Source organism: Electrona antarctica (assembly GCF_951216825.1).
Source record: "Electrona antarctica genome assembly, chromosome: 20".
NCBI lineage: Eukaryota > Metazoa > Chordata > Actinopteri > Myctophiformes > Myctophidae > Electrona > Electrona antarctica.
The window spans coordinates 25,904,058-26,048,236 of NC_136801.1; the positions used below are offsets into that span (position 1 = coordinate 25,904,058).

The following is a 144,179-nucleotide window of genomic DNA, read 5'->3' on the forward strand; positions in this document are numbered from 1 at the left end:
CCCCACCCCACCCCAACGTCAATATGAAAATATACATCCCCCTCAGCACTCCGTGCAGGTTCCATTTCAGGTATTAGTATTACCCAGATCAATGGAAAAATGGAAAATATTCACTTGGACCTCCAAGTGAATATTTTCCATTTTGTTGCGAGAAATGTTTATTTTTCTTGTCTTTCCCCACACATTAAAATCAGAATTAAATAGGCTAGAGGTAAGGGGCGGGGCTTATGTTACTTTTGCGCTGTCATATCACAGGGGCAGACAAATGTGACAGCAGCACTCGCACGTGTACGCGCACGCACGCACACGCGCGTGCGTGTGTGCGCGCGCACAAACACACGCACGCACGCACGCAGGCAGGCTACATGTTAACACAGTGAAAGTGGTGCATATAAGCAATCTGAGAGTAACCAAAAGTTTGTGACATACCTGATACCGGTATAAAGGCATAGTAGAGTTTCTGTGTGTGTGTGTGTGTGTGTGTGTGTGTGTGTGTGTGTGTGTGTGTGTGTGTGTGTGTGCGCGAGCGTGCATGCGTGTGTGTGTGTTTGTGTGTGTGTGCATTTGTGTGTGTGCGTGTGTGCGTGCGTGGTGTGTGCGTGTGTGTGTGGTGTGTGTGTGTACGTGCGTGCGGTTGTGCGTGTGGGTGTGCGTTATGCGTGTGTGCGTGCGGTTGTGCGTGTGGGTGTGCGTTATGCGTGCGTGCGTGCGGTTGTGTGTGCGGTGTGCATGTAACTGCGTGCGTGTGAGGGTCATGAGACAGTCATTGCTGATTCAATCCTCCATGTAAAGAAAGGCCCTGCTGTTCTCCTGTGCAGAGCACACTGCTTCTGGGGAGACGATACAGACATGTCAACACAATCAGTAGCTTCTTACTGTATCCAATCAGACCTGACCCTCCACACGCAGGCGCACGCACGCACGCACGCACGCACGCACGCACGCACGCACGCACGCACGCACGCACACACACGCTAGCCTCTAGTCTAGATAAATGGAAAAAGTCGGGATCACATGCTTTGAGGTGAATACTTTTGGAAATATGTAGTGCTGCTCGGAAAGATGAAGTTTATAATCTCAGTGCAGAATGAAATGATGCTTCTAGGTCCCATGACAGGCAATTATAGGTCACAGGAGTAGCTGAGTTGCTGCGAGGCTGTGGCTATTCTGGAAGCAGATGACTATAAGGTTTCTAGTGCCTGGACCTGTGGTATGTAAGAAGTTGTCATCGGTCTGTCTATTGTGTGAGCTGGACCCTGTGACACCGTGTTGGGTGTCCTGCATTGTAAACATGCTTTTTGCTCGGGGGAGGCATGCCCTTCTGCTGTGATTAGGTGTGACAAAAGACCTACGAGAAGTGGGCACCGGTGACCTGCTGTCGCCTTATTGTCAAACCACATGTGGATAAGCGCAACCTATAAGTCCGAGTTAGTTTGGGGTTGGAGTGTGCATGGCTCATAAACATCCACCTTGACCATGTGTCATCCTCCTTCATATCCTTGATATAACTATATCTCTTTGTTTTTTCCTTTACACACAGAGACAAGCTGCGGAGACACCACTTTATCCAGGTACACAAGGCGCAGACTGTGTACCGCGGAGGGAGGGCAGACTGAATAATTCAGTAGCAATAGAGTGCTCCGTGGCTCAGAGCTAACTGCCCCGATGATGGGTAATAGCGTTAGCACGGCCAATACCTTTCAACTTGCTCCAGGTGGCCTGTCCCATGCACCGATCGGCCACGGTCTGAGTGGGTGGGACTGGCTGGGGCTGAAGTCAGAGAGGACATCTTGACCCCCGTCCAATCCCACTACTGTGATGAAAGAGGACCCAGAAAATGGTCTGCAGCATCAGCAAAGATCAATGATGAGGCCTTCTGCTAGCTGTGGTCGTAGCAGCGTTCCTCGTGCTCACGCACGCGCCAAGCCTGGAAAATGGGACGCTTGTTATCCAATGGAAAGTCCAATCTCTCCCATTTTCCTTGGATCACGCCGGTATTAGCATGAAGTCATTTTTCAACGTCTGTGGAAAACAAAGAATAACAATACGACCACTACCATGGTTAAGGGGCCCAAAAGCGTTTTTGATGTGTTTCAGAGGAACTGGAGTAAAACGGTGCGATTTATTTTCTCTGGCCAAACTCTGTACTGTTTTGCACAAGGGCAAATTCGTATGCTGGCGTTAGTCAAAATCAGTGGCCTAGTTGTGCTGTACGAGGTGTGGGACGAGGGCAGAGAGGGTTCAGAGAGGTCAATTAAGACATTGATTTAATTTCATACGAATGGCCAGCTCACACTATAATGGATACTTCTGCTAATAAAGACAGTGAAAAGGTCCTATCAACATTCTAATACCCCTAACGGGATATACAGGTGTAATAAAGACATCAGCAATAAAACAAAGACATTGTCTTTACTTAACTAAAGCAAAAGCTGGCCTGGAAATTAAATGGAGGGCTGACTCTTGCGTTTCCTACGGGGAGGCTGAAGTTGAGGAGCGTGGTGATGCTAGGGGGGGGGGGGGGGTATAAGAAGCCATCCTCCACTACATTAAGGGATCCTGCTGCTCCCTGAAAATGAGTATTGATCCTCTTAGGGCTGGGATCGTTTAGGAGATTAATGTGAGCAGTGGTGAGCTTCGTGGTGCAGGACTAAGGGATAAGCTCAAAGGGGCCAGGCCAGCCAGCTAGCCTGCCCTGCCTGCCTTGCCTGTCTTGCCTTCCTTGGGATCTACGTGGCCTGTGGAGGGGGCCTGGTATGGGGCCTGGTATGGGGTTGCATGCATTCAAAGTGGGGGCTAGTTCTGCTCCACGCATCCATGGCCTCACGAACGCCATGCCATCTGGACTCTATGCTGAAAAGAGAGACTCAGCTGTGAGTATCTGGGGGGGGGGGGGGGGGGGGGGGGGGGGGGTGAAGGGTGGGTGGGGGAGATAGAGAGGAAAAGATGGAGACGGCAGAGAAATGGTGTAGAATAGAAACAATTTGCAGAACATGAAAGAATGCTGGATCTACAGCAAATTGAACAAAAGCAGGTAGGTTGGACAAAAGGAAAGAAATATAGTGAGTGAAGCAACAGGGGAAATGAGAATAAAATTGAGGAACAGAAAGTACAAAACGAGAGTGACAGAAAAGGTACACCCTGCCCATTTCCGAGGAGAGGAGAGGAGAGGAGAGGAGAGGGGGCAGTGGCAGTGATAGAGGGAGACAGACTAAAGACTAAACTGCTTAATCTTTCCCAAGAGACAGCAGCTAAATGTGAGGTCCTCCCTTCCTTCCACAGACCACCAACCCCCACACAACACTATCACCACCATGGCCCTCAGCACAGTGCTCAGCTGCAGTCAAGGCTGTTATTGAGCTAGCGTGCGCATGCTCACACACACACACACACACACGCACGCACTCACGCCAAAGTGCTCAGGTGGGGCCTATGTTGTAAATTATATTGCGAAGAGAAGAAAACCTGATTTTCCCAGCCTAAGACAACAAAATGCACCACCACAGTGTGCACTAAAAGTTATGCCAGGAAAAGTGACATTTTATTAGTGTTGCTTTTAATGAGTGTGTATGTACAATGAATAACAAATTATTGTGTGTTTTTGCATCGGTTTGCTGAGGTCAAGTCACCCCTAGGGAAATTCGGAAATTCCTCACAAATGTTCATGAGTATATTGAACAGTTGCTGAATATGCAATATAAGACCCCTATGCTCAACAATGCAATGTTTTGAGGGCTAGATGTCAATCTCAGTTTTTCTCCACCAGGCAGGAGAACCTTCAACCCACTTCCTTCTTCCTCAATGGCTTTTCTTTCTTTCTTTTTTTTTACACAGGAAGTAGCTGATAAACTGGAGTGAGCCACACCCCAAACATCTCCCAAACATAAGGGTGCTGAAGAGGTCAGGACCCAAAATACTGACTCATTGATATGGAAGTATCTTCAGAAGTTACGTAATTTTATTTGCACAATTTTGGTTAGTTTTAATGACTTTTATAGTGGCGTCCCTTATTGGGAATGTCATCATAGGCAAAGATTTGAAAGATTTTCAAGAATACAGTAGCTATTAGACAATAGGTACAAACAATGGCACCACAATGGCATCACCTCTATATGTACTGTGATTAGAAATGGAGATGTTGATAGTTTTGAAAACTTAAAGCAGAAATATGGGTTGGCTAACCAGGACTTTTATAGATACTTGCAGGTAAGGGATTATTTTGGTAAAAAGGTAAAAGGGTCTACTCCAGGTATTACAACAAGTCTAATCACTATATTTACAAATGCTTATGGCTCAGGAAGTAATAGGGGTCTTATAAGTAAACTATATAATGGACTTATGTCGCTGAAAAAGGATTCTACAATATATGTGAAAGAGCGATGGGAAAAAGAGATGGGCATTGATATAAGTGATGAAGTATGGATGAATACATGGAAAACGCAATCAACGACCACTAATTCCTTGATTTGGAGAGACTTTTGTTGGAAAAACCAGATTCGCTTCTTTATTACTCCAAAACAGAAGTCCAAACAGACTGGCAACCATATGGACTGTTGGAGAGAATGTGGAGATACAGTGGTTGATCATGCACATGTCTTTTGGTCTTGTCCTGTAATTCAACCATTTTGGAAGGAAGTGACAACACTTATCTCAAACATTATGGGTTTTGGAATAGATGATACATTCACATCTTTGTACCTAGGACAACTCCCAGATGGGCTAAATCAGGATGACTCCTACTTACTTAAGATTTTACTTGTAGCAAGCAAAAAAGCTATTACAAGAAATTGGTTACAAAAGAATTGTCCTACTGCTGACCTATTTATCAACATTGTGAAACAACTACATCTCCTAGAACAGATGACCTATTCTTTAAGACTGAAAAAAGAGCTGGGTGAAAGAAGATGGGAGAAATGGATAGAGTATTTAGCTGGGGGGGGGGCGGATATGGAGTGAATATGGGCTGTGTCTTTCCGGTTGTCAATGAATCCAAAAGTCTGTAATATGTATTGTTGTTGCTTGTTGCTGTACATCCCATGACCTCATTTGTTTGTTTGTTTGTTTTTTATTATTATTCTGTTTCTTCTGTTGATGTTTTTGTTTTAATGTATGCCTTGTTTGTCTTTTGTGTCTCTTGCATATTCAAAAATTCAAAAAATAAAGAGTTAAAAAAAAAGAATACAGTCAGCTACTGTATTCTTTTTTTTTAACTCTTTATTTGTTTTTTAATTCTTTAATGTACAAAATGTGATATTATATGTAGAAAAAGCTTTTTGAAAACATTTTGAATATGTGTCTTATGAGTGGTTAAAACATTTGTTTGAAATACCTCCCCCCTTTTTTACTTCATACCGTCTCTCTCTATATCTCCCCCTTTTTCTCTGTCTCTCTCTCTCTCTTCAATTCATGCTAGGACAAAATCTGTACAAGATTAGATAGCAGGTCCCTGGGGTGACAGGAGGATGATAGGCCACAGCAGCACCTCCCCACACTCACCCCAAAATAAACAAACAGAGACTCCTCTGTCTCTCCCATGATTCCACTGGGAGGCTTTTCCAGAGGGCTGTGAAGGCTGCTGACCTGAAGGTGATCGTAATGCCGCCTGCCTCACCAGCAGTCCAAGACACATACTTATCTTGGCTAGCCTGTGTTTAAATGTAGACATACATGAACTTATATCCTCACACACACACACACACACACACACACACACACACACACACACACACACACACACACACACACACACACACACACACACACACACACACACACACACACGCACGCACTGTCGGCTACTCGGAGATTCATATAGGCCCAGTGGCGTGTAACCGTAACCCAGAGCCTTGCCCCCGGTCCTTCCCACCGTTTTGTGATTGTCAAAGGAGACAGCCATCCCCTGGAAACCCCGGGTTGAATTTATACTGTGTTTGTTGGACAGCCGGTTGCATTTTACTGCTCATTTGTCATGGCTGTTGGAATGGCCGCCATGCGTTTTGCAAAGACGTCAGGCTCAGTATATCAAGGTGTTATTTTTGGAGGCATCCTTCCCCTGCATTCGAAATTGCTCTGCGATGAAATAATACCTGTACTGAGAATGGAGATGTAGCCCTACTGTGGTGAAAAGAGGGGGGGATTCCATAGTACAACTTTTTACATCTTTAGTTAATGCCCCACTTTGTCATACTACAGTCAGTGTCACAATCCCATGGTGAACGGGCACTGTAGGGGTCACTGTAGTGCAGCAGCAGAGAGCAACCTCCACAACAGGCTTTCCGTGTTCGTTGGGCCTCGGTCACATATAAAAGACAGCTGTCTTCTCGGTGTCTCTGGGGGAGAGGGGGGGCAGAGCAGCTCACAATTCATTTCCAATGGGAGTCACGTGGTTTTGACGAGACAAGCTTGCTCCCTGCTTGCTCCATGGGGGGGGGGGAGGAGGGCAGAAGACAGCCATGGAGCAAGCTTGTCTCGTCCGAACCACGTGACTCATTGAAAATGAATTGCGAGCCGTGCGACACACAGAGGGCACAGGAGACACCGAGATGACGAGAAGAGTGTCGTTTATGTGTGCGCCTTGAAGCGCCTGGCCAAGCCGGATGCACTGTGGAAAGTTTTAACCCAGCACTATCCGCGGTGGTGGGCAGGAACTGTTGGTCTATCATTCTGAAAGGTTTTTCCCAGAAAAACTCGAGTCAACTTGCTCATACAATTTCAATTTAAAACATTTGCCCACCACTGCAGAGACCGAGGTTCAATACCTGGCCGTAATGCCTTCAGCTTGGCCGGTTAGAATTGGTGGAATATGATGCCACTCATTCCCAGGAAAATCCATCCTTTTGTGTATCCTGTTCAGTGATGGATAACACTCTCTTGTTCTCTTCCACAATCCCATCAAGTGTAACCAAATTCAACTTGCTGTTTTTGGCAGGACGTTATAGACAAATACGCATACTTTTTAAAAGGAGGACAACAAAGACTGATGAACGATGAAGGTACAAACATCCATCAACAGCGGTCTGATGAGGATCCTGAGCATCTGCTTGGCTACTGCACTGGCAGACATCATTTGCAATAATGATCTCTGGCAGAGAGCATAGCGCAGGTCTACCACCAGTGGATGATTAAGAGAAGAAGGTGGGGATTGATCGGCGACACACTCCGGAAGCCCAATGCCAGCGTCACGAGACAAGCCCTGAGATGGAACCTGCAAGGCACAAGAAAGAGTGGAGGGCCAAAGTATACCTGGCGCAGGGACCTTGAGACTGGCATCAAGCAGTGTGGACTGACAAGGAAACAGCTGGAAAAGAAGGCCCAGGATAGAGGACTCTCTGGCAGACTGTAGTCAACGGCCTATGCTCCATGAAAAGGAGCAATAAGAGAAGAAGACGTCTTAAAAGATTGACAAAAAATAGCTAAACATGGCTATAGCCACTCCAACGTCTGGCATTCATAAGTGAATGACGTCACGTCATGTGGCAGCTAAGTCTATGGACTTTTTATGTTTGTCTTTAAACGGGACCCCACTAGTGACGTCATATGGCAGCAAAGTCTATGGACTTTTAATGTTTGTCTTTAATCAGGACCCCACTTGTGAAGTCATGTGGCAACCACAGTGGGCGCCCCTCCCTTCACACAAGTGTGATTTTCTAAATGTGCACACTTTTTTTTAAATGCTTGTGAGCATGTAGATTTTCTCATAATATGAAAGTATAAAATAGAGTTTAACCGGTTAAATTGGGTTGGATCAAACATGACTAACATGGTGACTAACAGATCTAATAATACAGTCATCCTGACCTGGAACAGTCTGACTATTAGCATAAAATTGCCTTTATTTGACAATGAAACCATGCAATCACTGAGTAGGTAGAGGCCTACGCTGCTCGCACCTTATAATCCCCATTCTTTACTTTGGCAATAACTAAAAAATAACTATGTGCTTGTCTGCCAGTGTGAATCTTAATACAGAATGAGAACCTGCTGCTCCCATACTCCCACACGCACACAAACACAGAACATTTTCCTTTGGATGCAATAAGTGAAACATGTCATCATATTGTATACATCGTAGAAGCCAGCCAATCACTTTGGCCTCCCTTTAATCAGCCTCTTTCAACGTGCCGTCCCTTTTGGCCATGTGACAAATAGCGAAAATAGCAGATCTACATGTAATACTCACAATGCTCACAAGTAGCTAACACCGTCGTACAATGAAGTATAAAATAGAGCTCGAGTGGTTAAGCCGTTGTTGTCAAACAGCTTGTCTCTGCTGCTCCGAGCAGCCGGCCCTGTCAAACAGTTTTCATTAAGGGCAGAATCGCCATGGGCCTCGCCATGGCGGATTTAATGCAATTTCACAGCTCAAGAGTCCACGCAGCTCACTTCAGGGTCCAACCTTGACCACCCGCACCTTTACAAGACCCAGCGGGAGAGGTGCTGAAAGGGTGATGGGCTGTTGCTCAGCTTTAGGAGGGGAACGGGAGCTCCGAAATTAAATTCCAGCACAGGAAATGACTGCAATAATAACATAACACTCTGTTAGGCTTTGGAAATAAACATGCAGGGAGATAGTCCTCCTTAAGTGTTCAGAATGAGGGGGTCAGGAAGGGGAAACATGCTTTGCAGTGGATACATTAAGTAACCCCATGTGGACGTTTTTTTATTATTATTTTGCTTCTCAGAGGGCGAGCTAGAACACTGGTCCCCCTAACTCAGAGAGTATACACAATGGGTTATCTCTGGGACCCCAATCTACACTGTAAAATCCATAAGCCTTGCTGAGCCATGTGGCCCATAGGGCTCATAGTGCTGTTTCTGTAGCATGATTCAGCTTGACGTACAAGTAGGCCTACACCCCCTGGACATGACGCTAGTCATGTGCCAGCAGGGAGGGATTGGACCAGGGATTGTTCTTTGGTATGACTCGGCCCGGGGAATTGAACCCCGACCTCCCAAGCTCAGGCCGGACACTACCCACAAGGCCACTGAGCTGTTCATTTAACACAGAGCGTCCATTTGATTTCATTTGTACAAACCCTTACAGACACACAAACCCTCTTCGAAACTCTATAGAGCGTCGCAGTCCCGCCCCCTACCAGGGCCCAGGAAATGATTCTCCGTTCATTTTCCTCATAGACATTTCAAAAAGTATTTCTTTAAAGACGTTTACGCCGCGGACAAAGCCAACTCGAGTCGTGACATATCATGACAACAAACACCATTTTTTGGGCCGAACAAATAATTAGAAAGAAGAAAAAAACGGCAGGTTACAACACTTTTTGTTGTTTTTCTTCTTTGTAATTATTTGTTTGGTCCAAAATATTGTGTTTGTTGTCATGAGTTGTCACGACTCGAGTTGGCTTTGTCCACGGCGTAACCGTCTTTAAATAAATACTTTTTGATGGGAAAAATGCATTGGGAATAATTTCCTGGGCCTGGCGTCGTCATGAAAGAGGGCGGGACTGCGACGCTCTATAGAAGAGGGTTTGTGTGCCTGTCTGCATGTCTCTATTGTTTTTACACCGCTGGACCGATCAGCTATACATTTGGCCAATGTCTTGTACACATGATGCTCAGATCAGGCTGAAACCTTTCCCAAAATTGGAGTCATAATGTCACCGGCCGGTGACATGAAGTCTGATATCCACATTGGAGCCATGTTTTTCCCATGTTGACCCTGGGATCCACATTATTATTATTTATTATTATTAATACATTTGAATTTTTCTGTTGATTATATAGAGATTTAAACCCACGCATTATACACTGGGGTTGAAATAAATGAGAAAGTTCTTTCAAGGGGTGAATAACGGGTGAATAACGGGTGGATAGTAGCCTATAAGGCTGAAATAAACAGGATATCAAAATTATAAACATGTGAATGCAAGTTCTGATCCCCTCTGTCACTCCTCATCAAGGAGAGGACAGAAATATACATAATGATCGAAGTCCTATGCAACAATCTTTATTGACTAGACTAGTATAGGCGAATGGGCGAAAATTACAAGCTCACAGAGCACTATACTGTGACACATTGTGAACTTGTAATTCTGCAATGTTTGGTGAAGAGCTCTGTTTGAGACCTAGTATCCTGTGGAACTCCAGTCAATAAAGTATATAGGGTTAAACTGGTTAACCTATCAGGCATGTGTCTGTGTATTCATATACTGTAGGTGTTCACATATGCATGCATGTTGTGGATGTGCATGTTCCTCCACATGTGTTCCGTAGGTCTAACTGTAAAACTGTGCTAGCTGACCTCCTGAGCGTTCAACTCAGATCTGAGGTGTGAAGCCCAGCAGAACGCCAAAGGTCCCTCCAGAAAACACATGCAGACTGTCACTCGCCAAAGCCCAATGTAACATACATCTGGATGGAGCTCAAATGAGATAGCCAAGTGTTTCATTTTTGGGGGTTTTACAACTCTGGAGAGGGTGAGGGTGTCTTGGCTCAGAGACTTTCTCGTACAGGAGAAAGAATCCAGAGAACAACAAAGCCAGAGGGAGATTAGGCATGTAAGAAATGTCTGACACACACACCGTGCACGCACGCGCGCGCGCGCGCGCACGCACACACACATACACACACACACACACACACACACACACACACACACACACACACACACACACACACACACACATACACACAGTACACACACATTGCATGCACACACACACACACGGTTGCATGCACACACCAAACATCCTCCAGATAATCCAGTAAGAAATGAAAGGCTACATCTCATTTGTTTGTCCCTTCAGGTTCCAGATGTCTCTCTCTGTTTCTCTCTGTTTCTCTCTCTCTCTCTCTCTCTCTCTCTCTCTCTCTCTCTCTCTCTCTCTCCCCCTCCCTCCAACCCCCCATCTTTTCCCTTCTCCTCTTGCTCCTGGATCAGTTGTGCAACACAGCCCCTTTTGGAAATATCCTGTACTTAATGTGCTGGATACCATCATTACTACAAGGCCACACACAGTGGGCTGTGACTTTCATAATGCCAGGCAAATTACACCTTGACATACCGACCATCTGTTCATGGTTCATAATAACAACTCGTAATATCTCAATGTCTCAATAAAGGGCTTACAATTAAATGTAAAACCACAGAGAATTCACTGCAGAGTCTCTATTTGTACAAAGGCAATACAATCTTAGGCAATAACCCACAAAATGAGGCAAAAGTGATAACCATTTAATTAATAGTTACGATCGACCACATTTGGCAACATCCTGGTTTCAAAACAAATCCACCTCTTGACCCGAATTGCATATCAGCCCCTTTCTCCACCCCCCTCCTTCACAGCAAAACCTTGCCTTGTTGTTAAACTCGGGCGGTGTATAGAAATGGTCCCCTCAAGGATTGCATAAAATTGACCTAAAGGTGCCCTTTGCATTGTCAGAGTTAATTAAACAACACTCTCTTTCTGTGCTTTCTGATAAAAGCACAAACAAAGAATTAACCTTTAAAAAAGAGAAACAACAATCTAAGAGTCCTTCACATTAGGGAACGATGACGAAGAGAGGTTCATGGTTATGCAGTGTATCCAATGAGGTGTACATTCTATTCATTCCATATTTCCATATGGTTGCATATGAATGTAGTCCATGCCAGGCATGCCTGCAAATAGGGAGGTAATGTATTCAACGCCAATGGCAAAAAGGTACGCTTGAAACATGCCTCACAGAAGCAGGAGTGTTCAACTTGACAGTGGACACATACATAATGAAGCTAACAAAGATATGAATATTTAAGATCAAAGCACGTCATCTCCAATCATCAAGACACCTCACTGTCTCCTATAATGAGCAAAGTAAATTTATTATATTTATGGAGCGAATTCGCAATAGGAAATCTTCACACTAGAAATGACAAAAATCGCTATCTTTGAAATTGTTTTGACATTTAGAGAGATTAGACGAATTGAGTGATAATACACTGAAAGACCACATTTCCTTCACTATGGTTTCTTCCTCTATGATTATGTTGTATTGTAGGGTTATTACACTTCCAAGCACTTCAAGTGCGAATCATAATTGCACTTAGGGAGCTATAGTGGTGTATGGACCTTCTTTCTTGTCTTCTCTTGGTCCAGCACTTGCTTTAAACAATATTTGGACGTGTTCTCCTACTTTTATTGTTCAGATATTGTAGTAAGCCTGATTTATACTCTGTCGTATCTTGGAGTATAAATTTAGTAGCCTTCAAACTTTGTCCAGGGTGGCAAGGCCAGGTCCAGCTCTTATTCATACTGACCTGTAACTCATGACATGTCATTCCTGAGCTGACGGCTCAGCAGAAATGCAGGTACATACTGTACCATAGGAGAGAATAAATTGGTCCATAACCTTTCTGTGAACACCTGATTGCCAGTTTTATAAGAGTGGGTGGGCTGCACAGCAGCAATGTCTGACATTCACATTATCTTGAGACTAAAAGCGACACAGAGAGCGTATTTTCCAGTTTCCAACCATAAGCCATTATGTCATATATAATGCCATATAAGTCATAACTTGTATTGCAGAAAGAATATCTTCACTAACAAAGAAAGCAAGGGATTTTGAAGTTCCATTGCAAGCGAGATGCTATGAGGATTGTTCTGATAGTCCAATCTGCTCCATGCAGTCTCCCTCTGTGTATACATTCAGTCATTCACCACCAGTTGAGATGGTTTAGTGAGCAGAACACTGATCGATACTGTCATTAGCTTGAAGCAATTCTTAATTCTATTTAGCCCTGAGCTGAAGATCCTTGTATTGATTTGAAGTAGAAATGCCACAACTACCTTTTTCATAGTGGGGGGAAAAAAAGAAAGGATTTGGACCCACCCAGATTCTTTATTTAAGTGTCATGCTTCCGAAGAAGCCCAGCCCATATGGACTTACAGGACGCTTTTTACAGTTTACATAAACAATTACAATAAACCGACATGACGGTTTGCAAACAATGATCAAGTGATTACCAAACTGACTAATACACTCCAGATCCTTACAAGGCAGATTACATAATATACAACATAAAATAAAATACCATAAAATAAAATACACCATTAGGCCTGTGACAGGAGACACATGTACCTACTTGAATAGCTGGGATTGTCTTCTACTCCAGGCTCTAGAAACAAACTGGGCTGTCCTAAATACTTCATTATTAAATAACCTAACTTCTGTCCATCATCTTCCCAGAATAGATCAGGATTTCTTTGTTGCACTGCCTCAAACAGTGGGTCCTCTCTGTACATGCTAATCCTTTGGACGTAAACAATAGATTATTTATAGAGTGCTACCTGAGCATTTCGTGAGATGAATCGGTCATGAGCCAGAAATGATAATGATCGATTATATACCCTCAGGTTCTGAAAAGGCATTAGAGTATGACTTTCATCAGGTGTTTCAGTCATAAACAAGTAATATTTATCACTGAGTGTTTCATCAAGACGTGCACAGAAACAGTCGGCTCTCTTTCATATCCTGTTTTTAGAGATGAGAAATATTGATATTACTTGTGAAGTGATATCAGCGTGAAGCTTTCGGCAGAGCAGTTGTCACAACACCTGTAGCCAAGTTCCTGATTGCATTTATTTGTTTTCAAATGATCTGTCGTGTTGCTGTTTCTCACTGAGAGAATTAACCTAATGAGAGAAAATTCCCTAAGTGAATGAAGTCTGTTTCTTTCTGTGACTCTTTCTTTTCTCTTTCACTTTCCATCTCTCTCTCTCTCTCTCTCTCTCTCTCACACACACACACACGCACACGCACACGCACACGCACACACGACTGCAGGGAGCAAGGCCACCTGCCAGGGACTGTATAGACTGTGGCCTATATGACAGTGGTTAATAGAACAGGACATGTTGCCTCAGGTGACTGAAATTGCAAAACTAACACCATGCTTCACTGCACCAAGACCCCGGTGTAAAAGGTAGGTATAGTTAAGACGTTTACAGTATGTGTGTGTGTGTGTGTGTGGTGTTTGTGCACGCATGTGTGCGTGTAATAGATGGAAGTCATACTGAAACTCGATTCTCAACCGCTCCTTAAAATGAAATTATTTCAGCAGCACTAAAAGTACTTCACTGTATGTGTAAACCAAAATAAAGAGTTAAAAAAATATATATATAGTCCCCCTAACAAAATAAACTGTGTCAAGTGTCTTCCACTGCCAGGCAAGCTGAAAATCCTGGTCTATGGAACTATTATTTCAATCCATTCATATGTAATACTTTTTTACATTGTATACATGTACTATGTAATGTAATGGATGACTGTGACAGTGTGACAGAAGATATACAATCCCTTATGACAAAGTTACATTTCTCACACGCTCATTGGCTACATTTGCGGAGATGAACTGCTACGTCACGAGCCGTACCACTTTGGCCAGAATGGGGGTTCATGGAAAAGTGGTCACTTGGAAATGTTTATTTGACCGTAAATTGGAAACAATAATTTATAATATAAAATGAACACCAGGTCGGATTGTTTGTTTTCAATACGTTCTCCCGCGTGCATCCTGGCATCCAGGAGCAATGCGATCTATGAAAAGTAGGCTCATGTGTCTCCCCTGCGGCCGCAAGTTGGTGGTACCGGCTCAAAAACATGGCTGGAGAGAAACAGTTATGAAGATCGACCGATTAGCAAGATATTTGCAAAGAAATGAGCCTGTGTGCGACCTAAAGACGAGCTCTCCAAGCTACCGGGCGTACAGGTGAGCACCGCATACAGTTCGTCGATATGCTGCATTTATCCATAATGAGAATACAAGACAAAATGGGTCTCTTTGCACTGTTGTCACTCAGTATTAATCACTGTCTGTAGGCTGCTCGGCCTGTATTTACTGTATGAGCACCGCCACTCAGCGCAAAAAGAACACCGCTGCGCTTATTATAGTCCATACAACCAACGTAAACTACGTGCACTTTGGTTGTATGGACCATAATAAGCGTAATAAACAGCAGATTAGTGCGTGTCAACGCGTGTATCGCGCTATGAATCAATGCAACACCCCTGCTTGCAGCTATGCATTCAATATTCATGCATTGCTTGAAATACGTCATCACACTAGGATTCCCCGCTGTGAAGTGACTTTAATTCTGTACTTTGTGTATTCTGTAATAAGAGTATTTACTATTGTTATATTTGATGCTTTAATTATACGTGCAAAAAGTACAAACAGTTCATGCATTGAGCACTTTTGTTCACTTTGTTCTGAAAATAGATGGCATTTTAATTTGATTTGGACATGATCTGTGGTATAGTAGCTATGCGTTGATAGAAGAAAAAGCCCAAAATCAGTTACCACTCGAACCCATCACCACCACAACGTGACGCATTGTGAGCTTGCACTTCTGCTATTTTCAAAAAATATAAATATTTTGAATATTTTTTAAACGTTGTATGAACTCAAGTCTTGTATATCGGGGTTACTGACAGTGGTACAGCTGTGGTACAGTACAGTGGTACAGCGGGCACTACATGTTGTCAGATGGGGATCTGTAGCTGATGAATTTGAGGATCCTTGACATGAAATTGTTACAGCCAGCCCAAATAAACAACTACACTTTTGGCGAGACCACATTCTCCTACCTCATACTAAATATTGACTTGTGCTTAACACTGCACTGACTTCAGTCAGCAACCCTGCTCATGATGTTACTGTTGTCACTGAGATGCTGTTCAGACTGTTGCTGGTATAGGGTAGAGAATCAGGAAGATGCTACTAAGTGTTTATCCTTGTGGTCTAATTACAAATACTTTATAGACTATTATTGTTCATTCATTCAAAGTTTTTAATTTGGTAATACATTTTTCAGAAATTGAACAATTATTAGTGTGGTTGCCTATAGGCAAGCAGACTATTGTTATTGCACTCCAGCACTTACATTTAAAAACCTTAAAATCGTGCAATAACTCTCTCTTCTCCCCTCCGATTGGCCAGCGATTTGGAACTCTTCCCAACGCATTTGTGCGCTTTGCCTTAATCTGATTGGACAGTGACATACCCAACTCAACTCTTCTAATTGAACAATATTCCTATAGAGATAGGCAACCACACTCGCAATTCCGCAGGATTGCATCTTTCTAGTTCAATTTATTGCCACCTCAGAAGAACTATGAACTACTGCAATTTTGATTGTTTTGTACTTCAGCCCTATTTGTTGTAATACTGATTTTCATTCACCAATTGAGAGCAGTACTACTTTTGTGAATCTGCAGAAGAGGACAGTATGCACCAGTATATGAGTCATTTTTGAGTGGTGCACCCACTCCAAGGAACAGCAATGTCTGTCTTAAAGGGCAGATCTGTAATTGCTGGTTTTCTGCTCTTGTTTAACCTATGTACCTATGTGACTATTTTTAGAGTACCAGTAGGGGCAAAAGTGGCGCTGTTGTGCCAGAAACAGAGAGAGAGAGAGATAGTGCTGCACTGTTGCCTGCTAATGAGAGAGATAGAGGGGGAGAGGGAGAGGGGAGTTGCACCACTCAGTTCACATGGGTGTGATTTTTTTCAATATTGACCAATAGTTGAAAGGTGTGTGAGATCAGTTCTGCAACTTGGCTTTTAAAGATGTGTGTGCTCTGACCAATCACAACAGTTTCCTTCACCCATGATGAGAAAGTAATTGAACAGTGTTTCCCAAACATTGGGTCGTGACCCTTTTTGGGGGGTCACAAGTAAATGTCCAATTTTTAAACATATTTCCTAGAATTCTTTTATTAGCAAAATTATTTTTTTCCTGGCATATAAAAAAAAAAGATTTGAGGTGTATTTCTTTGTAGATTAAAAAAAGGATGGTCAAATTATAATTTGTAAAGTGCCTTTTGATCAGTGCTCCTACTGGACTGATCAATGTGATAAATATGAAATGAACTTAGCCCGGGGACCATTATCCAGCCTTTAATATTATACATGAGAGCCTTGTCTAACAGCGTAACAGCCTGAAGAGCTGTCACCTCTTATTTTTTTTAAATGCTTCCCTTCTGCTTTCTAAAATTCTTTTGTTGTATGTTAATGTGTCCTTGTGCTCAACTCGAGAACCTGAATTCCTTTTAAGCACAAATGCACTTGGCCAATATAATCATTCTTATTGTGTAAGGGCTTGGCAATGGATAAATGTGATTGTCTAAAGTTCAGATAGGTGCAGTCGGAAAGTGAGGAAGAAAATTCCCCTGTAGCCTGAGCCATCTCAGAGAATCTGAGAAAGTCTTTCTGTGGTTGCGGAGTGTGCTTGGTTTCCCCTTCCCAGACCCCGGAATTTAATTTATTGCTGTTGCTATCTGGAGCAGCCCAGTTTTTGTCACTTTTGAGAAGTTGTAAAGGGCAAAAAGAAAGGAATACATTAGTTTGACTAATAATTGGACAAAAGTTGTGACATGAAAGAGTTTGAGGATAAGCTACTGTATAATGCCATGTATATATGTATAATGTTCTATGATGGTTGGTGGTGGTGCTGCAGAGTGTTGGCTTAAACGCTTTGTGTGGAGGTCTATTAAGTTGCTGAGTTCTAGTGCTGTTGATGCAGCTGTAATGGCACTTAATCAATATTTTGCAGCCAGAGTTCAGCTTCCAGTGAGTATTTTGCTTGCAGTCTAAAAGCGCTGTTCCTCTGAACTTTTTGCCTCTACAAGCACATAGCGCGCCACCGAGTGGCGTGCTATGAGCTTGTAGGTCTGCTATTTTTGAAAAGTCGTGAAAATGTGGCACAAATCTTTGAATATATATTTCAGAACATTTTTAACTAAAATATTGGCTTCTGAGGGGTCCCTGGAACTACATTATGTTGAGATGGGGGTCCGTGGCCCAATAGAGATAATTCTGGGGGTCCTTGACGTGAAAAAGGTTGAGTACCACTGACATAGAAACATGGTTTTCAGAAAAATGTTAGGATTTAGAAGCCTTTTTTTCGACCACAGTCCAAAATGGGTTAATTCCAACTGGCCATTGTGTAGGCTCGCAGCATATCTGGAAGGTATACCATAAAGATTTTCGACTGTACTAAAAATGCTGATGTGAAAGACTGTTTTATGAAACATGCTTGTTTTATGAAAGTTTAATTGAAAGCTGGTTATGAGTTTTAGGTTCATTCATTTTAATTAAGACTAATTTGATCAAGGTAAGTAGATTTGTCAGTATAATTCATTTTTGCTCATTAGCAAACAGATGCTGGCTAGTGTTGCATTCTTTCTGACTTACTTGCATATAGTCGCTGTGAGTTCAAAATGGTTATTTTTCAGAAATATAAAAAGAAGATCTGTGTTCCAGTGGATCAAATGTAGTTATTTAGTCCCAAGCTCTTGTTAACTACTATTTATGTAACAATCTTTCGAAATTAGAAGATCTACACGCTCTCATTAATCCTTGGGAACATGAACATTGGCTATTTTTGAATACTTTTGTGTGACACACTGTTGTGTTGATGAAGCATTAAGTTATGGGGAACAAAAGTGACCAATATAACTTATAATTTAAAGGCAAGTTGTATTGGCACGTTAGAAATATTTACATAATACTACACAAACCTGATTATTGTTCACAAAAAATGATGTCAATTGAATACCCATTTTGACGAATGGTTTCTCCTGTACACACAGTAAAATCCCAGTTTTAATTTAACCCTGAACACTAGTACTACAGAGTTAAAATGTCATGAAGAATGTTGTCACTTTGTAGATTCATGTTGTCTAGCTTCCATTGAAAATATCTTTGATACGCCTGATACGTTTTCGCCACTAGTGTGAACACATCATCAGACCCAGAGTCAATATCTTGACTCCACTTAGAAGATTAGATTTGTCTCTGATGGAGCACGAGCTCTGTGGCGCACACACTTGAAAATGTGTCGGTTACTTTGATCAATCTCATAGAAACATCACGTGCATTGATTATTAACCCAGCGTTTGGTTTCACGAGTGTATTTAACATTGGAAGCTTAATAAGAAGAACTTGGGGACGTAAACCAGGCATTTAATGTAAACACATGCCATTTGTAAGACTCGGGGAGTTTACATTGGCCAGCAAGCAGCTCCAATGTGGTTTCACATGTGGCTGTATGAGGAGAGCGGAAGGGGGCAGAGGAAGCTTGGATGCTTGCTTAACATTTCCGCTCAATCATGGCCCAAGATCATATCCCCCTGTCAAGATCATATCCCCTGTCACACACGCCACACATTCTTATATGTAGACGCCGCACACGTTGCTCTACTCCAGTGACAGTCCCAAACTCCCAATCCCATTCTTTTGCATTTTGCTTTAGGAAATGATATCCTAAACCAGGGGGTCCTAGACGTTTTCAGCTCGAGACCCAGAAGAGGAATTTGGCTGGGACTGAGGAAAAACACATGCAGAATTAATCACTATACTAGTTACTGTACTTCCATCCATAAAAACTGGTCCTATGTTCGGGAAACACTAGCCTAAGCTATTGATATTGATAAGGAGCATGGGTCAGACCAGCTCTAGTTCACATTCTTACAGGAGTTATAATGTTATCGTTAACTGTGTGGTTTTTGCATGAACTGGTTTGCATGGTGGAAATGATGCGACAGAGCATAATGATATGCACTATGTAGGCTACCAATTAAATTCTCTAAGTGAAATATTGCTCCAAGGTGTAGCCTACTTAGACCTAATATAGGCCATGCAAGCATTATACAACAAGATCAAAATGCAATTCACCACTCCAGTATCTGGGCTCACTTCAGTGATGAATGAGGTGGCATAGTGCTCATGTTATTTTGTCTTGGGATGGAATAATGGCAATCTTATTAGGAATTGGTCCATATACTGACTTTATGTTGTTACTTTAAATAATATATAGTGTATACATTATTGTTATTTATTTACTTTTACTCAGTTGATGAAAATGTCAAGATTGACACTTTGACTTGACCTTGTAATTTCTAGAACAAAGTAAGCCTTCCAGATGACTTGCAGTAGAATCAGAAGATATTTAGTGCTGCAGAAGAGAGTAGAAAGGAGAAGAACAAGGAAAGTGCATCTAAAGTCTGAATAATGAATGCAGACCATATTGTGGATGGAAAGGGATGTGGTTGTGTAATAGTCTGCAGTGCTGAACATTTCCCTGCTAAATTGTTGGTCTGGCTAGACATCTTGTTTCCAAGAAAAAGTGATGCAAATTACATACAGCGTCTAATGACTAACTTTTAAGGGAATCTGTAGTCCTGTGGAAGCTAAGGTATTATTATAATAGACTGGTACAGACATTATTACAGTTCTTGGCAATATTTAATTTCTAGCAAATCGGTACAAATGTGTCACTGTGTAGTAACATCCTTTGGTACCACAGTTCAAGTCTTAATCTGTTGATGAGAACAGATACAGTGAGCAGATACACAAAAGACACTGTTGTTGACTGAGTTGTGACTGAGTTCTTGTTGTCCTAGCAGTGTAGTCTTCTTTGTCTTGTCCCATGTTTTTCTCTTTCTCCGGACGGCACACCGGGCCAGTGTAATAACTGGATGGGGTGCACTACAACAGTGATGTAAATAGGTTTTCAATGTAATGAGTCCCAGGATGCAGGGATGGTCTTTTAGATGAGTCCCAGGGACATTTTATGAGTCCCACTTCAACCACGTTAGGAGTCATATTTTGCCATTTTTACAAATTGCTGCATTTAACTCCCATTTCATTTTATATGGTTATAATGTGGTTATATTCATGTAGAAAACAGAAGAAATGATTATTATAACTAAAGCTAGCAAAATAAACTAGAATAAAAACAGTACAGTACTAGTACAGTAGTGCATCCTGTGGATGCAGAGGTCGTTGTTTTATTGCGTCCCTTAACTATAAACTGCGTTTTGGGATGCAAAATGCACCCTATTTTAATCTCTGCTACAAATACAGAACCTATGAACATACTCATAGCTGTTCTATCATTTGCCACCCACTTTAATAGTTATTATACTATAGTAGCTTTAAATTAAATATCATTGTGTAACTATTTTGTGAAAGCACCAAGAGACATCCCCCAAAGTATTGTCTCGATGTCGAGGCATTTGGTCAAAAATATTGTGATATTTGATTTTGTCCATATCACCCCAGCCCTACTAACAGGCTAGTGAACTGCATAACAAAGCTGTAATTATACACATCTCTCCTATTCCATTTTTATTCTCAAAAGTCAAGGCGGGCTGCCTTGGTAACGGTGCCCAATATAGCTCAACGGGAAGTAGTGTTCTGTTATGGAGAAGTAGTGTGGTGATCGGGATGGTAACCGTGTCCACAAAGCCTGGCGTGGATGCTGCTATGTGTTAGCCTGGCTTGGCCAGCCTCATAGCGGAGATTCACTGAAGATTCTTCCCCGCATATGAGTCTGGACTTCGGCCATAGGCAGCTTGAAAAGTGGGCGTTAGTAGTTGCCTTGACAGACAGATCCATCTAGCCAATCAGCGTAACAAAAAGCTGACGTCACCACACAGTGCGCTGGTCCGCTCCTCATACCACGGCAACCACGCTAAAAACAACAAGGTCTGTTTAATAGTTTCTACTTTATACGTGAGCGAGATATGTCGGATATATGTCAGAGTCTATATCTGAAATAACTGCTGTTCTTATCGTTTCTGTGTAAACTTTTAAACTTGTTGCGTTGAGGGCAGCCATTGTTGTTTTGAAAGTCCTGCAGCATGAATGTTACGTCACCATATACACATGAACCAATCAGAGGCTGCTTTTCACTGTTGTACGGACAGCCGTTGAAACGCAGTCACTGATTGGCCCGATTGGCCCCGGTCATTTTCTGATTTCTCCAGCTTCCGCATACACTCAAGAAAAACCCAATAAAAAAAATACTATATACTATAGGCCGAATGAATAATTAACATGACCGGAGAAGAATTAACTCGACTTGAGTTAACCACATGAACCCTAGCTTCCCTATTTTGGACATATCATAATTTATACATGAAGATAAACCTTATTTCAGACACAATGGGTCCATATACAAAACAAAGAAACAAGACAGAAAATAAAAACACAGAGATAGCCTATGTAAGACTAAGATTGTCTCAAAAGAGGATAGACAGTCCAAAAAGATTATTTGAAAACAGCTGAACCACAAGCTCACAGGCACAGTGTGTTTGCGATTAGAGCTCGGCAGATTTATCTGTCTGGCCAATATGCATCGGTCATTATTTTACTTTTTGACATCGTTATCGTTATTTGTAACCACTGTCAAATGGCGTGCAGCCCTGTTTTGGACATCATATGTCATATGTGAACATTTCAGTCAGAAGATCTACATGGATGCTCAAGCCTTGCTTTGAGACAAATTAGCCAATAGGGATTATAATCCATCCATCCATCTTGAACCGCTTATCCGTAGTCGGGTCGTGGGGGCAACTGCTCCACCAGAGTGTTCCAGACTTCCCTCTCCAGAGCAACATTAGTGACTTCATCCTGGGGGATCCCGAGACGTTCCAAGGCCAGTGAGTCGATGTGTTTAAATAGGGATTAAGTGCTTAAATAATAATAAATCTAGTTAATTCTCAAATACAAACATTCTCAAATAGAAACTTTAATAAAGTTTTTGTGAAAGATTGGACACTGCATTGGTAATTGGTGGTTTAGGGATCTCCAAAATCAGGATAGACGATGGTCTGGCTGTAGTCGCTGTACTCTGAACTACGATCAGCTATTTCCATTACTTATACAACAAAGCATGTATAGGATTTAAGTGATTAAGCCATGAATGACCTCGCATTATCTCTAAATATTTGGAAAAATGGAGCTTGCCATGTGCTTGTTTCTGCTGCTGCCAGCCTGAGACAAGCTGATGTTGTGAATTTGAACCCCAAGCCCACGCCTTGTCATTCCTCTGCGGTGCCTCCCACCACAGCAGTGGGTGCGGCACGTGCATGCATGAGAGAGAGAGACAGCAGAGAGACACTCACTTTCACCCTCTGTCATTTGGCCCTTTTGTGAACACACACACACACACACACACACACACACACACACACACACACACCTCCCTCCTACCCAACCCCACCTTTGTGTGCTGATGCCTCTCCCTTCACCCACTCACGGTCTCCTTGCGCTCCCTCCCATCAGTCTGTGTACTTCTCCCTGACGAGCACGTTTTGCGTGCAAGTGTCTCCCTGGCTGAATCTTTCCTCATCCCACAGCTATGATTTAGGCGTCAGGGTTGCTCTCACAAACTCCCAACCCTGGATTAGGTTACCCTGCCATTACTCAACTCGTTCCCCCTGCGAGGGTGCTCTGTGTCAGGCATAGTGGAGCCTGACTGGCCTGCCTGCTGCAGTGCCTCCCCTGGCCTGTGTGGACTGGTGCAGTTGAACCACAGACGCCCCTGGTTTGTGGAGGAGCGCTCCAGCCATGGCACAGCCTCCCAGAACATAACGCAGTCCCGTGAACAGTGGGCAACCTGGCCAAGCTGGAGCCTTGCAGCTGTGCTCCTCATGCCCGCTCCGTAGTGGGATGCGTCGCAAACTCCAGAGTGTTGATTAACTCGAGAGAGTGTACAAATGGACCCGTAACTCCACTCAGAGTTAAATGAACTGAGCTGGAGGCAGACCTGTCCTAGTATAGGCCTATCCATCTCCAGCCTACAAGTGGAAGTGGAAAACCAAACGCATCTTTAATCTCTCATGGAGTTACACAGCTTGACGTTAGAACATTGTTTTGTTTTGTGTGTGTTTGTGTACATCATGTCCGGGTTGATAGGCAAGTCACCCAGAAATAATGGCTCGGCAAGGCTGAGTTTGTTGGCACATTGGCCGTGGACCGCACCATGGGCCCGGGCGGCCCCTTGCATGCGTCACAAATCAGCTGGTGATTTGTGGACCTCATCGTTTTATGGTTATGTAATGTCGGCTCCCCTGACGAGTAAAACGTCTTGTTAAACCTCAGCGCCACCCTATTCCCATAAAAGTGAGTGATGCAGGCAGCAGAAGAGGGCCCAGGCAGCCACCCTGTTAAGGATGGCTTCCCCCGCTGTACTGTACACTTGTGCGTGTCCTGGGACAGTGTGTGTAGTGGTCTAGTGGGCCAGGCCAAAGCTTGACGCAGCAGGAATTTCACCGGCAGGGCTTTATCGCTTGATTAATGGAGGCTGAGTGAAACTCTTAAATCTGCTGAAGAATGGTGGGATCCTGTAGGTCTAATATACAGTATGGATGCTAACGAGATGGAGAGCGATAGAGTGCTGTGTGTGTGTGTCTTTTCTCATAGTGTGTAAAGTTTTATGGCGGTTGCATCTCTGCCTCCTCCTATAAACTCCTATAAAGCCTTTTCATCTGCTCCCATTAAGTAACAACCCCTTTTCTGCTTATCGCCATGCTTTTTTCAGCTCTCTTGTTATTTATTTATCCATGACATAATGGTCATCCTATACGTTGTGTTATGCAGTACGATATCGCGGCACAGTCGTTTAGTAAACAGGCCCGGTCTGATCTTTTGTAATTGAAAGGGAAGCAGCCGTGTGGGCCAGTAGCTCGTACTGTACGCCACTCATCTCTCCAGTTGTTTTACAGTAATGAGACATCTGGGGCCGGGGAAGCGGAGTCGTTTGTCGAGGAAGAAGCGTTTCACGAGCCTGAGGGTCTTTAGGCCTGTCACAGACAGACAAAACAGACTAAAACTGCTTGTTTATTCACCCTTTGGCACTGTTCCATTTGCCACTCTAATGTTTCATTAGATTTATTTCATGGCGACGCTGATTACGTTTGGAGAATTTAGGACAATATTAAGGCTAGATAGAGCTTTTTTTTTCCCTGAAAAGAAAGCCTGCTCCAAATCTTTTCTATGTCCCATATCTTACCCCCAAGAGCATCATATCCATCTGATTAAACCCTACGTCACTGTGACTCAGAGAAGCAGAGTCTGTCCAGTATTCAATGTTGGAAACGGAACTGATGCTAATTTTGATGTTGGATTGACAAATATTTACTAACATGCCTGGTCTGCATATTTTCTTTACATCTTATGCCTGGAATGAGGAGTGCTTTCCTGTGTAGATTATGCCAATACATCTGCTGACATTTCTTTTTCTTTTCTTCTAATTTAAATGAATCACTGTTCCTTGGACAGTGCTCACAGCAGATACACAAATAGTGTGGAGATGACGGCAAGATAACATACTCAAGATTTGCTAAGTTTGAAATGCAGATGTTTTGTTTAATAAGATTTACATGCCAAGGAACGTATCGATCTCTTGGCCAATACTTCATGCTTTATTGGGTCTATGTCACTCTTTTGACTCAAGTAGTGCAGAGTATAGTCACGACAGGGCTGGACTACATAAAAAATACGGCCCACCACAACCGGCACGCAGATAGCAGATACTCTACTACCCCCGCTCCGTCGAACAAACAAGCCCTAATACCACCAGTTTTACTGAAGAACATCCCGTTCGCTGAAAATTAGCGTAATGATCCTAAGAGGTGCACCGGCCCATTCATTGATCAGCCCATTGGTGTGTCAAGTGGCCAGTTTAGGTCTGGTCACAGAGCCATTTGTAAAAGTGGTCCCTGGCACACACAGGGGTTCTTTCTTTTATACCACAACCCCATATATTAACACTTTTTTGCCAGGGACTTTTTCAGAATAAAGGAGCTAGAGTGAATCCATTTCCCCCCAAAACTGGGGGGTGAAATCTTCCATTACTACCTTGCGTTATTCAGAGTAAATAAGGAAGATTGTCGGCCGTAAATCAGGAAGTGAATGGCTGTGTGCGCCGCAAAACGGCTCCGGGACGGACGAGCAAGGCGTTGCTTAGCAACGGCCGCTGTTAAAAAAAGATTTTAGCGATAGTGTTTTATATCATGTCCACACGTCCTGGGCCTTCTACGTGTGTAATTATAAAGACGTGTGGACACATGATGAGGGCCCAGGTAGGGCCGGACCTTAATTTTCGGGCCTGTTGAAGAACTCTAGTTTTCGCCGGCTGCCAGGCGTGGCTGCAGAAATAACTTTGGGGCAGGCTCGTCTAGAGTTTTAAATGGACAGGTATCAGTCAAAAGGGAGACATCGAAGAGAAGAGAGGATGGATGGGGAACAATCAACATATGGAATGTCATATTGTCGCAAAGCTTGTCAACATTCGAATGTACAACTGCATATACAAGGCGTGTCCCAGTGCAGACTGTAACAAGAAAGTTGAAGAACTGGAGAGTAGAAAATACTTCTGTTCCAAATACTTCTTTAAATACAGACTTCCACTGAAGATTAAAATAGAAGTCTCTACGGACAAACTATGGGTGACATGTTTCCAGGAAACCGCTGAGGTCCTGCTTGGTCACAAATAATGTACAGTCACTGGCAGAACTCAGAGACACTAATGGGACTGTCACTGCATTCGAAAATGTCTTTCAAAAAGTAATCTCTACCAGGCATGTCTTCATATATAAAGTCAAGCTGGAGACATACAACAATAATGATCAATTGGAGACCATAGTAATGGAAATCCAACCAGAGGATAGAGATCTCAACAGGGCCGGAAATTAAGGTCTGGCTCTACCTGGTACCTAAATGGGGTGGCCTGAGGCCCCGCCTGGCACACATTTTACGCCCGAAAACGTGAATTTAAAAAAAGAAAAGAAAAGGTTCCATACAGGTATATGGGCATTCACCCGAACTATTAGTAGGGCTGGCCTACTAATAGTTAGTTGGAACAAAACATGGTGAAGCAGCATTTCACTATTATGCACCACACATCTGGAATAAGGTTACATTAGGGAATCCCCAACCATAGCTGTTTTTAAGTCCAATTTAAAAGCGTATTTATTTAACATTGTCTATCCCAATGATGTCTAATAACAGCTAGGTCTTGCCTGGGCTTTAAATTAGCTGTGTTTTTTGTTGGGAGTATTTGTGGGAGTATTTGTTGTAATTGATATGCTCCTTTTATATTATTTGAATTGTATCTATTATAATCTGTATTCATTTTAAAGTGCACTGTTGCATTTGTATTTGTTTTTATTATGTAAAGCACTTTTAATTGCCTTGTGTATGAAAGGGGCTATATAAATAAAATTGCCTTTCCTTGCCATCCATATATGGGCATATACAATCCCTGTTATGCCCATATATGGAGATCCCTGACTGATCAATATTATGCCCATATTTGGGAATGCCAATATATGATCATAATTGTGACAGTCTCATGATAACCACTGTGGTTGCCGCAAAGGTTGCAGTTAATTATGAAATCATCATGATGACCTGGGCACCTGGGGGCTTGCCTGGGTTGACCAGGGGGCTGATGTCACGAATCTCACGATGACCCGGGGGCTTGCCTGGTGTGAGTGTCGGGATTTGCGAGTGTCGTGACAGAGTGACGAGGTTTGTGGGTTAGGTGACAAAAATCACACCCGTGTGAAGTGAGGGGTGCTAATATATTAAAGTCTAACTCATGTTGTTTAGGTGATGTAATGGTGATATAAAACAAACGGTGCCAACACAAACATTAAACGCCATTAACAATAAAGAGACAATATGACGTAAATGACACATTATGACATACATTTTCCCTTTATTGTCAATGCGCACAATTCCATAGTTAACTGCGACCTTTGGTCGCAACAACTGCGACCTTCGGTCACAAGGTCTAAAAACATCGGCTAGTGTAGTTGATAAATGTCATTTTATTTGCCGATGTCAGTGCCAGTCGACAAGATACATTGCTGAAAGAAAAAGACTACAGAACCATGTGGTGTGGACAAGAGGGTCTCATCTGTCAGGGCCAGGGTGACTGTGCTATTGCTCATGTTTTGTGTACAGTGCTGTGAAAACAAAAAGGTGACTACACAATACCCTTGAGGGCCTTTGTTTTTTCCATCATAGTTCAGACTTATGGTAACCGTTTTCTGTGTACATGATTGATGAAAGAGTGAGCTCTGGGATGGCCATGGTGTCTGGAGAGTTGACCTGGGTCTATTCATTCCCAGATAATTATTTTTCCACTTCACTCAAAGTAGGAGTCAAGTCGCCAGTGCAGCGACAGAGAACGACCTCCCTCCTGGCTTGGCAGATTCCCACGAGCAAACATGGCAGGTGGGATGCCTTTAATAGCTTGAATACCTTGTGCTCAGGTATTCAAAATGCGATGGGGTGGAAATGGCAGGGCTAGAGTGGCCGCTTGGCAACCGGAAGGTTCCCAGTTCGATCCGGGGCTCCCCCAGAGTTAGTGTCCTTTGCGCAAGCCGCTGAACCCCTAATTGCTCCCGATGAGCGGGTTGGTGCCTTGCATGGTTTCCTCTGCCATCGGTATATGAATGTGCATGTGAATGTAATGCACAATCTCTGTAAAGTGCCTTGGATAAAGGCGCTATATAAAATGCACCATTATATAAAATGCACCATTTAATCTGCGATAGATGTCTGGATTGAGATTAGGATTTTGAGATTATTGAAAACGATGCAAAGTATATTTTGAGAAGATAAAGTGTGAAAACCCTTACTTCTCAGAATGTGAGGTTTCAGAAACACAATTCAATAAACTGAACTTCCAAGACCTTTTTGATCAATCACAAACACACCTCATTTTGTAGTTGTGAGGGGACCCTCCGCTTAAATGATCTATATTTCGATGATCCTACTAGTTCCTGCACTCGGTCACATGTGGTACTTAGCCTCCTGTGTTGCTGTCTCTTCCTGTCTTCTTGCTCATGTCTTCCTTCAACCCAGAGGAAGGGTGACCTGGCAGCGCCTTAAGGCCAGTCTGCAGCAACATCCCAGTTAAGAGTTTGACACGCTAAGCCCAGAACAGCCCACCAGAGACGTCTGAGTAACTGCTTTTCACAACCAGAAAAGCACCTCAGATGTTTGAGGAGGATTTTGTCTTTTATCGTTATGAATTGGTTTTCCCTTGTCTCAGAGCTTGGCGTTAAACAAACACTCACTATACAAGGTCAGTTGGTAGAGTGTGTGTGTGTGTGCGTGCGTGCGCGCCCGCACGTGCGTGCGCGTGCGTGCGCATGCGTGCATCCACACCACAGCACCATTAATTCATCTTTGATCCGAGGAAAGTATACCCTCACACTTTGGGTAGGTATGATTCCGACTCTGACGACTAACCTTGGCATAGATACTTGCGAGGCTTAGGTTTGAAGCTGTCCTGGCTGCTGTAATCCATTATTTGGTAGGTTTTCAGAGCTAGCGATAGCGAGGTTCAGCATGTACCTGTCAGTACTAAATGATTGCTCATTTCCTGCCGGGGGAGTGAGTGGAGTGTTGTAATGGCAAACAGCTGCGCTTCGGCCGGACCCTACCTCCTTTCGTCTGTTTTGCTGTTCTCTCAAGCGAAATACCCCCCCGCACACACACACACACACACACACACACACCTCATGTCGTTCCAAGTCCAGCACATTCCTGTACGCAGTATTACTATTAAAGCTTATTTGGCCATGTCATGTGCTACCTGCTGCTTTATGAGCTGAATCTATCTAAATACATGCATCCACTTGGGTGCACACGTCCGGCACCTTGTTGCACAAATGTACATAACTAGGCCAACACTTGTCTTACCTCAATGTCAGTACTGTGCAATCGTCTCTAGACTCTAGAGTCTGTTGTCCCTAATGTATGTTTTGTAATGTTGTTGCAATTATTATGTCCATGTGTATGTTATTGTTAGTCCTACGTGAACTGTTCTCGTTTACCTTATAAGTAGCGGGTCACATTCCTTGCATGCATTGCACATCACATATGGCAGTATATACGAGTTCAGATTGATGCCTTTTATTTTATTTATTGATTTATGATTTATGTCTCTTAACTGATGATGCCTGTGACACAGTGGTCTCGGTAGGCCCCATTAGCAGGAAGATAGAGCATCTATCTTGTATGATTCACGCTGTATTAAGGTTTTTGTCAGTGAACTAACGGAGACTGCAAGCGTTCTCGGATGTTTGTTCACTGACGGATGAACTTAGCATCCGCTCAGAGCGTCTGCCGCTCCCATGCGTGTCGTCGGCGCATGACAATCCGTTTTATTCTTCAGTTACTTTCTTCTTTGATTAGCTAAATGCTCCATCGATCCGCCAAGTTGAAGCGGCGCAAGCTGGGCCAGCCATATTTATCACATGTTCGGAGAGAGCGGCACGCAGGATGTTGCCTCTCCTACGGGCCTGTCCCACTTTCATCGGAAAACGATAAACATAAATCTGTGGAATGTGTCCCTGTAATGTAAGTCTGCGTGCGTGCGTGCGTGCATCTGTGTGTGTGTGTGTGTGTGTGTGTATGTGTCTGTGTTGGGGGGTGGAGGGGCAGTAAGGCTGATCAGGTCTACTTTCCCTAGGTAGTGGAATTAGAGAGCTATGGCTCTGTACAGTTTGCTGACATTTGAGGAAAAAAAGCCCACCTTCAGCAAAGGCAGACTTGCAAATCAGTGTCACAAGTGCAGCCTGTGCAGGCTTGGTGTTTTTCCTTTAAAGAGGGAGGGGGAGTATGTGAAAGCTTCTTAGGGCCTCCTCAGCAACGCGGAAAGGGACTCGGGGTAGGACGAGCCGCCTCCCTGCCGAATAACAGCTAATTAACAAAGTAATTAAGATGGGAATCTCGACTCGGAGACGGATTCTAAATTGTCTATATATTCCAATCAGACTTCAAAAGCAAAATCCCTTCCTTTCATGAAAGGAGGAGGGTGAATTAAATCGTTCAAAGCCTTTCCTTCCCATTATCCTGGCCGCGTGTCACACAAGGGACATCTGTTGAAAAGAGCATGACAATGTTACAGCCAGTGAAGGCCCTTCACTGCTCCATCACAAGAGACTGTTCATAATGCATTCGCTATACATATTTCAGCTTGGGCAAGTTTATTTCAATAAATAATGTCACCCCAAGGACATGCGATTCGATTCAACCGTAAGCCGAACCATATTGTTATCTCATTCCTCATGTGGCGAATGATAGATTAACAAATATTTTATAAACAGTCCATTGAGCGTGTCCGTAGTTTTATCACCACTACGCACTGCCAAAATAACCTCTCCTCTTGATGGATGTGTTTTTCTGTTTCTACTCCTGTGCTGCCGGCTCAGTCTTACAGGCATAACATAACACTAGTTCTCATCAGGGAATTTCATATTGTGGGTATATAGACAATATAGAGAGAATTGTGCACCTGGTCCAATCCCGCTGTCTGAGTCCGGCTGGTGGTTGGGGTTTTCGCTGTTCGTGTCCGTGATGTTGACTTTGTCAGTGGTCCGTCCCTTTCCTGAACTACTACCTCTTGTAGTCGGTTATTTCGTCTTACTTGGCCGGGTTGTACATTTGCTCTCTCTCATGGGTCATGTAAACATCTTGGTCAGTGGTTGGGAGTCCTCAGAATAGACACTCCATCTGCCAGTTCATTTGTCTTTGTGTTGCAGTCTCTGTTGAAATCATCAAGCTGAAAGAGCATTCGTCATGGTTTTAACTAACTGTGTGTGTGTGTGTGTGTGCGACTGTGCGTGTGTTCGTGCGTGCGTGTGTTCGTGCGTGCGTGCGAAATTAACCCTTGTGCTCAGCCTCGTCACGTGACGGCGGTAGGAGGAATAGGGTCCTCGCAGTATTGGGGACTTACTGGTGATAAGTGTTCGCTGCCCAGTGTACAAAGCAAACCTCTGTTTCCTGAGCTGTCGTGTGCAATTTGTGTCGAGCTCAGCGCAGCGCCAGAACATTTTCTCTCCACGTTTCCGAGGCCGTACTTGCAGAAAAGCATGCTGGGTGAAGACGGAGATGGGAAGTCATACCGTAGTTCATGATGAATTACAGGCCACCTTTTCATTTCCCTATTCCTTAATCGTATTCCTCCTCAATCCCCACATACTGAAAAAGGAGGTTGCTTTCATGTGATTCACACGGTATGCATCATTTCGCCAAAAACGTATTAAAAATGTCTGTCACTGTAATTATTGCGACCGCAGCTCGCATTTACTATTAAAACGTGCAATTCCTGTCCGTGTGTTGTTTGGTCACCCCAGGCATGACCATACTGTATGTGGTCATGCCTCGTGACATCACGTAACATCATCAGGGATGATGAATATTAAGCCCATAATTATATGTAGATCCCCGATATTGGCCAGCAACTCAAACTCAAACTCAAACTTCAAACCCTTAGATCTCCATATATGGAGCTGACCTGTTCTGACATTCCATTATGTTGATCCTTTCCCATAAATCCTTCCTCTTCGATGTCTCCCTTTGGACTGATACCTGCCCCAAAGTTATTAGTGCAGCCGTGCCCGGCAGCCGGCGAAAACTAGAGTTCTCAACAGGCAACTCATATATGGCCAGTACAGAATTCATTCCATGTTGATCTGACCCCCCCCCCCCCCCCCATTCCAAAGCGCCAGAGCTCGCCCAGCAGTCTGCTGTCACCCAGGCGGATGCGTGCACGCTTCTCACCCTCGGGCGTCTTACTGGTAGTGCCATACAGCAGTGTCATCTCTCTCTCTTTGCCTACCTTATATAGGATAACTTTCCATTTGAGTGGCATGGCTTAATTGTCATGTTGCAGGCATTTGCTGCAAACTCTGATGTAGGTAAAGGTCTGTTCAGTATAGCCTACTGTCTAATACACGTGCGTGCGTGCACACGCACACTGTACATATATTATATTGTGCGTGCATGCACACGCACACTGTACATATATTATCCACCCAAGTGAATATTTTCCTTTCTGCTCTAGTCTATAGTTTACCTATAAACGCCTGCCTTTTGCACCGCTGTAGAAATAAGTCACATCACCCCAAATCGCTTCCTCTCCTCTTTCCTCTCAGGCAGGAAGGGGTTACTCTCCATGTTTCCTGTCCTATTCCCAGGGCTCTTGCTACGTTCTGATTGCCTTCTTGATGTTTAACATTCCCAGGCTCCTATAACCTTCTGGCTTGCTTGCAACGTCCAAGAGCCGTCCCAGGTGAACTGGTGGGCGAGCCTCCTGTTTTTTAAGGATAAAATCTCAGTTTTTCCTTCTTTTCTCATTCTCATATGAGCTGGGAGACCGAGGTGTGTGTGGGTGGGGGGTGGGGGGGTGGGGGGGGGTGCGTGTGTGTGTGTGTGACTGTGTGTGTGTGTGTGTGTGTGTGTGTGTGTGTTGTTTGTAGCGGGGGCATTCACTTTTTCCCATTGCATTCCTTAGTGCAAGGGGTCTATGGGAAAGCATGCATTTTCTCAACCCATGTTTGGTTTGCAATTGCCTTTCTTGTGAAACTGGGGGGAGAGTGGGGACTGGGGGTTGAGTCAAGCCTTGATTTTAAGTGCAAGTAAACAATGGGCTGAATTATTACAGTGACCTAATGAAATAGATGTGAGGTGAACTTGAATCAGTCAATCTCAGAAGGGTTCGAAAGTAGTACTTGAACTAATACTCGAAACAAAGAATTGTTGTGAAATATGTACTGAATCGTGCTCGTCTTTATTTACCCTAGTCTGTGTTTCCTGTCCATCTCATTCCCACGTTTCGCGAATACATCTTTGTTGCCCCACGCTTCTTTCCCACGCAGAAAACCCCACCCCGCTCTCATGAGGCACCTGATCGACGGCCTTGTTATGTTGTTATCTTGTCTAAGCCAATGGAGTTTTCACATCAGTCATAAAACAAACTTGATCCAGATTGAGCGCACTGGCCTGCGCGGAGGCTGCGGTGTGGATGTGACCCAGGAGCAGAGCTGGGCCAAGCCGGGCTATATTTAGTCCAGTGATGCTCGGTCTAATTGCCCTCCCAGGCCTAATCATTTCCAGGCTCTGAGGCTCAGAAACGACTGGAAGGGGAAGGCCGAGCCCCCACTAACCTCATGTTAAAGATATGTCGACATCCACGGGACTGTCGGAGAGCTACACAGACAAGACAAGGCGAATTAGCACAGTATGCTCTCTGGCCTATAACCGGTTTGGGTTTAGTATTACAGTCAGTAAATGGTAAATGGTGCATTTATATAGCGCCTTTATCTAAGGCACCAACCAGCACATCAGGAGCAATTAGGGGTTCAGTGTCTTGCTCAAGAACACCTCAACACTAACTCTGGGGGAGCCCGGGTTCGAACTGGCAACCTTGCGGTGAACATTCAGCCACTCTACCCCTGAGCCACCGCCGCCAGTCTATTGTAGATATTTGATCATGTTGGCACAGTTTTCATGCTGCAGAATCAGCAATGTAAATAATTTAGCCACAATCTGCCACTGGAAATGGTTTGGTTAAAATACATTTCTCCAGCTGGAAGTTGCACAAACTGGAATATATTGTATTTTGTCTCTCCAATATGACGGATATGACACTGGTCTCCTCCTAGTGGGACGTGCCTCGAGGACCTCCCTAGGGAGACGCTCGAGAGGCATCCTAACCAGATGCCCGAACCACCTTTCCAGGAGAAGAGGCAGCAACTCTACTCCGAGTCTCTTTCGCGTGACTGAACTGAGGATACAAGGGACTTTTCTTTTTCTTTTATTCCTCATACAAAAAAGATGCCATTGCCTGGACCTGTATGGCTGTATTCTTTCTGTATATCGGCAAAGTCTCAATTTTTATGTTAGACATTGAGGGAAATTAAGATTCTCAGTTATCAACTAACCGGTTAATTGATCGATAAGGTTATCAAATCTTATCAATTAATGACTCAATCAATAATTCCCATCCCTAGTTAATATTGTAAGCGCGATGCAGCGTAAAGTCAGAAATTAGCCCAGAACATCTACGTTCTGATCCGCTGTGTGGATGCAGCGTAGTTTCAGAGAAAAGCTTAGACAAGGAAGTGAATGGCGCACGAAACAGTGCGGGCGGGGCTGAGCAAGGCATTGCCTAGCAACCTGTTCTAAAAAATGGAAAATAGCAAGCCGTTTTACTGTATATATCGATATAAAGCGATCAAATATGAGATCTCGTAGTTGGCAGCTGACTGGTGTGAATAAACTATGAGATATCTCCAGCCATTGTACACATTGGCAGCCACACGCACACGCACACGCACACACACACACACACACACACCTGTAGGAGTACAGGACTGTGTATGTAAGCTAGCTACAAAGCAGGACAGTGTATGCAACTGCGTGCGTGCGTGCGTGTGTGCATGCGCAACTGTGCATGCATGTGTGTGTGCGTGTAGGGTTAGGCGGTTTCCTGTGTGGTTCCTGTCCTCAGGCTTGCCCCGGTGAAGCAGGGGTCACATGATAGCTGGGGGTCAGAGGCTGGGGGCTCTACGGTGAGAGGAGAGAAAGAGGAGCCAGGCAGGACAGTGAGAGGTAGACTGACTGACTGAATGATGCTCTGCCGCAGGAAAAGGGCTTCCTTCCTGACTTGACTCTCACAGGCGGGCATGCTGGAAAACTGACATTTCCGAGGTCTTTTTCCATCTCTCTCTTTTTCTCTCTCTCTCCTCTCTCTCACACACACACACACACGCACACACGCACACACGCACACAGACTAAACCAGGTGAGCGATGACGAAATTGATGTGGGAAGACTTAAACACTTAAATAGTCTGTCGCCTAATAGGTCACTTGCGACATATAGCTGCACGGTAGCCCGGCAGTGATTAGTGGGATTACTCTGCACTAATCTAGGAGTAAATTAAACCAATTAGTCTACACAGTCTACTACAAGGAATCTACTCACTTTAGTGTTAAATCTATGCGTTAGCATAGGGCCCAATTAGGTCACGCTTGAATGAATCGTCTTAAAGAAGTCTGTAGCCCGAATTTACCTCCTCAAAGCCCAACGTAACATCCTCGTCATGTGCCGTGTTGTCGAGATGTGAGCTCTGTCAGAGCTCTCAGCTGAAGTGCGAGAGAACGGGAGAGTAAGAACTGTTTGTCAGCTTTTTAAAACCCTGAAATTGATTCTTCTCCTCCGCTCTTTATTCTAATGACAAGCTAATCCCGCTCTCCTGTTTCCCTCTGTTATAAATAGACCCTCTAACCCAAGCACCCCCCCCCCCCCCCCCCCACACACACACCCACGGGTTCGGCTTGCGAAAATTGGCTCTCCTGATGAGTCCGTGCTCTCGGCAATCAATTTGCCACGCTAAGTCCCTCCAAAAAGGTTACCTGTGGCAACGGAGTTCCGACCACGCAGGCCACGACTACGCCCGCCTCTCCTGCCAATTTCTATTCAGCTAATTATATAAATGGCCTCGTTTGAAGAGTCAGCTGAATGAAATGTCAAAATATTGATGTTAAATAGTTAGGCGCGATTTCAGGGCATTTGTTATATGGAGAGGCGTGTGGGCGGTGGAAAGCGGTGCATAGGAAGGAGTGGGCGTGCCTGGCCTGTCGTGGGGATGCTTTAATGATATTAGTAGAGATCTGTTTATTTATGAGGCCGTAAGTTATTCATGCTCTCAGCAGCACTGGCAGCTGTGCACCATCACAGCTGGGTAAAGTGGTTTTAATGTCCACCCTGTGATAGCCAGGTAGCTAATAACCCGCTGCCATGTGAGCGTTCGGAAAATCAACTCTTCACTCCGGACTTCGTTACCTGTAGCTTAGGCAGGGGTTCTCAAATGTTTTCATGTCAAGGACCCCCAAATTGATACGTATAAAGCCGCGGACCACCCCATTTGGCAAGATTTGATGCCAGCCTACAGGGAGGGACCCCCATAACAGTCAAGGTCTTAGTTGTTATTCTACAACTGTCTATATACTGTAGGTGTCGAGAGTGAAACCTATGAATAATCATATACTGTGATCATTCTTATACATTACATTGATTGTATTACCGTAGCTGGTGAAATTATATTGGAATTTGCCACTTTAAGCCTGGCATCCTATTTCGAGCATGAAAACAAAAAAAAGTTCTGTACCACAAAGCTTTTCGCAGTTTAAAAAAAAAAAACAATGGTTAAAAAGTTGCTTATTTTGCTGGGGACCCCTCAAGGTCCCCACTTTGAGAACCACTGCTTTGGCTGACCAGGTGCAACAGTAAACCTACTCTTTGTCGCAGAGTACTCCGACGAGGTCCTTGGCATTCACACGCCCTGCTTGGGATTAAACCGCGTTCCGTTTAGCAGACCTGCTACCTTTAAACCCCGTTACGTTTAGCAGCCTGCTACCTTTAAACCCCGTTACGTTTAGCAGCCTGCTACCTTTAAACCGCGTTACGTTTAGCAGCCTGCTACCTTTAGCAGCCTGCTACCTTTAAACCGCGGTACGTTTAGCAGCCTGCTACCTTTAAACCCCGTTACGTTTAGCAGCCTGCTACGTTTAGCAGCCTGCTACCTTTAAACCCCGTTACGTTTAGCAGCCTGCTACGTTTAAACCCCGTTACGTTTAGCAGCCTGCTACGTTTAGCAGCCTGCTACCTTTAGCAGCGTTACGTTTAGCAGCCTGCTACCTTTAGCAGCGGTACCTTTAGCAGCCTGCTACCTTTAAACCCCGTTACGTTTAGCAGCCTGCTACGTTTAGCAGCCTGCTACCTTTAGCAGCGTTACGTTTAGCAGCCTGCTACCTTTAGCAGCGGTACCTTTAGCAGCCTGCTACCTTTAAACCCCGTTACGTTTAGCAGCCTGCTACCTTTTGACTTGCCTCTCTTCTTTCACCGTCTCCTTTTTGCCCGCTGCGGCAATGCTAATGGCATGTTTATTTTAGCCCTCCTCCAGCCACCCTGCAGCTGACCTGCAGGATCCTATCTGAGGTGTGCAGGAATGCTGCCTGCTGTAGCCATGGGTGATATTGTTTTTCTTGTAGACCCCCCAAACCCCCCCCCCCCCCCCCCTCTCCCCAGACCTCACCTTCAACCACCCCCCCCCCCCCCCCCCCCCCCCTCTCCCTCATGCCTCCTCCCACTCACACCTCCTCCCTCTCTCCTGGCCAGTCACCTCCGTGTAATGATATCCAACATCACAAGACGGACCGCTAGAGAGGCTGCTTGTGTTTTTACCGCTTAGGGCCGTGTTACAACCTTGCTATCGGTGACCCCCCGTCCCCCGTCTCCTCGCTCCCTCTGTGATGGGAGTCAGAACATGACCTTTGACCTCCTGAGCTCCTCCTATGAATGGTAATAAAATGGCATGTGTCAACTGGTAATAGTGACTGATGATAAAAAAAAAGAGATAGAACTTTTGAGGAGTTTGTATTGAACGATGGAAGCTGGATAATATAGAGGTGTGTGTGTGTGTGTGTGTGTGTGTGTGTGTGTGTGTGTGTGTGTGTGTGTGTGTGTGTGTGTGTGTGTGTGTGTGTGTGTGTGTGTGTGTGTGTGTGTGTGTGTGTGTGTGTGTGTTCTCGTTCTCTACTGCTGCTGGCCAGTGGGCAGGTCTGTGGAGTGTCTGGCAGGCTGCGTGGTCTCTGGGTTTCTCTGATAGCAGTTGTTCCTTTGAGGGCCTTGAACGTACAGCCGCGGTCTAGTCCAGGGTGTGATCTCGGGCCAGCCCCTAATGAGCCAAAGCTCCAGCTGCCAGATCCCAGGCCGAATAAAGATACGCCAGTGGTTGAACACGCCATCCGACATGGCGCTGTGGGGTTTTTGATAGTCGATAGCCCAGTGCTCTTCTTTCGTTTGCCGAACGGGGACGCCTGGTGCCGCCTCAGAGAACGAAGACCACCCTTCTCCTCCTCCTCCTCCGTCGTCTCCCTTGATCTGATCTGTCTCAAAATGCCCCCCCTTCTCAGCAGCTCGTCAGATCTGCGGGGCCAGAGATTTTTATCGCTCCCCTTCTGCGAGTCCTGTGAGGAGGAAACCTTCAGGGTCTCAGTGGGATCAATTTATAAGGGAAGCGCTTGTCTCTCCTCCTCTGCTTGGCCCCCTCGGCTGATTGGGTCTGCTCACCAGGAACACACGGCGTTTGATCTCCCCCCACCGCTGCTTTAAGTTTTTGTCGGAGCTTGGCTCTATTAAAAAGAGTCGAAAAAAAAACGCTCATCCAAAAGTGTTTCTGTTCCACTTCCTGAGAGAAATGTGTCCCTTCCTCTGTACCTGTGAGGCACGTTCAGTAAACCCATTGGGTGGTACTATAATCCACAGGGTGAGGGAGTGAGTTCTTCCTTCCCTTTGAAGATTTAAGAGTAATGCATCTCTTCAGGTGGAGGTGTGCTGAAGAGGACATTTTGCAGCGAAGCTCGAACAACCGTTGAGAAGTTGCTTGGAGCCACGATGCATAATTCACGTGGTGTGGGTCGTCGGCCGGCCGCACTCCCTCCCTCGCTGCAGTGAGGAGGAGGAGGAGGAAGGGAGATATGCTGCTGCCTGTGAGGGTTCCCATGCTGAGCTTTGTTAAAAAAAAAGAGAAGAGAAGAGAAGAAAAAGTCTCTTTTGTATGACATGAAAAAACCCCGACCCGACAGCAGGAGGGAGATGACTAGACCACATCCAACTACAGTAACTCACAATGGAATGTGTGAATGGTGCCCTCCCAGAAAAGATGTCCTGTAGTTAGTCGCACCTAGAAGTGTCTGGAGCATGCATATTATAATGAACTAAAACTTTAAATGAAAAGGAAAATAAATAATGTAAACTGGAACTAAAAAATAAAAAAATGTAAATCTAAAACTAACAAAAAATGAAAATGCCTTTGATTAAATTTTATGTGTTAGTTTTCCCACTATCATATCTGATCTATTATTTCATCCGATATATATAAGTCAATGCTTTCTTCATAATACCTGAAAAAACAAACTTAAGACCAAGGTCCAAGACTGAATAACGCCTAAACTAAAACTAGTCAATTCCTAAAACTGAATCTACTCGCAGTCACAGACACTCATAAAACTCACAAAAACTGATGAATATTTCAGAACCATAATAACTCTGATCTGGAGACACGACACAGTGAAGAAAACCTCTTTCCCCGTTCGCATGAAATGCCTATAATTTACTGGCATAATTCATGTTGGTGTCCTGTGGGAACAGGTGCCGATTTAGATGGCTGGTATATTTCGTACTGTCTGAGCCTATGCCGGCGATTTACGTTAATTATTTAGCCAGCAATATATTGGTATTCCTGTGGAAAAGGTGTGTGTGCGTGTGAGAGACATCTACGAACTGGATATAGTCTTGATCTTAACTATATTCATTTCAGTCAAAATGACACTTTGACAAGATTCCAAAAACAGTAAAAGTGAAACCAAGTTCAATAAACCACTCTAATTTCAACAGTGGGAGGAAATCGTAAGGTCTTGACTTGATGATGAGGGTAAATGAAGAATTCAAAAAGCTCTGACTGTGAGTGACGCCTGATGACATCATGTTGGAAGCTGTAAATGCTCCTCAGGTCTTCTTCCAGGAGGTGAACCTCTGTTGTACGTTTGCCTTTTAGCCAGATAGAATGAAGCCTTTCCAGGCAAGCCTCATCAATGCTTTGTGCTGCTGCTCTGCTGTACTTTCTGCCTTCACTGATACCCTTCCGCAATAACACAAAACTCCACACAGAGGTCCCTCAACCCTCCATCAGGAATGATTTCCCTAGAATGGAAAGTAGCTTGCAAATCCCAAATGTTTTATTTTGTTTTTGTTTAGGCCTTTCATCAGCTGCGTTGCATTCTTCACATGTTGGACTAGTAGGGAACCGCGCGGAACATGCGACAAAAGCTATCCAGCTATATATCTCGTGTTGTGTTTATAGCAGACTCCTCACTCAAACATGCACTTGCTTTTTGGGCAACTCAAAAGCAAAGTCCACATGCCCCACATAGTTGGACTATGACCAAATAAGGGCATATCGGGCAGTGTTCTGATACGATACAGTATCGGGACATCTCTAGTTACTTCCCACCAGTGGGTCGGAGGGTGAAGGACTGGTTGAGCCCCCGGGATGTTTCTATAGTTCAGTGGTTCTCTAACCTTTTTTTGGCCCAGGGCACCTCAGGCCCGTTTCCCAAAGTTTAGGGAGTCTAAGTGGTTAAACTCACCCACCAGCTCAGTGGCCTTGTGGTTAGAGTGTCCGCCCTGAGACTGGGAGGTCGGGGTTCAATACCCGGCCGGGTCATACCAAAGACTCTAAAAAATGGGACCCAGTGCCTCCCTGCTTGACACTCAGCATCAAGGGTTGTATTTGGGGGTAAGGCCCTATGGGCCTCATGGCTCGGCAAGGCTACTTACTTAACTTAAGTGGTTAAACTGAAGTGATATCGATGAATTCCAAATATATATCAAACTATTCCACGGCACCCACTTTGAGAACCGCTGCTCTGGTTTTCTGTTACATGGGGATTGTGGTGTCATATAAGAGCTGATGAAAGAGAGGTGACCGTGAGTCAAAGATGATTTGTCACCTCGCAGGTCAGCAGGTGAACCACACACGCACACACACACACACACACACACACACACACACACACACACACACACACACACACACACACACACACACACACACACACACACACACACACAGTGACCTTTCTCTCTAGGGACTGTGCCAGTCACGACTTGGAATTAAAATTCCTGGGTCAATTCAGTCAAACCAGGTTAACCACTTTAACCCTAATTAAAAAATAGCTCACACAAGTTGTGAGTTTGTAGATCAGCCGTTTTTGCATATTTCAGAATTTTCCTTTTTTATGTTAAATTCTTTAGAAAATGTTTGCCTATAATGACCAAAAAAAGGAATTATGTTCTTTTCTTTTCTTTTTGTATGGAATTAAAACATAATAATGTCGATTTTAGTTTTTCTCTGGCTGGGTGGAATTGAGAACCCAGCTTTTTCTGATGTGTTTTCACTCAACAAAGTTGACAGAGATAAACATTGAAATGTGTGCATGAAGTTTGGACCCGATGGGTGTGTTACGGCAAGGCAAATAAAGCGCCCTTTATTTTCAGCTTCTCTCAAGTCCCCTGTTGATGACATCACTAGTGTAGTGCAGCACTAATTGCGGTTTAATGGTAGGCTAGAGAGTGGAGGGCTGTAATTTCCCCCGCCCGGCCGCCCCTGCCCCGGAATAGAGACGACAGCTTTTCATGTGGTCTGGTCTAATTTGGGATAGAGGCGTGCAGCTGCGGGACACCTTGCACTTTTGTCCTTCTCATTCTGCCCTAAGATTAAAAGAAGGAACCTGTGAAATGAAGCTTCTCCGTTAAGTCAAAGGCTACGTGAGTCTTGCTCAGGTTTGGAACCTGTGAAATGAAGCTTCTCCGTTAAGTCAAAGGCTACGTGAGTCTTGCTCAGGTTTACATCCACTGTATCGTTGTAGTGTTGATTTTGTAGATCAAAACTAAGACGAAAAATGTTGTTCGACTACCCTTTTTCACTGACGAAAACTAAGCTATGATGACTAAAACTATGACTGAATAAAATTAGACTAAAATGTTAGGGAGGGACTAGTGGAGAAGAGACCAGTTTTATGCTAGGTTGCATTCTCAAAATAGCTGATCTACAAGCGTTGTGGTCTTGCAGATCGGCTATTTTCAGCATGCAACCAAAGTGTAAAATCTGCCATTACGACGACATCAAGGCCTAAATCTAAATGAAATGTTACTCAAAAGACTATGACAGTCATATGACTATGACTATAAGCTAAATCCAAATTTGCTGTCAACATTAACACTATTGTTGTAGGTTATTTTATTTATAACCAGTCGTTAGTTAGAGTCGACATCCTGGGTTCGCTTTCCACCCACAGGACCTGTTACATATCACTGAGCAATGTGTCTCTTCACTGTCCTCTTGTAAATCAAGCAGAATCAGAATCATCTTTATTGTGACGTGGCATCACACCATAGGCGCCGGAGAGGGGGTCATTTAGGTCTGAATGTTCCCGCACTATTGGGAAATGACTGATTGGGGAATAATGTATTTATTTATTTTTTCCCGACCGGCGCTGGTGGTCTCTCTACTAGCACTGTTCCCATTTTGTTGCGCAATCGTCAATAGCGAATTTAAGCAACGACGGCTACGCCAGTCGGATACGGCAACCGGAAATGGATCAGTGCTCGATACATAAACCTGCTCTCCGTCGCAGCCCTTTCTACTACGGCAGAAGCTACACTTACACGTAGTGTCTACAACGCCATGTCATAACCATGTTTATTGAAATTATAGCTGTCATACATTTACACCGATTGCTCCATCACCTCTCTTATGCTGTGTAAAGTGTTGGCATGCTCTGGATGAAGAAATAACACTAATACCATATGTCATATTAACCATGTTTATTAAAACGGTTTTAGAATAACACAGATTGCTCCAACACCTTCCTCTTTCCACTGCTGATCATGTCCAGCGCATGTAAGAATTAAGCAATATCGGCAAGTTAGCTGACGCGCAACGGGGTGTTTTAAAAAAAGTGTTTATGTTTGAGTTTGACACATGCTGCATAGACGCGTCACCATGGGAACCAATGTCGCCGTCGGCTGTTTGCTTAACAATTTTGACAGCTACGGCGATGGTGTCATAGCCGCCGTACTTCCGCATAGCGTCGCCGTCCTGAAACAGTCGTTGCTTAAAGTCCCTATTGTGTATTGGCTGTCGCTGCATGCTTGCCTCTCACCGTGCAGTAACTGCAGTTGCTCTCTAGTCTTAACTCTCCATCTCAAATATTGTCCCCCCACTTTTTACGTCCCGACGGCACCACTGCACCATTCATAATGTAAAAGACAAGTGTGTGAAGTAATGTTTTGTACAGGCTCTCAACATTGCAGTTACTAGTTGAATCGGGAAGGGAGAATAGAGGAAAGGAACAAAGAACAGCAATAACGGGAAGGCACAGTCAAAATAAGACCAATATTCATTAGGTGCCTGAAATGCATTGGATAAATGGCACTATGGAAGGTTTCTTGTGCAGGTGGAAAAATCCAGAAGATAAAAAAAAGCTATTAGGTATTTCGAGATTCAGTTTCACATGCAAAGTGACATTGTAAGAAAATGAAGAAACAGAGCATCAGGTATAAAAATCACATCAAATAGAAGCAGGTATGAAAATACCGGTTCCATGTGCATCAAGAAGAAATGCCTAAAAGAATCATCTTAAAAGCCTCTGTAATACCTTTTTATTAAAATAGAACGGCTCCGGTGATATCCTCCTTGTTCCTCCAACTGCTGCTTCTTATAGAACAACCAACAAATATCTAAAGCAAGAGGGAAGAAAGGAACCCATTCTCCCCGACACCTCTCCTCCGCCAAGGAAATGTAATCATTTTGAATGTGAAACGACACATGTCATTTCCAGCCTACGGGGATGGATGGGAGGCAGTAGAGTTTATATACTGTAGGTGGGTGGAGGGAGAGGCTGGCTGTAGTATGTAGAATGCCATTCGGTGCGTCATTAGGAATGTATGTCCAGCGAGGCAGGGCATAATGACATTCATCATCCACCCAGGCAAACGCGTGCACGGCTGCACACACGCACACACATGTGCGTGCGTGTGTGCGCACGCCGCACACACACACACGCACGTGCGGCATGCGCACACGTGCGCGCACAGATACGTGCAAACATAGTGTAGCATAGGATAGCAAACTACCTGCCTGTTCTTTATCCCATCTGCCATATCGAGGCCTGTATAAACAGCAGGTCTGTTTGAAGTGGAAAGCTTTAATCACAAGTGTAATCATTTACATTGCCGGCTGGTTACTGGGCCCGATAGAGAGGAGACTGTGGGCAGGCAGCGGCTTTCTGACCATGGAAATGTTGAAGGTCTGGAGAGATCAGCCTGATCTAGCCTAGCAACGATGAAATAAATTTAGCTACTTCTATTACTACTGGCATGTGTTGTTTTTATTCCTAGCTTTGCTGCTGCTGTTTAAACAAGTGGCTCTCAAGCATTTTACATTTTTCATGTAAGGCTAAAAAACTGTATTTGGCCACAGATCCCCATTAGATAAGATTTTGTGCCAGAGACCCCCAAAAGGGAAGCTACTGTATGTCAACATGTGTCAATAGTCGATCTACAAGCTCACAACACGTCACATCATGAGGTGTCATCATCATGACACCTCGTGAGCTTTCAGATTGGCAATTTTCGAAAAGCTGAGAAATAAAATGTGGCATACGTGTTTTAAATCTTCCTCATTTTGCTGGGGACTCTTAATATACCTTAGAGTTGTCCCCCACGTCAGTGTACTCTTTGGCCTGCAGACTCAGAGTACCGACGTGATGTCATTGATCACAGGACCCCAAATGAGTGGCATTCCCCTTTAATAATCGCTGGGATCTTTGAGACCCAGTATAGTTTAAACAAACAATGTGTTGCGGGTCCGTGTTTCATAATGTGCACAGTTGTAGCCTGTGAGAACTTGAGAAGGCTCTTCCTCGAAGCCATCACAGACAGTGGTGCGAGAATGAGCTCGAGCCGATTCACATTTTGTAATACCGCCCCCGTACAGCAGCACTAGCACCTCAGGGTGTTATTTGGAAATGAAAGAGTGTTTTGTGATCGACTCTAGGCGTGAGAGCACACACACACACACACACACACACACACACACACACACACACACACACACACACACACACACACACACACACACAGGTTCCATTGTATTAGTCTGATCTAGCGGGCCATGGCCAGAGCCTGTTAAATTCAATTCAAAGTGTAGAAGTGGGTAACGAGCAGCATCACATCTGACACAGACCCCCCACTGTGGGAGTAAGAGAAACAGAACAGAACAGTGCTCAGGTCAGCCCCGGGGTGATCCAAGGACTTTCTGTTGACTGTCTGTCTACTTTGTTTAGTTTTCCCCCCCCCTCCTCTCTGGCTGCTTGTATGGATGCAGTCCCAGAGTTTATGCCATTGAGGTCGCTAGCATCCATTTGTCTGCAAACAAACTAGGGTGCATGCATATTTCTCAAGAAATTTGAATCAATATCTTCGATTCTACAGAAATATACACATTAGTATGATTGCCAGTAAATGGATGCTAGCCAAAATCTAGCGATACTGTTTATCAGTCTATTTTCTTTAAGGAAAGACTGATGTATTGCAGATTTCAAGCCCAAGACTTGGAAGATGTAGGCTAAGTTACTCACTCACTTTGGAGTCTTGTTATTGTTTAGTTTCTTGGATATTCATTAGCCCCTTAACTTAGCCATACAGCACTTGGTTGTGTGATAAATAGTGAAAATAGCCCGATCTATAAGCAGTTGGGAGTTATTAGATCTGCTATTTTCAAAATGTTTGTTAATTCGCCCCTGTCAGTCCGTCTATGTGAGCATGTGAGTTAGTCTGTGAGTAGCTAATCTCCTGCACCGCTGGACAGATGGGAGTGAAACATGGACACTCCCAGTGTGTGAAGGAAGAACCTCTGCCCCAACCTAATGTTTCACATTGGCCTCATGGTGGTGCTACAACAGCCCATGTCACGTTTTGGCCTATAAAGATTTAACCTAGAACTTTTTTTCTACTCCTAAAGATTTTGTCCAAAACTCACACAGTATCTCTGGGGTCATGTGATCAAGATGTATCAGTCAGATGACTGCCTATGACTGCCTTCCAAATTTCACTGGCCTAGATAGGCAAGCCTGGTGGAGACCTGTGCTCCAAGGAGCACGCGTTGTTTTTTTTAATAAAAAAAGGAATACCTTCATACATTCTCAATATTATGTTTGTCTTCACTGAAATTCAATTGTATCCAACTGTATCCCATACATTCTTGACATACATCCATATTTTCATATACAATATATAGATGTTTTCAATTTTCATAAATTGTGTATAGGCTATATACTAATAAGATAAGAAATATGCTGCAACTTGGTATATTGCCCAGGAGCACCGTTGTTACTGTATAAATGTAGTTAGGCTATTATCTGCAGTGTCGCACTGGATGAATGTCAGCTTTATCCTGCCAAGAACGGCGCATGAAAATGTTTGCTGATCAGCAGTGTTGTGCGATTGGCCTTGAGGTTAATATCTAGAAGTGTATTTTTGTTGAGGATAAGCATTTTTCTATGTGTTCCTATCCTGGTTCATTAGAGCCAGGTTGTTGGGAGTGGATGATTCACTGTGTTGTGTAAATGTGGAGCTCTGTGGACAGCAGAAGGAAATGTGGAGCTCTGTAGACAGTATGAGGAAAGAAAAGCCCACAGCCAACGCATTCCAGAATCGCGTGTATGTTCTGGACTCTTTGTTTCTAAATAATTTATCCAGACAACGAGAATGATTATTCTATGAATATATGCGCTGGCTCTCTCTTGTCTTTTATTGCTCAATCCCTTGCTTTCTTTGTCTATCTGTGTAATAGTTTGCTCCTATGTGCATACTAGGCAAGTATGCATGCATGTGGTCATGTACTGTAGGTAGGTAGGTAGGTGTGTGTGCATTCGTGCATGTGAGAGTGGGAGTCTGAGTGTGCACATGTGAGATTAGGTGTGTGCGTGTGTGCGTTTGTGCGTGCGTGTGTGTGCACACGCACAGCTCTCCCCCCCCCCCCCCCCCCCCCACCTGAAACAAAGGAGGTGTCAGAGTGAATTAGCCCCCCTACCTGACTGAGCATCCAGAGAGCTTAGGGATGCGCCGCTGGTTGTGCTGACTCGCATATGAAGCATAGTGTCTGCTTTTTTCCTCTGTTACGCTTTCCCTCCTTTGTCCCCCGCCCACCACCCCCCCATCCCATATCCCATCCCTGCATCCCCACACCTTCCCCATCCCACTCCTGAGGTGCTCTAACAAGGTTGCTGGAAGAGGATAAGGCGTGTTAAATGAATAATTTACACAGAAGAGCGCTCCTTATTTATTTATTTAATACAGTGGGATATGACTGAGTGGGCAGCCTGTGTCCCCCCCCAAACGCCCAGATGTCGTTAGCTAAACGAGCCCCTGCTCCGTTTTAATGGAAGGGCCAAAGTGACAGGCATTTAGAAGAAGGGGGGGAGAAATTGTGTGTGTGTGTGTGTGTGTGTGTCTCTGTGTGTGTTTGTGCACGTGCTCGTGAAACGGGTCATGCATAGCTGTCACTAGTGTGTGATACATGTAGGAGTCTAGCGTGCTTTGTCACTGTGCCGTGTTACCAGTTGCACGGAGGCATGCGGGCAAGACATTTAATGCATGTAAGAACTACTGTTGCATTCAATGTAAACAGCCCGGGATAAGAGCAGCTACACGAACGACGAATGTCCGCCTATCTGGTTTCTTACTACTCAAATAAAATTGTCTTCGTGTGCCATTTCTGACTGAATACATTTTGGTGTTTCTCATGTTCGCAGGGGAGAGTGGAGAGGGTGGGACAGGACCTCACCCCCGGCAGGAGGAACCACCCACAAGAGAGGAGCTAAAGAGCAAGGAACCATCCAATCGGTAATCATTTTTGCAATAGTACTCATTTGAATTTGTGTTATCGCAGGGCCATGCACTTTACAGCAAGAGCTCAAAAACCTTCTCTGATCTGATTTTGGTCAAAAATCATCTACCATACTAAAAGTCCAAACTGAAATCGATGTGTAAATAAACTCGGCAACAAAAGTTTGGAAACTTCATTTTGGTCCATTATTTCTTCACTTTAATAATACCAATTGGTATTGTATTTTATAATTTTAATCGTTTAGTCACCTTTACAACGAGGTATAGATTGTAAGGATCGGGCATTCCTGGAAGGAGCAACACAGCTAAACGTGTGGGTAGCGAAACCAAAACATTTGCCAAAATGGCAAATGGTTGGTATTCAAACTTTGCTTTGAGTTGCTTAGTGGATTGGATGATGAGTTTGAAATGCATTTTTTTCAACGAGGGAATAAGAGCTATTTTAGGCATGTGTGCAACATGCCAACTGTTTTACAGTATTGTACAGTGACAACTAAAGTCTCTGTAATGTTTATGTTGTACTATTACTAAAAAACAATCTAAAATAAAGGGATTTAAGATCATTAAAGCTGGGCTGTTGCCTGAGTCCAATGCATTTCTGCCAACTTCCGGTCCAGGACTTGTCCCTATCTGTTGTCCCCATTTTCAATAGAAGTCTATGTAGAAGAGCCGCCATTGGACTGGCCCCATGAAGTGACCAATAGAAGTCTATGTAGAAGAGCCGCCATTGGACTGGCCCCATGAAGTGACCAATAGAAGTCTATGTAGAAGAGCCGCCATTGGACTGGCCCCATGAAGTGAACAGAGTTGTCGTAACTGTCGTTACTCTATGGCTGACTGACGGGTGTGCCACATGAGCAATAAGTGGCAGAGGGAGCGAGAGGTGAGAGAGGGCTGGGGACAGATAGAGTACAGTACAGTAGAGAGGGCTGGGGACAGATAGAGTACAGTACAGTAGAGAGGGCTGGGGACAGATAGAGTACAGTACAGTAGAGAGGGCTGGCGACAGATAAGAGTACAGTACAGTAGAGAGGGCTGGGGACAGAGTACAGTACAGTAGAGAGGGCTGGGGACAGATAGTACAGTACAGTAGAGAGGGCTGGGGACAGATAGAGTACAGTACAGTAGAGGGGGCTGGGGACAGATAGAGTACAGTACAGTAGAGAGGGCTGGGGACAGATAGAGTACAGTACAGTAGAGAGGGCTGGGGACAGATAGAGTACAGTACAGTAGAGAGGGCTGGGGACAGATAGAGTACAGTACAGTAGAGAGGGCTGGGGACAGATAGAGTACAGTACAGTAGAGAGGGCTGGGGACAGATAGAGTACAGTACAGTAGAGAGGGCTGGGGACAGATAGAGTACAGTACAGTAGAGAGGGCTGGCGACAGATAAGAGTACAGTACAGTAGAGAGGGCTGGGGACAGATAGTACAGTACAGTAGAGAGGGCTGGGGACAGATAGAGTACAGTACAGTAGAGGGGGCTGGGGACAGATAGAGTACAGTACAGTAGAGAGGGCTGGGGACAGATATAGTACAGTACAGTAGAGAGGGCTGGGGACAGATAGAGTACAGTACAGTAGAGAGAGCTGGGGACAGATAGAGTACAGTACAGTAGAGAGGGCTGGGGACAGATATAGTACAGTACAGTAGAGAGGGCTGGGGACAGATATAGTACAGTACAGTAGAGAGGGCTGGGGACAGATAGAGTACAGTACAGTAGAGAGGGCTGGGGACAGATACAGTACAGTACAGTAGAGAGGGCTGGGGACAGATAGAGTACAGTACAGTAGAGAGGGCTGGGGACAGATAGAGTACAGTACAGTAGAGAGGGCTGGGGACAGATAGAGTACAGTACAGTAGAGAGGGCTGGGGACAGATAGAGTACAGTACAGTAGAGAGGGCTGGGGACAGAGAGTACAGTAGAGTAGAGAGGGCTGGGGACAGATACAGTACAGTACAGTAGAGAGGGCTGGGGACAGATAGAGTACAGTACAGTAGAGAGTACTGTGAGGCATACAACCGCCTCATGTGCCTGCGTGTGTGTTAGTCTGGCTGTTCTTAAATAACTAAAGTTAATGTGTTTGTGCAAAGGAGATGTAGTGCATGCCAGTACTGTTAAACTAGATGAAAGTGGTCGCGTGGCAAAGTGATGACTTCATTTCTTGCTCTTATCGTCCTCCGATTCATATGAAATGGAAGAAATAAAATAAAATCTTAATGCCCATGATCTAGTTACTGCATTTGGTCACAAACCTCATGGTAAAGTGGGAACCCTGGAACTGGGGAAGAATGGAGAATGAACCAACCACTCCGCTCTTCTCTTTCCTCTCCTGTTGACAGCGGTAGCCCTCATCGGCAGGAGCCATACAGTTCCTCTGTGTGTGTCTCTCTCTCTCCCATGAGAACGAAATCCCACAGCTCACATTGACCTCATTATAAAAATAGCTCATCTATCCAGCCATCACATTTTCCCTGTATTCTCCTGTACTCTGCTCCTTCTTCAACTCATCACTCTCCTCTCTCTCTCTCTCTCTCTCTCTCTCTCTCTCTCTCTCTCTCTCTCTCTCTCTCTCTCTCTCTCTCTCTCTCTTTTCTCTTTTATCAGTGTTTGCACTGGTCTTAGTGTGAGATTATAAGCTTATGTAAGCCTTTGTAACTGTAAGGTTTTCCCATGCACCTGTCGTTACTAATCAAGTCCTAATCTGGGATTGTAAGATGTCATCGTTTAATCAGGAGCGCTAGTCTCTAGCCATCTGATCTGTTGACCACACGAACCCTAGCATCCTTATTCTGGGGTGAACATTCAGTGAAAATGGCTGATCGGTCGGCTTTTTCAACAAAGATATTTGCCGTAGAGGGAAATATGGAGGGGGCATTGACACTAAAGGTTGCCCACCTGCCCCTGGCAGGTAAATAAAACGTTCTTGCAGGTGGAGTTTTCAGGTTGCCCAACAGGCAAGTGCTTGTTGTGCTTGTTGGGGGGACGCAACTGTCTATATACAGCAAACACAACATCATTTATCTGTCTAAATACCTGAGCGAGGGCAGAGCTGCTCTGTCTTCTGGTCTGTGGAATGTAGAATTCTGTTATAACAAGTGTGAACCGATAGCCATATAGCTATGTAGGTATTTGGCATAGAAATGTAGGTATGGCATTTCTTTTTATCGCATAGCCCCAGAAAGTGTAAAAAGAAAAAGTGTTAAATTGAACATTAATTCAAATTGTATGTAGCATTTTATCTCTCTCCTGAAATTCTCAGGTTCAAGGAATCCACAAAGGAAGCAGACAATGGTACAGTCGGTAGAAGAAAGGGCTAAGGCCAGAACAGAGCAATTGGAAAATAAAAAGCATAGAATCAAATACGTCCGCTCTATGAAGACAACACAGGCCAGAGATGAACGTCTTCGAGAACGGAGAGCACGGAAAAGGTATTTAGAAACACCTTACACCTTAGAAAAACGGAACCTCTAGTAATAGACTATTTACTTTTCGGGCAAGTGGGCATGTCCTTTGGGGACAGTAGAACGTGACCTGTACTCGCCTGTCGGGCAAGTGCCTCTGAGACCTTTGTGTCAAACCCTGGCGGCCTAGTATAGAGTAGACCCCTGTAGGACCCCGGTCAACTAAATAGGGTTTAACATACGTTGTCTCTTGACTTTCGGCTGTTGCAGAGTCAGAAACGAGGCAGGTTGTTGTTAGCAGCGATACCTGCCCTATGTCCTCAGGGATTCTTCTCACCTCTTAACGAGTTCAGCGCATCGTTAATGTCCCTGGCTTCCACCAGCAGAAGTCAGGTCCTCTCCATTAGAGGGAGCAGGGATGGTGTCTGGTTATTTTAACAGCAACATCAGTGAAGGGAACTACAGTGCGGGACTCTCTTTGATCTTGCCAAGAAGACAATGTTTCCTGGGATTCAAACGGCCATCAAAGACACTCCAGCACAGTCAGTGATTGTCAAACGCTGTACTGAGGATTTTATGACAACCACATATTTTTGCAATATACGACAAGTTTTTTTTTTTTTAACTTTGTGCACATTCATCCTAATATTCGTACTCTTCCGAAATCCAATGTGACGCTTTGTGAGTTTGTGAGCTATGAATACAGGTGCGCTTTGAGATGTTTAGTTGCCCATTGCTGAGCCTTGGGCACAAAACGTTTGAAAAGCACTGGTCTCACAGCCTGTCCATTACTGGACTCTACGCTGCCGTGGCTGTACCAAGACCCAAATGGTGTCTGGGAGTTAACCTCCACTGTCATTTGCAAGGATGAGAGTTGTACTGTGGCCAGTCGTGTGTGGGTGTGAGTTATGAACTGGGTTCCTGTAAGGGCAGATCCTGCTTTTAAACCAAAATGTATGTAGCGCGCACACACACACACACACACACACACACACACACACACACACACACACACACACACACACACACACACACACACACACGCACACCACGGAAAGGCCACTTTATGCTAAGTAAAAGCATAGCTGCTTGGCGTCGACCTGCTTTCATAAACCCGAGCTCACCTCTCCAGGAGGAGAACTGGTGGGATCATCTGCATAATCTTTTGATCTCGCATCAGGTCTCAAGGAGCAGCCGTCATTAAGGAAGCGCGCACGACAATCCCTCACACGGCGGCAGGGCCGATTGCTCTGCCCCGGCGCACCCCCCCCCCATCTTCTGCTACGGCCCCCATCTCAAACACAATCCTCTTCAAAGTGCCCCCACCTGCCCCGCTTCGCCATGCACTGTCCTTCGCTTCAAAGTGGCCCTTGGTCGGCTTGAAAGCCAAAAGCGCTCCGTCCTTCACCGTTTGTGTGTTTGTGCATCTGCGTGTGATGTGTTGCCCTTGGGGTGGGTTTGCTCTACCTCCCACCACCTCTTCTCCTCCCCTCTTCTCCCCACCTCTCTGTTTACGTGTCTCTGGGCCCGTCATGTCCCTGAACCTGCTCTAATTAGCATCACATCAACTGTTTATTTATCCAGGTACCGGCAGAGGGGGGGCGGGGGGGGGGGGGGGGGAAGAGGGCTGGATAAAGGGAGCCAACAAAGCGAAGCAGAATAGAGGAAGGAGGCAGAAAGACAAGAGACGCGTGGTGGTTGGGGGGTTTGATCATCTGATGAATTTTCAGTGAGAGAAGGATGGAGAGAGAGAAATAAAGACGTTCTCAAAGAGGCAGAGCGGGAGAACTGATTCAGAGATAATCAAAGAGTTTGGGGGGAGAGAGAGAGAGAGAGAGAACGATGCAGCGAGGTAGTTAAGACATGATGCAGAAAGTCAGCAAAGTGCAAAAGAGGGAGAACTTTCCCTCCTCTCCCTCTCTCCTCCTCCACGTCTCTTCTCTCTGCATTTTTCATCTGAGACACACGGAGCGCCTAAAATTAGAACGCCGACAGTTTCCTTTTCCCTTCTTGCGGCGCCTCGTTTAATGAGTTCTCCCATCATGGTGAGTGATCATTAAGGTACCAGAGACACACAGGTGTTTTCACGGCGTCCCACTCAAGGTTAGTCGCTGTAATCACACTCCCCCCACTGACGCTTCAGCTGATTATCATACTGAATCCTGATCTATTGCCACTGGAGGGTTGTGTTGTGTTTATGTGTTGGTGCGTGTGTTAGTTAGCTGAACGTACGAGTGTATATAACTTTGTAAACTCTACGCACATGCCTTGTCAGGAATATGAAAACTCACACCTGTGTGAACTGAGCGTTGCAACTATACATGTATTGTTATAGTTACTGTACTGTACTGTGCACTGTATTGTAGTGTACTGTGCTCTGTACTGTACTTTGATTCTTTTTTTGGGGAAAAAAGACAGAGCAACACACCCAGGGTCTGGTTCCGGCGAGCCTTTCCGTGTCCTAAACGGTCAAGAAATGACAGTTACCGTGTGGGGGTCCCCGGAATAACCAGACCCCCAGGAACACGCCCAGGGGGTCGGCCGAGTTCCAGTGAGCCTTCCCGCGTCCGAAGCAGTCGAGAAATGACAGAGTTACCGTGTTTCAGCTTTCCGTGCTCTGACACAGAGTACTACTAACGTACGTACGTAAATGCTCCCTGGGCCAGGTGATTAAAGTTGAGCTTGAGTGTACTGTATGCCAACACACGTCCCTAGTGTACTTCATGTCATACCAATCTGTTTTTTTATCCAGTAAGTAAGTAGGTCGAAGCATAGACGTATAAAGGTGGATGCCTCTTGAGAGGGGGAAACATTTCCGAGATTCCTTGCAAAGCATAGCGGAAGCATGAGCCAAGCTTCCGCCTGCGTAACAGAAGTCCCGGGAAAAGACGCGCTGTGATTGGCCAGTAGTCACTTGAGTGGCAGCGAGAGACATGGAGGAGTCGCATGAGTGACGTCAGCGAGTAGCGACGCAGAGTGCCTTCAGCACTTCCTGCGCATTTCCGCCCCTTTTGCACACACATCGCTCCAACGAACTGAAGCTTTCTTAATCTATGGGTCGATGTAGTTTATTGTCTGTATCAGCCGAGCAACAAGGCGCTAGACCAGGGAGATGGATCGCTGAGGTGAGGCACCACACCTACTGTCCTACTACTTACCGCATGTCTTAGCTACCCAAGCTGTGCTGGTAGTGTGCTACTCTTAATGCTGGGTTTGCTGTGCCCGTTGTCCAACCCAGAACATTGTAAGCACTCTCCCGACCCGTGCTAGCGGTCGGTAGTATTACTGTAAACTTTAGTTTTTGTTCTTGTTGGTGTGGTTGCTGTTGTTCTTTTTATTAGTCACTTTTCGTCCTGTCTGTGTTTTGTTATGTCTCATATTCACCAGGTGTAGGGACGCAGAGACGGAGAGATGTATTTGAGACGAGTTGACCTGCTACAGAGAGTGTTTAATAAAACACCATTATTGGAGTAATTAAAGCTGTCGTCTTTTACAGGGGGAGTAACGTCACAGCACGGAACTCTGTGAACTCAATGCCAGCGTGAAAAACTGAAATAGGTCAACCGCATGTCATTTTTGTGAAATATTAATCTCAGACCGTTAAGACGCAACTATGACGTAACGTCCTTGCTTTGTCTTTTCTTCTTTTTATTATTGTAATATTTCTGTAGCTATTCGTCTTTGGCATTTTCTTAGTGTGACTTCGAACAATGTGTGATTAGTGTGATTCCAACAATTGAATTTAGGGTTGAGAAAATCTTATTTTACTTCCTTGCGGGATGAGTCGCTGCTTGTTATCTTCTCTAGTGCGTTCTCTCCTTGTTTCTTGCACACTTCCTGTGTTTTGGGTCCACTACAGTGTACCTGTTAAGTACAATGACACCACTGTCCCTCCAGGCTACAGGATACACATTCTGTGAAGCTATAGAGCGGAACTAGACAATCTGGCACAAGCTGTCCATCCGGTGTATGGGATCTACACTAGCCAATTACTGAGTGCATCCTAGTTTGGAATTTGGATACTGTTCTGCTGAATTTAGCCTTTTTTATATTCTGACTCTTTTGCTGGTCAGTTGTACACGGTCAAGCTATTTTAAAGTCTTGATGTTAACAAATTTGATCCACAAGCTCACAACATGTTGCGACGTGATGCTTTGTGAGTTTTCTATTTTCACTATGAATTCAGGTGCGCTTTGTGCCCATTGCTGTGCCTTGGGCACAAAACTTAAAAGTTTGAAAACCAATGGACCACAGCTGGTCTATTACTGGACTATTAGAGTTAACCTCTACTCTCATGAACTGGGTTCCGGAAAGGGCAGAAAGAACCCTGTTATTTGTGGACACACTAAACCAAAATGTATGTCATGCACGCACACCTCCAGCTTCTTTAACCACAGCAACTTCTTTGCTATCTTGAAAGTAGCCACAGCTGCCTGAATTTACAGTGACAGTGTCAGGTTTTAACTTGATAAAAGGTTTGAGTGCATCGCCCCCCCTCCACTCGCTCCAGACTTTGCCTCTCCACTTAATGTAAGTATGTATGTAACTGACCCTTCACATAGCCTGGCAGTTATCCACCTTGGAAAGGCCACTTTATGCTAAATAAAAGCATGGCTGCTACAGGATGCTGTGGCACCCTCTCCACTACCAAACGGACCTGCACCAGGCCACGTTCACACCAGGCATATGCAAAGATGCAAATATCGCAGTCGGCGGGGGTGATTGAGAAGAAACGACAATAATCCAGCATGGAGTCTCAATTGCAAGCCCTTTTGGACCTATAGGCATTATTTATATGCATCGGAAACGATGGAAGCGGACTAGAAGAAGACAGTGTAAAAAGCAGGGAAGGGGAATCATTAAAAATGTATTGCAGCTACAGTAGCTTTGAAGCTTTGCATCTGGAAGTTGAACCCAGCTCACCTTCAATTTGTATCTTTTGCAGCAGCTACAAACGTCGGATTTGCTTCGTAGCTTCACGTCGCTGGCTTCCATTGACAATGAATGGTAGACTGTATCTTTGCATCTGCCCGTGTGAACGCACCATTAGTGACCCCTCAGTGGGAGGTACTTCTGACACCAACGGTGTTGAATGGGTAGAGCTACGCGTCTGGCTGGTCTGTCCACAGCCCAGACAGACGGATCGCTCGGGACGATGGATTAGCAAAAGAGAGACAAATCTGAAACAGATGAGCCGGTAGACATGTTAATAGACCCAGAGGCTTATTTTAATGTTACAAACTATATACTACTAGCGGCAGCCGTAGCTTAGTGGGTAGAGAGGCCACCTGGTAATCAGAGGGTCACCGATTGGCCTCCTAACCCTGTTTGAAGTGTCCCCGAGCAAGACGATTAACCCCCAACAGCTCCACCCGAGCGCTCGTCATAACCACAACCACCTGAGGAGCCGTCAGCTGGCTGAAGCTGAAATTGAATCCCCCCCCCCCCCCCTCCCCCCCCCAAGGGGCTGTGTGTGAAGGATACCAAAACATTCCCATGTTCTTTGTTTACGCTAAGAATAAGGCCAGCACGATTGCCCACATTTCTTTCTCTTTTCAGCAATTCTCGTTTCAGTTTTCTCCTCTCCACCCTCTCTCTCTCCCTCTTTCTTTCTGTGACATGACTAACAAGTCTGTTGTTCAATGGAGAGGCGGAGCAGGCTGCGTTCTATAACTGGTCAGATGAAATAGTTGCCTGCCGCCCTGTACTTTACCTACCGCGTTGCAACTTATGTGACCATAAAGTCTCTCTTCTACTGAGCTGTTTCGGTGTCCATGACAACTTTTCCCATCTCTTTACTGTTCCTTGGTGCTGTGTGAGCTGTTCTAGAGTCGGCCGCAAACACAAAGGTCAGGGGAAGGTTTAGTACACAGTCGTCTACATGAATAACACAGAACAGTGCAGGCTGCCTGAGGGGTCACACACACACACACACGCGTGCGCGCATACGTCACTTCCACGCAGCTCAGCCCTGACCTGACAGTCCCGTCATCTAAACGTGTGTGTTTGTGTCACTGTACTGTATGTGTTGTGTATGTGTGCGTGCGTGCGTGCGTACACGCTCCTCTGCATTGCGCGTGTGATCGCAGATGATTAAAGATGCTGCCAACTTTCCGGGGAATGACATGCGGCCTCGTTGGACGTCCGGGGTCAAAGGTCTTTGGTTCTCAGGGGCGTGCAGCATTCTGCCTGGGGAGAGCAGCTCTTTGCAGAATGCGTTTAGGACCTCGTTTGTCCTCGTTGTCCATAGGCCTGTCTGAATTATTACATAATCACCTGATCGCCATTATTTGAGATAATCGCAATTATTTGCATTTCCTGTATAAATGAATCTGTTGAAAATGGTGACAATAGCCCACATACATAGCTTGTAGATCTTCTGTTCTTGCTATTTTTGAAATAATTTGAAAGTACAATATTATCAAATGCATGGCCATAATACTTTACTTATTTTGATTAGGGTTAGTTATTTCTGTGTATATTTAAAGGACCACTTCACCACTTTTCAACCTATCTTCATATAATAGGTCCTTACTAATAATCATGAAAAAATGGCGCAATTTTTGTGTCTCATAGGAGGGCTGTGGGCAGTTCAGAAACCGTCTTCCAGTGACATCATCGATGGGGAATACAAGCTAATAAAAACTGCAGGCTTTCTAGTCCTGAAAAGTTGCAATGCGAAAATGGAAGCCATCGTTCTCACGATAATGAAAATCTAAACATTTTTGTAAAAAAATATTGTTTAAAAAATAATCTGCCTAATGATGATGTCACTGGAAGACTGTTTCTAAACTGCCCACAGCCCTCCTATGAGACAGACTGAGTAGAAAAGAATCGTGCCATTTTATCATGATTATTAGTGAGGACCTATTATATGAAGATAGGTTGAAAAGTGGTGAAGTGGTCCTTTAAGTTATTTGTCATATCTGCCATTTTTTCCAATGTTCAAAGCCAAATTCTCATGATCGTGACAGCCCTAGTTATCCTGCCTTAATATTTTATACATTGACCCGAGGACAGTGTCGCGAGCCGAAAAAAGCTTGTAAATCAGCTTTTTTTTGTCACGGTACACCATCGTACGACGGAACATAAATTAGGCATTACCCACTACCCAGGCACCTTGATACCCGATAGAGGTTTGATCCCACCAACCATAAACTATTATGGTGCTATAACTTTTACGTTCACTGTGCTGCTGCTGTCAAGACGCAGTAATACGTATTCCATACGTGAGCGGTAGGTTTTTCTGTTCTTAGCGGTGGGATTTCTCTATCGATTAAGCTACATTCCCATGCAGGGCAGAGCGACATGCCCCTAATTGGAATGGATTTCACCCCCCCCCCCCCACATTGATTTGTTCAGGTGACAGTGGATGACATACAGCTGTGTGTGTGTTGTGAAGGCAAGTGTGTGTGTGTCATGAATACTATATGGGTGGATCTCCTTTTGAAACGCCTATCGCTCTATTTGCCGTCTTATAAATCGGGGCATAATGTACAGGTGACCATATTTTGTGTGTGTGTGTGTGCGTGCATGTGTAGCGCTGTGTGTGTGCTCTCCCTCTCTGCCCTCGCGCTGAGTGGCGGTCTTGGATGAAACGAGGACTTCTGCAAACACTGATTTCATTTTCCCCCTGACCGCCCTCGCTCCTGAGAGAGACCCCCTCGCTCCTAACACTGCCCCGGCACACACACACAAACACGCACGCGTGCACGCACACACACACGTAAGTACCCCTCAGACTGGAAAAATGTCTACCCCTACAGATGAAAGATGAGCGGTTGGTTAGCATGCATACATACAGGAAGAAGCAATCGAGCACAGATAACGCTGACGCTCATTCAGGAGGAAAAAAAAGGGAAAAAAGGACGACTGATTTCATCTCGGTCCGTCAGATCCATCAAATGGCACCAATTTGTGTCCTTTTTTCCCCCTGTTCAGATTTACAGTTTCTGACAGTTCTAGGAGAGCCGAGAGATACGTCTCTTTCTTCCTTCGTTCCTTTCTTTCTTTCTCCCTTTTAAACACACATGCACAATAATCCCAGAGGCGTGCGTGCGTGTGACTGTGCGCGCGTGTGTGACTGTGCGCGCGTGCATGCACGACACGTGTGTGAGAGCAATGGGGTGAGGAGAGAACATGGCCGCTGGACATGGCTCCTCACAGCCGGCTGGCCCCGACCCCCTGCAACTAGCCCTGTTATCTGCCCCGAGATCCTGGCCTTTCATCTGGGCTAAAACCGAGGGGTAGGGAGGGGGAGCTTGGCCTCTGCTGGGTCTTCAGCCCCCCCATCTTCCCAACCACACACCTCTGTTCATTCCAGACCCCCCTCCATCTCTCGGCTCTATCTTTAAGTCCCAGATGAGCATTGCTCTCACCTACAGTGGAGATAACAGACCTCTTACAGCTTGGCTTCTCTTCGCTCTCTCTCGCTCATTCTCCTCCCCACATCTTTACCAATGCCGTGGGGTGCCGTGATTTATTTCAATTGTTTTTACTACACGAAATACAGATTTCAACTGCTTCCCTTTAGCCTTTAAATGTTTCTTTCTTCCATATTTCCTACTATAAACACAGCCCTGTCCAGTAGATGAGATTTTCACGTGGGAAGTTTTAAAAGGAGTCTTTTAAATCTTGGTGATGCAGACCAGGTTGTCTTGTCATTGGGCGTCTGCCACCGGTGCACAGTAAAAACCTCGCCGTTCATTTAACTCAAGTGAGTGTATGGACTCCTGCGGGTCCATTACAGATCCACGTGGGTCCATTGTTGAGGGTGATTTATACAGTACTTAGCTGTGTCCTGAAAATAGGCCATCTACGCGTTGAGAGCTTCGGATTTTCATTGTGCGATACGGCCGCGCAACCAGGTATATAAAACTGGCATGGCATTCCAGTCTCAGTGTTGAATTCACACTGACTATTGACAGTGTTGCGCATTAGCAGTATCTTCGGACTGGATTCAGCCGGTAGCTGGAGTGCCTTTTGGAATTGGGGCCCCAGGGCAGGGACGCTATCAAAACACATCAATGTCCATGTTTTATAAAGTCTGTCACTGCAAAATCACAAAATCCTCCTCGGTAACAATAGGCTCTCACATGGTGCGTTGGCTTGCTCTGGCTATTCCTTTGGCCTGTCCTTAAGTAACAGGTACGGTCGCCCCTTTTCCATCTCGCCCCACTACTCTATCTAGCTGTAAATAACAAACATAATTCATGTTGTTGATTTTATATAAAAGGAATTATCATATTATCATTAAGTTCACTAAATGTTTTTAATAAAACAAAATGAACTGCTATAAGGTCCTAAATTAACTTAATTAAGCAGTCACCGTCTCTGTCTCATGTTATTCTTTCTTAATTTTACAGAGTATAGAGATCGACTACTATACAATCAAATAAATCTGTATACAAGATAATTTCAGATTTCAGAGAGGGAGGGAAATACTAAATGAACTGTAAATACATTAACACATTTCGCGGGGGCAAGTTGGTAAAGGGGCAAGTCGTCTGGTATTCCATAGATGGATAGATAGATAGATAGATAGATACCTTTATTATCCCACAGGGGAAAATCAGTCGCCCAGTGGCAGCACAGCAGTTAAGGTTACAACATACAAGTAAGGATAAGACGGATAAAAAGTACTGTAGTATACAGAAGAAACAAGGCAGAAGGAAAAGCAAGGTGCATCAAGAAACAATAATAATAAAAGTAATAAACAGGGCAAACAAGGATGTATGCGCACGACCCGTGTGTGTGTATGCTGTTGCTTTAGTGCATTCTATGACTGCTACAGTAGGCGCAATTCTCCCAGTATGAACAAAATAAATACATATTTTATCATATTTTATCCTTCCATACAGGATTTACAGTGTACAATTACCACCCTCTCCATTGCTTTCAATTTAATTTGTGTTATTCAAGTCAATAAAATGACATTATATGGAAGTGCAGTGTTTAAAAATGTGATTATATATTGTACAGGGATATAATAATAATTATTGTACATTTCCCAGCTCTTTGTGGCCTGCCCGAGTTTCCATTGAAGGCCCAGAATGCTTGTGCATTGCATTCCGTTCCGTTCCATTCCAGGTGGATGCATAGTGGGTCCCTCTGCTGGCCTCTAGCTCAACCCTGACCTGCTGCCAACGTAAACAGCAGAACCTCACCTTTCACCTCCCTGGCCTTACCTGATAGTCATGTCTCTGTGTGGACCCCCGATGTCTGCTACTCTCTTTGTCACACTCCTACTTTTATCTCTCTCTGTGCTGACATTTCTCTCTCTCTCTCTCTCTCTCTCTCTCTCTCTCTCTTTCTCTCTCTCTCTCTCTAGTCTCGATCCCTCTCCTTCTGTCTCACATGTTCTTTCTCTTTCCCTTCTCTTCTCTCTTCTCGCTCTATCTCTCTCTCTCTCTCTTTCTCTACCTCTCTCGCTCTATCTCACCGCCACAGCCAGGAACCGGGCACCCTTCGGCCCAGCCCTGACCTTTGACCCCCGTCAGATTAGAGTGGCTGGCGTTTCAAAGCCAGAGGCAGATTGAATGGCGTCTGTGACCTCTGCATGCCTTTCTCTTAAAACCCCACTAGGTGATGTTCCACAGAACCAAGGCAAGGACGGTCAGAGAATAGAGTTGGTTAACAATACAGTACATGTATTCAGGACATAGGTATTTTTTAATCACTGACATAGAATCCTGGCCAGACTATGCCTTTATGTGATCGAGCCTCTAAGCCTAGATAGGCTTGAACTTGAAGGTGAAGTGAACGTATGTGATTTATATACAGCATACCACACCACACTTCCCTTTTGATACAGTTGACCTCTGAGCGCATCACTTGAACCAGTGAAAAAATCTAAAGCTTTTGTTTCTTTTCTTTTTTCAAAGATATTTTTTTCAATTTTATATGGAATGTCTATTCATCAGAGGAAAGAGCTCTTTTTCCTCACTTATTTCTTGCGCAAGTTCCACTTGGTTTGTATTTTGTAGGCTAATTGCATTCAGAGGTGGATTATTAGGTTGCTCGCTCAGTGTGTTGACAGACTCAGCCAAAGTTTCACCTAATGATTAAAATAACTATATTATATGATGCTGGGTACAAATCATACTCCATTGTGTCGTGGTATTAATAATATTGTAGGCTACTGTATATTGATCACATGAACGCCACACACAGAATAGCCTAGTAATAAGTCTTACCATTTGATGAGGAAAAAGCTGATGAAATCTAGCTTTTCCGACATCTGGAACTTAGTCCAAAAGACGGATTAACCCTCAGTAACCAATAATGGTCCGTTATGGATGAAATCTGTGTCCAAGTCCATTATTCCATTTTATTTCCAAATCCGATGTAGTGGGACAGTGGAGGGAATCAATCACCACAGTAATCAATACAGCTCTGATGAAAAGTATCGGATTTTATTTTTACCTCTGCAAAGGTGCAGTGTGCAATTCATCAGTAGAAAGGGCTTGCCGCTTTTATAATGTCCTTGCAGAGTTTTAATAACATTTGGTCGTGATGTTGAACTGTATAATTAACTTAGTTATTTCTCAATATACGTGAGAGTAACTATTTACTTCATTTATTAACGTTCAGCAAGGAGTGAAGGAATCGCATGCCAAAATAAGCTGCTATGCTGTGCTTCCCGACCTGGTACAGACCGTTTCGTTTATATATATCTCTATGGTACCGACGCGCTGTTAGCTTGAAGATCTGTCCATTTCGGAGCGACCAGAAACATCACGTTAGTTTCCGGTTACTATTTATGAAGGTAAAATGGGCGGAGATTTTGTACTACACACGGTGAAACCGTGCGAAACGCTTGGGAAATAGCGAGTCCCCTTGACTGTGAGGCAAAAAAAAAAAAAATGATACGCACTTTGGTGAATGACACGTGAGATTGAGCGTACGGAATATACACACTCATCATTTATGCACTTTATTTAGACCTGGGTGTACATTTCCTTTGTGAATCTGGCCCATTCACTTTTAAATTCTGGCCATAACAATACAATCACATCATTACAGGTTGTGCTTTTTAAAGTCCAGATTTCCTGAAGTGACTATCTTCTCATATTGTGCTGCATCCCTAGTCCAGCCCTTAAGTGCTTCTTGCAGCCCTTTCTTTCCAACCTGGTTTTCCCCCTCCCAACATCCAAGAGACTCTTTCCAACCTGGTTTTCCCCCTCCCAACATCCAAGAGACTCCAACGTTGCCAGAAGCAGCAGCATAGGACAAGGAGACTGACATCAAGCTAGACTCTCCCCTTCTCTCCCTCCCTCCTTCATTCCCCCGTCTCTCCTGCCGTTCATCCTCCCAGCAGGTCCTGACTAGTGGCAGGAGTGCGTTAACATGCTCATTATGCAGATGGCGGTGCACGCTGAGAGTGGAATGTCCCAAAACGAGTGGGCTGCAACAAGAAGAGAAGAAAGGGTTAAAGGCAACAATAAGGAGGGCAAGGAAGTGATGGAAGAACAGCTGGAGGGAGAGAGACTCACGTAGAGATGAAACCTTTGAGTCATTCTTTTGAATATATCGTAAGAATAGATCTATCTCTATTGAGTGTTGTCAAGTGTCACTGTTTGTTCAGCACGTGGGCTGTCAAATAATCATAATCATCATCACACACCTGCCACAACTGTGTGTGTGTGTGTGTGTGTGTGTGTGTGTGTGTGTGTGTGTGTGTGTGTGTGTGTGTGTGTGTGTGTGTGTGTGTGTGTGTGTGTGTGTGTGTGTGTGTGTGTGTGTGTGTGTGTGTGTGTGTGTGTGTGTGTGTGTGTGTGTGTGTGTGTGTCATCTGTAACACACTGGTGTCTCTCCAGAGACCTTTGCTGATGTACCAGCTGTAGTACGCCATCAAATCCCATCAGCTCAGGAGAACATTTTTGCCACAAGCCAAATCTCTCTAATTCTATTCTTATATAATTCCACCTCACTGCTTTCTCTTTCCTCCTCTTGCTTCCCTGATCTCGTTGCCCTTCCCATGTGAACTCCCCATCACACTAGAAGACTTCAAATCCAGAGTAGGGGATGTCAGGACTTTTAAGAGGTTGCCACGCTGTAGTAAAGGCAGGGTCACATTAACCACTTGAGCCCTATTTTATATTCCTCATACAATGGTGTCAATATATATATAACAAAGGTTGAGGGGTGCGCGCGCGTGTGTGTGCGTGTGTGTGTGTGTGTGTGTGTGTGTGTGTGTGTCAAGAGAAATCACGCCGTCAAATGCTTGCCTTTTGTGACACGTCCAGACTCTTGCGGTTTTTGCCGATCAGTATCACAGAGCAAATCTGGAACCACGCCCGTATCAAAGGCTGCTATTGCGACTCGGATCAAAATGTGAAATTCAAACCACAAAATGTGTTTACTATTAGGCCCATTTGAAGCATTCCACTGTATATAATGCTCAAAATGGGGACCGCAGGTTGCACGTGGGTACTATAGAGGGTATGAGCGTGACATCATCATCATACCCGGAAGTTATGCGGCAACGCCTACCGAGTGGCAAAAAACTACTTCTTGGCCTTGACAGCCCATACATCCACACAGAAAAGTCCTATTTGATTGCATTAAATTACTTTTAAACAACATTAAATTCACTTTGTCACTCACTTTGCCACTCGATTTTCCACTCAATCTGCCATTCACTTTATGCATGCGCATACCCTCTATACACAATGGAATGAGGATGCTTTTCTTGATGGTCAAGTTAAAATGATATACAGTATGAAGTTGCCCTTTACTTGCACAGATGTGAAAGCAACCAATTTAGGAGGAGGGTGTCAGTGGGGGATAATAGCGACTTTAAGCAACGACGGCTACGCCAGTCGGATACGGCAACCGGAAATGGATCAGTGCTCGATACATAAACCTGCTCTCCGTCGCAGCCCTTTCTACTACGGCAGAAGCTACACTTACACGTAGTGTCTACAACGCCATGTCATAACAATGTTTATTGAAATTATAGCTGTCATACATTTACACCGATTGCTCCATCACCTCTCTTATGCTGTGTAAAGTGTTGGCATGCTCTGAATGAAGAAATAACACTAATAACATATGTCATATTAACCATGTTTATTAAAACGGTTTTAGTATAACACAGATTGCTCCAGCACCTTCCTCTTTCCACTGCTGATCATGTCCAGCGCATGTAAGAATTAAGCAATATCGGCAAGTTAACATAAAAAGTGTTTATTTTTGACACATGCTGCATAGACCATGGGAACCAAAGTCGCCGTCGCCGACGGCTGTTTTGCTTAACGATTTTGACAGCTACGGCGACGGCGTCATAGCCGCCGTACTTCCGCCGTCCTGAAACAGTCGTTGCTTAAAGTCCCTATTATGTACTTGGTGACAGGGAGTCAGGTCACTTGTGATTGACTGGGAGGATACCCCACAATGGCAGTAATGATGCATTATTTTATTACTGATTATTCAATTGTTTTCTTTCCCATTCATTGAATAATCAAGGTGTTTTTTTTTTATAAAAATCGACTAAATGTAGTCGATCATTGAATTTTTTTTTTAATGCAGAAAATAGCCGATTTGCCGTTTTTTATTTTCAGCAATTTTGTAGCAATCAGGATGGAATATGAAAACTCAAACGGAGCCGTCTTGATCACATGACCTATAGAGGTCATGTGTGTACCGATTTGCAAATCTGAAAGTAAGTACATTGTTTTACATACGTCGGCCTCCTGGTGGCGCCCATTCAGGGTGTCTGTGTGCAGCGTTTCGCTGCGTTTAAGCCAACGGTGCCGGAGATTAGCTCATCACAGACGGACACACGGACGGACGGATAGACACGGTGCAAAACATAGTCTCTCTCCTAGTACCTTATATTACAATAAGGCTATAGCAATAGATATTGATCACTATCAAACCTGATTTTGCTACACAGCCTGATTCAGAGCATCAGGTTGCATCAGCGCTGACTCAACAGATTTGTGAACATGGGGACAGATTGTTTGGCATACATTCTTGTGGTGTGGGATGTGAAGGGATGGCTGGGTCCATTCAGGACCGTTGGGCTCACAACAAGCGCTAGCCCCTCCTATGCCCAGCTTTGTGTGTTTGTGTGTACCACATTTGTGATGATTTGATTGGCCAGTTTTGTGTCTGTGTGTACCACATAGTGATGATTTGATTGGCTGAGCACGGAATGTCTATCACATTTGTGATGATTCGATTGGCTGAGCACGGAATGTGGTGGTCGGTGAATGATGATAAGAGCGCCCCTCACTTCACATGAGTGTGATTTTTTTTACTATTTGCATCTGCATAGATCTGGATATATTTCTAGTAGTGTGAAATGGGCAGGGACATATATCTGCCAAATATGCCCAACTAATATCCAATGAGAGTTAAGCATTCAGAGAGAATGTATGACAAATTGAATGAATGGTGTTAACAACTGTTGCGCAGGCGAGCTGTGGCATTCAGAGGGTCTCCTCTAGCCTACAGTGTGAGTAACTGCAGTGCTATCCGCTCTGTTGCCGCAGATCTCACACATTCTCTTCGGTGTGCAAACGGCAAATATGTCATCTTTAGCAAAATGTGTTATCGAAATTATATTTTGTGTTTGTGAAATGGAAACCTTATTATCATTGCGAACAACCTCTCCAAGAAGTAAAGAAGAAAGTAATATCCACTTTTACCACAAGTCAAATCTCTCTAATTCTAATCTAATGTAAATTCAATTTACAATTACAATTTACAATTTAGGCATTTAGCAGACGCTCTTAATCCAGAGCGATTTACATTAAGCAAGAACAAAAAAGCATGGGAATAAATCACATGCTTATGCATTTATCATGAAACATGCATAAGCTAAGAACGTAACTAGAACGTAGAATTCCAGAGACACCTTGCAGTTTATCTTTAGCTGCTTCTCTTGCTTCCCTGACCTGACCTCTTTGCCTTTCTTATGTGACCTCATAGTGCACACATGTACCAAGAGTTGAATTGAATTGAATCTCAAAATATGTAATCATTTGCACTTATGTGCTAAATCGTATTTTGTGTTGAAATTGAAACTTTGTGTTATTGCACACAACTTTGCCAAACATCTTGTTGTTGCTTTTTTTTCCCCTTTTGGCCCCGTCCAAAGATAATTGGGTTGTTAGAAGCTGCATATGATTGTAAAAGTCACCGGTGCCCCTTCATGCCACTACGATGAGCATCTCTTCAAAAGCATGAGGAGGAATGCGCTGAAGGCCTGCAGTCTACTGTCAGATGTGTTTGAATTTCAAAAGGCTTCGTAGCCCCGTGGGCCAGTCTCCCTCTCACACCAGCCCAGCCTGATATTACACATAATGTTCTTATTTGTCCAGAGAGGAAAGGCGTGAGACTCGCTTGTAGTTTTGGATAAAGGTGTCTCTGCCAATTCGAACCGAGCCGTGGCAGCTGTACTCTCACGTGATGGAACAAAGAACCAGGCGTTGCCTGTTGGGATGAAAATCCCCCCCCGTCCTGTCCCCTCCTTCCTGCTATACCCACATCAAATCCCGGGAGGGATTCGTATCCCACCGTTCTTTTCTGTCCCGTGTTGAGCCAAATTCACAGTCAAACTGGAATCAACTACCCACACAGAGAGAGGGAAAAGCTCCAGCTTTACAGAGTCGTAATGTGGTGGCGGAGGTGGGGGGGGGGATACTGTATAAATAATCTGTCCTCGCACAAATACTTCCAGGTGTTAAATAGTATGCCTTTCCACGTTTATTTCTCTTCTCAGTCTTTTGAAATGTGAAAAGCTTTTGCCCCAAAATCCATTTGAAATGGATACAAAGGTTGAGGGGTGCGTGTGTGTGCGCGTGTGTGTGTGTGTGTGCGTGTGTGTGTGTGTGTCAAGAGAAATCACGCCGTCAAATGCTTGCCTTTTGTGACACGTCCAGACTCTTGCGGTTTTTGCCGATCAGTATCACAGAGCAAATCTGGAACCACGCCCGTATCAAAGGCTGCTATTGCGACTCGGATCAAAATGTGAAATTCAAACCACAAAATGTGTTTACTATTAGGCCCATTTGAAGCATTCCACTGTAATGTCCTTCTCTCCTCACTTTTGGAATGAAGATGCAGTATTGATATAGATGGAAGGCTTTTTGCTGTTGTTGGTTTAAAGCCATACCTGTAGCTTTTGATCGATGGTTTGGAAACCACAAAGGAGATTGAGAGGATAAAGTCCTTAAACCTTCTTATATGATAATCTTGTTCTTCCAAGTTTTTCCAAGTCCACTTGACATTTTCTTTCAATGGTGTGTGTGTGTGTGTGTGTGTGTGTGTGTGTGTGTGTGTGTGTGTGTGTGTGTGTGTGTGTGTGTGTGTGTGTGTGTGTGTGTGTGTGTGTGTGTGTGTGTGTGTGTGTGTGTGTGTGTGTGTGTGTGTTTCTTTTTAGTATTTTTAAGTCATCATCCCCACTGGGCACCTTTAAAACACCATTTGTGGACATGGGGCATTAGATTGAATCCAGGGCTTTGTTGGGGGGGCTTTTCTCAGCCCCCCTCTGGCCAGGCTGTGGTGCTTGTCGGTCAGGGGGTGAGGGAGATGAGAGCGAAGGTAGCCCCTCTTCGCCTCGTAAAGCTCCTGCCCTTGGGCGGCTTTCACGCTCCGCTGACTGATCCTTCCAGGAAGCGAGGGGGGGTACAAGGAGCACCCCACAGAGCCCCCAGCATGCACCAGGGCCGCACACTGAGCGCCAATCAAAGGGGACACTCTGTCCTGGGCCTGGGGGAGAGCGAGAGAGAATCCTGTGCGTGTGTGTGTGTGTGTGTGGTGTGGAAGGAAATATGGATAATAAGGCAGCTTGTCACACGCTTGGACATGCTCTTGTTAGTGACAGTATGTGACGCCTTGTTTCCAGCTTGGACTGAGTTTAAATGACACCATAGAGGAACACGGGGCCAAGCCTCCTGCTGGGACACACTGCTGTACTGACTGTATTAACTGTAATAACTTTCACAATTACACGGGGAGGTCATGGAGCAGTCGGAGCTTGTCATAAAAAATTATGTTAGTTCACTCGGGGAATTTTAGACCACAATCGCAATGTGTTGCAATGTTGGAAGTGCTTGTTGTTGTGGAAAGTTGATGTCTGATAAAGAATAAATTTAGGTTATTATAGTTTAGCCAAGTAGAGCAGTTGCTAAAACATCATTTCTTGTGTGTGTTTTATAAAGGGCAGCTGGTGAGTCCAGACCTTCGTTCCAGATGAAGAGCCTGCAGTTCCGAAGCATTGCCCCCAAGGCTCCGGCCTTGGCGCCCTCTCCCTCCCCCGCGGTCCTGTCCTGCCAGCCTCCCTCTGCTCTCCCCGAGGCCACCACCGCCTCCAGCCCCAAGTCCATCATCGTGCCCGCCCAGAACTACGCTCTGATGCAGATCGCGGGCCAGGAGGGCACGTTCTCCCTTGTGGCGTTGCCCTCCTCCGTCTCCTCTCAGACGCCGCAGCAGCAACAGCCCCAGCCCCAGCAAACCCAGCCAATCCAAAATAATCTCAAATTGCCCATTCCGAGATATCAGCCAATGAGGAGCAAAGGGACCATAGAAAAGGTCAAATCAGCACCGCCAACCGCCAGGGTGAAAATGCCCACCAAGGTTGCTGTGACGTCGCCAGCCAGGTCGGTGGTTACATCCCAGATGGTGGTGAAAAAGCCCACTAAGGTGGCCGCGACCCCTTCGGCCAGGTCGGTGGCTACATCTCCAATGGCGAAGAAATGGCTAATGGAGACCACAGAGACAAACGAAGCTGGAGTAGCCAAGGTGGAGCCTTCAGAGCAGGTCATCATGATTGACCCGGCCTCCTCCGAGATCGCCGTTACAGCTTTCCTCCCCGACAACGCTGTTCTCTATCCGGGCTCTCAGCTGGAGCGAGCACCAGATGGATCTGAACGGCCTGCTACAACCGGCCTCCTGCAGAACCTCCAATACTCGCCCGCTACTGCCAAAAACTCCCCATGCAAGGCCCCGGAGGAAGGGGGCAAGACCAGGCGGAGGCCGTGCCAAGCCAAGCCTGCTGCAGCCCAGCCTCCGGGCAGTATCACTGTTCTCTCCCCGTCCATCTTTAGCAAAGCTGTCCAGATTATCCCCTCCCCACCTAAGGGCAAGCTGCCCATCCTGCCCTACTCCAAGATGAAAGGCACCCTCGTCCCTGCTGCCAAGATCACTGCTGTGTCCCTGGAAAAGAAAGGTGTCTCTGGCCAGCCTGGACTCACCAAGTCCTTAGATCCCTCAGCCAAGACCCCAGAGACCGCTGAGGCCTTGAGTCACAACCAGGTGCCCAACCCCCTTCTACAGTCTCAGGCCCAGACCACACTGCTGCCTGTGCTGGGCGCCCTTCAGAAATCACCTGGCAAAAAGAGAGGAAGGAAGAGAAAGACAATGGAAGACATCCTCGCTTTCGAGGCGCGAAAGAAGAGGTCCTTGTCTTTCTTCCGCAGGAGAGTCCCAGAGAAACCGCCGGCGATCGCTCCCGGTTCCAAACAAAAGGAAGTCGAAGACATTTCCAAGAAGTACCGCAGCATCCGACCCAAACCCATGCTGGTAATGGAGACGGTCCCTCAGCTGATCAGTCTGCCTGCCATCACTCCAGATGGCCAGGAACAGGAGCTCCTTCTGGGGCACCAGCTCTCGACTAGCCCTCGCCAGCAGCCCGCCCCGGCGACCCTCCACCTGAGAGGTGCCTCCCAGTCCCACCTGAGGGCGTTTTTAGGCAGCCGCCCGCTCCACCGCTGCCCCACGTGCGGCCGCTGCTTCCAGTTCAAGCACCACCTCCAGGGCCACATGAACAGCCACACCAACAGCCGCCCGTACGTCTGCCCCGTCTGCCGCAAGGCCTACGCCCACTCGGGCAGCCTCAGCACGCACATGAAGCTGCACCACGCGGACGGGCGGCCCCGCAGGACGCTGCGCTGCGAGTTCTGCGAGAAGGCCTTCGGCTACGTCGGCGTGTACTTCACCCACCTGAGGGAGGTGCACAAGGTGGTGCTGACCGTGGAGCCCTCCATCAGCCAGCACGAGGACGACATACCTGTTGAGGGGTGAGAACCAGTGATGGAAAAAGTAGTACTCGCATGCTTTTACTTAAGTAAAAGTACCAATACTGCAATGTAGAAGTACTCTGTAAGTAAAAGTCTGGAAATTCAAAATCGACTTGAGTGTTAAGTGTAAAAGTATTGGCATCAAAATGTACTTAAAAGTATCAAAAGTAGAAAGTACTCGTTTTCAAAATCTTTTGAAAATAGCAGATCTACAAGCTCACAATGCGTCACATCGCGATGCATTGTGAGCTTGTAGACTGTGCATATAGTCATATGGCTCACTGGAAACACTCTGCTACAGCAGTGGGTCTCAAAGTGTCCTTGACTGTCCAAATTGTCCAAATTGCTCCGTACGGGTGTGTAACTCACAGAAATGGAACCAAATGGTACCCATAAGTGTCCATTTCGTTCCATTTGTACACTCCCAGAGTTATGGGGGTCCTTGGGAACCCCTTTTGGTGTTAGCATTATGTTATGCTTTAGCTATTGAAAAATAGCAGATCTACAAGCTCATATCCCGCCACCGAGTGGCGCGCTACGAGCTTGTAGGTCTGCTACTTTTGAAAAATCGAAGAACGACTGACATAGAAACATAGCATTTTCAGAAAACTGTCAGGATGTAGAAGACATTTTTAGAATCTGATCTCAGGTCTAAATAGGTTAAATAGGTTTGCGAACCACTGCACACTAAACGGAACAGAGCCTTAATTAGTATCATCGGTAACACCTGTGAAGGAAGTAGGAAGAGTTGCAATAGAGCCCATTGTCTGTGTTGTTGTTCCTCCTCCAGAGCCACTTCTCCAGAGACGTCCGATGAGCAGGGTCAGGAGGAGGAGCGCGAGGACCCCGTGGAGCTACAGATCAAGTGCGGCCGCTGTCAGGCCATCGCGCCCACCTTCGCCGACATGAAGCTCCACCTGCTCTACGTGCACGGCGAGGAGGTCCCGGTGAGGACACGCGACAGCCAGGCGCTGCGCGGGGGCCGCGAGGCGGAGGACGAGCTGGTCAAGCACGCCGCCCACTACTGGCGGCAGCTCAACGAGAAGCGAGAGACGAGGAACATCCTGTCGCAGCACCGCGGAGGAGGGTACGACGGCGAGGACGACGACAGCGGCGGGGCCTATTGGCGGCAGCTCGGCGACAAGCGCAACCTGCTGGTCAAGTGCGGCAGCTGCGACGAGGCGTTCCTCTCGTTCTCCAAGCTCAAGAGGCACATCCTGTCTCAGCACTGCAGCGGCGGGTACGGCGAGGACACCGGCGTCGCTGCCCCGGCGTCGCGGGGCGCGGGCGTCCTAGCTGCGGGTTCAGCCTTTAACTGCGTGCTGTGTAGCCAGGTGCTAGACAGCAGGGAGGGGGTGATGGAGCACTGGAGGAGTCGACATCACTGTGAGCAGACCGGCGTGCTCTGGGATGCCCTGAGCTCTTACTCGGCTCAGGGAGAGGCCGAGGCAGAGGAGGATATGGACACGCCCGCTCCCAGCCCACACTAGTCAGCCTATAGGCCCACATAGGACGGGCACTGAGCCCTGAAAGGTGGCTGTTCCTCTCTCTCTCTCACTCACACACACACACACACACACACACACACACACACACACACACACACACACACACACACCTCATAATAGTCAGTAGCACAGGGATGGAGAGTTGCTCCCATGGGTTTTAGCACTACTTTCATCTTTCATCATTGAGGTATTTTGACCTGATTGGGTCCTGGAAAAGGAAAAAGAAACATTTTGACCTGATTCGATCCCAAACATGCGTCAAATCAGTGCTGAAATGTGACATTGGTGCTACAACTTATTTGGTGCCTTCTCTCTGCATACTTCAGCGAATCCAACTTCATTGACTATACTGTTATTGTGTCATGTTCTTATGTTGATTGCACTGTTCTGTCTCCCTTTTGGAGTTTATTTTTGCATTTATTTTGAGTATTTCCATGTTTCATATCCTGTTGGAGATGAGTTATTTTAACTTTGTTTAATATTTATAACCTGTAGAATGCACAGTGAAGCCGACACCAAGGGCATACTGACTGTCACAATGGCAGACAATTTAATTTATTGGCCTTTGATTATACATGTAAAAATGACAACACAAATACAGCACTTCTGCGCATCATTATTCCCGTAACTGAAATTCTCACTCTTCAGTTACAGTACATCTTGAAATTGTTGCAAAGAATTAGGTAGAGGGCAGTATTAACCACTTAAGCTCTATTCAAAATATTTCAAAAACTAGCTGATCTACAAGTTTACATTGAACATTTCTGGAAAAACTTCAGCTAAAAGAAAAGCCCAAAATAGGGATGCCAAGTTGAAAGTGGTTATCTCCTAACCCAGGAAGTAAAGTTCTTCTTTCCAATAAAAAAAGCACCCAAATGACATCCTTGTGGCCTTCTAAAATAAATAAAATTAACGAAGCAAATATTATGTTCAGTGTTCACGCGTCATCTGGCTCATATTCAATATGGTCCTTTTTAGGCCAGGTACTTGTTAGTAAATGCCTAAATGTGTATTCTGTGTTTTATGCCAAGGGTCTATTCACACTAGTGATTGTATACGTGAATTAATTTGTGTCTGAGCTTTTGAAGGGCTATTTTGAAGATTTTATTATCCGAGTCCTATCCTAGTTCCATTGTGAGGATGACGTGACAATGTGACATGAACACACAATGGAACACTATGATTCAGGTTAAAAACTCACAAAATGGCCCTTTAACCACTGACAGAATTGCAATCTGTGGATTATTTTTTACAAAAGACATGGGAAAGAAACTGTCAAAACTGCCTACGTGTTGTTGCCAGCTAATCAGCACACACCCGTGGAACTCTGTGATAAGAGAGCTAGCTAAACTGTATTGTCCAGAAGAATATGCTATTTTATACTTCAGACCATCGGTTCTCATCCTTCCTCCTCTGCAGGGACCTCTAGTACTCTGCTGGATTTTCAACTGAAAAATGTAGGTGAGTAAGAGTATACTATACTATTAGAGATGTCCCAATACTGTATCGGTATCGGAAAAGTATCGGTATCAGCCCTTTTTGGTCATATCGGTATCAGCGAATATGCCAGTCTAACCACCGATCCGACACAGGGGTAAAGGGTTGACACTATGACAGGTAAATAAAATGTTGGGGCATGTGGAGTTTGCTTTTGAGTTGCCCAAACTGCAAGTGCACATGTGAGTGAGGAGTCTGCTATTAACAACACGAGATAAAATAAGTATTTTTTTATATTCATCTCTGGTATCGTATCGGAACGAAAAACTATCGGGACATCCCTATATACTATACAGTGAATTATACAGTATATTTACCAAACCCCATTTAGACCTTGTCATGTGGAAACCTAATTATGTCCAAAACTGTTACTTTTCAGGATTCAAATGAAAAGTAGCAGATCTACAAGCTCAAGCTTGCAAATCCGCTACTTTTGTGCGACGCTGTAACATGATCAAGTAGTACGTTAATTTCCACGAAAAATGTGGAAATGAGCGGTTTCTGCCCGACAGCAACGATGTATAGTATAACAACTAAAATGACACACATGCTTTTCCCGGATTTAAAGGTATAGGCTTTCCAGGTCTTAATGGGTTAAAGGGTCTGCAGAGAACAAGGTTGGGAACCACTGGTCTAGCTTAATAACGATGGTTTCTTTAGGAAATATTATGCTTGTAGTTGGTCGTTTGAAGAACCAGCATTTTTTTTTGTCTGCTTCTAATGCGGAAACGGGGGGGTTAATGTTGTTTTGGTTTGGGTGGGGAGTAGTTTATTAACATTTGTCTGACTGTGTATAGGCCTACCTTTCGTACAGAAGAGGAAAAAAATTACAGGGTCAAGTGAATGTACCTTGAATGTTTTAAAAGAAAAACCCTACCAAATTATACATATGGATATATAGACTTATATAGAGATAGTATTATAGATATATATTGAGGGGGGGGGGGGACACGACAATATATATATATATTTGCATAGAATAACTAGGTAACCGGCTGCTTTGTTCTGTCACACAGTGAAGGAAAGAAACTACAGAAGAATATATCTTTGCCAAACCTGGCAACTAAAGCCATGTAAGACCTGTCCTTATGTGTCTGACACAAAACCTAGGACTACTAATTAAAGGACATGTATTACAAACAATGTATGTCTGACACAATTACAAAATTATATTATAGTACCGTACTCATATCAGTGGAGTGGAGCGTCATGTCTGAATATACTGTAGTATTTACTCATTGTCAGTGACATGTCCTTGATTCCTAGCCCTAGATAATAAAATAAAAACCTAGGATTATAAGAGGAAGCTGGGATGGAACCTACCGGTAAACATTCTCACAGAAGACTGCTTTTCACAATCTACTGTGTAGATATCAATGGCACAAGAAATAATGTGTGTAGTGTGTACACATGAAAATTATCCATCCATCCATCCAACCGTTTATCCATAGTCGGGTCGCGGGGGCAACAGCTCCACCAGAGAGCTCCAGACTTCCCTCTCCAGAGCAACATTAGTGACTTCCTCCTGGGGGATCCCGAGACGTTCCAAGGCCAGTGAGTTGATGTAATCCCTCCATCTGAGCCTTGGTCTGCCCCGGGGTCTCCTCCCAGTGGGACGTGCATCGAGGACCTCCCTAGGGAGACGCCCGAGAGGCATCCTAACCAGATGCCCGAACCACCTAACCACGCTGTACCACCCAACCTCGGCTCTACTCCGAGTCTCTCCCGCGTGACTGAACTTCTCATCCTATCTCTAAGGGAGATGCTAGCCACTCGTCGGAGAAAACTCATTTCGGCCACTTGTATTGATACTGAGCAAAAATCAACACAAAAATCGAAATTTAAGAAAAGGCAATTTGAGAAGGCGCATACCTCTGCAGGAGGTGCGAATCTTCATAGGCCTCACGATTTGATCTAAATGTTTCTATATGAATGCTAATGGCCACTTTTTCATCTTTTTATTGATGAGGTGCTTTCATGTGATGTGTGTAATCACTCTCCTTCAAACTTAAATGTAGGTGGGGAATATAAGCACCTGACTGGCACATAGCAACGCAACTTTTCTCCCAGTGGTACACCCCTGCCTGGCCCCACCTCCTCTTATAGTCTTAGACACAAACCAGGAAGTGACAGATTTAAGGATCCGGCTCTTATTCCTCAGTGAGATGAGAAAAGTACACAATGTTGTCAGCACAAGAAATCAAAAGGTGTGGAAATTCATGTTAGCTTCAATGACATTCACACAAAAAAAAGGTGACTGTGCTTTTGTAAAAAGAAAATAAGACTGAAAGTGTTTGTGCTTGTGACCTGTTTGTGTAGCCTACCTGAAAAACCTAATGTTTCTGAGAATAAAGATATGCATTGTCATGGACAGTTTGACTTGTTGGTGATTCGTCTTTGTTTTTAATAGGCATACATAGCCAATTTTTATCCCTGTACTGCACGCTATGGCAAGTGATACTAGTCTGACAACACATTAGTATGTCTACTGTGCATTATTTGAGTTTATAGTGTTACATTTTTTATTAGATTTTTCTTTTCTTTCTTTTTTTAAACCCTGCACATGTTTTGATGACGATGGATTAAGTCAATGGAAATAAGTGAGAAAAAAACCCCCCTATTATTTATTCTAAAAAACTTTATCCCACGATTTTGTAACCCATTTTTCACCCGGTGCCAATTGCCTAAGCTGTAATTCTGGGCGCTACTCTCCCTCTGCTAACCTGGGGAGAGCCCCGAACTGAGCTCATGCTTCCTTCAATGCGTGAGGAGTGAGCAGCAGGCCGCTTCTTATCACCTGACACGGGAGTTTCCCCCGGTTGGACGTAGCGCGTGGAAGGAACATGTTATTCCAACCAGTTCCTTTCCCCTCCATCAGCGACCCCGGCGGGAATCAAACCCGGGACCTTCTAGCTGTGAGTATCCTTTATAAACATATACTGTACAGTATGTGAATGGTTCATCTATTCTAGCACATACAGTAGACACTGGCGTGCGTGCGTGCGTGCGTGCGTGCGTGCGTGTGTGTGTGTGTGTGTGTGTGTGTGCATGCATCCATCCATCCATCCATCAGGAGAATGGGATTAATTGGGTTTGGACTGTGTAAAGGTGTGTGCACATGTGTGATGTACATATGGATCCAACAGAACTGGGTTAGCTGAAGGCTAACCCAGTTTGAAGGATGAACCTGCATATGTCTTACCTCTGCACCCCTCCCCTCTGACGCCCCACCCATCTGTCTAGTTAGAAGAAGTATCCACAACCTTGACAAGGAATTCAAATTGCATCACAATGCCTTGTTTACTAGCTTGGCCACACTCGGTCCACCTTTACAAAGCTCCTACCTTCCTTTTTTGCTTTTCCATCATGTCACCTGGGTCTTCAATAGTGATCCCATAAAGTCAGTCCTGTCTGTCCTGTAAAATTGTCCTATGTAAAGGTGGTGGTTATGTGTGTTTACCATCCACTACATTGATTTAAAAGTTAATCGTGGTGAAGAATAAGAAAATATTTGTATGACTGCCATAGGAAGTTAATGGGTAAAACTAAAAAGCACTTTGTAAAGCACTTTGGACTGCATTTCTCATTTCATGAAAGGTGCTATACAAATAAAGTTTTATTATTATTATTAAAACCATATAATTTATCACACATCCACTCACCCACATAGCACCAACCACTACCTTTCTCTCCCACAGCCTGCAAAGTGCTTCGAGACATTGTGTGGCCTTGATTGAGCAATTTGCCAATATGAGGCTTGTGATTTAACCTCACATTCTGGTGCATTTGAATGAACCCTCTTTGATTGCTTTAGGTCAAAGTTAACAACAGAGCTCTAGTGTTAACTTCAAGTCCCTCCATAAAGAGCCGACTGAATAGCAGTTGGACCTAATTATATTTCATTAGTTAAGTTGTAGCAGGTTCCATATAGCCATGTTGTTTTTGTTATTGTCTTGTCCACTGATGAATGTATTTGATCATCACCGATGTGTGTTTCCCGGTCAAATCGGCTGCAGAACCAAACAAATTAAGCTATGGGTAAATTAACCAGAACAGGAAACGGTGAGTTACTTTCATACTTTATTCTTTTTGAGGGCCTATATGGCCCCAACTTGGGCGCGCCTTACCCTTTATCCCTAAACTTCTTGGAAAAACATTTTAAAATAGTTCAACTAGCCGGCTATTTTTAACAATTTTAAAATGTTTTTAAAAATAGAAATAAGAGGATATAGGCAGCACCTAGTCTATTCAATGTTGATAGAATATTTGGAGGGAAGATGGCAGTCAGTACCAGAGCCTTCTATTGTAGAGTTGCGTCAATGAGGGCGCAGAAACGGCATCGGTAATGTTGTTCATGCAACTCAAAATAGTAACACATGCTCATAGACTCCAGTGCATTCTGTAAACTTCCGGTTCAGGGCTTTGTCATTATTCGGCTCCTCCCGAGCCGCCATTGGACTGGCCCGATGAGGATGTGACGCAATAGTCATCCATAGTCAGCACCATAGTCATCCTAAAGCCAAATTCCAATACCCCAAATCTCGTCCACTTGCTCACTCACACTCGGTCACTCCAGCATGGCGGTGTTACGGTGAAATTGGTGACCTGCCGAAATATGTGACCATCTTGTGGACTTCATACCATTTACATGGGGGTCATTAAATTCGTGGCCTAAATACCGCTAGGTTGAACTCTGCTAATAAACAAACCACAATGATTTACGTTCGGACACTGACATTATGTGATTGTCTAATACACGATTGTGACACATTTCAGCAGGTCATCAATCTCACCGTAACACCACCATGCTGGAGTGTGAGTGAGCGAGTGGCTGAGATTTGGGGTATTGGAATTTGGCTTTAGTCAGCATCTCAACTCTAATTGTTTTGGAGGTGGTTGCCCATGTGTCAAAGGGCACTTCTAGTATGATTTCAGGTGTTTTGGTCAACAAGCGAATGAACGACTAGTCCTCAGCACAAAATTTCAACCAGCGCTGCACCAAACTCAAAACAATTTCAACCTACAGTCCTCATGAAAGGATTCGTAAAGGTGTAAAGCGAGAATGACTCGGCTCCTCACTTAGCTCTCAGCCTCCACGGGACACAGATAAACCTTGCACGACATCAATGTACATCGGACCCGATCTAGCCTTGCCATCGTGGGTGCATCGCGAACGCAGATAAAAAGGAAAGTTCTATAACGCTGATGCATATTTCCCTTTAATCAGGGCAAATGTGTACCACAGCCGTCACACCGCACCCCCGCCTCTACAGGCGAGGCAGCGCGGCTCTCAGGGGGTGGGGGAGATCAAAGCCCACCACCAAGAACCCCCCCTCGCTTGTACATGATCAGCGGGAATGAAGTAGAACTGGGAGGGAGGGAGGTGCGTGTGTGTGTCTACAGTAGATAGGTAGATAGGTGCACTCTTGTCTTTTCTCCAGCTCTAGCATCCTTGAATACACCTCTCAGTACAAGAATGTGGGCTCAGGTGGGTTTAGGTCTATGTGCCAAATGTGTGTGTCTATGTGCATCTATGTGTCAAAAGGGTGGAAGGAGTCATGGCTATCATGGGGAACCCCAACATGCCCCGGGCATTAACCAAAAAATAGGATTAGCCAAAAATAACAGATTTCCAAGCTTGCGACATATATTTTTAGCAAGGGGTTTGGTGTAGACGGGTACAGAGCCAACTCAGGTCCAGCTTACCAAGTCTAGAGGGTTTAAGATGGTGTGATAGGTTAGTCTATTGTCTGTCAGTCTACCTTGTTTTTTGTTTGTTTTGTTTTTACTCTAATGTGTGCATGCATTGAGTTGTGGTCCAGCCTGCACGGTTGTGTGCGTGCAACATTTGTGCAAGCCCCCTCTCGACTGTTGTTGCGTGCATGTGAGCCTGATATGAGGAGCTGGCACGGTGGAAATAAGACCTCTAAGCGGCACACAGGAAGTCTTGGACTAACAAAGCAAACGTCAGCAGGCGGACATTCGCTGAGAGTTATAGGTGGGTGTCACAACCTGACCTTCACTGACCACAGATGTTCTGGTGGGATGAAACCTGAGCGAACACCGTGCTCTCTGGCTACAGCCGGCCAGCAAACTCGCATGCTTTTCGCCAACCTTGTTCATACGTGCCCTTTGCCAATTCATCTTAATTCACTGATATCCGTGAAGCTACACCGAGCACACGCAAGGTTACGCACGTTCATCAAAGTGATTCTATGTTCCATCAAAGATTTATAATACTGCCCGCTTAGACGTACAAATCGGTAATCCCACATCTATGGACTCCCGCTCCATCATCCTTCCTCTCTCTCTCCCTCCCTCCCCCACCCTCTCCCTTTCTCTTTCTCAGTCTTGAGATTTGATTTTGTCCCTGCCCTTCCCTTCCCTTCTGCCTCTCAGTCTCAGGTTTCAAAGCGTCCCGTCTCTCCTCACCGTCCTGGATTAGTCATCTAATGAGCAGCAGGACCGATCGGGTGAATAATTGATGATGGGTGGCTGGAGAGAGGGGCATCGATCTGCACCAGGCTGTGGCTTCTAAATGGAGCAGGGAAGGAGACACCTCAGGAGGATAAGCAGGCACAGCCAGGTACATCACTACGACACACACTGTGCGTGCCTTCTCTATAAGGCCTGCTTGGGCTTCAGATAAACGCTGATGGCATTGACTAGTCACGTGTGTGTCATTATAGTTACGGGGAAATGGATGGTGAGCTGCAGACATGCGGAGCTGACAAGACTGACAAGCTTGTGCATCATCCCTCACTGAAAGACCTAACAGGCCTGTGTGTGAATTTGAGGCGTTTCCAGCTGTAAGCAAAGATCCACAGGTCATAGCAGAGTGACGATACTATTTCTGCCAGGCTCATATTGTGCATTATCAGCATACTGAGAGATGCTCATAGAGTGCATTATCACTATGGCAGCATGTTAAAGTGTAGTTCATGCATGTGTATCATCAGTGCTGGCAGCATATGAAGGGGTGGCTCAAAGACTGGGAAGTGCTGAAGTCCCTACTTTGATCCATGTCCTCTTCAGCGTTTAACAAAAATCCTCTTGGACAGACAGTTGTGGTGCAGTAGTACGGCAGTACCGTGGCAGATGTTCAGCAACTAATTATAAAAAAAAATAATCACACTACTTGTGTGAAGTGAAGGGTGCCTTTTTTGCTGTCCATTCTGGCTCCTTTCTTTCTTGATTTCTATGAATTCTCCGGTCATGTTTCATGTGAAGCTTTTTCCACATTAGTTACAGTTGTTTCCTTTATCCATCCTGGCTTGAAACAAAATTAGTTACAAGATCGGCCGCCACATGACGTCTTACGTTGTTTTAAACAAACATTAAAGTCCATAGACTTGGCTGGCAGACAATTTACATCAGAAGTGCTCTAAACAAACCCATAGACTTGGCTAATCTTCAAAGGCCATGTATTTGGAGGGCCCTCACAAATCTCCTAAAAGCTCCTACAACTGTACACACACAAATAATAATTAAAGGACAGAAGTGGCTGGTGAAAACATGCTTGATGAATTGTCTTTGGTGTGCCGTTACAGCTCACACTATACAGCACATTTCCGATTACAGGGTGAATGACCGACACCGTTGGGGAGCGATCCGATGACATAACCCTATGTGGGACAAAGTATACTTGGGCACGGGACTGATGGGACATGCAGAGCAGGATGTTAGTGACATCGCTCCGAGTGACACCGCCTCCCGTTTTTCCATGTCTCCTCGATGGGGAATCCACTGAGGGATACGGATCGCTGCCTCGCGGTCCAGATGGTCAGGAGCGCCCAGTGTTCTGCAGGGTAGGCGCCGTTCGCCCAGAGGGACTCGTGCCATCTGCTCCACTTATCTCCTCTCCCTTACCCCCCCTTCCTCTCTCCTCTCCCCTACCCCCCTTCCTCTCTCCTCTCCTCTCCTGTACTCTCCCTTGTCCTGTCCTGTCCTGTCCTGTCCTGTCCTGTCCTGTCCTGTCCTGTCCTGTCCTGTCCTGTCCTGTCCTGTCCTGTCCTGTCCTGTCCTGTCCTGTCCTCTTCCTAGAGTGAGGAGGACAGACTCTCCTCTTCTCACTCTCCTTCTATACCTCCGAGTCTCATTCCATACTGTCGCTACAGCTATACTGAACACTTACATCTGTTAGGTCACTGACCTGTCCCATTCAGAATCCTACTTCTTCCCAACTTCCAGGTAAACAAAATCAAGCTCACTTGATGGTGTAAAAAATATATGTAATAGTCAACCTCTTCTTGCACAGATTCTCTCTCACCTTGCTTCTCGACTAATATAGTGCTACTGGTAAGTAGCCTATACTGTATTGTAATCTGTGCCTGTGTGTGCGTGTGTGCGTGCACAAAATCATTGTAAAAGCAGACAAACTTGACCTCATCATGGGGACATTTTGTGAGGTCCCCATGGGGGAAGGGTCATTTTCGTGGCTAAGAAACATTTGTACTGCTAAGGTTACAATTAGTAAAAGCTTCAGGATGGGGTCAGGGTTAGGATTACACATTCTGGGTTAGGGGTTGGGTTTAGAGGTAATGGGTTAGGCGGGTAAGAGTTTACAAAGAAATGCTTTTGAGGTCGCCACGAGGACATATGTACTGCATATACGTGCGTGTGTGTGTGTGTGCGCGTGTGTGCGTGTGTCTGTCCAGCAGAATTCAAACGAGACGGTGAGCATCTCTCTGAAGTCGCTGCAGCTCCGGGGAACGTAGCGAGATAACCGGATGCTAATGTCTCTCTCTGCCTTTGGGGAATTACGTCTGCCTGAGCAGTAACCTACATTTACCGAGCCGTCCTACCAATAAGGTTAATGAAACAAGCCTCCAGGAGGACGAGGAGAGGAGAGAGCACCCCCCCCCCCCCCATACAGTACACACAGGAATATATGTTTTAACAAGTCACCACATTAACACAATTCAGCCTCGTCCTGTCATTCTTGAGAAAATAGATGCTTAATGCACATGCACACGACGCATAATGCTGCACAGACGCACGCAAAGATCTACACGCATGCATGAGTGCATAGATGTGCACACACATGACATTATGCATACATACTGTGCGCAGGCACACACACACACACACACACACACACACACACACACACACACACACACACACACACACACACACACACACACACACACACACACACGTAGACACAAAAGGTCTCTGCCTGCTGTGATGCAATACTAACAAGGTTAGCATGAATCCATGCTCGGCCAGGCATGGCTGAAGCCACAGTGCATCTCAATAGGTAATGTATCTATTTAGCCTGGCTACAAAGAGCCCTGGGAGTGGCCTACTGTAAATCGGTGCGAGGAAGTGTCCTTATGTAGTGCCTTAACGATGATGTGTGTGGGTAGAGGTGTATGTAAAACATGTTTACATTATGTTCAGATGTTTAAATTCAGGAAAGAAATGCCATATGCTGTACTATATCATACAAAATGAAAAGATGTAACATATTTTGATAGGATGAAATAAAGTTATACAAAATCATGCAGTATATATTAAGCAAAACCAAGTAAAATCACTCTACAGCATGCAAAATTATAAAACACAGCAAATCACGAAAATAACAAACAAAACCAAAACACATCTAAGTTTCCTGTGCATTTTCCCGTGCTGATCAGTGTCAGATCAACATATGGAATGTCAGAACAGGAAGGACAGGTGGGAAAGGATCAACATGGAATGTCAAAACAGGTGAACTCCAGATCTAAGGGGGGTCTCTGGGGGGACTACCATATACCTGTATACTACTTAGTATACTACTAGTCGTCATTTTTCGACCGCGGTCGAGATCATGGATTTCACAATGCCACACCAGTCTAGACTTCCCGGTCCTTCATTGCCATCCCCAGTTCCGTTTATTTCACTTTTTTACTTTCAAACAAATAAGTAAGTGTGTGTGTGTGTGTGTGTGTGTGTGTGTGTGTGTGTGTGTGTGTGTGCGTGTGCGTGTGCGTGTGCGTGCGTGTGTGTGTGTGTGAGATAGGGGGAGGGCCTGACAATTGGAGGACTCAAATAGCCTCAGCCTTTAATGGGATATTTCACTTATTTCATTTTAACACCTACTCAGGCTTATGTGAACACCCCAACCCAGACCTGGCCTTTGACGTGTGTCAGCAATGGAAATACATCAGAACCTCAGGTTGAAAAAGTGCAGTATCTTGTTGACTTGTTTTGGAAGAGATGGGTGAGTACCTGTCTCCGCTTCAAGAGCCACTAAAGTGGACTCAGATTATTAAGAAGAACCTGGCAACAGGAGACGTTATGATTATGGACAAATGAGCTTGTGGTTGTCGGGAAGAGTCACGCAGATGATACCTGATGCAAAGGGGCTTGTCAGATGTGAAAAATGGGGTACAAAATCGTGTGATTAAAAAAGGAAAAGAAAAAGAAAAGGGCCTGCACAAAAAAATACTCATTGGGCTAAATTCAACCATGTCCACACGCAAAACTAATGCTTGGAATGGATTCAGAATCATGAAAACCCGCTTTTTATTTTTATTTTTTGGGGTATCCAGACAGCCAGCAATGGGTAGAACACTCCCAAAAATAATTTAGTCTCTGTGACACATCTAGGGGCCGCAATCTGCATTCAAAGATGTTCCTAGAAGCTTTGTCATTGGTCGAAAAAAACCTGGTCGCAGTGACTAACCAATCAGGAAGCAGACAGGCAAATTGACCAATGACAAAGCTAGGAAAATCTTTGAATGCAGATTGCGGCCCCTAGATGTGTCACAGAGACTATATTTTTTTTGGGAGTGTTCTACCCATGTCTGAATACCAAAAAAAAAAATCATTAAAATGTTGACATATTATTGCTTATAGCAGCTTTAAAGAATGATGAAATTTAGACTTTTTTTTGCCTTATATAGGATGTTAATGGTTATTATGCTAATAACTCAAATTTCCTACAGGAGTTGAATTTCAAACTTTTAGTACACATTAAGTTTATGTTTATTGAAGGATCCCCATTAGAGACACATGACTGAGCCTCTAGTCTTCCTGGTGTCCACATTGGTGAAGAAACTTCTTGGTAACGATTTAGTTCCCAGATTTTCATAGGTTTCTCTTACTATAGTGCATTTTCATTGATGTCAAACGAGAGAAAAGTATTCAGATTATTTTTCGCATATGCGCGTTGGTGTTCACTTCCCTGTTTACGGCTCAGAAAGAATGCCTTTTATCTCCTAATCTAGGGAGCTCTCCGTGGTTTTAACCAGATGGATATACTATAGCTCTTCATTTCTTTCTTTTTTTCCACTCTTTTAGCTTGTAAATCTCTATCTACACCACATCTGGTGCATACATCCGGAATATTACAATTGTATTTATTCGGTTTAACTGGTGTGATGTACACTCTCATAAGCCAATTGTATTGTAGAAGTTTTAGACGAGTATTCCCAGTCTGGGATTGAGCTTCTTCACAAGCCATACTCCATTGTTCCACTGTTAAATCCTCCTGGATATCTGTTCTCCAGGCATTAAGCCTATCTTCCGAGAACTCCGGAGAATAGTCAACCAACAGAGCATAACATTCAGAAATTAACCCCTTTCCGAATGGGTCATTAACCAAAGCTTTCTCCAGCACAGACATGGATGGGGCCAGCATGGATTGATCCTGGTTAGTTCTAATAAAATCCCTCAGTTGCAGATATTTAAAGAAGTTTTTGCGAGGGATATCATATCAAAAGAGAGCATACTCCCCCTACCCCTCTCACAAATACCTCCCTTAATTGGCCAATCCCCTTATCAGCCCATCATTTAAAACCCCCATCAGTTCTACCTGGCACAAATTGATTATTACCCCAAATTGGGCTGAAGTGAGAGAGACGTGGAAGTTCTCCCAAAAATATATTAACATCATGCCAGACTTCAATCATTGTTTTAACTATAGGATTGCTTGTAATTCTTTTTAGATTTAAGTATCTGAGTAAATATAAAGGGGGAATGATAACTTCAAGGAGCTTGATTCCAGATCTCTCCATGCCGGCGCCGCATCCGTTGTAAAGTAGAACATTAGTGTTCTCAATTGAGCTGCCCAAAAATACCACAGCAAGTTAGGGCACCGTAATCCTCCCCTATCATAGGGTAAATAAAGCAAGGACAACCTAAGTCTAAGACGTCTATTATTCCAAATAAAGTTGGTAAACTGTTTTCTAGTTTTGGAAAAGAAGTTTGGTGGAGGTGACAGGCGTACGTTTTGAAATAAATACAATAGCTTGGGAAGTACATTCATTTTGAGTATATTAATTCTGCCGATCAAAGATATTGAAAGACTTGACTATCTATTAATTGAATTTTCGATTGTGGCTAAAATTGGGTTATAATTGGCATTCACCACCTCTTCCAACCTAGGCACAATTTGGATTCCCAAATAAGTCAAAGCATTTACTGGTCTGAAGTGACGAACATGACCGGGTGGGTTTGATCTTTCCTCTGAGTTCAGAAGCATGATGGATGATTTAGAGTTGTTTACTTTGTAGCCAGATATGCGACCATATGATGTGATTAGATCCATAATAGCTGGGATAGATACCTCCATTTTTTTTTAGGAATAATATTACATCATCAGCATATAAAGATATGCAGTGCTCTAAATGTTCTATATTAATACCTGTAATTAGTGTATGCTCCCTTACAGCAATAGCAAATGGTTCAATTGCGATACAAAATAAGAGGTGATAAAGGGCATCCCTGTCTACAACCTCTATTGATCCTAATCCTTTCTAGATATCTTTAGTGCTTTTAAGTGTTATCATGGATGTTAATCACATAATACAGAGGAGAAACCATGACAGAACACAGATAGCCTGGTAGCTCAATGTGTTAAGTGAGTGTCCACATGATCCAGATGTTGTGGGTTCAAATCTCACTCTGGACTTTACTCTGAAACTTTACTTTGAAGAAAGAAGAAGATAAAAGCGCCCGGAAATGTTACTCAGTCAGGCTAAGGTAGTGATTGTGCAGTTGGTAAAAAAAAGGACCTCGAAGTTTGCGCCTCGGGCTGTGGCTAACCACTCACAGGTTCAAGCCTCATGCCCCTAACTAACATGTCCTGATCCTAGCGGTTGATGAGTCATGACCGTTATAAGTTACAGTCCAGGATTTAAAAAAAAAGACGATAGCCCATGATCTCGGAGTGATTTTCATCCCAGTGCCTCCCCAGTGTCAATAGTCCAATGCCCAATAGTCCTGTAGCGCCTCCCAGAGGGGAGAAGGGAAAAGAGTCTGTGGTTTACATGAGAGGGGTCTTTTAAAATACCTCTCGCCCTACGCAGACATCTCTGGCGCTGTAGGTCTTCAATGGAGGGGAGTTGTGTGCCGATGACGTATTAGGCAGTCTTGACTACCCGTTGCAGGGCCTTCCGGTCAGATACTGTGCGGCTGTTATACCACACTGAGATGCAGTTGGTTAATATGCTCTCAATGGTGCAGCGGTAAAAGTTCACTAGGATCCGAGGAGACAGGTACGCCTTCCTCAGAAAGTACAGACGCTGCTGCACCTTTTTGAACAGAATGGAAGAGTTGAGAGCCCATGATAGGTCCTCAGAGAGGTGGACACCTAGGAACCTAAAACTGGACAACCGCTCCACCACTGCCCCGTTGATGTAGATGGGGGTGTGGTCACAGCGGTTAGCTCTCCTGTAGTCCACAAAATGAGCTCCTTTGTCTTTGTGGTGTTGAGAGCCAGGTTGTTGCCGGTGCACCACGCTGCCAGGTGCTGGACCTCTTCCTTGTAGGCCGACTCATCATTGTTTTTAATCAGGCCTACCACCGTGGTGTCGTCTTCAAACTTAACAATGATGTTGGATCCGTGCACAGGAACGCAGTCGTGGGTGAAGAGGGAGTAGAAGAGAGGGCTGAGCACACAGCCCTGTGGTACGCCAGTGTTCAGTGTCAGGGTGGAGGAGGTGTGATTGTCTTACCTAACGGACTGAGGTTTGTTGGTCAGAAAGTCCAGAATCCAGTTGCAGAGTGAAGTACTGATGCCAAGGTGATGCAGTTTGGTGTCCAGTTTAGAGGGGATGATGGTGTTGAATGCAGAGCTGAAGTTTACTGTTGAAAGAAATGTAAATGAATGTGATTGCTGTTGGATCTGTAAATTACAACAAAACAAAAACTAAGGCACTAGTGTGGTACTAACTGGTTTACCAGAACGGGGTTCAACTCCCTGTGGTGCCCTGCTCAATTTGTTGTATTTTCTGCTCATTGTGTTGCCTTTTCATAGATGATAACCCCCAGGTTCTTTTTTGATTTTGATTTATTTATTAGATCCCCATTAGCTTACTGTGAGTCACAGCAGCTATACTCTTCCTGGGGTCTTTACTGTGTTTGTACTCCCTACAGTTAGGTTACCAAGTCTATTTATTAAGGGACCAAGCCCGAAGGGACTCTTGGTGTGGCATGTTTTCAATATACCGGAGGATTTTAAAAAAAAGTGAAAATCCATGGTCTCGGATCGCATACTATAGCATGCCGTTTTTCATCATTTTTGAGGATTTGAAAAAAAGACGAAAATCACTTCAAGACCATGGTCTTGAACCCATGACCTGTGGCTCACATAGACAGCAGCTTATCACAGAGTGCCACCATGCTCTCTGAGAATCTCCTCAGCTTTCCATCTCTTTCCAGTTCACTTCTGGATGTTATTCTCCAAAACATGCTGCAGAGTGAAAGTAGGAGGAACTCAGCTGGATTTGAACTCACAACCTCTGGCTCACATGGACGTCATCTTAACAAGGGTGCCACTGAGCTCTCTGTGACTTTTAGGTTGTAAGTTGTTCTTCTTGGTGTCACTTTTCAAATGGGGCCTTGGGATCATGTACAGAGCATTTGAATGGTGCTGTGCATCAAAGGTGTCTTTAGTGCTTTTAAGTGTTATCGTGGATGTTAATCAGATAATACAGAGGAGAAACCATGACAGGACACAGACAGCCTCCCCATTGGTGGATGTGATCCTGGCAGCCAGCCCAGGTGTGTTCTGGTCCTGTTGATTGAGCTGAGAAGGACCTATAAACCTTCAAGGTTTAGAGTTATTTAACTTAAACGCCCAATGCATTCTCAATGGCAATAGCACAAACTTTGGCATGCTACTAGTCCTACATACTTACACCTAGAAACCCCATTCAAACCTATTTAGGTTCATCTTACGGTGGACCTGTTTGCCTGAAAAGGAATCTTTGAAATGTTTCATAGTTTTAGCATGCCGTTTTTCATCATTTTTGAGGATTTGAAAAGAAGACGGAAATCACTCCGAGACGATGGGCTATAGCCCATGGTCTCGAACGGCATACTATAGCATGCCGTTTTCCATCATTTTTGAGGATTTGAAAAAAAGACGAAAATCACTCCGAGACCATGGGCTATAGCCCATCGTCTCGGAATCATTTTCGTCTTTTTTTCTAATCCTCGTTTTTCATCATTTATGACCATGGGCTATAGCCCATATCGGACGGCATACTATAGCATGCCGTTTTTCATCATTTTTGAGGATTTGAAAAAAAGACGGAAATCACTCCGAGACGATGGGCTATAGCCCATGGTCTCGAACGGCATACTATAGCATGCCGTTTTCCATCATTTTTGAGGATTTGAAAAAAATACGAAAATCACTCCGAGACCATGGGCTATAGCCCATCGTCTCGGAGTCATTTTCGTCTTTTTTTTAAATCCTCGTTTTTCATCATTTATGACCATGGGCTATAGCCCATATCGGACGGCATACTATAGCATGCCGCTTTTCATCATTTTTGAGGATTTGAATTTTTTTTTTAAATCACTCCGAGACGATGGGCTATAGCCCATGGTCTCGAACGGCATACTATAGCATGCCGTTTTCCATCATTTTTGAGGATTTGAAAAAAAGACGAAAATCACTCCGAGACCATGGGCTATAGCCCATCGTCTCGGAGTCATTTTCGTCTTTTTTTTAAATCCTCGTTTTTCATAATTTATGACCATGGGCTATAGCCCATATCGGACGGCATACTATGCATGCCGCTTTTCATCATTTTTGAGGATTTGAAAAAAAAAATTAAATCACTCCGAGACGATGGGCTATAGCCATAGAGTATATATATAATAGAGACTGAACTGGCGCGAAGCTCCGCCCCCCCAGCTATTCATGTCAGTGGAAGTTGCTCAGTGGCGTTTTGAAGCACCCGGAAGACTGCCGGAAGTCCCTCCCAGGACCTCAACTTTGAGGTCCTGAGTGACGTAGGGCAACCGAGCGCTCAACGTTAAAGCCCAGCTGCACGGGGTTTCCCGGTCATGAATCCACGGGTCCGCCTGTAGTCCCTCCTCCTACCACTAGGACCCAGAGCTTCAACGTTGGAAAGTCTGCCTGCCCCCTTGGCTATAGCCCATCGTCTCGGAGTCATTTTCGTCTTTTTTTCTAATCCTCGTTTTTCATCATTTATGACCATGGGCTATAGCCCATATCGGACGGCATACTATAGCATGCCGCTTTTCATCATTTTTGAGGATTTGAAAAAAAGACGGAAATCACTCCGAGACGATGGGCTATAGCCAATGGTCTCGAACGGCATACTATAGCATGCCGTTTTCCATCATTTTTGAGGATTTGAAAAAAAGACGAAAATCACTCCGAGACCATGGGCTATAGCCCATCGTCTCGGAGTCATTTTCGTCTTTTTTTTAAATCCTCGTTTTTCATCATTTATGACCATGGGCTATAGCCCATATCGGACGGCATACTATAGCATGCCGCTTTTCATCATTTTTGAGGATTTGAAAAAAAAAAAAAAATCACTCCGAGACGATGGGCTATAGCCCATGGTCTCGAACGGCATACTATAGCATGCCGTTTTGCATCATTTTTGAGGATTTGAAAAAAATACGAAAATCACTCCGAGACCATGGGCTATAGCCCATCGTCTCGGAGTCATTTTCGTCTTTTTTTCTAATCCTCGTTTTTCATCATTTATGACCATGGGCTATAGCCCATATCGGACGGCATACTATAGCATGCCGTTTTCCATCCTTTTTGAGGATTTGAAAAAAGGACGAAAATGACTCCGAGACGATGGGCTATAACCCATGGTCTCGGAGTGATTTTTGTCTTTTTTTCAAATCCTCAAAAATGATGAAAAATGGCATGCTATATAGTATGCCGTCTGAGGCCATGGGCTGAACTTGAACCCACGACCTGTGGCTCACATAGACAGCAGCTTATCACAGAGTGCCACCATGCTCTCTGAGAATCTCCTCAGCTTTCCAGTTCTCTTCTGGATGTTATTCTCCAAAACATGCTGCAGAGTGAAAGTAGGAGGAACTCAGCTGGATTTGAACTCACAACCTCTGGCTCACATGGACGTCATCTTAACAAGGGTGCCACTGAGCTCTCAGTGATTTTTAGGTTGTAAGTTGTTCTTCTTGGTGTCACTTTTCAAATGGGGCCTTGGGATCATGTACAGAGCATTTGAATGGTGCTGTGCATCAAAGGTGTCTTTAGTGCTTTTAAGTGTTATCGTGGATGTTAATCAGATAATACAGAGGAGAAACCATGACAGGACACAGACAGCCTCCCCATTGGTGGATGTGATCCTGGCAGCCAGCCCAGGTGTGTTCTGGTCCTGTTGATTGAGCTGAGAAGGACCTATAAACCTTCAAGGTTTAGAGTTATTTAACTTAAACGCCCAATGCATTCTCAATGGCAATAGCACAAACTTTGGCATGCTACTAGTCCTACATACTTACACCTAGAAACCCCATTCAAACCTATTTAGGTTCATCTTACGGTGGACCTGTTTGCCTGAAAAGGAATCTTTGAAATGTTTCATAGTTTTAGCATGCCGTTTTTCATCATTTTTGAGGATTTGAAAAGAAGACGGAAATCACTCCGAGACGATGGGCTATAGCCCATGGTCTCGAACGGCATACTATAGCATGCCGTTTTCCATCATTTTTGAGGATTTGAAAAAAAGACGAAAATCACTCCGAGACCATGGGCTATAGCCCATCGTCTCGGAGTCATTTTCGTCTTTTTTTCTAATCCTCGTTTTTCATCATTTATGACCATGGGCTATAGCCCATATCGGACGGCATACTATAGCATGCCGTTTTTCATCATTTTTGAGGATTTTAAAAAAAGACGGAAATCACTCCGAGACGATGGGCTATAGCCCATGGTCTCGAACGGCATACTATAGCATGCCGTTTTCCATCATTTTTGAGGATTTGAAAAAAAGACGAAAATCACTCCGAGACCATGGGCTATAGCCCATCGTCTCGGAGTCATTTTCGTCTTTTTTTTAAATCCTCGTTTTTCATCATTTATGACCATGGGCTATAGCCCATATCGGACGGCATACTATAGCATGCCGCTTTTCATCATTTTTGAGGATTTGATTTTTTTTTTTAAATCACTCCGAGACGATGGGCTATAGCCCATCGTCTCGGAGTCATTTTCGTCTTTTTTTCTAATCCTCGTTTTTCATCATTTATGACCATGGGCTATAGCCCATATCGGACGGCATACTATAGCATGCCGCTTTTCATCATTTTTGAGGATTTGAAAAAAAGATGAAAATCACTCCGAGACGATGGGCTATAGCCCATGGTCTCGAACGGCATACTATAGCATGCCGTTTTGCATCGTTTTTGAGGATTTGAAAAAAAGACGAAAATCACTCCGAGACCATGGGCTATAGCCCATCGTCTCGGAGTCATTTTCATCTTTTTTTCTAATCCTCGTTTTTCATCATTTATGACCATGGGCTATAGCCCATATCGGACGGCATACTATAGCATGCCGTTTTCCATCCTTTTTGAGGATTTGAAAAAAGGACGAAAATGACTCCGAGACGATGGGCTATAACCCATGGTCTCGGAGTGATTTTTGTCTTTTTTTCAAATCCTCAAAAATGATGAAAAATGGCATGCTATATAGTATGCCGTCTGAGGCCATGGGCTGAACTTGAACCCACGACCTGTGGCTCACATAGACAGCAGCTTATCACAGAGTGCCACCATGCTCTCTGAGAATCTCCTCAGCTTTCCAGTTCTCTTCTGGATGTTATTCTCCAAAACATGCTGCAGAGTGAAAGTAGGAGGAACTCAGCTGGATTTGAACTCACAACCTCTGGCTCACATGGACGTCATCTTAACAAGGGTGCCACTGAGCTCTCTGTGACTTTTAGGTTGTAAGTTGTTCTTCTTGGTGTCACTTTTCAAATGGGGCCTTGGGATCATGTACAGAGCATTTGAATGGTGCTGTGCATCAAAGGTGTCTTTAGTGCTTTTAAGTGTTATCGTGGATGTTAATCAGATAATACAGAGGAGAAACCATGACAGGACACAGACAGCCTCCCCATTGGTGGATGTGATCCTGGCAGCCAGCCCAGGTGTGTTCTGGTCCTGTTGATTGAGCTGAGAAGGACCTATAAACCTTCAAGGTTTAGAGTTATTTAACTTAAAAACCCAATGCATTCTCAATGGCAATAGCACAAACTTTGGCATGCTACTAGTCCTACATACTTACACCTAGAAACCCCATTCAAACCTATTTAGGTTCATCTTACGGTGGACCTGTTTGCCTGAAAAGGAATCTTTGAAATGTTTCATAGTTTTAGCATGCCGTTTTTCATCATTTTTGAGGATTTGAAAAAAAGACGGAAATCACTCCGAGACGATGGGCTATAGCCCATGGTCTCGAACGGCATACTATAGCATGCCGTTTTCCATCATTTTTGAGGATTTGAAAAAAAGACGAAAATCACTCCGAGACCATGGGCTATAGCCCATCGTCTCGGAGTCATTTTCGTCTTTTTTTCTAATCCTCGTTTTTCATCATTTATGACCATGGGCTATAGCCCATATCGGATGGCATACTATAGCATGCCGTTTTTCATCATTTTTGAGGATTTGAAAAAAAGACGGAAATCACTCCGAGACGATGGGCTATAGCCCATGGTCTCGAACGGCATACTATAGCATGCCGTTTTCCATCATTTTTGAGGATTTGAAAAAAAGACGGAAATCACTCCGAGACGATGGGCTATAGCCCATGGTCTCGAACGGCATACTATAGCATGCCGTTTTCCATCATTTTTGAGGATTTGAAAAAAAGACGAAAATCACTCCGAGACCATGGGCTATAGCCCATCGTCTCGGAGTCATTTTCGTCTTTTTTTTTTAATCCTCGTTTTTCATCATTTATGACCATGGGCTATAGCCCATATCGGACGGCATACTATAGCATGCCGCTTTTCATCATTTTTGAGGATTTGAAATTTTTTTTTAAATCACTCCGAGACGATGGGCTATAGCCCATGGTCTCGAACGGCATACTATAGCATGCCGTTTTGCATCATTTTTGAGGATTTGAAAAAAAGACGAAAATCACTCCGAGACCATGGGCTATAGCCCATCGTCTCGGAGTCATTTTCGTCTTTTTTTCTAATCCTCGTTTTTCATCATTTATGACCATGGGCTATAGCCCATATCGGACGGCATACTATAGCATGCCGCTTTTCATCATTTTTGAGGATTTGATTTTTTTTTTAAATCACTCCGAGACGATGGGCTATAGCCCATCGTCTCGGAGTCATTTTCGTCTTTTTTTCTAATCCTCGTTTTTCATCATTTATGACCATGGGCTATAGCCCATATCGGACGGGATACTATAGCATGCCGCTTTTCATCATTTTTGAGGATTTGAAAAGAAGACGGAAATCACTCCGAGACGATGGGCTATAGCCCATGGTCTCGAACGGCATACTATAGCATGCCGTTTTCCATCATTTTTGAGGATTTGAAAAAAAGACGAAAATCACTCCGAGACCATGGGCTATAGCCCATCGTCTCGGAGTCATTTTCGTCTTTTTTTCTAATCCTCGTTTTTCATCATTTATGACCATGGGCTATAGCCCATATCGGACGGCATACTATAGCATGCCGTTTTTCATCATTTTTGAGGATTTGAAAAAAAGACGGAAATCACTCCGAGACGATGGGCTATAGCCCATGGTCTCGAACGGCATACTATAGCATGCCGTTTTCCATCATTTTTGAGGATTTGAAAAAAAGACGAAAATCACTCCGAGACCATGGGCTATAGCCCATCGTCTCGGAGTCATTTTCGTCTTTTTTTCTAATCCTCGTTTTTCATCATTTATGACCATGGGCTATAGCCCATATCGGACGGCATACTATAGCATGCCGCTTTTCATCATTTTTGAGGATTTGAAAAAAAGATGAAAATCACTCCGAGACGATGGGCTATAGCCCATGGTCTCGAACGGCATACTATAGCATGCCGTTTTCCATCATTTTTGAGGATTTGAAAAAAAGACGAAAATCACTCCGAGACCATGGGCTATAGCCCATCGTCTCGGAGTCATTTTCGTCTTTTTTTTAAATCCTCGTTTTTCATAATTTATGACCATGGGCTATAGCCCATATCGGACGGCATACTATGCATGCCGCTTTTCATCATTTTTGAGGATTTGAAAAAAAAAATTAAATCACTCCGAGACGATGGGCTATAGCCATAGAGTATATATATAATAGAGACTGAACTGGCGCGAAGCTCCGCCCCCCCAGCTATTCATGTCAGTGGAAGTTGCTCAGTGGCGTTTTGAAGCACCCGGAAGACTGCCGGAAGTCCCTCCCAGGACCTCAACTTTGAGGTCCTGAGTGACGTAGGGCAACCGAGCGCTCAACGTTAAAGCCCAGCTGCACGGGGTTTCCCGGTCATGAATCCACGGGTCCGCCTGTAGTCCCTCCTCCTACCACTAGGACCCAGAGCTTCAACGTTGGAAAGTCTGCCTGCCCCCTTGGCTATAGCCCATCGTCTCGGAGTCATTTTCGTCTTTTTTTCTAATCCTCGTTTTTCATCATTTATGACCATGGGCTATAGCCCATATCGGACGGCATACTATAGCATGCCGCTTTTCATCATTTTTGAGGATTTGAAAAAAAGACGGAAATCACTCCGAGACGATGGGCTATAGCCAATGGTCTCGAACGGCATACTATAGCATGCCGTTTTCCATCATTTTTGAGGATTTGAAAAAAAGACGAAAATCACTCCGAGACCATGGGCTATAGCCCATCGTCTCGGAGTCATTTTCGTCTTTTTTTTTAAATCCTCGTTTTTCATCATTTATGACCATGGGCTATAGCCCATATCGGACGGCATACTATAGCATGCCGCTTTTCATCATTTTTGAGGATTTGAAAAAAAAAAAAAAATCACTCCGAGACGATGGGCTATAGCCCATGGTCTCGAACGGCATACTATAGCATGCCGTTTTGCATCATTTTTGAGGATTTGAAAAAAAGACGAAAATCACTCCGAGACCATGGGCTATAGCCCATCGTCTCGGAGTCATTTTCGTCTTTTTTTCTAATCCTCGTTTTTCATCATTTATGACCATGGGCTATAGCCCATATCGGACGGCATACTATAGCATGCCGTTTTCCATCCTTTTTGAGGATTTGAAAAAAGGACGAAAATGACTCCGAGACGATGGGCTATAACCCATGGTCTCGGAGTGATTTTTGTCTTTTTTTCAAATCCTCAAAAATGATGAAAAATGGCATGCTATATAGTATGCCGTCTGAGGCCATGGGCTGAACTTGAACCCACGACCTGTGGCTCACATAGACAGCAGCTTATCACAGAGTGCCACCATGCTCTCTGAGAATCTCCTCAGCTTTCCAGTTCTCTTCTGGATGTTATTCTCCAAAACATGCTGCAGAGTGAAAGTAGGAGGAACTCAGCTGGATTTGAACTCACAACCTCTGGCTCACATGGACGTCATCTTAACAAGGGTGCCACTGAGCTCTCAGTGATTTTTAGGTTGTAAGTTGTTCTTCTTGGTGTCACTTTTCAAATGGGGCCTTGGGATCATGTACAGAGCATTTGAATGGTGCTGTGCATCAAAGGTGTCTTTAGTGCTTTTAAGTGTTATCGTGGATGTTAATCAGATAATACAGAGGAGAAACCATGACAGGACACAGACAGCCTCCCCATTGGTGGATGTGATCCTGGCAGCCAGCCCAGGTGTGTTCTGGTCCTGTTGATTGAGCTGAGAAGGACCTATAAACCTTCAAGGTTTAGAGTTATTTAACTTAAACGCCCAATGCATTCTCAATGGCAATAGCACAAACTTTGGCATGCTACTAGTCCTACATACTTACACCTAGAAACCCCATTCAAACCTATTTAGGTTCATCTTACGGTGGACCTGTTTGCCTGAAAAGGAATCTTTGAAATGTTTCATAGTTTTAGCATGCCGTTTTTCATCATTTTTGAGGATTTGAAAAGAAGACGGAAATCACTCCGAGACGATGGGCTATAGCCCATGGTCTCGAACGGCATACTATAGCATGCCGTTTTCCATCATTTTTGAGGATTTGAAAAAAAGACGAAAATCACTCCGAGACCATGGGCTATAGCCCATCGTCTCGGAGTCATTTTCGTCTTTTTTTCTAATCCTCGTTTTTCATCATTTATGACCATGGGCTATAGCCCATATCGGACGGCATACTATAGCATGCCGTTTTTCATCATTTTTGAGGATTTGAAAAAAAGACGGAAATCACTCCGAGACGATGGGCTATAGCCCATGGTCTCGAACGGCATACTATAGCATGCCGTTTTCCATCATTTTTGAGGATTTGAAAAAAAGACGAAAATCACTCCGAGACCATGGGCTATAGCCCATCGTCTCGGAGTCATTTTCGTCTTTTTTTTAAATCCTCGTTTTTCATCATTTATGACCATGGGCTATAGCCCATATCGGACGGCATACTATAGCATGCCGCTTTTCATCATTTTTGAGGATTTGAATTTTTTTTTTAAATCACTCCGAGACGATGGGCTATAGCCCATCGTCTCGGAGTCATTTTCGTCTTTTTTTCTAATCCTCGTTTTTCATCATTTATGACCATGGGCTATAGCCCATATCGGACGGCATACTATAGCATGCCGCTTTTCATCATTTTTGAGGATTTGAAAAAAAGATGAAAATCACTCCGAGACGATGGGCTATAGCCCATGGTCTCGAACGGCATACTATAGCATGCCGTTTTGCATCGTTTTTGAGGATTTGAAAAAAAGACGAAAATCACTCCGAGACCATGGGCTATAGCCCATCGTCTCGGAGTCATTTTCATCTTTTTTTCTAATCCTCGTTTTTCATCATTTATGACCATGGGCTATAGCCCATATCGGACGGCATACTATAGCATGCCGTTTTCCATCCTTTTTGAGGATTTGAAAAAAGGACGAAAATGACTCCGAGACGATGGGCTATAACCCATGGTCTCGGAGTGATTTTTGTCTTTTTTTCAAATCCTCAAAAATGATGAAAAATGGCATGCTATATAGTATGCCGTCTGAGGCCATGGGCTGAACTTGAACCCACGACCTGTGGCTCACATAGACAGCAGCTTATCACAGAGTGCCACCATGCTCTCTGAGAATCTCCTCAGCTTTCCAGTTCTCTTCTGGATGTTATTCTCCAAAACATGCTGCAGAGTGAAAGTAGGAGGAACTCAGCTGGATTTGAACTCACAACCTCTGGCTCACATGGACGTCATCTTAACAAGGGTGCCACTGAGCTCTCTGTGACTTTTAGGTTGTACGTTGTTCTTCTTGGTGTCACTTTTCAAATGGGGCCTTGGGATCATGTACAGAGCATTTGAATGGTGCTGTGCATCAAAGGTGTCTTTAGTGCTTTTAAGTGTTATCGTGGATGTTAATCAGATAATACAGAGGAGAAACCATGACAGGACACAGACAGCCTCCCCATTGGTGGATGTGATCCTGGCAGCCAGCCCAGGTGTGTTCTGGTCCTGTTGATTGAGCTGAGAAGGACCTATAAACCTTCAAGGTTTAGAGTTATTTAACTTAAAAACCCAATGCATTCTCAATGGCAATAGCACAAACTTTGGCATGCTACTAGTCCTACATACTTACACCTAGAAACCCCATTCAAACCTATTTAGGTTCATCTTACGGTGGACCTGTTTGCCTGAAAAGGAATCTTTGAAATGTTTCATAGTTTTAGCATGCCGTTTTTCATCATTTTTGAGGATTTGAAAAAAAGACGGAAATCACTCCGAGACGATGGGCTATAGCCCATCGTCTCGGAGTCATTTTCGTCTTTTTTTCTAATCCTCGTTTTTCATCATTTATGACCATGGGCTATAGCCCATATCGGATGGCATACTATAGCATGCCGTTTTTCATCATTTTTGAGGATTTGAAAAAAAGACGGAAATCACTCCGAGACGATGGGCTATAGCCCATGGTCTCGAACGGCATACTATAGCATGCCGTTTTCCATCATTTTTGAGGATTTGAAAAAAAGACGGAAATCACTCCGAGACGATGGGCTATAGCCCATGGTCTCGAACGGCATACTATAGCATGCCGTTTTCCATCATTTTTGAGGATTTGAAAAAAAGACGAAAATCACTCCGAGACCATGGGCTATAGCCCATCGTCTCGGAGTCATTTTCGTCTTTTTTTTTTAATCCTCGTTTTTCATCATTTATGACCATGGGCTATAGCCCATATCGGACGGCATACTATAGCATGCCGCTTTTCATCATTTTTGAGGATTTGAAAAAAAAATTTAAATCACTCCGAGACGATGGGCTATAGCCCATGGTCTCGAACGGCATACTATAGCATGCCGTTTTGCATCATTTTTGAGGATTTGAAAAAAAGACGAAAATCACTCCGAGACCATGGGCTATAGCCCATCGTCTCGGAGTCATTTTCGTCTTTTTTTCTAATCCTCGTTTTTCATCATTTATGACCATGGGCTATAGCCCATATCGGACGGCATACTATAGCATGCCGCTTTTCATCATTTTTGAGGATTTGATTTTTTTTTAAATCACTCCGAGACGATGGGCTATAGCCCATCGTCTCGGAGTCATTTTCGTCTTTTTTTCTAATCCTCGTTTTTCATCATTTATGACCATGGGCTATAGCCCATATCGGACGGGATACTATAGCATGCCGCTTTTCATCATTTTTGAGGATTTGAAAAGAAGACGGAAATCACTCCGAGACGATGGGCTATAGCCCATGGTCTCGAACGGCATACTATAGCATGCCGTTTTCCATCATTTTTGAGGATTTGAAAAAAAGACGAAAATCACTCCGAGACCATGGGCTATAGCCCATCGTCTCGGAGTCATTTTCGTCTTTTTTTTTAAATCCTCGTTTTTCATCATTTATGACCATGGGCTATAGCCCATATCGGACGGCATACTATAGCATGCCGCTTTTCATCATTTTTGAGGATTTGAATTTTTTTTTTAAATCACTCCGAGACGATGGGCTATAGCCCATCGTCTCGGAGTCATTTTCGTCTTTTTTTCTAATCCTCGTTTTTCATCATTTATGACCATGGGCTATAGCCCATATCGGACGGCATACTATAGCATGCCGCTTTTCATCATTTTTGAGGATTTGAAAAAAAGATGAAAATCACTCCGAGACGATGGGCTATAGCCCATGGTCTCGAACGGCATACTATAGCATGCCGTTTTGCATCGTTTTTGAGGATTTGAAAAAAAGACGAAAATCACTCCGAGACCATGGGCTATAGCCCATCGTCTCGGAGTCATTTTCATCTTTTTTTCTAATCCTCGTTTTTCATCATTTATGACCATGGGCTATAGCCCATATCGGACGGCATACTATAGCATGCCGTTTTCCATCCTTTTTGAGGATTTGAAAAAAGGACGAAAATGACTCCGAGACGATGGGCTATAACCCATGGTCTCGGAGTGATTTTTGTCTTTTTTTCAAATCCTCAAAAATGATGAAAAATGGCATGCTATATAGTATGCCGTCTGAGGCCATGGGCTGAACTTGAACCCACGACCTGTGGCTCACATAGACAGCAGCTTATCACAGAGTGCCACCATGCTCTCTGAGAATCTCCTCAGCTTTCCAGTTCTCTTCTGGATGTTATTCTCCAAAACATGCTGCAGAGTGAAAGTAGGAGGAACTCAGCTGGATTTGAACTCACAACCTCTGGCTCACATGGACGTCATCTTAACAAGGGTGCCACTGAGCTCTCTGTGACTTTTAGGTTGTAAGTTGTTCTTCTTGGTGTCACTTTTCAAATGGGGCCTTGGGATCATGTACAGAGCATTTGAATGGTGCTGTGCATCAAAGGTGTCTTTAGTGCTTTTAAGTGTTATCGTGGATGTTAATCAGATAATACAGAGGAGAAACCATGACAGGACACAGACAGCCTCCCCATTGGTGGATGTGATCCTGGCAGCCAGCCCAGGTGTGTTCTGGTCCTGTTGATTGAGCTGAGAAGGACCTATAAACCTTCAAGGTTTAGAGTTATTTAACTTAAAAACCCAATGCATTCTCAATGGCAATAGCACAAACTTTGGCATGCTACTAGTCCTACATACTTACACCTAGAAACCCCATTCAAACCTATTTAGGTTCATCTTACGGTGGACCTGTTTGCCTGAAAAGGAATCTTTGAAATGTTTCATAGTTTTAGCATGCCGTTTTTCATCATTTTTGAGGATTTGAAAAAAAGACGGAAATCACTCCGAGACGATGGGCTATAGCCCATGGTCTCGAACGGCATACTATAGCATGCCGTTTTCCATCATTTTTGAGGATTTGAAAAAAAGACGAAAATCACTCCGAGACCATGGGCTATAGCCCATCGTCTCGGAGTCATTTTCGTCTTTTTTTCTAATCCTCGTTTTTCATCATTTATGACCATGGGCTATAGCCCATATCGGACGGCATACTATAGCATGCCGTTTTTCATCATTTTTGAGGATTTGAAAAAAAGACGGAAATCACTCCGAGACGATGGGCTATAGCCCATGGTCTCGAACGGCATACTATAGCATGCCGTTTTCCATCATTTTTGAGGATTTGAAAAAAAGACGGAAATCACTCCGAGACGATGGGCTATAGCCCATGGTCTCGAACGGCATACTATAGCATGCCGTTTTCCATCATTTTTGAGGATTTGAAAAAAAGACGAAAATCACTCCGAGACCATGGGCTATAGCCCATCGTCTCGGAGTCATTTTCGTCTTTTTTTTTTAATCCTCGTTTTTCATCATTTATGACCATGGGCTATAGCCCATATCGGACGGCATACTATAGCATGCCGCTTTTCATCATTTTTGAGGATTTGAAAAAAAAAATTAAATCACTCCGAGACGATGGGCTATAGCCCATGGTCTCGAACGGCATACTATAGCATGCCGTTTTGCATCATTTTTGAGGATTTGAAAAAAAGACGAAAATCACTCCGAGACCATGGGCTATAGCCCATCGTCTCGGAGTCATTTTCGTCTTTTTTTCTAATCCTCGTTTTTCATCATTTATGACCATGGGCTATAGCCCATATCGGACGGCATACTATAGCATGCCGCTTTTCATCATTTTTGAGGATTTGATTTTTTTTTTAAATCACTCCGAGACGATGGGCTATATCCCATGGTCTCGAACGGCATACTATAGCATGCCGTTTTCCATCATTTTTGAGGATTTGAAAAAAAGACGAAAATCACTCCGAGACCATGGGCTATAGCCCATCGTCTCGGAGTCATTTTCGTCTTTTTTTCTAATCCTCGTTTTTCATAATTTATGACCATGGGCTATAGCCCATATCGGACGGCATACTATAGCATGCCGTTTTTCATCATTTTTGAGGATTTGAAAAAAAGACGGAAATCACTCCGAGACGATGGGCTATAGCCCATGGTCTCGAACGGCATACTATAGCATGCCGTTTTCCATCATTTTTGAGGATTTGAAAAAAAGACGAAAATCACTCCGAGACCATGGGCTATAGCCCATCGTCTCGGAGTCATTTTCGTCTTTTTTTTAAATCCTCGTTTTTCATCATTTATGACCATGGGCTATAGCCCATATCGGACGGCATACTATAGCATGCCGCTTTTCATCATTTTTGAGGATTTGAAATTTTTTTTTAAATCACTCCGAGACGATGGGCTATAGCCCATCGTCTCGGAGTCATTTTCGTCTTTTTTTCTAATCCTCGTTTTTCATCATTTATGACCTTGGGCTATAGCCCATATCGGACGGCATACTATAGCATGCCGCTTTTCATCATTTTTGAGGATTTGAAAAAAAGATGAAAATCACTCCGAGACGATGGGCTATAGCCCATGGTCTCGAACGGCATACTATAGCATGCCGTTTTGCATCGTTTTTGAGGATTTGAAAAAAAGACGAAAATCACTCCGAGACCATGGGCTATAGCCCATCGTCTCGGAGTCATTTTCATCTTTTTTTCTAATCCTCGTTTTTCATCATTTATGACCATGGGCTATAGCCCATATCGGACGGCATACTATAGCATGCCGTTTTCCATCCTTTTTGAGGATTTGAAAAAAGGACGAAAATGACTCCGAGACGATGGGCTATAACCCATGGTCTCGGAGTGATTTGAGTCTTTTTTTCAAATCCTCAAAAATGATGAAAAATGGCATGCTATATAGTATGCCGTCTGAGGCCATGGGCTGAACTTGAACCCACGACCTGTGGCTCACATAGACAGCAGCTTATCACAGAGTGCCACCATGCTCTCTGAGAATCTCCTCAGCTTTCCAGTTCTCTTCTGGATGTTATTCTCCAAAACATGCTGCAGAGTGAAAGTAGGAGGAACTCAGCTGGATTTGAACTCACAACCTCTGGCTCACATGGACGTCATCTTAACAAGGGTGCCACTGAGCTCTCTGTGACTTTTAGGTTGTAAGTTGTTCTTCTTGGTGTCACTTTTCAAATGGGGCCTTGGGATCATGTACAGAGCATTTGAATGGTGCTGTGCATCAAAGGTGTCTTTAGTGCTTTTAAGTGTTATCGTGGATGTTAATCAGATAATACAGAGGAGAAACCATGACAGGACACAGACAGCCTCCCCATTGGTGGATGTGATCCTGGCAGCCAGCCCAGGTGTGTTCTGGTCCTGTTGATTGAGCTGAGAAGGACCTATAAACCTTCAAGGTTTAGAGTTATTTAACTTAAAAACCCAATGCATTCTCAATGGCAATAGCACAAACTTTGGCATGCTACTAGTCCTACATACTTACACCTAGAAACCCCATTCAAACCTATTTAGGTTCATCTTACGGTGGACCTGTTTGCCTGAAAAGGAATCTTTGAAATGTTTCATAGTTTTAGCATGCCGTTTTTCATCATTTTTGAGGATTTGAAAAAAAGACGGAAATCACTCCGAGACGATGGGCTATAGCCCATGGTCTCGAACGGCATACTATAGCATGCCGTTTTCCATCATTTTTGAGGATTTGAAAAAAAGACGAAAATCACTCCGAGACCATGGGCTATAGCCCATCGTCTCGGAGTCATTTTCGTCTTTTTTTCTAATCCTCGTTTTTCATCATTTATGACCATGGGCTATAGCCCATATCGGATGGCATACTATAGCATGCCGTTTTTCATCATTTTTGAGGATTTGAAAAAAAGACGGAAATCACTCCGAGACGATGGGCTATAGCCCATGGTCTCGAACGGCATACTATAGCATGCCGTTTTCCATCATTTTTGAGGATTTGAAAAAAAGACGGAAATCACTCCGAGACGATGGGCTATAGCCCATGGTCTCGAACGGCATACTATAGCATGCCGTTTTCCATCATTTTTGAGGATTTGAAAAAAAGACGAAAATCACTCCGAGACCATGGGCTATAGCCCATCGTCTCGGAGTCATTTTCGTCTTTTTTTTTTAATCCTCGTTTTTCATCATTTATGACCATGGGCTATAGCCCATATCGGACGGCATACTATAGCATGCCGCTTTTCATCATTTTTGAGGATTTGAAAAAAAAATTTAAATCACTCCGAGACGATGGGCTATAGCCCATGGTCTCGAACGGCATACTATAGCATGCCGTTTTGCATCATTTTTGAGGATTTGAAAAAAAGACGAAAATCACTCCGAGACCATGGGCTATAGCCCATCGTCTCGGAGTCATTTTCGTCTTTTTTTCTAATCCTCGTTTTTCATCATTTATGACCATGGGCTATAGCCCATATCGGACGGCATACTATAGCATGCCGCTTTTCATCATTTTTGAGGATTTGATTTTTTTTTTAAATCACTCCGAGACGATGGGCTATAGCCCATCGTCTCGGAGTCATTTTCGTCTTTTTTTCTAATCCTCGTTTTTCATCATTTATGACCATGGGCTATAGCCCATATCGGACGGGATACTATAGCATGCCGCTTTTCATCATTTTTGAGGATTTGAAAAGAAGACGGAAATCACTCCGAGACGATGGGCTATAGCCCATGGTCTCGAACGGCATACTATAGCATGCCGTTTTCCATCATTTTTGAGGATTTGAAAAAAAGACGAAAATCACTCCGAGACCATGGGCTATAGCCCATCGTCTCGGAGTCATTTTCGTCTTTTTTTCTAATCCTCGTTTTTCATCATTTATGACCATGGGCTATAGCCCATATCGGACGGCATACTATAGCATGCCGTTTTTCATCATTTTTGAGGATTTGAAAAAAAGACGGAAATCACTCCGAGACGATGGGCTATAGCCCATGGTCTCGAACGGCATACTATAGCATGCCGTTTTCCATCATTTTTGAGGATTTGAAAAAAAGACGAAAATCACTCCGAGACCATGGGCTATAGCCCATCGTCTCGGAGTCATTTTCGTCTTTTTTTCTAATCCTCGTTTTTCATCATTTATGACCATGGGCTATAGCCCATATCGGACGGCATACTATAGCATGCCGCTTTTCATCATTTTTGAGGATTTGAAAAAAATATGAAAATCACTCCGAGACGATGGGCTATAGCCCATGGTCTCGAACGGCATACTATAGCATGCCGTTTTGCATCGTTTTTGAGGATTTGAAAAAAAGACGAAAATCACTCCGAGACCATAGGCTATAGCCCATCGTCTCGGAGTCATTTTCATCTTTTTTTCTAATCCTCGTTTTTCATCATTTATGACCATGGGCTATAGCCCATATCGGACGGCATACTATAGCATGCCGTTTTCCATCCTTTTTGAGGATTTGAAAAAAGGACGAAAATGACTCCGAGACGATGGGCTATAACCCATGGTCTCGGAGTGATTTGAGTCTTTTTTTCAAATCCTCAAAAATGATGAAAAATGGCATGCTATATAGTATGCCGTCTGAGGCCATGGGCTGAACTTGAACCCACGACCTGTGGCTCACATAGACAGCAGCTTATCACAGAGTGCCACCATGCTCTCTGAGAATCTCCTCAGCTTTCCAGTTCTCTTCTGGATGTTATTCTCCAAAACATGCTGCAGAGTGAAAGTAGGAGGAACTCAGCTGGATTTGAACTCACAACCTCTGGCTCACATGGACGTCATCTTAACAAGGGTGCCACTGAGCTCTCTGTGACTTTTAGGTTGTAAGTTGTTCTTCTTGGTGTCACTTTTCAAATGGGGCCTTGGGATCATGTACAGAGCATTTGAATGGTGCTGTGCATCAAAGGTGTCTTTAGTGCTTTTAAGTGTTATCGTGGATGTTAATCAGATAATACAGAGGAGAAACCATGACAGGACACAGACAGCCTCCCCATTGGTGGATGTGATCCTGGCAGCCAGCCCAGGTGTGTTCTGGTCCTGTTGATTGAGCTGAGAAGGACCTATAAACCTTCAAGGTTTAGAGTTATTTAACTTAAAAACCCAATGCATTCTCAATGGCAATAGCACAAACTTTGGCATGCTACTAGTCCTACATACTTACACCTAGAAACCCCATTCAAACCTATTTAGGTTCATCTTACGGTGGACCTGTTTGCCTGAAAAGGAATCTTTGAAATGTTTCATAGTTTTAGCATGCCGTTTTTCATCATTTTTGAGGATTTGAAAAAAAGACGGAAATCACTCCGAGACGATGGGCTATAGCCCATGGTCTCGAACGGCATACTATAGCATGCCGTTTTCCATCATTTTTGAGGATTTGAAAAAAAGACGAAAATCACTCCGAGACCATGGGCTATAGCCCATCGTCTCGGAGTCATTTTCGTCTTTTTTTCTAATCCTCGTTTTTCATCATTTATGACCATGGGCTATAGCCCATATCGGACGGCATACTATAGCATGCCGTTTTTCATCATTTTTGAGGATTTGAAAAAAAGACGGAAATCACTCCGAGACGATGGGCTATAGCCCATGGTCTCGAACGGCATACTATAGCATGCCGTTTTCCATCATTTTTGAGGATTTGAAAAAAAGACGGAAATCACTCCGAGACGATGGGCTATAGCCCATGGTCTCGAACGGCATACTATAGCATGCCGTTTTCCATCATTTTTGAGGATTTGAAAAAAAGACGAAAATCACTCCGAGACCATGGGCTATAGCCCATCGTCTCGGAGTCATTTTCGTCTTTTTTTTTAAATCCTCGTTTTTCATCATTTATGACCATGGGCTATAGCCCATATCGGACGGCATACTATAGCATGCCGCTTTTCATCATTTTGAGGATTTGAAAAAAAAATTTAAATCACTCCGAGACGATGGGCTATAGCCCATGGTCTCGAACGGCATACTATAGCATGCCGTTTTGCATCATTTTTGAGGATTTGAAAAAAAGACGAAAATCACTCCGAGACCATGGGCTATAGCCCATGGTCTCGAACGGCATACTATAGCATGCCGTTTTGCATCATTTTTGAGGATTTGAAAAAAAGACGAAAATCACTCCGAGACCATGGGCTATAGCCCATCGTCTCGGAGTCATTTTCGTCTTTTTTTCTAATCCTCGTTTTTCATCATTTATGACCATGGGCTATAGCCCATATCGGACGGCATACTATAGCATGCCGCTTTTCATCATTTTTGAGGATTTGATTTTTTTTTTTAAATCACTCCGAGACGATGGGCTATATCCCATGGTCTCGAACGGCATACTATAGCATGCCGTTTTCCATCATTTTTGAGGATTTGAAAAAAAGACGAAAATCACTCCGAGACCATGGGCTATAGCCCATCGTCTCGGAGTCATTTTCGTCTTTTTTTCTAATCCTCGTTTTTCATCATTTATGACCATGGGCTATAGCCCATATCGGACGGCATACTATAGCATGCCGTTTTTCATCATTTTTGAGGATTTGAAAAAAAGACGGAAATCACTCCGAGACGATGGGCTATAGCCCATGGTCTCGAACGGCATACTATAGCATGCCGTTTTCCATCATTTTTGAGGATTTGAAAAAAAGACGAAAATCACTCCGAGACCATGGGCTATAGCCCATCGTCTCGGAGTCATTTTCGTCTTTTTTTTAAATCCTCGTTTTTCATCATTTATGACCATGGGCTATAGCCCATATCGGACGGCATACTATAGCATGCCGCTTTTCATCATTTTTGAGGATTTGAATTTTTTTTTTAAATCACTCCGAGACGATGGGCTATAGCCCATCGTCTCGGAGTCATTTTCGTCTTTTTTTCTAATCCTCGTTTTTCATCATTTATGACCATGGGCTATAGCCCATATCGGACGGCATACTATAGCATGCCGCTTTTCATCATTTTTGAGGATTTGAAAAAAAGATGAAAATCACTCCGAGACGATGGGCTATAGCCCATGGTCTCGAACGGCATACTATAGCATGCCGTTTTGCATCGTTTTTGAGGATTTGAAAAAAAGACGAAAATCACTCCGAGACCATGGGCTATAGCCCATCGTCTCGGAGTCATTTTCATCTTTTTTTCTAATCCTCGTTTTTCATCATTTATGACCATGGGCTATAGCCCATATCGGACGGCATACTATAGCATGCCGTTTTCCATCCTTTTTGAGGATTTGAAAAAAGGACGAAAATGACTCCGAGACGATGGGCTATAACCCATGGTCTCGGAGTGATTTTTGTCTTTTTTTCAAATCCTCAAAAATGATGAAAAATGGCATGCTATATAGTATGCCGTCTGAGGCCATGGGCTGAACTTGAACCCACGACCTGTGGCTCACATAGACAGCAGCTTATCACAGAGTGCCACCATGCTCTCTGAGAATCTCCTCAGCTTTCCAGTTCTCTTCTGGATGTTATTCTCCAAAACATGCTGCAGAGTGAAAGTAGGAGGAACTCAGCTGGATTTGAACTCACAACCTCTGGCTCACATGGACGTCATCTTAACAAGGGTGCCACTGAGCTCTCAGTGATTTTTAGGTTGTAAGTTGTTCTTCTTGGTGTCACTTTTCAAATGGGGCCTTGGGATCATGTACAGAGCATTTGAATGGTGCTGTGCATCAAAGGTGTCTTTAGTGCTTTTAAGTGTTATCGTGGATGTTAATCAGATAATACAGAGGAGAAACCATGACAGGACACAGACAGCCTCCCCATTGGTGGATGTGATCCTGGCAGCCAGCCCAGGTGTGTTCTGGTCCTGTTGATTGAGCTGAGAAGGACCTATAAACCTTCAAGGTTTAGAGTTATTTAACTTAAACGCCCAATGCATTCTCATTGGCAATAGCACAAACTTTGGCATGCTACTAGTCCTACATACTTACACCTAGAAACCCCATTCAAACCTATTTAGGTTCATCTTACGTTGGACATGTTTGCCTGAAAAGGAATCTTTGAAATGTTTCATAGTTTTAGCATGCCGTTTTTCATCATTTTTGAGGATTTGAAAAAAAGACGAAAATCACTCCGAGACCATGGGCTATAGCCCATCGTCTCGGAGTCATTTTCGTCTTTTTTTTTAATCCTCGTTTTTCATCATTTATGACCATGGGCTATAGCCCATATCGGACGGCATACTATAGCATGCCGCTTTTCATCATTTTTGAGGATTTGAAAAAAAGATGAAAATCACTCCGAGACGATGGGCTATAGCCCATGGTCTCGAACGGCATACTATAGCATGCCGTTTTGCATCATTTTTGGGGATTTGAAAAAAGACGAAAATGACTCCGAGGCCATGGGCTATAGCCCATCGTCTCGGAGTCATTTTCGTCTTTTTTTTTAATCCTCGTTTTTCATCATTTATGACCATGGGCTATAGCCCATATCGGACGGCATACTATAGCATGCCGTTTTCCATCATTTTTGAGGATTTGAAAAAAAGACGAAAATCACTCCGAGACCATGGGCTATAGCCCATCGTCTCGGAGTCATTTTCATCTTTTTTTCTAATCCTCGTTTTTCATCATTTATGACCATGGGCTATAGCCCATATCGGACGGCATACTATAGCATGCCGTTTTTCATCATTTTTGAGCATTTGAAAAAAAGACGGAAATCACTCCGAGACGATGGGCTATATCCCATGGTCTCGAACGGCATACTATAGCATGCCATTTTCCATCATTTTTGAGGATTTGAAAAAAAGACGAAAATCACTCCGAGACCATGGGCTATAGCCCATCGTCTCGGAGTCATTTTCGTCTTTTTTTTTAATCCTAGTTTTTCATCATTTATGACCATGGGCTATAGCCCATATCGGACGGCATACTATAGCATGCCGCTTTTCATCAATTTTGAGGATTTGAAAAAAAGATGAAAATCACTCCGAGATGATGGGCTATAGCCCATGGTCTCGAACGGCATACTATAGCATTCCGTTTTGCATCATTTTTGAGGATTTGAAAAAAGACGAAAATCACTCCGAGACCATGGGCTATAGCCCATGGTCTCGGAGTCATTTTCGTCTTTTTTTCTAATCCTCGTTTTTCATCATTTATGACCATGGGCTTTGCATTCTCAATGGCAATAGCACAAACTTTGGTATGCTACTAGTCCTACATACTTACACCTAGAAACCCCATTCAAACCTATTTAGGTTCATCTTACGGTGGACATGTTTGCCTGAAAAGGTATCTTTGAAATGTTTTATAGTTTTAGCATGCCGTTTTTCATCATTTTTGAGGATTTGAAAAAAAGACGGAAATCACTCCGAGACGATGGGCTATAGCCCATGGTCTCGAACGGCATACTATAGCATGCCGTTTTCCATCACTTTTGAGAATTGGAAAAAAAGACGAAAATCACTCCGAGACCATGGGCTATAGCCCATCGTCTCGGAGTCATTTTCGTCTTTTTTTTTAATCCTCGTTTTTCATCATTTATGACCATGGGCTATAGCCCATATCGGACGGCATACTATAGCATGCGGCTTTTCATCATTTTTGAGGATTTGAAAAAAAGATGAAAATCACTCCGAGACGATGGGCTATAGCCCATCGTCTCGGAGTGATTTCCGTTTTTTTAATCCTCGTTTTTCATCATTTATGACGATGGGCTATAGCCCATGGTCTCGAACGGCATACTATAGCATGCCGTTTTGCATCATTTTTGAGGATTTGAAAAAAGGACGAAAATGACTCCGGTGATTTTTGTCTTTTTTTCAAATCCTCAAAAATGATGAAAGATGGCATGCTATATAGTATGCCGTCTGAGGCCATGGGCTGAACTTGAACCCACGACCTGTGTCTCACATAGACAGCAGCTTATCACAGAGTGCCACCATGCTCTCTGAGAATCTCCTCAGCTTTCCATCTCTTTCCAGTTCTCTTCTGGATGTTATTCTCCAAAACATGCTGCAGAGTGAAAGTAGGAGGAACTCAGCTGGATTTGAACTCACAACCTCTGGCTCACATGGACGTCATCTTAACAAGGGTGCCACTGAGCTCTCAGTGATTTTTAGGTTGTAAGTTGTTCTTCTTGGTGTCACTTTTCAAATGGGGCCTTGGGATCATGTACAGAGCATTTGAATGGTGCTGTGCATCAAAGGTGTCTTTAGTGCTTTTAAGTGTTATCGTGGATGTTAATCAGATAATACAGAGGAGAAACCATGACAGGACACAGACAGCCTCCCCATTGGTGGATGTGATCCTGGCAGCCAGCCCAGGTGTGTTCTTGTCCTGTTGATTGAGCTGAGAAGGACCTATAAACCTTCAAGGTTTAGAGTTATTTAACTTAAACGCCCAATGCATTCTCAATGGCAATAGCACAAACTTTGGCATGCTACTAGTCCTACATACTTACACCTAGAAACCCCATTCAAACCTATTTAGGTTCATCTTACGGTGGACCTGTTTGCCTGAAAAGGAATCTTTCAAATGTTTCATAGTTTTAGCATGCCGTTTTTCATCATTTTTGAGGATTTGAAAAAAAGACGGAAATCACTCCGAGACGATGGGCTATAGCCCATGGTCTCGAACGGCATACTATAGCATGCCGTTTTCCATCACTTTTGAGAATTGGAAAAAAAGACGAAAATCACTCCGAGACCATGGGCTATAGCCCATCGTCTCGGAGTCATTTTCGTCTTTTTTTTTTATCCTCGTTTTTCATCATTTATGACCATGGGCAATAGCCCATATCGGACGGCATACTATAGCATGCGGCTTTTCATCATTTTTGAGGATTTGAAAAAAAGATGAAAATCACTCCGAGACGATGGGCTATAGCCCATGGTCTCGAACGGCATACTATAGCATGCCGTTTTGCATCGTTTTTGAGGATTTGAAAAAAAGACGAAACTCACTCCGAGACCATGGGCTATAGCCCATCGTCTCGGAGTCATTTTCGTCTTTTTTTCTAATCCTCGTTTTTCATCATTTATGACCATGGGCTATAGCCCATATCGGACGGCATACTATAGCATGCCGTTTTTCATCATTTTTGAGGATTTGAAAAAAAGACGAAAATGACTCCGAGACGATGGGCTATAGCCCATGGTCTCGGAGTGATTTTCGTCTTTTTTTCAAATCCTCAAAAACGATGGAAAACGGCATGCTATAGTATGCCGTTCGAGACCATGGGCTATAGCCCATCGTCTCGGAGTGATTTCCGTTTTTTTAATCCTCGTTTTTCATAATTTATGACCATGGGCTATAGCCCATATCGGACGGCATACCTCATTTTTGAGGATTTGAAAAAAAGATGAAAATCACTCCGAGACCATGGGCTATAGCCCATGGTCTCGAACGGCATACTATAGCATGCCGTTTTGCATCATTTTTGAGGATTTGAAAAAAGGACGAAAATGACTCCGAGACCATGGGCTATAGCCCATCGTCTCGGAGTCATTTTCGTCTTTTTTTTTAATCCTCGTTTTTCATAATTTATGACCATGCCCATATCGGACGGCATACTATAGCATGCGGCTTTTCATCATTTTTGAGGATTTGAAAAAAAGACGAAAATCACTCCGAGACCATGGGCTATAGCCCATCGTCTCGGAGTCATTTTCGTCTTTTTTTCTAATCCTCGTTTTTCATCATTTATGACCATGGGCTATAGCCCATATCGGACGGCATACTATAGCATGCCGTTTTTCATCATTTTTGAGGATTTAAAAAAAAAGACGAAAATGACTCCGAGACGATGGGCTATAGCCCATGGTCTCGGAGTGATTTTCGTCTTTTTTTCAAATCCTCAAAAAGGATGGAAAACGGCATGCTATATTATGCCGTTCGAGACCATGGGCTATAGCCCATCGTCTCGGAGTGATTTCCGTTTTTTTAATCCTCGTTTTTCATCATTTATGACGATGGGCTATAGCCCATGGTCTCGAACGGCATACTATAGCATGCCGTTTTCCATCATTTTTGAGGATTTGAAAAAAAGACGAAAATCACTCCGAGACCATGGGCTATAGCCCATCGTCTCGGAGTCATTTTCGTCTTTTTTTTAAATCCTCGTTTTTCATCATTTATGACCATGGGCTATAGCCCATATCGGACGGCATACTATAGCATGCCGCTTTTCATCATTTTTGAGGATTTGAAAAAAAAAAATTAAAATCACTCCGAGACGATGGGCTATAGCCCATGGTCTCGAACGGCATACTATAGCATGCCGTTTTGCATCATTTTTGAGGATTTGAAAAAAAGACGAAAATCACTCCGAGACCATGGGCTATAGCCCATCGTCTCGGAGTCATTTTCGTCTTTTTTTCTAATCCTCGTTTTTCATCATTTATGACCATGGGCTATAGCCCATATCGGACGGCATACTATAGCATGCCGCTTTTCATCATTTTTGAGGATTTGATTTTTTTTTAAAATCACTCCGAGACGATGGGCTATAGCCCATCGTCTCGGAGTCATTTTCGTCTTTTTTTCTAATCCTCGTTTTTCATCATTTATGACCATGGGCTATAGCCCATATCGGACGGCATACTATAGCATGCCGCTTTTCATCATTTTTGAGGATTTGAAAAAAAGATGAAAATCACTCCGAGACGATGGGCTATAGCCCATGGTCTCGAACGGCATACTATAGCATGCCGTTTTGCATCGTTTTTGAGGATTTGAAAAAAAGACGAAAATCACTCCGAGACCATGGGCTATAGCCCATCGTCTCGGAGTCATTTTCATCTTTTTTTCTAATCCTCGTTTTTCATCATTTATGACCATGGGCTATAGCCCATATCGGACGGCATACTATAGCATGCCGTTTTCCATCCTTTTTGAGGATTTGAAAAAAGGACGAAAATGACTATAACCCATGGTCTCGGAGTGATTTTTGTCTTTTTTTCAAATCCTCAAAAATGATGAAAAATGGCATGCTATATAGTATGCCGTCTGAGGCCATGGGCTGAACTTGAACCCACGACCTGTGGCTCACATAGACAGCAGCTTATCACAGAGTGCCACCATGCTCTCTGAGAATCTCCTCAGCTTTCCAGTTCTCTTCTGGATGTTATTCTCCAAAACATGCTGCAGAGTGAAAGTAGGAGGAACTCAGCTGGATTTGAACTCACAACCTCTGGCTCACATGGACGTCATCTTAACAAGGGTGCCACTGAGCTCTCAGTGATTTTTAGGTTGTAAGTTGTTCTTCTTGGTGTCACTTTTCAAATGGGGCCTTGGGATCATGTACAGAGCATTTGAATGGTGCTGTGCATCAAAGGTGTCTTTAGTGCTTTTAAGTGTTATCGTGGATGTTAATCAGATAATACAGAGGAGAAACCATGACAGGACACAGACAGCCTCCCCATTGGTGGATGTGATCCTGGCAGCCAGCCCAGGTGTGTTCTGGTCCTGTTGATTGAGCTGAGAAGGACCTATAAACCTTCAAGGTTTAGAGTTATTTAACTTAAACGCCCAATGCATTCTCAATGGCAATAGCACAAACTTTGGCATGCTACTAGTCCTACATACTTACACCTAGAAACCCCATTCAAACCTATTTAGGTTCATCTTACGTTGGACATGTTTGCCTGAAAAGGAATCTTTGAAATGTTTCATAGTTTTAGCATGCCGTTTTTCATCATTTTTGAGGATTTGAAAAAAAGACGAAAATCACTCCGAGACCATGGGCTATAGCCCATCGTCTCGGAGTCATTTTCGTCTTTTTTTTTAAATCCTCGTTTTTCATCATTTATGACCATGGGCTATAGCCCATATCGGACGGCATACTATAGCATGCCGCTTTTCATCATTTTTGAGGATTTGAAAAAAAGATGAAAATCACTCCGAGACGATGGGCTATAGCCCATGGTCTCGAACGGCATACTATAGCATGCCGTTTTCCAACATTTTTGAGGATTTGAAAAAAAGACGAAAATCACTCCGAGACCATGGGCTATAGCCCATCGTCTCGGAGTCATTTTCGTCTTTTTTTCTAATCCTCGTTTTTCATCATTTATGACCATGGGCTATAGCCCATATCGGACGGCATACTATAGCATGCCGTTTTCCATCATTTTTGAGGATTTGAAAAAAAGACGAAAATAACTCCGAGACCATGGGCTATAGCCCATCGTCTCGGAGTCATTTTCATCTTTTTTTCTAATCCTCGTTTTTCATCATTTATGACCATGGGCTATAGCCCATATCGGACGGCATACTATAGCATGCCGTTTTTCATCATTTTTGAGCATTTGAAAAAAAGACGGAAATCACTCCGAGACGATGGGCTATAGCCCATGGTCTCGAACGGCATACTATAGCATGCCGTTTTCCATCATTTTTGAGGATTTGAAAAAAAGACGAAAATCACTCCGAGACCATGGGCTATAGCCCATGGTCTCGGAGTCATTTTCGTCTTTTTTTCTAATCCTCGTTTTTCATCATTTATGACCATGGGCTATAGCCCATATCGGACGGCATACTATAGCATGCCGCTTTTCATCATTTTTGAGGATTTGATTTTTTTTTAAATCACTCCGAGACGATGGGCTATAGCCCATCGTCTCGGAGTCATTTTCGTCTTTTTTTCTAATCCTCGTTTTTCATCATTTATGACCATGGGGTATAGCCCATATCGGACGGCATACTATAGCATGCCGTTTTTCATAATTTTTGAGGATTTGAAAAAAAGACGGAAATCACTCCGAGACGATGGGCTATAGCCCATGGTCTCGAACGGCATACTATAGCATGCCGTTTTCCATCATTTTTGAGGATTTGAAAAAAAGACGAAAATCACTCCGAGACCATGGGCTATAGCCCATCGTCTCGGAGTCATTTTCGTCTTTTTTTTAAATCCTCGTTTTTCATCATTTATGACCATGGGCTATAGCCCATATCGGACGGCATACTATAGCATGCCGCTTTTCATCATTTTTGAGGATTTGAAAAAAAAAATTAAATCACTCCGAGACGATGTCTCGGAGTCATTTTCGTCTTTTTTTCTAATCCTCGTTTTTCATCATTTATGACCATGGGCTATAGCCCATATCGGACGGCATACTATAGCATGCCGCTTTTCATCATTTTTGAGGATTTGAAAAAAAGACGGAAATCACTCCGAGACGATGGGCTATAGCCAATGGTCTCGAACGGCATACTATAGCATGCCGTTTTCCATCATTTTTGAGGATTTGAAAAAAAGACGAAAATCACTCTGAGACCATGGGCTATAGCCCATCGTCTCGGAGTCATTTTCGTCTTTTTTTTTTATCCTCGTTTTTCATCATTTATGACCATGGGCAATAGCCCATATCGGACGGCATACTATAGCATGCGGCTTTTCATCATTTTTGAGGATTTGAAAAAAAGATGAAAATCACTCCGAGACGATGGGCTATAGCCCATGGTCTCGAACGGCATACTATAGCATGCCGTTTTGCATCGTTTTTGAGGATTTGAAAAAAAGACGAAAATCACTCCGAGACCATGGGCTATAGCCCATCGTCTCGGAGTCATTTTCGTCTTTTTTTCTAATCCTCGTTTTTCATCATTTATGACCATGGGGTATAGCCCATATCGGACGGCATACTATAGCATGCCGTTTTTCATCATTTTTGAGGATTTAAAAAAAAGACGAAAATGACTCCGAGACGATGGGCTATAGCCCATGGTCTCGGAGTGATTTTCGTCTTTTTTTCAAATCCTCAAAAAGGATGGAAAACGGCATGCTATATTATGCCGTTCGAGACCATGGGCTATAGCCCATCGTCTCGGAGTGATTTCCGTTTTTTTAATCCTCGTTTTTCATCATTTATGACGATGGGCTATAGCCCATGGTCTCGAACGGCATACTATAGCATGCCGTTTTCCATCATTTTTGAGGATTTGAAAAAAAGACGAAAATCACTCCGAGACCATGGGCTATAGCCCATCGTCTCGGAGTCATTTTCGTCTTTTTTTTAAATCCTCGTTTTTCATCATTTATGACCATGGGCTATAGCCCATATCGGACGGCATACTATAGCATGCCGCTTTTCATCATTTTTGAGGATTTGAAAAAAAAAAATTAAAATCACTCCGAGACGATGGGCTATAGCCCATGGTCTCGAACGGCATACTATAGCATGCCGTTTTGCATCATTTTTGAGGATTTGAAAAAAAGACGAAAATCACTCCGAGACCATGGGCTATAGCCCATCGTCTCGGAGTCATTTTCGTCTTTTTTTCTAATCCTCGTTTTTCATCATTTATGACCATGGGCTATAGCCCATATCGGACGGCATACTATAGCATGCCGCTTTTCATCATTTTTGAGGATTTGATTTTTTTTTTAAATCACTCCGAGACGATGGGCTATAGCCCATCGTCTCGGAGTCATTTTCGTCTTTTTTTCTAATCCTCGTTTTTCATCATTTATGACCATGGGCTATAGCCCATATCGGACGGCATACTATAGCATGCCGCTTTTCATCATTTTTGAGGATTTGAAAAAAAGATGAAAATCACTCCGAGACGATGGGCTATAGCCCATGGTCTCGAACGGCATACTATAGCATGCCGTTTTGCATCGTTTTTGAGGATTTGAAAAAAAGACGAAAATCACTCCGAGACCATGGGCTATAGCCCATCGTCTCGGAGTCATTTTCATCTTTTTTTCTAATCCTCGTTTTTCATCATTTATGACCATGGGCTATAGCCCATATCGGACGGCATACTATAGCATGCCGTTTTCCATCCTTTTTGAGGATTTGAAAAAAGGACGAAAATGACTCCGAGACGATGGGCTATAACCCATGGTCTCGGAGTGATTTTTGTCTTTTTTTCAAATCCTCAAAAATGATGAAAAATGGCATGCTATATAGTATGCCGTCTGAGGCCATGGGCTGAACTTGAACCCACGACCTGTGGCTCACATAGACAGCAGCTTATCACAGAGTGCCACCATGCTCTCTGAGAATCTCCTCAGCTTTCCAGTTCTCTTCTGGATGTTATTCTCCAAAACATGCTGCAGAGTGAAAGTAGGAGGAACTCAGCTGGATTTGAACTCACAACCTCTGGCTCACATGGACGTCATCTTAACAAGGGTGCCACTGAGCTCTCAGTGATTTTTAGGTTGTAAGTTGTTCTTCTTGGTGTCACTTTTCAAATGGGGCCTTGGGATCATGTACAGAGCATTTGAATGGTGCTGTGCATCAAAGGTGTCTTTAGTGCTTTTAAGTGTTATCGTGGATGTTAATCAGATAATACAGAGGAGAAACCATGACAGGACACAGACAGCCTCCCCATTGGTGGATGTGATCCTGGCAGCCAGCCCAGGTGTGTTCTGGTCCTGTTGATTGAGCTGAGAAGGACCTATAAACCTTCAAGGTTTAGAGTTATTTAACTTAAACGCCCAATGCATTCTCAATGGCAATAGCACAAACTTTGGCATGCTACTAGTCCTACATACTTACACCTAGAAACCCCATTCAAACCTATTTAGGTTCATCTTACGTTGGACATGTTTGCCTGAAAAGGAATCTTTGAAATGTTTCATAGTTTTAGCATGCCGTTTTTCATCATTTTTGAGGATTTGAAAAAAAGACGAAAATCACTCCGAGACCATGGGCTATAGCCCATCGTCTCGGAGTCATTTTCGTCTTTTTTTTTAAATCCTCGTTTTTCATCATTTATGACCATGGGCTATAGCCCATATCGGACGGCATACTATAGCATGCCGCTTTTCATCATTTTTGAGGATTTGAAAAAAAGATGAAAATCACTCCGAGACGATGGGCTATAGCCCATGGTCTCGAACGGCATACTATAGCATGCCGTTTTCCAACATTTTTGAGGATTTGAAAAAAAGACGAAAATCACTCCGAGACCATGGGCTATAGCCCATCGTCTCGGAGTCATTTTCGTCTTTTTTTCTAATCCTCGTTTTTCATCATTTATGACCATGGGCTATAGCCCATATCGGACGGCATACTATAGCATGCCGTTTTCCATCATTTTTGAGGATTTGAAAAAAAGACGAAAATAACTCCGAGACCATGGGCTATAGCCCATCGTCTCGGAGTCATTTTCATCTTTTTTTCTAATCCTCGTTTTTCATCATTTATGACCATGGGCTATAGCCCATATCGGACGGCATACTATAGCATGCCGTTTTTCATCATTTTTGAGCATTTGAAAAAAAGACGGAAATCACTCCGAGACGATGGGCTATAGCCCATGGTCTCGAACGGCATACTATAGCATGCCGTTTTCCATCATTTTTGAGGATTTGAAAAAAAGACGAAAATCACTCCGAGACCATGGGCTATAGCCCATGGTCTCGGAGTCATTTTCGTCTTTTTTTCTAATCCTCGTTTTTCATCATTTATGACCATGGGCTATAGCCCATATCGGACGGCATACTATAGCATGCCGCTTTTCATCATTTTTGAGGATTTGATTTTTTTTTTAAATCACTCCGAGACGATGGGCTATAGCCCATCGTCTCGGAGTCATTTTCGTCTTTTTTTCTAATCCTCGTTTTTCATCATTTATGACCATGGGGTATAGCCCATATCGGACGGCATACTATAGCATGCCGTTTTTCATCATTTTTGAGGATTTGAAAAAAAGACGGAAATCACTCCGAGACGATGGGCTATAGCCCATGGTCTCGAACGGCATACTATAGCATGCCGTTTTCCATCATTTTTGAGGATTTGAAAAAAAGACGAAAATCACTCCGAGACCATGGGCTATAGCCCATCGTCTCGGAGTCATTTTCGTCTTTTTTTTAAATCCTCGTTTTTCATCATTTATGACCATGGGCTATAGCCCATATCGGACGGCATACTATAGCATGCCGCTTTTCATCATTTTTGAGGATTTGAAAAAAAAAATTAAATCACTCCGAGACGATGTCTCGGAGTCATTTTCGTCTTTTTTTCTAATCCTCGTTTTTCATCATTTATGACCATGGGCTATAGCCCATATCGGACGGCATACTATAGCATGCCGCTTTTCATCATTTTTGAGGATTTGAAAAAAAGACGGAAATCACTCCGAGACGATGGGCTATAGCCAATGGTCTCGAACGGCATACTATAGCATGCCGTTTTCCATCATTTTTGAGGATTTGAAAAAAAGACGAAAATCACTCTGAGACCATGGGCTATAGCCCATCGTCTCGGAGTCATTTTCGTCTTTTTTTTTTATCCTCGTTTTTCATCATTTATGACCATGGGCAATAGCCCATATCGGACGGCATACTATAGCATGCGGCTTTTCATCATTTTTGAGGATTTGAAAAAAAGATGAAAATCACTCCGAGACGATGGGCTATAGCCCATGGTCTCGAACGGCATACTATAGCATGCCGTTTTGCATCGTTTTTGAGGATTTGAAAAAAAGACGAAAATCACTCCGAGACCATGGGCTATAGCCCATCGTCTCGGAGTCATTTTCGTCTTTTTTTCTAATCCTCGTTTTTCATCATTTATGACCATGGGCTATAGCCCATATCGGACGGCATACTATAGCATGCCGTTTTTCATCATTTTTGAGGATTTGAAAAAAAGACGAAAATGACTCCGAGACGATGGGCTATAGCCCATGGTCTCGGAGTGATTTTCGTCTTTTTTTCAAATCCTCAAAAAGGATGGAAAACGGCATGCTATATTATGCCGTTCGAGACCATGGGCTATAGCCCATCGTCTCGGAGTGATTTCCGTTTTTTTAATCCTCGTTTTTCATCATTTATGACGATGGGCTATAGCCCATGGTCTCGAACGGCATACTATAGCATGCCGTTTTCCATCATTTTTGAGGATTTGAAAAAAAGACGAAAATCACTCCGAGACCATGGGCTATAGCCCATCGTCTCGGAGTCATTTTCGTCTTTTTTTTAAATCCTCGTTTTTCATCATTTATGACCATGGGCTATAGCCCATATCGGACGGCATACTATAGCATGCCGCTTTTCATCATTTTTGAGGATTTGAAAAAAAAAAATTAAAATCACTCCGAGACGATGGGCTATAGCCCATGGTCTCGAACGGCATACTATAGCATGCCGTTTTGCATCATTTTTGAGGATTTGAAAAAAAGACGAAAATCACTCCGAGACCATGGGCTATAGCCCATCGTCTCGGAGTCATTTTCGTCTTTTTTTCTAATCCTCGTTTTTCATCATTTATGACCATGGGCTATAGCCCATATCGGACGGCATACTATAGCATGCCGCTTTTCATCATTTTTGAGGATTTGATTTTTTTTTTAAATCACTCCGAGACGATGGGCTATAGCCCATCGTCTCGGAGTCATTTTCGTCTTTTTTTCTAATCCTCGTTTTTCATCATTTATGACCATGGGCTATAGCCCATATCGGACGGCATACTATAGCATGCCGCTTTTCATCATTTTTGAGGATTTGAAAAAAAGATGAAAATCACTCCGAGACGATGGGCTATAGCCCATGGTCTCGAACGGCATACTATAGCATGCCGTTTTGCATCGTTTTTGAGGATTTGAAAAAAAGACGAAAATCACTCCGAGACCATGGGCTATAGCCCATCGTCTCGGAGTCATTTTCATCTTTTTTTCTAATCCTCGTTTTTCATCATTTATGACCATGGGCTATAGCCCATATCGGACGGCATACTATAGCATGCCGTTTTCCATCCTTTTTGAGGATTTGAAAAAAGGACGAAAATGACTCCGAGACGATGGGCTATAACCCATGGTCTCGGAGTGATTTTTGTCTTTTTTTCAAATCCTCAAAAATGATGAAAAATGGCATGCTATATAGTATGCCGTCTGAGGCCATGGGCTGAACTTGAACCCACGACCTGTGGCTCACATAGACAGCAGCTTATCACAGAGTGCCACCATGCTCTCTGAGAATCTCCTCAGCTTTCCAGTTCTCTTCTGGATGTTATTCTCCAAAACATGCTGCAGAGTGAAAGTAGGAGGAACTCAGCTGGATTTGAACTCACAACCTCTGGCTCACATGGACGTCATCTTAACAAGGGTGCCACTGAGCTCTCAGTGATTTTTTAGGTTGTAAGTTGTTCTTCTTGGTGTCACTTTTCAAATGGGGCCTTGGGATCATGTACAGAGCATTTGAATGGTGCTGTGCATCAAAGGTGTCTTTAGTGCTTTTAAGTGTTATCGTGGATGTTAATCAGATAATACAGAGGAGAAACCATGACAGGACACAGACAGCCTCCCCATTGGTGGATGTGATCCTGGCAGCCAGCCCAGGTGTGTTCTGGTCCTGTTGATTGAGCTGAGAAGGACCTATAAACCTTCAAGGTTTAGAGTTATTTAACTTAAACGCCCAATGCATTCTCAATGGCAATAGCACAAACTTTGGCATGCTACTAGTCCTACATACTTACACCTAGAAACCCCATTCAAACCTATTTAGGTTCATCTTACGTTGGACATGTTTGCCTGAAAAGGAATCTTTGAAATGTTTCATAGTTTTAGCATGCCGTTTTTCATCATTTTTGAGGATTTGAAAAAAAGACGAAAATCACTCCGAGACCATGGGCTATAGCCCATCGTCTCGGAGTCATTTTCGTCTTTTTTTTTAAATCCTCGTTTTTCATCATTTATGACCATGGGCTATAGCCCATATCGGACGGCATACTATAGCATGCCGCTTTTCATCATTTTTGAGGATTTGAAAAAAAGATGAAAATCACTCCGAGACGATGGGCTATAGCCCATGGTCTCGAACGGCATACTATAGCATGCCGTTTTCCAACATTTTTGAGGATTTGAAAAAAAGACGAAAATCACTCCGAGACCATGGGCTATAGCCCATCGTCTCGGAGTCATTTTCGTCTTTTTTTCTAATCCTCGTTTTTCATCATTTATGACCATGGGCTATAGCCCATATCGGACGGCATACTATAGCATGCCGTTTTCCATCATTTTTGAGGATTTGAAAAAAAGACGAAAATAACTCCGAGACCATGGGCTATAGCCCATCGTCTCGGAGTCATTTTCATCTTTTTTTCTAATCCTCGTTTTTCATCATTTATGACCATGGGCTATAGCCCATATCGGACGGCATACTATAGCATGCCGTTTTTCATCATTTTTGAGCATTTGAAAAAAAGACGGAAATCACTCCGAGACGATGGGCTATAGCCCATGGTCTCGAACGGCATACTATAGCATGCCGTTTTCCATCATTTTTGAGGATTTGAAAAAAAGACGAAAATCACTCCGAGACCATGGGCTATAGCCCATGGTCTCGGAGTCATTTTCGTCTTTTTTTCTAATCCTCGTTTTTCATCATTTATGACCATGGGCTATAGCCCATATCGGACGGCATACTATAGCATGCCGCTTTTCATCATTTTTGAGGATTTGATTTTTTTTTTAAATCACTCCGAGACGATGGGCTATAGCCCATCGTCTCGGAGTCATTTTCGTCTTTTTTTCTAATCCTCGTTTTTCATCATTTATGACCATGGGGTATAGCCCATATCGGACGGCATACTATAGCATGCCGTTTTTCATCATTTTTGAGGATTTGAAAAAAAGACGGAAATCACTCCGAGACGATGGGCTATAGCCCATGGTCTCGAACGGCATACTATAGCATGCCGTTTTCCATCATTTTTGAGGATTTGAAAAAAAGACGAAAATCACTCCGAGACCATGGGCTATAGCCCATCGTCTCGGAGTCATTTTCGTCTTTTTTTTAAATCCTCGTTTTTCATCATTTATGACCATGGGCTATAGCCCATATCGGACGGCATACTATAGCATGCCGCTTTTCATCATTTTTGAGGATTTGAAAAAAAAAATTAAATCACTCCGAGACGATGTCTCGGAGTCATTTTCGTCTTTTTTTCTAATCCTCGTTTTTCATCATTTATGACCATGGGCTATAGCCCATATCGGACGGCATACTATAGCATGCCGCTTTTCATCATTTTTGAGGATTTGAAAAAAAGACGGAAATCACTCCGAGACGATGGGCTATAGCCAATGGTCTCGAACGGCATACTATAGCATGCCGTTTTCCATCATTTTTGAGGATTTGAAAAAAAGACGAAAATCACTCTGAGACCATGGGCTATAGCCCATCGTCTCGGAGTCATTTTCGTCTTTTTTTTAAATCCTCGTTTTTCATCATTTATGACCATGGGCTATAGCCCATATCGGACGGCATACTATAGCATGCCGCTTTTCATCATTTTTGAGGATTTGAAAAAAAAGATTAAAATCACTCCGAGACGATGGGCTATAGCCCATGGTCTCGAACGGCATACTATAGCATGCCGTTTTGCATCGTTTTTGAGGATTTGAAAAAAAGACGAAAATCACTCCGAGACCATGGGCTATAGCCCATCGTCTCGGAGTCATTTTCGTCTTTTTTTCTAATCCTCGTTTTTCATCATTTATGACCATGGGCTATAGCCCATAACGGACGGCATACTATAGCATGCCGTTTTCCATCCTTTTTGAGGATTTGAAAAAAGGACGAAAATGACTCCGAGACGATGGGCTATAACCCATGGTCTCGGAGTGATTTTTGTCTTTTTTTCAAATCCTCAAAAATGATGAAAAATGGCATGCTATATAGTATGCCGTCTGAGGCCATGGGCTGAACTTGAACCCACGACCTGTGGCTCACATAGACAGCAGCTTATCACAGAGTGCCACCATGCTCTCTGAGAATCTCCTCAGCTTTCCAGTTATCTTCTGGATGTTATTCTCCAAAACATGCTGCAGAGTGAAAGTAGGAGGAACTCAGCTGGATTTGAACTCACAACCTCTGGCTCACATGGACGTCATCTTAACAAGGGTGCCACTGAGCTCTCAGTGATTTTTAGGTTGTAAGTTGTTCTTCTTGGTGTCACTTTTCAAATGGGGCCTTGGGATCATGTACAGAGCATTTGAATGGTGCTGTGCATCAAAGGTGTCTTTAGTGCTTTTAAGTGATATCGTGGATGTTAATCAGATAATACAGAGGAGAAACCATGACAGGACACAGACAGCCTCCCCATTGGTGGATGTGATCCTGGCAGCCAGCCCAGGTGTGTTCTTGTCTTGTTGATTGAGCTGAGAAGGACCTATAAACCTTCAAGGTTTAGAGTTATTTAACTTAAACGCCCAATGCATTCTCAATGGCAATAGCACAAACTTTGGCATGCTACTAGTCCTACATACTTACACCTAGAAACCCCATTCAAACCTATTTAGGTTCATCTTACGGTGGACATGTTTGCCTGAAAAGGAATATTTGAAATGTTTCATAGTTTTAGCATGCCGTTTTTCATCATTTTTGAGGATTTGAAAAAAAGACGGAAATCACTCCGAGACGATGGGCTATAGCCCATGGTCTCGAACGGCATACTATAGCATGCCGTTTTCCATCACTTTTGAGAATTGGAAAAAAAGACGAAAATCACTCCGAGACCATGGGCTATAGCCCATCGTCTCGGAGTCATTTTCGTCTTTTTTTTTTATCCTCGTTTTTCATCATTTATGACCATGGGCTATAGCCCATATCGGACGGCATACTATAGCATGCGGCTTTTCATCATTTTTGAGGATTTGAAAAAAAGATGAAAATCACTCCGAGACGATGGGCTATAGCCCATGGTCTCGAACGGCATACTATAGCATGCCGTTTTGCATCGTTTTTGAGGATTTGAAAAAAAGACGAAAATCACTCCGAGACCATGGGCTATAGCCCATCGTCTCGGAGTCATTTCCGTCTTTTTTTCTAATCCTCGTTTTTCATCATTTATGACCATGGGCTATAGCCCATATCGGACGGCATACTATAGCATGCCGTTTTTCATCATTTTTGAGGATTTGAAAAAAAGACGAAAATGACTCCGAGACGATGGGCTATAGCCCATGGTCTCGGAGTGATTTTCGTCTTTTTTTCAAATCCTCAAAAAGGATGGAAAACGGCATGCTATAGTATGCCGTTCGAGACCATGGGCTATAGCCCATCGTCTCGGAGTGATTTCCGTTTTTTTAATCCTCGTTTTTCATAATTTATGACCATGGGCTATAGCCCATATCGGACGGCATACCTCATTTTTGAGGATTTGAAAAAAAGATGAAAATCACTCCGAGACCATGGGCTATAGCCCATGGTCTCGAACGGCATACTATAGCATGCCGTTTTGCATCATTTTTGAGGATTTGAAAAAAGGACGAAAATGACTCCGAGACCATGGGCTATAGCCCATCGTCTCGGAGTCATTTTCGTCTTTTTTTTTAATCCTCGTTTTTCATCATTTATGACCATGGGCTATAGCCCATATCGGACGGCATACTATAGCATGCGGCTTTTCATCATTTTTGAGGATTTGAAAAAAAGACGAAAATCACTCCGAGACCATGGGCTATAGCCCATCGTCTCGGAGTCATTTTCGTCTTTTTTTCTAATCCTCGTTTTTCATCATTTATGACCATGGGCTATAGCCCATATCGGACGGCATACTATAGCATGCCGTTTTTCATCATTTTTGAGGATTTAAAAAAAAGACGAAAATGACTCCGAGACGATGGGCTATAGCCCATGGTCTCGGAGTGATTTTCGTCTTTTTTTCAAATCCTCAAAAAGGATGGAAAACGGCATGCTATATTATGCCGTTCGAGACCATGGGCTATAGCCCATCGTCTCGGAGTGATTTCCGTTTTTTTAATCCTCGTTTTTCATCATTTATGACGATGGGCTATAGCCCATGGTCTCGAACGGCATACTATAGCATGCCGTTTTGCATCGTTTTTGAGGATTTGAAAAAAGGACGAAAATGACTCCGAGACGATGGGCTATAACCCATGGTCTCGGAGTGATTTTTGTCTTTTTTTCAAATCCTCAAAAATGATGAAAGATGGCATGCTATATAGTATGCCGTCTGAGGCCATGGGCTGAACTTGAACCCACGACCTGTGTCTCACATAGACAGCAGCTTATCACAGAGTGCCACCATGCTCTCTGAGAATCTCCTCAGCTTTCCATCTCTTTCCAGTTCTCTTCTGGATGTTATTCTCCAAAACATGCTGCAGAGTGAAAGTAGGAGGAACTCAGCTGGATTTGAACTCGCAACCTCTGGCTCACATGGACGTCATCTTAACAAGGGTGCCACTGAGCTCTCAGTGATTTTTAGGTTGTAAGTTGTTCTTCTTGGTGTCACTTTTCAAATGGGGCCTTGGGATCATGTACAGAGCATTTGAATGGTGCTGTGCATCAAAGGTGTCTTTAGTGCTTTTAAGTGATATCGTGGATGTTAATCAGATAATACAGAGGAGAAACCATGACAGGACACAGACAGCCTCCCCATTGGTGGATGTGATCCTGGCAGCCAGCCCAGGTGTGTTCTTGTCCTGTTGATTGAGCTGAGAAGGACCTATAAACCTTCAAGGTTTAGAGTTATTTAACTTAAACGCCCAATGCATTCTCAATGGCAATAGCACAAACTTTGGCATGCTACTAGTCCTACATACTTACACCTAGAAACCCCATTCAAACCTATTTAGGTTCATCTTACGGTGGACATGTTTGCCTGAAAAGGAATATTTGAAATGTTTCATAGTTTTAGCATGCCGTTTTTCATCATTTTTGAGGATTTGAAAAAAAGACGGAAATCACTCCGAGACGATGGGCTATAGCCCATGGTCTCGAACGGCATACTATAGCATGCCGTTTTCCATCACTTTTGAGAATTGGAAAAAAATACGAAAATCACTCCGAGACCATGGGCTATAGCCCATCGTCTCGGAGTCATTTTCGTCTTTTTTTTTTATCCTCGTTTTTCATAATTTATGACCATGGGCTATAGCCCATATCGGACGGCATACTATAGCATGCGGCTTTTCATCATTTTTGAGGATTTGAAAAAAAGATGAAAATCACTCCGAGACGATGGGCTATAGCCCATGGTCTCGAACGGCATACTATAGCATGCCGTTTTGCATCGTTTTTGAGGATTTGAAAAAAAGACGAAAATCACTCCGAGACCATGGGCTATAGCCCATCGTCTCGGAGTCATTTCCGTCTTTTTTTCTAATCCTCGTTTTTCATCATTTATGACCATGGGCTATAGCCCATATCGGACGGCATACTATAGCATGCCGTTTTTCATCATTTTTGAGGATTTGAAAAAAAGACGAAAATGACTCCGAGACGATGGGCTATAGCCCATGGTCTCGGAGTGATTTTCGTCTTTTTTTCAAATCCTCAAAAATGATGAAAGATGGCATGCTATATAGTATGCCGTCTGAGGCCATGGGCTGAACTTGAACCCACGACCTGTGGCTCACATAGACAGCAGCTTATCACAGAGTGCCACCATGCTCTCTGAGAATCTCCTCAGCTTTCCATCTCTTTCCAGTTCTCTTCTGGATGTTATTCTCCAAAACATGCTGCAGAGTGAAAGTAGGAGGAACTCAGCTGGATTTGAACTCACAACCTCTGGCTCACATGGACGTCATCTTAACAAGGGTGCCACTGAGCTCTCAGTGATTTTTAGGTTGTATGTTGTTCTTCTTGGTGTCCCTTTTGAAATGGGACCTTGGGATCATGTACAGAGCATTTGAATGGTGCTGTGCATCAAATGTGTCTTTAGTGCTTTTAAGTGTTATCGTGGATGTTAATCAGATAATACAGAGGAGAAACCATGACAGGACACAGACAGCCTCCCCATTGGTGGATGTGATCCTGGCAGCCAGCCCAGGTGTGTTCTGGTCCTGTTGATTGAGCTGAGAAGGACCTATAAACCTTCAAGGTTTAGAGTTATTTAACTTAAACGCCCAATGCATTCTCAATGGCAATAGCACAAACTTTGGCATGCTACTAGTCCTACATACTTACACCTAGAAACCCCATTCAAACCTATTTAAGTATCTTACGGTGGACATGTTTGCCTGAAAAGGAATCTTTGAAATGTTTCATAGTTTTAGCATGCCGTTTTTCATCATTTTTGAGGATTTGAAAAAAAGATGAAAATCACTCCGAGACGATGGGCTATAGCCCATGGTCTCGAACGGCATACTATAGCATGCCGTTTTGCATCGTTTTTGAGGATTTGAAAAAAAGACGAAAATCACTCCGAGACCATGGGCTATAGCCCATCGTCTCGGAGTCATTTTCGTCTTTTTTTCTAATCCTCGTTTTTCATCATTTATGACCATGGGCTATAGCCCATATCGGACGGCATACTATAGCATGCCGTTTTTCATCATTTTTGAGGATTTGAAAAAAAGACGGAAATCACTCCGAGACCATGGGCTATAGCCCATCGTCTCGGAGTCATTTTCGTCTTTTTTTTTAATCCTCGTTTTTCATCATTTATGACCATGGGCTATAGCCCATATCGGACGGCATACTATAGCATCCCGCTTTTCATCATTTTTGAGGATTTGAAAAAAAGATGAAAATCACTCCGAGACGATGGGCTATAGCCCATCGTCTCGGAGTGATTTCCGTTTTTTTAATCCTCGTTTTTCATCATTTATGACCATGGGCTATAGCCCATGGTCTCGAACGGCATACTATAGCATGCCGTTTTGCATCATTTTTGAGGATTTGAAAAAAGGACGAAAATGACTCCGAGACGATGGGCTATAACCCATGGTCTCGGAGTGATTTTTGTCTTTTTTTGTCAAATCCTCAAAAATGATGAAAGATGGCATGCTATATAGTATGCCGTCTGAGGCCATGGGCTGAACTTGAACCCACGACCTGTGGCTCACATAGACAGCAGCTTATCACAGAGTGCCACCATGCTCTCTGAGGCTGCGTACACACCTAAAGAACAAATGTTCGGTCCGTGTGCGATGCCTGATTGCTATTTGATTGCTTCTCCAATTCATTTTCAATGGGAGTCACGTCGTTTGATCGGACAAACCTGTCCGATGTGGGGGTGGAGGGCACAACAAACACATCGGACACCTTGTAGTCAAAACAGCCAACGAACAGGGTGGGACTTCAGATCGGACAGAAGGGTGGTTTTTAACCGCCAACTAATAGGAGAGAACTTCCGTTCTTGACAGCACTGGGTGGGGTTTAGGCTGTAGTCTTCTGAGTTACGTGACACAACTATTATATCGCTTGTTTGTATGTCTTCTTTTGGCTACGGCCGTGCGTAACTTGGAGAGTCCAAGTTGCGCACGGCTGTCTCCAGTGAGTGAGTCCAGTCTGGTAGGCTACTAAGTTCTATTCTATATACAGAAATACAGGACGATAGCCAAAATAGCCGTCGGGCCTCGGCAGTTGTGAGGCTGCATTAATAATTAGTTCTAAAAGCATGTCTTTTTTACGGGGATCACTATTGATTTTAATAGTAGACATATATGTCTATGAGTAGCCTAGAGTAGAAATGTAATGGCAGCGTACGAGGTTCACATGCGCAAATATAACAGATGTACAAGTTATCGACACGAATGGTACTTACGGTATGGTACACGATGTAAGCTTGTAGATCTGTTTATTTTAAGCATGCGCCACCGCCACCACGCAAAGTTATGACGCGCGCACATGTGGGGGGAGAGACCCGATATATTTTATAGCTCTATGGGAGAGACGCTGCCGCAGACAGAGAAATATTTAAAATCATCCTGTCTCGCTCTAGCGCACGGCCGCACGCATAAAGAGCCAATGGAGCAAATGTTAAATAAGCTACACAGGTGGTCCTAAATGATTACTTGATTACATCACTATAGCAAAAGACGTGATATAGGTCAACTCAACTGCAGCGGAGCTGTTCTGACTTGAAGCTTAACTGACCAGCACGGCTTCAAGTTTAAACCATAAGATGACATGGAAATGCCCGTCGATTTGATGCGCAGAAATAACATAGGCCTATATCGAATCAGGTTAAGGTGCACACATGGAAGAAAAGTCCTTTTTTATCGGGATTCGGGGATACTTTGTTGTAGGCTATACGTCTCTGGTGAATTGTATGCACCAGCAGCAAGCACATTATTGTTCAAACACCTGCTCCTCTGTTCATCTGTTGTCTTATTTGGCTAATAAAATAATTATTAAGAATTAATGCAATTTCAAGTTGTTGCTGCAATCATGATTCATGTTGCTGTTCTCTTCTCTCTGTGTGACTGAAGGTTGCGCCCAAACATTGTAGACAGTGATTTCCCGCACCCCCTCATGTTATTTTTCCCTCCGTCGCAAAATGACCTCTTTTCTTTTTTCACTATTTGGTTCGCTTAACATGTCCGCGTGTCATTTGTTTACATATTTGGTACGCTTTACAAAGTCCAGTGTGAACACCAAACGGACCAAAATCAAAATGCAAATATTTGGTCCTTGGTCCTTGATCCGGACCTTCTAAGTGAACTTTGAGTGTGAAAAACGGCCTCGACAAACTACCGCTAGCTGCTGCTGCAGTCAAGAAAACTACACTGAACATATGTGCATCTATTTCCGTGTATCGTAGCACCGCCCAAATCGCGCAAAGCATTGTGGGACATGGAGGCATCAAATCATAAAAATGTAATCAGTGGTCGGTCGGACAGATCAATGTGTCCGAAAGGTGTGTACGAAGCCTCAGAATCTCCTCAGCTTTCCATCTCTTTCCAGTTCTCTCTGGATGTTATTCTCCAAAACATGCTGCAGAGTGAAAGTAGGAGGAACTCAGCTGGATTTGAACTCACAACCTCTGGCTCACATGGACGTCATCTTAACAAGGGTGCCACTGAGCTCTCAGTGATTTTCAGGTTGTAAGTTGTTCTTCTTGGTGTCACTTTTCAAATGGGGCCTTGGGATCATGTACAGAGCATTTGAATGGTGCTGTGCATCAAAGGTGTCTTTAGTGCTTTTAAGTGTTATCGTGGATGTTAATCAGATAATACAGAGGAGAAACCATGACAGGACACAGACAGCCTCCCCATTGGTGGATGTGATCCTGGCAGCCAGCCCAGGTGTGTTCTGGTCCTGTTGATTGAGCTGAGAAGGACCTATAAACCTTCAAGGTTTAGAGTTATTTAACTTAAACGCCCAATGCATTCTCAATGGCAATAGCACAAACTTTGGCATGCTACTAGTCCTACATACTTACACCTAGAAACCCCATTCAAACCTATTTAGGTATCTTACAGTGGACATGTTTGCCTGAAAAGGAATCTTTGAAATGTTTCATAGTTTTAGCATGCCGTTTTTCATCATTTTTGAGGATTTGAAAAAAAGACGGAAATCACTCCGAGACGATGGGCTATAGCCCATGGTCTCGAACGGCATACTATAGCATGCCGTTTTCCATCACTTTTGAGAATTGGAAATTCTCAATGGCAATAGCACAAACTTTGGCATGCTACTAGTCCTACATACTTACACCTAGAAACCCCATTCAAACCTATTTAGGTATCTTACAGTGGACATGTTTGCCTGAAAAGGAATCTTTGAAATGTTTCATAGTTTTAGCATGCCGTTTTTCATCATTTTTGAGGATTTGAAAAAAAGACGGAAATCACTCCGAGACCATGGGCTATAGCCCATGGTCTCGGAGTCATTTTCGTCTTTTTTTTTAATCCTCGTTTTTCATCATTTATGACCATGGGCTATAGCCCATATCGGATGGCATACTATAGCATGCGGCTTTTCATCATTTTTGAGGATTTGAAAAAAAGATGAAAATCACTCCGAGACCATGGGCTATAGCCCATCGTCTCGGAGTCATTTTCGTCTTTTTTTTTAATCCTCGTTTTTCATCATTTATGACCATGGGCTATAGCCCATATCGGACGGCATACCAAAGCATGCGGCTTTTCATCATTTTTGAGGATTTGAAAAAAAGATGAAAATCACTTTGAGACCATGGGCTATAGCCCATGGTCTCGAACGGCATACTATAGCATGCCGTTTTGCATCGTTTTTGAGGATTTGAAAAAAAGACGAAAATCACTCCGAGACCATGGGCTATAGCCCATCGTCTCGGAGTCATTTTCGTCTTTTTTTCTAATCCTCGTTTTTCATCATTTATGACCATGGGCTATAGCCCATATCGGACGGCATACTATAGCATCCCGCTTTTCATCATTTTTGAGGATTTGAAAAAAAGATGAAAATCACTCCGAGACCATGGGCTATAGCCCATGGTCTCGAACGGCATACTATAGCATGCCGTTTTGCATCATTTTTGAGGATTTGAAAAAAGGACGAAAATGACTCCGAGACGATGGGCTATAGCCCATGGTCTCGAACGGCATACTATAGCATGCCGTTTTCCATCACTTTTGAGGATTTGAAAAAAAGATGAAAATCACTCCGAGACGATGGGCTATAGCCCATGGTCTCGAACGGCATACTATAGCATGCCGTTTTGCATCATTTTTGAGGATTTGAAAAAAGGACGAAAATGACTCCGAGACGATGGGCTATAGCCCATGGTCTCGAACGGCATACTATAGCATGCCGTTTTCCATCACTTTGGAGGATTTGAAAAAAATACGAAAATCACTCCGAGACGATGGGCTATAACCCATGGTCTCGGAGTGATTTTTGTCTTTTTTTCAAATCCTCAAAAATGATGAAAAATGGCATGCTATATAGTGAACACACGACCTGTGGCTCACATAGACAGCAGCTTATCACAGAGTGCCAGCATGCTCTCTGAGAATCTCCTCAGCTTTCCATCTCTTTCCAGTTCTCTTCTGGATGTTATACTCCAAAACATGCTGCAGAGTGAAAGTAGGAGGAACTCAGCTGGATTTGAACTCACAACCTCTGGCTCACATGGACGTCATCTTAACAAGGGTGCCACTGAGCTCTCAGTGATTTTTGAGTGGTGTAAACCACTCCTACAACTGGCTTTTTTGTGCAGAAAAAATGAGCATGGTTGCTATGTTCCCTGTTGTAATGACGTAATGAAATCACACCCGGGTGAACAGGGTGAACATAGCAACCATGCTCATTTTTTCTGCACAAACAAAGCCAGGTAATGAAATCACACCCGGGTGTGATTTCATTACGTCAGACATGATTTCATTACGTCAGACAGACCTTACACCACTCAGTTCACACGGGTGTGATTTTTTAGGTTGTAAGTTGTTCTTCTTGGGTGTGATGATGAAAAATGGTGTGCTATAGTATGCCGTCTGAGATGGGCTACAGCCCATGGTCAAAAATGATGAAAAACGAGGATTTGAAAAAAAGACGAAAATCACTCCGAGACCATGGGCTATAGTCCATTGTCTCGAGTGATTTTCAAATCCTCAAAAATTATGAAAAACGGTATGCTATAGTATGCCGTCCGAGGCCATGGGCGCCCATGGTCTCGGAGTGATTTTCGTCTTTTTTTCAAATCCTCAAAAATGATGAAAAGTGGCATGCTACAGTATGCTGTCTGAGGCCATGGGCTGAACTTCAACCCACGACCTGTGGCTCACATAGACAGCAGCTTATCACAGAGTGCCACCATGCTCTCTGAGAATCTCCTCAGCTTTCCATATCTTTCCAGTTCTCTTCTGGATGTTATTCACCAAAACAAGCTGCAGAGTGAAAGTAGGAGGAACTCAACTGGATTTGAACTCACAACCTCTGGCTCACATGGACGTCATCTTAACAAGGGTGCCACTGAGCTCTGTGATTTTTAGGTTGTAAGTTGTTCTTCTTGGTGTCACTTCTCAATGGCAGCTATTGGCAGGTCAAAAAATCACTTTCACCTAGAAACTCCATTCACACTTTTTATAATTCAGCTTACTGTGGAGACACATGCTGGAACTTTTTACTTTTGTCTTTTTTTCAAATCCTCAAAAATTATGAAAAACGGCATGCTATAGTATGCCATCTGAGGCCATGGGCTATAGCCCATGGTCTTGGAGTGATTTTCGTCTTTTTTCAAATCCTTTTCAAAAAACGGCATGCTATAGTATGCAGTCCAGTCCAGTATCAATGACATTGATAAATGACCTTCATAAGACTAGTAAATGACCTTCACCATTATAAATGACCTTGACCAGTATAAATGACCTTCATAAGACTAGTAAATTACCTTCACCAGTATAAATGACCTTCACCAGTACAGATGACCTTCACCAGTATAAATTACCTTGACCAGTATAAATGACCTTGACCAGTATAAATGACCTTCACCATATAAATTACATTGACCAGTATAAATGACCTTCACCAGTATAAATTACCTTGACCTTGAAATCTTTGCTTCGCTGGCTTGCTAGGCTCGCATTCTGAGCTGGCTGGCTTGCCAGGCCGGCTGGTTCTGTTGCTGTAAGGGAAGGCGGGCAGACCGGGCCAGGCAGACAGAGAGCCAGGCCGCGAGAGAGGCCTGGCTGAGCTGACTGATGTGCGCTGGCTTGGTAGCCTGACTTTCTACACTGGCTGACTGGGCGGGCTTGCTGGCTAGCTGGCTTGCTGGGCTCCCCGGGGGAAGCTTTGAGATGGATCTCTAGGGGCATCGGTTTGTGTTAAGCCTTCCAAAGGCGTCTACCTTGATCTCCGTCCTAAGAAAGAAAGACAGAAAAAGAAACGCACATAAATTCAGAACGACTTAAAACCTTATAACCATACCTAACACCATACCAAAAATCTAAATCTTGTTGATTTTGGACGAATTGGATCATCCAGCTAACATGTATGGCACAGAAAACCATCCCTTCTGTCTGGAGCAAGGCCAAAGTGGTTGCAATCCCCAAACCCGGCAAATCATCTCATCCCCAAAGAGCTACCGGCCCATTTCCCTCCTCTGCATAACCACATGCTCTATGAGAGGCTGCTACTCCAACGCCTCATGCAAGATTGAGTCTGTCCTTGAAAGTGCCCTCCAAGAAATGTCAAGCTACTACAATAAAAAGGTTATCTTTGAAAAACAAAGAAGGGTCCCGCACACTGTCAGAAAACTGATGAAAACCTTCATCAGGACAGACAATACAGGGCACAATAACCACCAAACATTTATAGACCACACCCCCAGTGAGAAGGTCATGGAGATGCAGGTCATTGGCTGCACAGATAACCAGAACCCTTAAGACACTCCCCTCAAAAATGTCTCTAACGCTTCTATTAATACATTTTGTCGCTTAGTAGATCAAGACATTCTGCACACTGTAACTCAACCCTATCGTGTTTCCCATAATTTATCAACTGCAGAGAAAACGGCATTAAAGGAACTTATGGACTCTAAAGACTTGGTTATTAAACCTGCCGACAAGGGAGGGGCTATTTGCATCCAAGATGCTGCCAAATATAAAGCAGAAATTCTCTCCCAACTGTCTAATGACAAAGTCTATAAGAAATTGAAATCTGACCCAACTAACTCATTTCAGAGTATTGTTTTATCCTACATGGAAGAGGCTAAATTGAAATGTTGGATCTCCAAACCGGAAAACCAGCACCCAATCCGACCTGTTTTCTATACCCTACCCAAGATACATAAATCCTTAGAAAACCCTCCAGGTCGGCCTATTGTGGCCCAGACCGACTCCTTGCTGTCTCCACTATCTGCCTTTGTTGATTCCCATATTAAGCCTTTTGCACAATCCCTACCATCATATATTAAAGACTCCACAGACTTTATTAATAAGATTTCCAGTATTCAAAACATCCCAGATGATGCTTTACTAGTAACTTTGGATGTGACAAGTTTGTATACCAATATTTCACATGACGGCGGCCTTGAAGCTTTAAAGTTTTTTCTGTTGCATCGAGACGACTCTACAAACCTCTACTACTTTAAATTTGACAATGATTTTTATCTCCAGGTTTCAGGCACGAGCATGGGCTCAATTTGCGTTATGCAAACCTGTATATGGGATATTTTGAACATACTTTTGTTTCCAACCCTGACATCAACACCCATTTGAAGAAAAATGTAAAATGGTACCGTTACATTGATGACATTTGCTGTATATACCAGGGTAATGTTGATGAACTTGATGATTTTTTGAAATGGCTAAATAGCTATGATTGCAATTTACAATTTACTATGGACCACAGTTTAGAGAAAGTACATTTTCTGGACATGTGGGTCATGAAAGGCAATGGAAGTCTATTCACTACACTATACAGAAAGGAGACCGATAGAAATACACTTCTTTTGGCTAGTAGTTTTCATCCTACACCCCTGAAAAGAGGTCTCCCTAAAAGTCAATTCTATAGACTAAGACGAGTGTGCCACTCTACCGAAGACTTTTGTGAGAAAGCCTCAGATATGCGAGAAAGGTTTGTGCAACGTGGCTACCCGACCACTTGGGTGGATCAAGCTTATAATGCAGCGCTCCACAAGCCTCGTTCCGAATTACTAACTACCAGCAATAAGACCGAAAATAAATTCTCAGTGACCTGTATCACAACATATTCGCCCCATGCACTCGCAAGCCATTAAATCTGTTTTTAAAAAACACTGGCACATTCTACAGTCAGACCCTGAACTAACCACTGCCTTTCGTGATCCTCCTCTGTTGTTTTTAAACGTGACCGCAATCTGAGAGACAATCTTGTCAATGCATATTTTGCACAAAACTAACCACAGTCCAGCCAAACACGCCTTTGCCCCTTACCTAAAGGAAACTACCGGTGTGGCCGCTGTGCACAGTGTAATAACACTGCTAAATTGACGCACTTTAGGCACCCACACACAGGGAAAAAGTTTCCCATACAAAGCGTCATCACCTGTGATAGCACTCATGTTATCTATTTAATTACACGCACCTGCGGACTGGCATATGTCGGTAAAACCACCCGAAAATTAAAAGAACGCACGAGTGAGCATAATGGACCCAGCGGACAATGCAGAGGTGGACGAGTTTGCCGAACTGCTACTCTCCATGAGTTCCATAATGGAAGACTGCCTTCGTCCATCCACCAGTGCAGAGCAGAAGATCCTGTCTGTGAAACAGGTTCTCCGCTTGGCCTACTCCAGGCCCGACCTATAGCAGGCAAGCTGGATGGAGTTATAAAGGGGTTGTGTAGAGCAATATTCAGAACAAGCATGAGTGTTTGTGTATGATCCTCCACACCTCCACACATGCACTGCCCTCTTGTTCCTTGTCCCTTCTCTGAGCCTGGGATCCGCTCACCGTACCCCCCCCCCCCCCCCCCCCCCCCCCGGGAAAGACTGCCATCTGACTCGGCTTGTCACGATCATTTATACTCATCCCTCTCTCTCTTCCTTTGCAGCATTTACAGTACATGAGTCACTTTTCTGTCCTCCATCTTCACCTCCTTTCCTTCCTTCCCACCTTCCTTATTTCTTTCACAATGCACCCCAAATCCCTGGGGCTCCCCAGGGATAATTGTTCCTCTTTTTCTCTGCTGCTTTCTGGAGGAACAGGGCGCAAGGTGATACATTTACAGTGATGTACAAAAGGGACCGGAGGGAATTAAATGAAAGAAAAGAGAAAAGGAAGGTAAAGGAAGGGAAAAGGGAAGCCGCGAGGCTCTGCGCTGCTGCCTGCCTGCTCAACACAGCAGAAATGTATGGTGAGTCCTGGAAGGGCCAACCACTGGTGGAGGAATGGAAGGCTGGAAGAGAGGAGGTGAAAGGGACAGTACGAGAGAATTAGTCACCTTTGACCCCTCCTGGCCCGGGCGCCGCGGGCGGGGTATGGTCCTACTGCCTGTACACTTTGATCCCTGGATATTGTACATGCAAGCCCCTGCAATGGCTGCACAACACAGCGCCGCACTCAAGGCTAATATTGTCACTGTCGGGTGGAAAACCCACTCATCGCATGTTGTGAGCTTGTAGAGTAGACAGTATGATGCAGCAAGTGTGGCCACGGAACCCCATCTGAAAAGATTTTGTGCCCCATCTGAAATTATATTGTTATTGTAATTGTTTCAAACATATTCAATTTTTTATGTTAAATTGTTTCTATTCCCCCTATAGATCTTTTTTGAGTGGTGTAAACCACTCCTACAACTGGCTTTTTTGTGCAGAGAAAATGAGCATGGTTGCTATGTTCACCCTGTTGTAATGACGTAATGAAATCACACCCGGGTGAACAGGGTGAACATAGCAACCATGCTCATTTTTTCTGCACAAACAAAGCCAGGTAATGAAATCACACCCGGGTGTGATTTCATTACGTCAGACATGATTTCATTACGTCAGACAGACCTTACACCACTCAGTTCACACGGGTGTGATTTTATTTTTATATAGCTGATGTGGTTAAACTGATTTTGATGCCACATTAATTTAGTGGGGGTCCCCGGACACCACTTTGAGAACCACTGAAGTAGGGAATTAATTTAGAAGGTTTCTGCCCAACAACGACGACATATCACAGGTGTTATAGAGAGGAAACGGATCTGCGACCTCTAACCTTCCACCGGGATGACTTCTGAATGCCCTGACAGGTGGCTGCGGTGCCCATCAAGGTAATCAATACGGAGCTATGTACACGTGCACTCACAACCTGTCTCATATTAAATGGCTGACCAGTTTTAACTGCTTGCACAGCTGGTTTATACTCCCAGGGGAAGTTTCAATACCACTGGCTCACACATACCATACAGTAGGCTACATGAGCTTTTGAGCAATAAAGTCTGCAGCGTGTACCTGCCCGGTGAATAATGGAGTATAAGAAACAACGTGGGGCATAATTGGCATTGATGCAGTTTTACCTCCCCCCCACACCCCCCCCTCGCAAACACCTGCACCGTGGGGCCCTCTGGGAAATCACACATTAGCATTTAGCCGTTTCATCTGCTGTTCTAATCAGCGCCAAACGTTTCAATAATACAACACAAGGGCTGTTACGCAACAAGGAGAAATGGTGTGTGTGTGGGGGGGGGGGGGGGGGGGGAGAGAGAGAGAGAGAGAGAGAAAGCGAGTGACAGACAAACCGAGGGAGTGGGAAAGAGAGGACAGTCACTGAAAAGGTATTTGAAAAGGTTGTAATACATTGGTTTCCCCCTTGCCAAAATGTGGGATACGTCTTTTAGAAAAGATCAGACATTAACGTCAACAGGCCACCCCGTCTTTTTCTTTTTTTCTTCCATGTATTAAGCAAAATGAATAGCAAAAAGAATGATGAGTGAGTGAAAAATGAGTTCAGTTTAAAACAAATCATAATGCCCTCTGTATCCATTGGCATTAAAACTACACATTCAACTTCCCATACCTCCAAAAAGAACAACACATTGGTGGCTTGTGTAAATTCACAATAGTAGGTAGGCAGATTATTAGTATTAGTACTTATATTGTCTGGACTAGCCTACTACCTAACAATCCATCAACTTCATGTAAGCACCCCTTTTAGACGCCAACCTCTCCTGTACTTTGTCCTCCCTTCCTGGAGCTTGGCAGACCCCGGATCAGGCAGTGAGCAGGAAATGACCTATTGTTCTGAGATAATGTGAAATATAATGTTCCCCAGCATTCTTGGAAGGCATTCTGCCCCCCCAACAGCCTCAGCAACGCCATGGGCAACAAGAGGCGCCAAGTATAAGAGCACCTGCCAAACAGAGACGTCCATCAGCACGGCTTGAACTGCTGCTTTACAACACAGAATTGGAATGGAGGAATCCCCCAAAGACGTGTGGGAAAACAAGCACCTCTTTTACAGCCGTTTTCACTAAGGCTCACCTCCGCCCACTCGGCAGCGCCTCAAGAGAGTCTTTGCTATCTCTCCTCCGTCCATGGGAAACACCTAGGACAGTAAAAGACTAAAGAGTAAACGATGGTGTTGACGGAGTTCTGTTTCATCATTCCCACTGGAAAGTGCAGGAAGCTACAGTACACATTAGCGCTCATGTTTTTCTCTCTCTCATTTCCATCACCAAAGCAACTCAGTTCACCAGAACCAATCAGTCCAAAATCCGTTCAAACTACTGCTGACAAGCCAGGTAAAAGTCACAGTCTCTTAACTCACACCCTTATAGACACATGTAAGAGATTAGACATGCTCTGAGCGGGAGGAGGAAATACACGGATGGTGTTTGCTCAGCACCGTGTGATCAGGCCAGGTTGTTAGTGAGATGTTGAAAAGATCATTGATCACTATGCTCTGCTGTGCTCTCCCTGCTGTGGAAACGGTGAAGGAGTTTGTTTATCTGAATGCAGTAGCGGCCAAAATCTCATAAATATCGCTGGCAAATGGCACGAAATGGCGAGGCAATACCCAGAATGAGCACATATATGAGAACGAAAGCCAGAGGCGGGCCGTCAGGGGGTTTAGGGGCACGGCCGTTCCCAGGCCTAGACTCCAGCGGCCGCCACACGCCCACATCACATTTATTTTGTCAGGACTTGGGCGCACTTTGTGGGCATACAGTATATAGCTCTGTTTGTGGGCTACGGGCACTCTGCCTCTTGGCATGTGGAGAGGCAGGCATGCACGGGCCCATCAGACCTCAACTGCCCATTCCATAGCAGAATTTCAACAAAGGCTATACCTGGCTAGCTACGTCTATTTCCAGTAGTAGCCTACGATTTCAAAATAAAACATGTTTTGAATGATCAGTTATACAATACAAGTATGAACTATAAATAAAACAAAAAAACTCATTTTGAAATGCGCACCGTTTTGAGAGGAAACCAATATCCATTGAGGCCGCTTGACGCACGTTTGTCAAACCTGTGTTCTTCCGTTCCGTGCATTAAAAAAAGGCACACCCGTGTGAAGTGAGGGGCGCTATATATTAAAGTCTAACTCATGTTGATTAGGTGATGTAATGGTGATGTAACACAAACGGTGACAAAACAAACATTAAATTCTCTTTATTGTTAATGGCATTTAATGTTTGTGTTAGGGACAAGATGACGTAAATTTCCCTTCATTGTCAATGGCATATTTAAAACAAACATTGAACTAAAAACAAACATTAAACCTGTATATAGGAGGGGATAGCGCCCCTCAACAACACGGGCATAATGGAATATAAACAACACTTTGGGGGAAAAGTTCACATTTACCATGCTCCGTGAAACCAATACAATGCAGGCCTATATGGTACAAAAGTACATTCTCTTTAATGTTGTCCTCTTTTGCAGCAGCTGCAGACCTGTGAGTAATTAAGTTATTTGCTGGCAAAAGTTGCCAAAGAATATTCTGGGTGATTCTGCACCGCACGGTGATGCGTCGCGGTTTTGTCAACTAAACTGTCTGCCGTCTTAAATGCGGTCTTAACGGATTCTATTTAAAATGCTCAAATATTAATATGGCATTGGCTCTTCTCTTGTTGCACAAATATAACATGGGCTAATCAGAACTGAGATGTTTGCAAATGTAGGCTATATTATATTTAGTCATGAAGACAGTAAAATATGATGCCCTATTCGATAGATGCTCATTAGTTGAAGTGGATCCGTGGTGCTGAAGCTGAACTGAAGTGAATGTGTGCGTGAAGACCCGCAGTTGTCTGTGTTTGTTTAGTTGTTAAACGATGCAAGTAGCGGGGGGGGGGGGGGGCACTGAACACAGCGATTACCTGCTTCCCTAATGCCGTTTCAGTGTCAGTGAGGCCTCTAGCACTAGCAGGTTATTACTGTCATCTCCGCTCAACCTGAAACATTAGTATAGGTTCCCCCGGCAAGATGATTACGGAGCTTTTATGTTGTGTTCTGAGGGAATCCAACAAAATAAATAATTAAACAGACTTTATTTGGGATTACACATATAGGCCTACAGCTCACAAAGCATGTGCGACTTAACCACACACACTCGTTTGCATGCATTTTCATCTTAGAATGAGTGCTTCACCTTAGAAGTGTGCCTTAACCCATTCAGGCCTGACGTCGAAATTTAAAAAAAAAAGGTTTTCTAAATCATGACAATTTTCGGAAAGATTTGAGGCACATTTTAACGATTTTTCAAAAATAGCAGACCTACAAGTTCATAGCGCGCCACTCGGTGGCGCGCTATGAGCTTGTAGATCTGCTATTTTTCAATAGCTAAATTATAACATAATGTTTAAAACACCAAAAGGGGTTCCCGCCCCAAAATGGGTTAATGGTTAATGTGGTTAAACGCTAACGTGACATGGATGCGTTCCAGGTCTCAATGGATTAATATACAGTAAAACTATAAGA

The 144,179-nt window shown here is 43.9% G+C and overlaps 1 protein-coding gene across 4 annotated transcripts; it reads left to right on the forward strand.

Moving 5' to 3' along the window:
• Positions 1-14,578: 14,578 nt before the first annotated feature.
• znf438 (zinc finger protein 438) lies at positions 14,579-76,940 on the forward strand. Of its 4 annotated transcripts, XM_079490210.1 has the most exons (6): positions 14,579-14,704; positions 48,037-48,127; positions 48,783-48,939; positions 51,393-51,561; positions 69,708-71,564; positions 72,355-76,940. In XM_079490210.1, the coding sequence occupies exons 4-6, from the start codon at positions 51,422-51,424 to the stop codon at positions 73,052-73,054; spliced, it is 2,697 nt and encodes an 898-aa protein (XP_079346336.1). In that variant the 5' UTR covers positions 14,579-14,704; positions 48,037-48,127; positions 48,783-48,939; positions 51,393-51,421; the 3' UTR covers positions 73,055-76,940. The 4 variants fall into 4 exon arrangements, with proteins under 4 accessions (XP_079346336.1, XP_079346337.1, XP_079346338.1 ...); XM_079490211.1 differs by lacking the exons at positions 48,783-48,939; positions 51,393-51,561; XM_079490212.1 differs by lacking the exons at positions 48,783-48,939; positions 51,393-51,561 and having other exon boundaries at positions 69,713-71,564.
• The last annotated feature ends 67,239 nt before the right edge of the window (positions 76,941-144,179 follow it).

Excerpts from the sequence above, each read along its gene's own strand:
- znf438 (XM_079490210.1), top strand. The coding sequence starts at position 51,422 with ATGGTACAGTCGGTAGAAGAAAGGGCTAAGGCCAGAACAGAGCAATTG. Across the intron at positions 51,562-69,707 it reads GAACGGAGAGCACGGAAAAG|GGCAGCTGGTGAGTCCAGAC; the intron begins GTATTTAGAAAC and ends TGTTTTATAAAG. Across the intron at positions 71,565-72,354 it reads GACGACATACCTGTTGAGGG|AGCCACTTCTCCAGAGACGT; the intron begins GTGAGAACCAGT and ends TTCCTCCTCCAG.